The sequence below is a fragment of the Vigna umbellata genome, chromosome 7 (genome assembly GCF_029865625.1).
Source record: "Vigna umbellata cultivar VRB3 chromosome 7, Vumbellata_1.0, whole genome shotgun sequence".
Taxonomy (NCBI): domain Eukaryota; kingdom Viridiplantae; phylum Streptophyta; class Magnoliopsida; order Fabales; family Fabaceae; genus Vigna; species Vigna umbellata.
Genome location: NC_142171.1, coordinates 3,949,900 through 4,094,078, shown reverse-complemented (window position 1 = coordinate 4,094,078; position 144,179 = coordinate 3,949,900). Strand labels below are relative to the sequence as shown.

The 144,179-nt window shown below is 35.4% G+C and overlaps 5 protein-coding genes, 2 non-coding genes and 2 pseudogenes across 12 annotated transcripts; 4 read left to right on the top strand and 5 right to left on the bottom strand.

The window, feature by feature from the left end:
• Positions 1-12,610: 12,610 nt before the first annotated feature.
• LOC124839114 (small nucleolar RNA R71) lies at positions 12,611-12,717 on the bottom strand. The gene has a single exon (XR_007028903.2). It is a non-coding gene; the product is annotated as a small nucleolar RNA R71 (small nucleolar RNA).
• A 14,584-nt stretch (positions 12,718-27,301) lies between these two features.
• Positions 27,302-41,704, top strand: LOC124839110 (uncharacterized; annotated as a pseudogene).
• A 21,441-nt stretch (positions 41,705-63,145) lies between these two features.
• Positions 63,146-73,206, top strand: LOC124822012 (uncharacterized). Of its 3 annotated transcripts, none has more exons than XR_015780795.1 (15): positions 63,149-63,492; positions 63,789-64,154; positions 66,125-66,202; positions 66,446-66,501; positions 66,785-66,904; positions 67,021-67,091; positions 67,889-67,982; positions 68,137-68,340; positions 68,614-68,865; positions 70,946-71,054; positions 71,227-71,294; positions 72,147-72,216; positions 72,314-72,388; positions 72,467-72,703; positions 72,826-73,206. XR_015780795.1 is itself a non-coding variant. In XM_047293969.2 (15 exons), the coding sequence occupies exons 2-15, from the start codon at positions 63,846-63,848 to the stop codon at positions 72,899-72,901; spliced, it is 1,674 nt and encodes a 557-aa protein (XP_047149925.2). In that variant the 5' UTR covers positions 63,151-63,492; positions 63,789-63,845; the 3' UTR covers positions 72,902-73,206. The 3 variants fall into 3 exon arrangements, 2 of the variants coding, with proteins under 2 accessions (XP_087950487.1, XP_047149925.2); XM_047293969.2 differs by having other exon boundaries at positions 63,151-63,492; positions 72,467-72,558; XM_088094361.1 differs by lacking the exons at positions 72,314-72,388; positions 72,467-72,703; positions 72,826-73,206 and having other exon boundaries at positions 63,146-63,492; positions 72,106-72,200.
• A 461-nt stretch (positions 73,207-73,667) lies between these two features.
• Positions 73,668-76,514, bottom strand: LOC124822011 (Pentatricopeptide repeat (PPR) superfamily protein). Its single transcript, XM_047293965.2, has one exon. The coding sequence runs from the start codon at positions 76,417-76,419 to the stop codon at positions 74,308-74,310; it is 2,112 nt and encodes a 703-aa protein (XP_047149921.2). The 5' UTR covers positions 76,420-76,514; the 3' UTR covers positions 73,668-74,307.
• On the top strand, positions 76,379-101,268 carry LOC124822014 (uncharacterized). Of its 4 annotated transcripts, none has more exons than XM_088094590.1 (8): positions 76,379-76,519; positions 76,698-76,752; positions 77,035-77,154; positions 77,272-77,342; positions 82,853-83,066; positions 83,152-83,257; positions 83,344-83,520; positions 101,093-101,268. In XM_088094590.1, exons 1-5 carry the CDS (start codon positions 76,447-76,449, stop codon positions 82,999-83,001), a joined length of 468 nt encoding a protein of 155 aa, XP_087950716.1. In that variant the 5' UTR covers positions 76,379-76,446; the 3' UTR covers positions 83,002-83,066; positions 83,152-83,257; positions 83,344-83,520; positions 101,093-101,268. The 4 variants fall into 4 exon arrangements, with proteins under 4 accessions (XP_087950716.1, XP_087950715.1, XP_087950714.1 ...); XM_088094589.1 differs by lacking the exon at positions 101,093-101,268 and adding an exon at positions 88,769-89,361 and having other exon boundaries at positions 83,200-83,257; positions 83,354-83,520; XM_088094588.1 differs by lacking the exon at positions 101,093-101,268 and adding an exon at positions 88,769-89,361 and having other exon boundaries at positions 83,200-83,257.
• Positions 89,163-91,060, top strand: LOC148194973 (uncharacterized). The gene is made up of 6 exons (XM_088095041.1): positions 89,163-89,183; positions 89,244-89,461; positions 89,545-89,671; positions 89,749-90,027; positions 90,160-90,264; positions 90,352-91,060. The coding sequence occupies exons 1-6, from the start codon at positions 89,163-89,165 to the stop codon at positions 90,889-90,891; spliced, it is 1,290 nt and encodes a 429-aa protein (XP_087951167.1). The 3' UTR covers positions 90,892-91,060.
• On the bottom strand, positions 96,336-97,283 carry LOC148194972 (uncharacterized; annotated as a pseudogene).
• Positions 101,269-108,930: 7,662 nt separating the features above from the next.
• On the bottom strand, positions 108,931-116,192 carry LOC124822090 (uncharacterized). The gene is made up of 4 exons (XM_047294058.2): positions 115,789-116,192; positions 113,030-113,253; positions 111,871-112,681; positions 108,931-111,573 (listed from the first exon to the last, which is right to left on the bottom strand). The coding sequence occupies exons 2-4, from the start codon at positions 113,249-113,251 to the stop codon at positions 109,352-109,354; spliced, it is 3,255 nt and encodes a 1,084-aa protein (XP_047150014.2). The 5' UTR covers positions 113,252-113,253; positions 115,789-116,192; the 3' UTR covers positions 108,931-109,351.
• A 14,566-nt stretch (positions 116,193-130,758) lies between these two features.
• Positions 130,759-130,864, bottom strand: LOC124828180 (small nucleolar RNA R71). The gene has a single exon (XR_007027993.2). It is a non-coding gene; the product is annotated as a small nucleolar RNA R71 (small nucleolar RNA).
• Positions 130,865-144,179: the final 13,315 nt, after the last annotated feature.

Below are 144,179 nucleotides of genomic sequence, written 5' to 3'. Positions count from 1 at the left end.
AAGAAAAAGTTTATATCTTTTGAGAAGAAGAAGCAAGGATTTGTGACCTATGGGGATAACAACAAAGGTAGAATCATTGGAACTGGAGACATTAGAGGAGGAAACACATTGATAATAAAGGACGTGTTATGTGTTGAAGGTCTCAAACACAATCTCCTAAGCATAAGCCAACTATGCGACAAGGGTCTCAAGGTAACCTTTGAAAGTGATAAATGCACTGTATATTTTAAAAATTCTACTGAGATTGCTTTGCAAGGTGTTAGGCATAATAACATTTACTTGATTGATATTGAAAGTGCATCTAGTCATAATATAACATGTTTAGTTGCTAAAGAAGAAAATCCTTGGCTATGGCATAAAACAGCTGCACATATTCATATGCAACATTTGAATAAATTGATTTCAAAAGATCTTGTGATTGGTTTGCCTAATTTAAAATTTGAGAAAGACAAAATATGCTCTGCATGTCAAAAGGGAAAGCAAACCAAATCCTCATTTTCGTCTAAAACCATGATTTCAACATCAAAACCTTTAGAACTTTTGCATATGGACTTGTTTGGTCCATCTAGAATTAAAAGTTTTGGTGGAAACTACTATGCTCTTGTGATTGTTGATGATTACACTAGATTTACTTGGGCATTTTTCTTAACCTTGAAAAGTGAAGCTTTTAAAGCATTCAAATCGTTTGCAAAATGTATTCAAAATTAAAAGGATTTGAAAATCAAAACTTTGAGAAGTGATCACGGTGGTGAATTTGAAAATGAATCTTTTGAAAATTTTTGTGAAGAACATGGAATTACTCATAATTTTTCTGTTCCAAGAACTCCTCAACAAAATGGTGTTGTTGAAAGGAAAAATAGATCATTAGAAGAACTAGCTAGGACTCTTTTAAATGAATCTAATGTGCCAAAATACTTTTGGGCTAATGCAGTTAATACTACTTGTTACGTGTTGAACAGAATGCTAATTAGACCTATTCTTAAGCTAGCTCCCTATGAACTGTTTAACGGTAGAAAACCAAATGTATCTCATTTGAAAATCTTTGGATGCAAATGTTTTGTTTTGAATAATGGTAAAGATAATTTAGGTAAATTTGATGCTAAATCTGATGAGGCAATCTTCTTAGGATATTCTTTAACTAACAAAGCATATAAGGTGTTTAATAGAAGAACCTTGAAAATTGAAGAATCAATGCATGTTGTCTTTGATGAAATTGTGGACCTTGAGGTGAACCCTCTTGAGTCAAATAAACCAATTGAAGGTAATGCAGATTATTTGAGGGAAGCTCTTGAAGAGATGTATCTAAATGAAAACTATCCTCCAGAAACTCAAAATGAACATCAAGTAGTTGATCCTAAAAGCTATCAACAACCAAGAGGACTTTCTCTGGACAACATCATCGGAGATATATTAAAAGGGGTAACTACTAGACACAATCTTAATAATTTTTGCTTAACAGTAGCTTTTGTGTCTCAGGTAGAACCTAAGAATATAAAGTAAGCTCTTCAAGATGATAAATGGTGTGTTGCTATGCACGAAGAACAAAATCAATTTGAAAGGAATGATGTTTGGGAACTCATTCCTAGACAAGATGATTATCAAATCATTGGAACAAAGTGGGTGTTTAGAATTAAGCTTGATGAAGATGGAAACATCACAAAGAACAAAGCCAAGTTAGTTGCAAAGGGCTACTGTCAAGAGGAAGGTATAGACTATGATGAAACTTATGCCCAGTAGCCAGGTTAGAAGCAATTAGATTGTTACTTGGTTATGCCTCTTTGATGAAGTTTAAATTGTACCAAATGGATGTGAAAAGTGCATTTTTGAATGGTTTTATTAAAGAAGAGGTATACGTTAGTCAACCTCCTGGTTTTGAGGATTTTAAATATCCTCATCATGTTTATAAGTTGAAAAAGGCATTGTATGGTCTTAAACAGGCACCTAGGTCTTGATATGAAAGACTTAGTACCTTCTTGATTGAAAATGATTTCTCTAGAGGAAAGATTGATTCCACCTTATTTATTAAGAAAGTAGGAAAACATATCTTGATTGTTCAAGTATACGTAGATGATATTATTTTTGGGTCTACCAATGATTCATTGTGTGAGGGATTTGCACAAATAATGCAAGGTGAATTTGAGATGTCTATGATGGGTGAGCTTAACTTCTTCTTCAGACTGCAAATAAAGCAAATAGATGGGGGAATTTTTGTCTCCCAAACTAAATATTGTAGAGAAGTGCTTAAGAAGTTTGGTATGGATACTTGTAAAGAAGCCAACACACCTATGGCAACGTCTTGCTATTTAGATAAGGATGAATCTGGTGAAGGAGTAAATGAAACCATGTTTAGAGGAATGATAGGATCCTTACTGTATCTAACTGCTAGTAGACCAGACATTATGCAAAGTGTACGTGTGTGCTAGGTACCAAGCTAATCCTAAAGAATCTCATCTAATTGCTGTTAAACGGATTTTGAAATACCTTAAAGGAACCACATCTTTTGGACTTTGGTATCCTTTTGATGCTTCACCTAGTTTGATAGGTTATTCTGATGCAGATTATGGTGGTTGTAAAATTGATAGGAAAAGTACTAGTGGAACGTGTCATTTTCTGGGTTGTTCTTTAGTGTCTTGGCATTCAAAGAAATAAGCTTGTGTAGCCTTGTCTACCACTGAAGCTGAATACATTGCTGCCGGAAATTGTTGTGCCCAAATTTTATGGATGAAACAACAACTGGAGGATTTTGACATCTTCCTTGATCACATTCCTCTGAAATGTAATAATACTAGTGCTATCAACCTAACTAAGAACCCCATAATGCACTCAAGAACTAAGCACATTGAAATTAGACATCATTTCTTGAGAGACCATATTCAAAAGGGAGATTGCCAAATTGAATACATTGACACTTTACATCAATTAGCTGATATCTTTACTAAAGCACTACCTAAAGATAGATTCTATGAGCTTAGAAGAGAGTTAGGGGTGTGATAACAGTTGAAAAACTGTTATTTTCATGCTTAAAATTGATACTAAAAGCAACCTTTAACACTTAGAAACTAGCTTGAAATCATGCTTTTGGTTATATTTTTAGAAATAAGAGAGTTGGACAGGTTTATGCTTGATTTCAGTGTTTTTATGCAGGTTTTAAGGTGAATTTGGTGAAAGAAGTGAAGAAGGATAGAGATGGAATCAGAAAAGACATCAAAAAGTGCAAAAGGAGAAGCCGCAACTGCCGCTCAGCGGCAGTTTACCGCTGAACGGCACTCAGGCAGTCACGTTGGCTCCGCTGAGGGGTGAAAAGGCCGCTGAGGGGAGAAAAACAACTCACGCACTTACCGCTGAGCGGTAGTTTACCGCTGAGCGGCACTATTTTGGGCTTGGGCCTAATTTTCTGTAATTTTAGAATAGTATATAAGCTTTAGGATGTCCTAGGGTTTGTATCTTTGGCAGAGACGAAGCAAACACTCACTTTTCCACCCCTTGAAGGAAGATCTTGGATGCTCAGGCTACCTCCTCCTCTTTCTAGGGTTCTATCTTTCATTCTTTCATTATTGTTCATCTAGTTTCACCATGAATATGGTGAACTAAACCTTGTATTGTTGTTGGGGAATCAATGTAGTCTTGTGAAACTCTCATATATGGAATTTGTTTTAACGTCTTATATTAAGATATATGCTTTCTTTCATCTTTAGCTAGGGTTTTTCCTCTTTGCTTATTGCTTGCTTTGTTTAACTCATTCATTGCCATGATTATTGATTTTGTCGATACGGGAACGTACGGGGAAGTCTAGATCCGGGGAATTTCTCCCAATAGCATATTGGTTGCCTTTAAGCTCCTGCACTTTAAGAACTAATTACTAGGAATGCTAGGAATTGTATGAACTCGTAATTAAGGATATGCCTTCTTGCAAGGTGATTTAGAGAGTGGCATTAGCATTGATGATAAGAATGATGAATTCCTGAAATTATATGAGAGTGAATAAGATGAAATTGATAACCCCAACAACATACTCATCCATCTAATTCATTGAAGTGTTTGTATTCTGTTTTTCTCCATTGATCAAATTCATGCATACATATTTAATTACTGTCTTTTGCATTTAAACCTACAATCAATTTGTTCTTAAGTCTTAAATAATCAACAAATCATATAGCTAAACTAGGCCGTGAGTCCTTTGGGAGAACGATACTTGGTCTTACCGAGTTTATTACTTGATACGATTCGGTCACACTTGCCGATTGTTAAACAAGTTTGTGGCGCCGTTTTTCGGTGTTCATAAATTTGGCATCAGGGTGTTAGATATGTCTTAAACTCCAGATTTATGAAATTTTCTCAGTTCTCGTAAGATCTGCGCTTTTAATCGATTATCATAGGATAATAATCGATTATTTTTGGCTTTGGCAAAAGCCTCTATACGTAGATAATCGATTATACCATAGAACAATCGATTACTCATATTCAAACCAAAAACTGGAAATTCATGAGAGGGATAATCAATTATCTTCATACATAATCGATTATTACACAATTTCTGGAAAGTGACTTATGAGCAGATAATCGATTATCCCTTACAATAATCGATTATGACGTGATCTGTATCAAAAATATAGCCGTTGCAGTGAATCCTAACGGCTGGAAACGGTCATAAACAACTAGTTTCTCCATTTTTCTTATAAATAGCCCCCTATAATCGATTATTGCTCACTTCTTTGCACCCAGAAAACTGCTGCACCCAAATCTGAACCCAATCTCTTCATCTTTCTTCTTTCCTTCCAAACTTTCTTTTTGCCCACTTCTCTCATGGATGATTCAAGAAGAACCCGAAGGAGGACTGCTGGTGCTTCTTCCTCTCGTTCCCGAAATGTTCGTCCTACTTCCATCAAAGGTTGGATTTCAGATGAGGAGAAACATGGTGACTATGTCCATTTCCGGCAAGAACGACAAATCATGGCGGTAAAGTTCATCCGCCTAGACTTTTATCGTTTTTATGGCTTTCAATTTCCAGATTTGTTTCATGCTCAAGGACTTACTCATGTCGTAGAGCAAAAGGGGTGCATCTACCCTGATCTCATCTGTGTCTTCTACTTCAATATGCATTATCGTGACGACATCATTACAACAAAAGTGAAAGGTGTCCCTATAATTCTGGATGATGACATATGGACGAATGTCGCACAACTCACCCTATGGGATGATGCTGTCAAAGTCCATCTTGGAATTCCGGACTTCAATCGTCTCCTTTCCTTTCAATCCTTTTTGCGCCATCCTGAACAACAAATCAATCGTCGACAACTGCTTGTGGGTGGATTCAAGGTTGAAGAAAGGATGATTCACTACTTAATTGTGTGGATCCTATGTCCTCGTGCCACTAACCATGCTCAATGCTCGGAGCAAGATCTTCTATTACTATATGGGCTTTTAAATCACATCCATATTGATTGGCCAACACTCATCTCCGACACCATGGTAAAGGCCAAGAAATATACTTCTTATCATTTTCCATATGCACTTCTCATATCTCGAATTTTAGAATACAAAGGTGTAAGTGTGGAAGGCGAACTCACTACCGCCATTCAAGCAATTGGCACTGAAATTGGTGAGACAACATTTCGCTAAATGGGTTTTGTTGCTCGTGGTCGTGTGATCATTCACAAAGATGATGATCACCACGAAGATGCGAATGACGATATGGACGCCCATATGGTTGATCCAGTCCCAGCTGCTACCTCTGCTGATGCTGGTCCTTCTCACATGCCTTCCTCTTCATCCCTGACTATGGAGGAGCATTTTGCAAACCTGTAAAAACAACTAGAGGATATGCGTCTCTTTCAACATACTCACTTTGAACAAATATATGAGTGGCAACAAAATCATGAAGAATTTGTGATCGACCAGTTCAATGACCTTGATACTCGCATGGGAAACATTGAAAATCACTTTAATCTCCAACCCCCAAAGAGACCACCAAGTCCTGAATTTTAGATTTAGGATTTTATGTTAGTGTGCTTTAATGTTTGTTTGTTTTGAATTCCTAGGATGTTTTATCATGTTCATGTCTTGCTTTATGTGCCCTTGTAATCTTTAATGTTTTCATGAATAAAATGATCTATTGTTTTCGTACATACACTGTTTAATTGAGGGGGAGCTCATATTAAGGGGGAGCTCATATTAAAGGAGAGCATTATAACTCTTTTTGCTTATGATCAAAAAGGGGGAGAAATATGTGCATTTACTACTAACTCTCTTTGTTGTTTATCAGTTTGTATCTTTTGCAGATAACCCAAAGTTGCTTTCAAAAAGTGATTTTTGATCATCATAAAAAAGGGGGAGATTGTTACCAATAAGAAGCATTGGTAAATTTGAAGATAAATGATTTTGATGATGCTGAAAGACAATAGACTGTTATAATTGTTTTAAAAGCACTTTGTAGATTATAAATGTATTAGGAAAAGCCTTAAACATGTAATACTTAGAAATATTCGTATTTCTAGAACTGTTACACATTTAATCGATTATTAGAAGCTATAATCAATTATCCTAAGCCTTTCTGAAAAACCTCGTTGCTCTGGAATAATCGATTATCACTAGTTCTGATGAGAACTGCCAAAGTCTCTGGAATAATCGATTATTCCTCAGAATAATCGATTATCACTTTTGAAAAACCCTGTAACGGACTAAAATAATCGATTATCACTAACAATAATCGATTATCTATGGCAGTTATAATTCATCTCTGCGAACTTAGACTAGTAGGCTATATAAGGTAGTTCCAAAACTCTTAGAAGACAACTCTGAGCTTTTTAAGAATACAGTTTGTCTAAAGAAGTTCTAAAAAGCTAGTTCAAGTGCTTTGCCTGGTTTCGTGAATAGGAGAAGCTCGCGTTTCGTGTGTCGATAGTCGGAGCAGTTCTCTTCGAGTTGGCAAGGTGGTCATCTTCCGGTTCATTCATCGAAGGAAGGTTTTATCTATCTGTTTTTATTCACTCTTATTGTAATTTGTGAAACTGATTTTAGTGAAAACATTAATCACTTTTTATAGTGATTAACAACTGGACGTAGATTCTTTTGAATCGAACTAGGATAAAAATTCTGTGTTGAATTTTCTTGCTCTCTATACTCTTTACATTTTACGCATATCAACTGTTTGATAAATTTTCTCTAAGAAAATTGATTTTCTAAAACAGACCATCTTATTACGAGTTTGACCGAACACGATTTCCGCCTTATTAATTTATTCCACTGCGCGACTCTATAACGGTATCGATTGTTCCGACAGTTATCATTTGAGATAATTATTTAGTAAAAATTGTGTTTGATGAATGAAATTGGATTAGTAATGAATGTTGTTGTGAATGATTATGAAATGATATTTACTCGAATTTTGAATGCTCTCATGAGGTACAAATATGTTTTTGAATTGAAAGTAGTGAAATGGGAGTGGTGTTAGGCTAGTTTTCGGTCTAAATTGAGATTTTTGTTAAGACAAGATTGTTTGAGAGAGAGACTTGGATCATTTACAACATCTCTGGTTTTGAAGTTTAACAAACAACATTGACCAAAGTAGTCTTGGGTCATCAAATATACAAAAGAGTATAAACACAAAGAACATATTACAATGGTCGAAACACTATAAAAGTCAGAGAAGCAACATAAAAATACAAACTCAAGATTAGAAACATCTACAAAACAAGCTTAATCAAAAGTCATAACTAAAGCTACATAAGATGATTAAATAATAGAAGAAATAAGATGAAACAACATAGGAGCATAATAAAAGTACATTAGTGTTAAAATATATAACACGTACAAGAAACATTCAAGTAAAATTGATAAAACACTGAGCACAAGAACGTAAAATATTTGAAGAATCTTATATGCAAAACATAAGAATGTAGGAAGTAAGAGAGGTTGCTAAGGGAAAGGCTAAGATCGTTTAGTGACTTCACACATATTATGGACTAACGAATTGCACTGAACAAAATATGCATGCAAAATATTATTCTTTTGAAATCCATAATACAAATAGAAAAATGAGGGTTAAGAGAACCACTAAGGAAAAAGACTTTGTAAGACGCATCATTAAACAATGTCTTTATTTAATGCGTCAATGAGTGTTTTGTTTAATGCAACAAATGTTAGAACATTACTAAACGATGATCAACGAACTCTTATTATAAAATGAGTCTTTTGGTAAACGCATTAAAAGAACAAAACTATTTTAAAATCACATAATAAAACATGTCTTACTAAACACACTCTTGAACTCAACAAGCATCTACTAAACAAAGCGCCAAATAGAAGATATGATTTTTTTTTTCTTTTCTCATTTGACAATGACTGGAAACAAGAAAAATAGGCTTAAGGCTCAAAGGGGGTTCAAATGGATTAATGTTAGGACAAGTTTATTTGGCCAAGTAGCTAAAACAAGAAATGCCTCAATCATATCAAATCATGCATATTCTCCTTAGTTGCACAACACAAAATCAAGCTAACTATTAGAGTATCAACAAAACATGGGCAATTCACACAAGAAAAATAGGTATGGCACATGGTGGTCCATCCTTAACATTAAGTTCAAAACTCATATGGTTCAAATTTCTTTCACAAAAGATTTAATCAGGAAATTCTCAAGCCAACTCAATCAGCAAATCATAGAAGCAATTTACTCATATCAACATGACTCATTTTTCTCTCTCTTGAATTCATGATCATTCCAGTTACTAATTCAAACTCTCAAATCCAATGCAAATATTTATTTAAAAAAAAATAGGGAACAAAATTAATTGTTTCCCCACACACCCCCACACTTAAACTATGCATTGTCCTCAATGTATGCCTTATATATAAAATGCAAAGAAAAAGTATGAGGGAACTTACCTCCTTCATGGCGGAAGGAATGCTAGTAGGACTTCTTTGGAAAAGTCATCCTGGATAGGAATGTTATCTTTACCCTTTTCAATCCTACTAAGATGGTCAACTACTAAATTATGTGACCCACTTCTGTCTTGAATAGGAGTCAACTTGTCCATCTCGTTCTTGACCATTGTGATTCCATATTTCTCGGGAACCACATGTATAGGGCCCACCCAAGTGTTGTCAGAATTTGAATATATAAGACCTGTTTGTAGCAACTTGGTGTCCTTTTTCTTTACAACCCCCATTAGTTGAGGATTCAGTCTTCCTTGAGGTTGTCTCACTGGTTTAGCATCCTCCTGCAAAAGTATTCTATGCATGCAAAAAGAAGGGTTAATACCAGGAATATCTGCTAAAGTCCAGCCTATTGCATTCTTGTGGTCTCTGATAACCTGTAATAGCTGTTTTTCCTACTCATCAGTAAGCAATGCATATATAATAACAGGGAGTTTCCCATCCCTCTCAAGATAAGCATACTTCAAATGGGATGGTAAAAGTTTCAACTCCAAAATGGGTAGTTGTACCACAGATGGCAAAATTTTACTGCCTAAGGTAATCTTAGCCACCTCAACATCACACTCGGACGCCACAAAGGTATCATCTATCAATACCGCATCCTAAGTATCACTTGCTTTACAGTTTTATTTTTCGTCCAAAATTAGGCACGACATATTTGAAAAAGAAAAATTGTTTACAACATCACTTGATAAGTCAATACAAAACAAAGAATGATCTTTAATCTGGTGCTTCCCAGCTTCCAACACGTTGAACCACACCTTCTCGTCTCCTATCTCCGTTGTCAATGATCCTGCGTGTACATCTATCTTGGTTCGTGCTGTCATCATGAAAGTTCTTCCCAAGATAATAGTTGTTGGACTGATTCCTTCATCATTCTTCATGTCCAAGATATAGAAATCTGCAGGAAAAATTAACTTGTCTACTCGGACAAGGACGTCCTCAAGCACACCTGCAGGGTTAACAATGCTACAGTTTGCCAGTTGAATGACCACACCAGTAGTCTTAAGAGGTCCCAAAGATAGAGAAGTAAACACTGATAAAGTCATTACATTTATGGAAGCCCCTAAATCTAGCATGGCATTGTCAGACTTTGAATTTCCAATAACACATGGAATAGAAAACATACCTGGATCCTTGCATTTTCGCTGTATTTCAATATGCTTCTTAATCAAACTTGACACATTTCTTCCCAAATTCACAAATTTCTTTCAAAAACTTGGCATATTTAGGGATTTGCTTAACAGCATCTAGCAAGGGAATGTTGATCTCCACCTTTTTGAAAGTATTTACGATCTCTTGGTCTAATTCCTCCATTTTTTTTGTTTCTCGGTTTCAACCGATTTGGATATGGAGCAGGTGAGAATAAGATGAAGAAGATTTTTTAGAAGAAGAGTTAAAGGATACTAACCTGGATTTATCAGTGGTAGTCTCAGGTGATGGTTCCCTTGGTCCTCCATTGTCATCAATTTGTGCTCTTTCTTTCTCCTTATCTTCATCCTCTTGGTCTTCTTCAGGGCCTTCTACTTGCTTACCCATTCTCAAAGTAATAGCACTTACATTTTGCGGGTTGATCACTGTTTGTGAGGTAGTTTATTTGACTCCTTAGCCTCTAATTTTTCCACCTCTAAGTCAACTCTACAATTGATTTCTTGATTTCTGAATTTTGCTCAAGTATTATTTTCATGAAATCTTGTAGTGACATTTCAGGTTGAGGTTGTTGCCTTTGTTGAGGTGGAACATAAGATTGTTTATTTTGTTGATACCTATTGGAGGATGAGTCATGATAATTCTAGTATGGTCTATTTCTGATAAGTGTGAAAAAGAGTTGTTTTTATATTTATAAATGAGCTCAATCTTGTAATTATTCATGTTATTACTCAGTAAAATGTTGTAATAGGAAGTAGATTGTTATGTAAATGATTGCATAGGAAAGGATGTATAATTGGGAGTCTGTCAGCCAATTCTCGCATAGCGCAAGCCAAAATTCACACTGCCAGGAAGCAGAAATTCGCATAGCGCACCAATACGTGTGCGTTGTGCGAATAACATCAGTTGAGAGGCAGCAGTTACAAGAAATTCGCATAGCGCACACATAGCTGTGCGTTAAGCGAATTAATGAACTTAAGTGGCTTTAAAAGACGTGACAGAAAGGCAGAAACCATCTTCTGACACTGGAAAATAGCAAAAAAAATACTGAAGAACTGAGGAGACGATCAGGAGACCTTTCAAGACATCAAGACGTCACTTTCTGCAAGGAATTGCTGAAAAGAGTACGTTTGAGATGTCTAGGATAGGCTAAATTTTCTGTTCATTGGAATTGGTTGTATGACGAAACATTAATGTAAATTTCCTATGCAATATATGTTTTTATTTTTGTTCTTTTCTTTACTTGCTTTTGATTATACGGAAGTATTAATCTCTTTAAAAGTTCTATTGTACTGGAAAGTATTTTTAGAACCAGAAACGTAAGAAAAGAAACTAAAAGTAACTACGCTAGGAATAGTTTCTGTGCTTTTGGTCATTCTCAACATCTGAAGTCAATGCAAAATTATCTGATGAATTAATTAAGGAATTAATAATTCAATAGATAATTTTAGAACTTGTTTTAAGGAATTAAACCAAGATACTCTCATGTGAGTGCTTGAACAGAGAATATATGTTGTTCAGGATTTTACTGTAATATTAGTCAAAGACCAATTCCAGTGATCTTTTATCGCATTTTTCAATCTTAAATATTTTTTAGATTGTTAATTTCATGCTTAAATTCAAATTGAAGTCACAAATGTTATCATCAGTAATTGATCTTGATAAATAATTTTAATTGAATAACGTAACTAAAATTCCCTTGGGAGAACGATACTCTTTTACTTATTCACTGTATTACTTGGAACGATTTGGTATACTTGCCAAAAAGTTAACAAGTTTTTGGCGCCGCTGCCGGGGAATTTGATTGTTATTGTTATTTCAATCATTCATTGTTTATCAATTTCAATTCTGTTCCATTATCTGTAAATCCATTGTTTTTGTATATCTGTATATATACGTTGTGTTTTGTTTATGTTGTTATTTCTTTGGGTTGATATCTTGAGATTTTTGTTCTGTATGAGAAGGTGAACAAAATCTGAAAATTTATTGGTTGATTCTGAGATTGAGAGAACAACCCATAGGAATAACAGTAGACGTAGGAGAGAAAATAGAAAAAAAGAAGCTAGAGAAGCTAGCTTGTCTGCTATTTTCAACACTTTTTTCTTCATCTGATCAAAAGGATAAGGATATGGAGGGAAATAATGAGGAGGAACTACCAAGAGTTAGGCGTACGTTGGAAGATTATGCTTCTGTGTCTATACCTTCATCTTTCAATAGTATAGCCCGACCTGTGGTGAATCCTGCTCATATGGAAATGAAACCAGCACTGATTCACCTTGTTCAAAGTAATCAGTTTACAGGAATGTCACACGAAAATCCCTACGATCATCTGACAACTTTTAATGAGATATGTAACATTGTAAAAATTTTACATGTGCCAGATGAAGCAATCAGAATGAGTCTATTTCCCTTTTCTTTGGCTGGAAATGCAAAGCTTTGGCTAAATTCTTTTCCTGAAGGAAGTCTGACTGCTTGGGATGACGTTGTGGGAAAAATTTTGAATAAATATTTCCCCCAATCCAAGATCAATAAAGGCAAACAGGAAATATCCTCCTTTCAATAAGAGCCTGAAGAGTCGTTGAGTCAAACATGGGAGAGGTTCAAGGGGTTGCTGAGAAAAACTCCAATTCATGGATTTGACATTCCCACTCAATTAAACCTTTTCTTAGGAGGTTTAAAATCTCACACAAAGCTTATGCTAGATGCCTCTGCTGGAGGTAACATTAGGTGGAAGACACCTGACGAGGCACATGAAATAATTGAAAATATGACATCTAGTGATAATGATGTCCAAAGTGAGAGAGTGCAAACCCAAAAGAAAGGCATGTTTGAATTGCAATCCCAAGATGCCTTATTAGCCCAAAATAAAATCATGACTCAACAGCTTGAATTAGTAATGAAAAAGTTGTCACAACTACCAAAGGAAATCTAAACTGTATCACAGGCACAACATCATCAAACTATGCAAGGTTGTGAACTGTGTGGTGGAGAGCACCAAAATGACAGTGTGTTATTCAGTCCAATGCAAAGGAAGAGGTCAATTACATGGGAAATCAAGGTCGTTCGGGCAACTATGGAAATTATAATCAAGGATGGAGACCTCATCCTAGCATGGGTCAAGCTAGTTCTATTAGACCACTGATAACAGTTGAAAAACTGTTATTTTCATGATTAAAATTGACACTAAAAGTAACCTTCACACTTAGAAATTAGCTTGAAATCATGTTTTTCTGTATATTTTTAGAAATAAGAGAGTTGGACAGGTTTATGCTTGATTTCAGTGTTTTTGTGCAGGTTTGAAGGTGAATTTGGTAAAAGAAGTGAAGAAGGAGAGAGATGAAATCATAAAAGACAATAAAAAGTGCAAAAGGAGAAGCCGAAGTCACCGCTCAGCGGCAGTTTACCGCTGAGCGGCACTCAGGAGTTTGTGGGAGGTCCGCTGAGGGGCAAAATGGCCGCTGAGGGGAGAAAACAAGTCACGCATTCACCGCTGAGCGGTATTTTACCGCTGAGCGGTACTCTGGAAGTCACGGGAGATCCGCTGAGGGGAAAAATGGCCGCTGAGGGGAAGAAACGTCTCACGCAATCACCGCTGAGCGGTAGTTTACCGCTGAGCGGCACTTTAATGGGCTTGGACTTGACTTTTTGTAATTTACGAATGATACATAAGCTTTAGGGTTTCCTAGGGTTAGGTATCTCTGGCTGGAACGAAGAAAGCACTCTCTCTACCACCCCTTTGAAGGAGGATCTTGGATGCTGAGGCTTCCACTTCACCTTTTTAGGGTTTATTCTTTCATTCTTTCATTGTAATTCATTTAGGTTCACCATGAATATGGTGAACTAACCTCTTTATGTTTGTTGGGGAATCAATGTAGTCTTGTGAAACTCTCATATATGGAATCTGTTTTTACATCTTATATTTAAGACCTATGCTTTCTTTCATCATTAGTTAGGGTTTTTCCTCTTTGTTTAATGCTTGCATGGTTTAACTCATTCGATGCATGATTATTGGTTTTGTCGATACGGGAACGTACGGGGAAGTCTAGATCCGGGGAATTTCTCCCAATTTTATATTGGTTGTCGTTAAGCTCCTGAACTTATGAACTAATCATTAGGAATGCTAGGAATTGTATGAACTCGTGATTAGGGAGAAGCCTTCTGGAAAGGTACATTAGAGAGTGGCATTAACAATGGTGATTTGATCGTTGAATTCCTAAAATATATGAGAGTGGATAAGATGAAATTGAACCCCAACAACATATCCATACATAAATTTCATTGAAAGTGTTTATCTTTTGCTTTTTGCCATTGATCACAATTCATGCATACATGTTTATTTTCTGTCTTGCATTTTAAACCCCAATTAATTCGTTTGTAAGTCTTAGCTAATTAAGAAATCACATAACTAAACTAGGCCGTGAGTCCTTTGGGAAGAACGATACTTGGTCTTACCAAGTTTTATTACTTGAACGATTCGGTCATACTTGCCGATTGAAAACAAGTTTGTGACATCATAATTTGGTGTTCATAAATTTGTCCATCAAGTTTTTGGCGCCGTTGCCGGGGACTCGTGGTTTAACTGGTTAATTTGTGTGATTATTGATTATCTTTGACTTATTTCTTTTATTTTTAATTTAAATTTCGAATTTTTATTTTATTTTATTTTATTTTTCTGTTTATATTTTTCAGTTTGTATTTTATTTGATTTGATTTTATTTTTTTGTTTTCTGTTTTTCTGTTTTCTATTTTTATTTTCTGTTTTTTATTTTTTGGTTTTTATTTGATTTGATTTTATTTGATTAGATTAGATTTTATTTTATTTTATTTTATTTTCTGTTTTTATTTTATTTTATTTTATTTTTATTTTATTTTTCTGTTTTTATTTTATTTTATTTTATTTTTTTGTTTTTATTTCCTATCTTCTTATCTTTTCAATTATATCCTTTGATTTTTTTTTTCTCTATCTTTTTGTGCTAACAATTGTTTTTAGGGTTTTGTGCCTAATGTCTGCAGAATGCAATTTGGTCAAGAATTTAACTATATGGGCACTCAATTCCACCAAAGTAATCTCAACCGCTGGTGGGAACCTCACTCAAGCATGGATCAAAGCCAATTTTGGCAAGCTGCTGGACAATTTGAGAACCAACCACAACAACAATGGCAGCAACAACCCTTTTTATCAGGAAGTTTGGATAGGTTGGAGGACACCCTTCAACGATTTTTGAAAAATTCCGACTCTACTCAGAAAAGCATTGAAGAATCATGTAAAAGAATGGAGATGCAACTTCGTTACATAAATCAGAGATTGAATGATGAGGTTTATACTGAAGTTAACCTTAAGGAGGAAGGGCAAGTCATTATCACTGAAAGTGACAAGATTCTTAATGAGGAAAAATTAAGGGTAGAGAGAAAAGAGAAAGAAGAGTTGAGTGAGAAAGATAAAGATGAAGAAAAAGAAAAAGAAGTGGTTGAGAGAGAAGAGAGAAAGAAAATTTGTGTGAAAATAAAGAAGTTGAGGAGAAAAAGAAAAGGGAAGAAAAAAATAAAAGAAAAGAAAAAGAGAAAATTTAGGGAGAGAAAAAGGAAGAAAAAGAAGATGAGAGGAAAGAAGAAGAAATCATATGAAAAATCACATCCTCATCTAAAGAAGAATCATAGGAAGGAAAAGAAATTTAAGTGCTTTATGGAAATCTTCAAGAAATTGGAGATTAAAATTCCTATGATTGAGACACTGCAACAGGTTCCTGGTTTGATCAAATTTCTGAAGAAGTTCAGTAGAAAGAAGAAAAAGAAGAAGGAACTTGAGCTTGGGTCAAGCTAATGACGTTAAAAGAGCGCTTGTTGGGAGGCAACCCAGTTGATTTAAGAACTTTTGATTTTATTTTGGTTTTGTAATTTTTAATTTGTGGACATTATTTTTGTAATTATTTTGTTGGAAATAGTATCTACTGAAGGATACTATGTTTGTAACACCTACTGATGGGTGTTGGTAAGAAAATTTTGCACCTACTAATGGGTGTTGGTGGATTTTGGGTCAGGCTCGTGACGTTAAACAAGCGCTACCTGGGAGGCAACCTAGTTGATTGAATATTTCTGTTTGTTTGTTTTAGTTAGGGTTTGCATAAGCATTTTGAACATTGAATTGCAGGGAGCCAGTGAGGGGCATGTCTAGGATGCACGTAGGTTAAGAAAAGAAGGAAAGAGCACTTCACGAAAGTGCCGCTGAGCGGTACTTTACCGCTGAGCGGTACTCTCGCAGAATAGGGTTTTAGTTCCCCTTAGCGGGACCCGAGCCCATTAGGGTATTTCTAAACCCTAAGCTGCGCATTCTCTCACACTTTCAGACTTTTCTTTGCACAAACACTCCCACATACCTTCTCCAAGGTTTTCCACATCTTTTCACTCTTCCCTCTTAAGAAAATTTCTCTTCCACTCACTTTTTCACTAGTGTGCCATCAAAGTTTGGGGTTGGAAGAGAGCATTCTAGCTTGGAAGCATTCTCATTGCATCTAGTATCTCCACCCAAGTAAGTAAAATGCATTTTGTTCATTCTAGGGTTTTTGATTTTGAATATGATTGTCAAAGCATGAAGATTTAGGGGTTTTGATTTCTTTGCATGATTTGATGATATATTTGATATTTGAACCGATTAAACTGCATGATTATGAACTGGAAAACTGAAAATTGCATTTGGGTGGAGTTAGGAAAGCTTTAAAACAGGTTTTTCGAAAATCTGCAGAGTTACCGCTGAGGGGTAAACTGCCGCTGAGCGGCACTCTGCCAGATTTGGTTTTTCTGGTTTTTTGTGATCTGAAATGTGGTACTGGTGGCGCTGAGGGGAAATTCTGGCCCTCAGCGGTGGTTTAGCTTCGAAAGGAGTTGTGTTCTGTGTTTTACTAATGATTAACATCATGTTCTGTGGTTTGTTTTGTGTTTTGAATGTAGGAATGGCATCCTCATCCGGAAAAAGATTGAAAACCATGGCAAACAAGAGAAAGGAAAAGGAACCAGAGCAACCCCACTCTAGTAGGTTCCTCTCTAGGAAACATGAGAAGCACTTTAAAGTGGTTCAGGACAGGAGACTTCTGATGGAGAGAAAGGTTGGAATGATACCTAACCTTGCTCCTCAATTTGGAGAGCAAGTTTTAGGGAATGACTGGGGAAAGCTAGCCACTTATCCTGCACCTGCCAACATAGCTATGGTTAAGGAATTTTACACCAATGCAAAGAAGATTGGTGATTATCCAGCTGAGAATTATTTGGGCTATGTTAGAGGCCATGCTATCAGGTATGATCCTGATTCAATTAATAACTTTCTGGACACTGTATGGGCTGGTGAGCAGTGCCAGTTTGCTCTTTGCATGGAGGAAGGTGCTGATTATGAGGATGTGGAGAGAGTACTGTGTATACCTGGAGGACACTTCCAAAGGAATAGATCTGGCTCAGTGGTTAACATTAGGAGGACGGATTTGACTCCTCTTGCAAAGTATTGGATGGCGTTTTCTCATGCCAACATTCAGCCATGTTCACATGTGTCGGATATTACTCTCAGCAGGGCATTCTTCATCTACTGTGCTATTAGAAACTTGAATGTTAATGTTGGGCAGGTGATAGCTGATGAGATTAGTGTGTGCGCTAATACTTCAAACAACAAAGCACCACTAGGACATCCTTCTTTGATCACGCACCTTTGCAAGATAGCTGGGGTGGACACTTCTGCTCCACCTTTTGAGAGGCCAAGAAAAGCTATTGATGAGGCCTACTATAGACAGTACTGTGGAGGTGATGATGAAGCTCAGCCAGTTCCACCACGCCGTGCTCGTAGAGAGAGAGGGCCAGCACAGAGCCAGACATCTGCTGAGACACATGAAGCAGAGCCATTCCAGATGAGGGACATGTATATGTCTCTTATAGGGGCTCAGTTGCAGTCCATTCACAGAGGGCAGGTGGCCACTGCTGAGATGATTGTGGGGATGTATGATACACCTCCAGCCCATAGGTGGACTATGGATGAATTCCATAATGTGGTAGCTTGGCCAGAGGAACCAGTGCATGGAGGAGGAGCTGGAGCAGCTGAAGCTTCGGCTAGAGATATGGAAGAAGATGAAGCTGACGAGGATGATGCATTGGAAGATGACGAAGATGAGGAGGAAGAGAAAGATACAGAGGACAGCTCAGATTGATGAGGAGCTGAGATAACATTTACTGATGAATGCTATCATGTGCTTATGCTTTGTGGTTTAAGTCTTCTGAACTTATTTGTTTTTGTTTTTAGATTAGGGTTTGATGTACTTTATTTGAAACCTGGTTTGTTATGATGATTTGCTATTAACTGTGAGTGTATGATAAGTAATGCTGAATGATGCTTATGATTGATTGATGTTGAGATAGATGTGCACATTAAAATGCTTAAACAGGTGATTCACAAGCTTTGTGAACAAATGCATGGTATTATGATTGTGATTGTGAAATTAAGCAGGATGTGTATGTCAAATGTGAATGAACTTATATGTGAGATTTTGAGCTCCAGAGTTGTTATTGTTGAATGTTATTACTTTGAAAGCATGAATGGTTTTGCCCAGGTTTTCTATGATTGAATCAATTGCTTGTTTTGCATCACATGATCAAGGCCATTTGTTGAAAACCTTTTTATTGGCCAAATTCATAAAATCAGCCCACTAAAAGAGAACACTGAGTGTTCTATCTTTTGAACCCTTAGCCTTGAATATACACTGAAAACCCTTGATTGAAAATCTTTACCTTGAGTTAAGTAGAAGATCTTGTGTGGTATTGTTAAATATTCAAGTTTGGGGTTGTTGGGAAAAACATGAAAAGCATTGAGCTAGGAGCTAAAAAGTAAGAATGTGCAAAGAAAAAGAAAAGAAAAAGAAGTAAAGCTCAATGCAAAGGCAAAAGAAAGTTGGGAATGAATAAGATGATTGTGTTGTTATGATTCTCTTAACTCAAGGATTTTGTAATCCAGAAAAACCAATTTTCTTGTTAGCCCAGCCACATTATAAGCCATTGAAAAGTCCTTGTGATGATGCATGCTTGTGAATATTTTTGATTGTGGTAAAATGAAAGGCAAAGCTAATTCATGTAACATTGTGATAGTAGAGTGAATGAGTGATCATCTTTTATACACTTGAGTGTGAGTGAAATACTTGACTTAGTGAGGAAATATCACATGTAAACATGAACATCCATGCTTAATTGATTGATCATTCATGAAAATAGCATTTGTTGGAATTTAAATGACTTTGTGAACACTAAAGCATGTGCACATCTTGATTGAACTCTTGGTCATAAGTTTGAGTGAAGTTTTTGCTTATCTTGAAAAGAAGATTTTTGAATAAAGTGAATCATCATATGAATTGGTTGAAGAATAGAGTTACATCTTATTTGCTTGAGGACAAGCAAAGTTTTAAGTTTGGGGTTGTGATAACAGTTGAAAAACTGTTATTTTCATGATTAAAATTGACACTAAAAGTAACCTTCACACTTAGAAATTAGCTTGAAATCATGTTTTTCTGTATATTTTTAGAAATAAGAGAGTTGGACAGGTTTATGCTTGATTTCAGTGTTTTTGTGCAGGTTTGAAGGTGAATTTGGTAAAAGAAGTGAAGAAGGAGAGAGATGAAATCATAAAAGACAATAAAAAGTGCAAAAGGAGAAGCCGAAGTCACCGCTCAGCGGCAGTTTACCGCTGAGCGGCACTCAGGAGTTTGCGGGAGGTCCGCTGAGGGGCAAAATGGCCGCTGAGGGGAGAAAACAAGTCACGCATTCACCGCTGAGCGGTATTTTACCGCTGAGCGGTACTCTGGAAGTCACGGGAGATCCGCTGAGGGGCAAAATGGCCGCTGAGGGGAAGAAACGTCTCACGCAATCACCGCTGAGCGGTAGTTTACCGCTGAGCGGCACTTTAATGGGCTTGGACTTGACTTTTTGTAATTTACGAATGATACATAAGCTTTAGGGTTTCCTAGGGTTAGGTATCTCTGGCTGGAACGAAGAAAGCACTCTCTCTACCACCCCTTTGAAGGAGGATCTTGGATGCTGAGGCTTCCACTTCACCTTTTTAGGGTTTATTCTTTCATTCTTTCATTGTAATTCATTTAGGTTCACCATGAATATGGTGAACTAACCTCTTTATGTTTGTTGGGGAATCAATGTAGTCTTGTGAAACTCTCATATATGGAATCTGTTTTTACATCTTATATTTAAGACCTATGCTTTCTTTCATCATTAGTTAGGGTTTTTCCTCTTTGTTTAATGCTTGCATGGTTTAACTCATTCGATGCATGATTATTGGTTTTGTCGATACGGGAACGTACGGGGAAGTCTAGATCCGGGGAATTTCTCCCAATTTTATATTGGTTGTCGTTAAGCTCCTGAACTTATGAACTAATCATTAGGAATGCTAGGAATTGTATGAACTCGTGATTAGGGAGAAGCCTTCTGGAAAGGTACATTAGAGAGTGGCATTAACAATGGTGATTTGATCGTTGAATTCCTAAAATATATGAGAGTGGATAAGATGAAATTGAACCCCAACAACATATCCATACATAAATTTCATTGAAAGTGTTTATCTTTTGCTTTTTGCCATTGATCACAATTCATGCATACATGTTTATTTTCTGTCTTGCATTTTAAACCCCAATTAATTCGTTTGTAAGTCTTAGCTAATTAAGAAATCACATAACTAAACTAGGCCGTGAGTCCTTTGGGAAGAACGATACTTGGTCTTACCAAGTTTTATTACTTGAACGATTCGGTCATACTTGCCGATTGAAAACAAGTTTGTGACATCATAATTTGGTGTTCATAAATTTGTCCATCAAGTTTTTGGCGCCGTTGCCGGGGACTCGTGGTTTAACTGGTTAATTTGTGTGATTATTGATTATCTTTGACTTATTTCTTTTATTTTTAATTTAAATTTCGAATTTTTATTTTATTTTATTTTATTTTTCTGTTTATATTTTTCAGTTTGTATTTTATTTGATTTGATTTTATTTTTTTGTTTTCTGTTTTTCTGTTTTCTATTTTTATTTTCTGTTTTTTATTTTTTGGTTTTTATTTGATTTGATTTTATTTGATTAGATTAGATTTTATTTTATTTTATTTTATTTTCTGTTTTTATTTTATTTTATTTTATTTTTATTTTATTTTTCTGTTTTTATTTTATTTTATTTTATTTTTTTGTTTTTATTTCCTATCTTCTTATCTTTTCAATTATATCCTTTGATTTTTTTTTTCTCTATCTTTTTGTGCTAACAATTGTTTTTAGGGTTTTGTGCCTAATGTCTGCAGAATGCAATTTGGTCAAGAATTTAACTATATGGGCACTCAATTCCACCAAAGTAATCTCAACCGCTGGTGGGAACCTCACTCAAGCATGGATCAAAGCCAATTTTGGCAAGCTGCTGGACAATTTGAGAACCAACCACAACAACAATGGCAGCAACAACCCTTTTTATCAGGAAGTTTGGATAGGTTGGAGGACACCCTTCAACGATTTTTGAAAAATTCCGACTCTACTCAGAAAAGCATTGAAGAATCATGTAAAAGAATGGAGATGCAACTTCGTTACATCAATCAGAGATTGAATGATGAGGTTTATACTGAAGTTAACCTTAAGGAGGAAGGGCAAGTCATTATCACTGAAAGTGACAAGATTCTTAATGAGGAAAAATTAAGGGTAGAGAGAAAAGAGAAAGAAGAGTTGAGTGAGAAAGATAAAGATGAAGAAAAAGAAAAAGAAGTGGTTGAGAGAGAAGAGAGAAAGAAAATTTGTGTGAAAATAAAGAAGTTGAGGAGAAAAAGAAAAGGGAAGAAAAAAATAAAAGAAAAGAAAAAGAGAAAATTTAGGGAGAGAAAAAGGAAGAAAAAGAAGATGAGAGGAAAGAAGAAGAAATCATATGAAAAATCACATCCTCATCTAAAGAAGAATCATAGGAAGGAAAAGAAATTTAAGTGCTTTATGGAAATCTTCAAGAAATTGGAGATTAAAATTCCTATGATTGAGACACTGCAACAGGTTCCTGGTTTGATCAAATTTCTGAAGAAGTTCAGTAGAAAGAAGAAAAAGAAGAAGGAACTTGAGCTTGGGTCAAGCTAATGACGTTAAAAGAGCGCTTGTTGGGAGGCAACCCAGTTGATTTAAGAACTTTTGATTTTATTTTGGTTTTGTAATTTTTAATTTGTGGACATTATTTTTGTAATTATTTTGTTGGAAATAGTATCTACTGAAGGATACTATGTTTGTAACACCTACTGATGGGTGTTGGTAAGAAAATTTTGCACCTACTAATGGGTGTTGGTGGATTTTGGGTCAGGCTCGTGACGTTAAACAAGCGCTACCTGGGAGGCAACCTAGTTGATTGAATATTTCTGTTTGTTTGTTTTAGTTAGGGTTTGCATAAGCATTTTGAACATTGAATTGCAGGGAGCCAGTGAGGGGCATGTCTAGGATGCACGTAGGTTAAGAAAAGAAGGAAAGAGCACTTCACGAAAGTGCCGCTGAGCGGTACTTTACCGCTGAGCGGTACTCTCGCAGAATAGGGTTTTAGTTCCCCTTAGCGGGACCCGAGCCCATTAGGGTATTTCTAAACCCTAAGCTGCGCATTCTCTCACACTTTCAGACTTTTCTTTGCACAAACACTCCCACATACCTTCTCCAAGGTTTTCCACATCTTTTCACTCTTCCCTCTTAAGAAAATTTCTCTTCCACTCACTTTTTCACTAGTGTGCCATCAAAGTTTGGGGTTGGAAGAGAGCATTCTAGCTTGGAAGCATTCTCATTGCATCTAGTATCTCCACCCAAGTAAGTAAAATGCATTTTGTTCATTCTAGGGTTTTTGATTTTGAATATGATTGTCAAAGCATGAAGATTTAGGGGTTTTGATTTCTTTGCATGATTTGATGATATATTTGATATTTGAACCGATTAAACTGCATGATTATGAACTGGAAAACTGAAAATTGCATTTGGGTGGAGTTAGGAAAGCTTTAAAACAGGTTTTTCGAAAATCTGCAGAGTTACCGCTGAGGGGTAAACTGCCGCTGAGCGGCACTCTGCCAGATTTGGTTTTTCTGGTTTTTTGTGATCTGAAATGTGGTACTGGTGGCGCTGAGGGGAAATTCTGGCCCTCAGCAGTGGTTTAGCTTCGAAAGGAGTTGTGTTCTGTGTTTTACTAATGATTAACATCATGTTCTGTGGTTTGTTTTGTGTTTTGAATGTAGGAATGGCATCCTCATCCGGAAAAAGATTGAAAACCATGGCAAACAAGAGAAAGGAAAAGGAACCAGAGCAACCCCACTCTAGTAGGTTCCTCTCTAGGAAACATGAGAAGCACTTTAAAGTGGTTCAGGACAGGAGACTTCTGATGGAGAGAAAGGTTGGAATGATACCTAACCTTGCTCCTCAATTTGGAGAGCAAGTTTTAGGGAATGACTGGGGAAAGCTAGCCACTTATCCTGCACCTGCCAACATAGCTGTGGTTAAGGAATTTTACACCAATGCAAAGAAGATTGGTGATTATCCAACTGAGAATTATTTGGGCTATGTTAGAGGCCATGCTATCAGGTATGATCCTGATTCAATTAATAACTTTCTGGACACTGTATGGGCTGGTGAGCAGTGCCAGTTTGCTCTTTGCATGGAGGAAGGTGCTGATTATGAGGATGTGGAGAGAGTACTGTGTATACCTGGAGGACACTTCCAAAGGAATAGATCTGGCTCAGTGGTTAACATTAGGAGGACGGATTTGACTCCTCTTGCAAAGTATTGGATGGCGTTTTCTCATGCCAACATTCAGCCATGTTCACATGTGTCGGATATTACTCTCAGCAGGGCATTCTTCATCTACTGTGCTATTAGAAACTTGAATGTTAATGTTGGGCAGGTGATAGCTGATGAGATTAGTGTGTGCGCTAATACTTCAAACAACAAAGCACCACTAGGACATCCTTCTTTGATCACGCACCTTTGCAAGATAGCTAGGGTGGACACTTCTGCTCCACCTTTTGAGAGGCCAAGAAAAGCTATTGATGAGGCCTACTATAGACAGTACTGTGGAGGTGATGATGAAGCTCAGCCAGTTCCACCACGCCGTGCTCGTAGAGAGAGAGGGCCAGCACAGAGCCAGACATCTGCTGAGACACATGAAGCAGAGCCATTCCAGATGAGGGACATGTATATGTCTCTTATAGGGGCTCAGTTGCAGTCCATTCACAGAGGGCAGGTGGCCACTGCTGAGATGATTGTGGGGATGTATGATACACCTCCAGCCCATAGGTGGACTATGGATGAATTCCATAATGTGGTAGCTTGGCCAGAGGAACCAGTGCATGGAGGAGGAGCTGGAGCAGCTGAAGCTTCGGCTAGAGATATGGAAGAAGATGAAGCTGACGAGGATGATGCATTGGAAGATGACGAAGATGAGGAGGAAGAGAAAGATACAGAGGACAGCTCAGATTGATGAGGAGCTGAGATAGCATTTACTGATGAATGCTATCATGTGCTTATGCTTTGTGGTTTAAGTCTTCTGAACTTATTTGTTTTTGTTTTTAGATTAGGGTTTGATGTACTTTATTTGAAACCTGGTTTGTTATGATGATTTGCTATTAACTGTGAGTGTATGATAAGTAATGCTGAATGATGCTTATGATTGATTGATGTTGAGATAGATGTGCACATTAAAATGCTTAAACAGGTGATTCACAAGCTTTGTGAACAAATGCATGGTATTATGATTGTGATTGTGAAATTAAGCAGGATGTGTATGTCAAATGTGAATGAACTTATATGTGAGATTTTGAGCTCCAGAGTTGTTATTGTTGAATGTTATTACTTTGAAAGCATGAATGGTTTTGCCCAGGTTTTCTATGATTGAATCAATTGCTTGTTTTGCATCACATGATCAAGGCCATTTGTTGAAAACCTTTTTATTGGCCAAATTCATAAAATCAGCCCACTAAAAGAGAACACTGAGTGTTCTATCTTTTGAACCCTTAGCCTTGAATATACACTGAAAACCCTTGATTGAAAATCTTTACCTTGAGTTAAGTAGAAGATCTTGTGTGGTATTGTTAAATATTCAAGTTTGGGGTTGTTGGGAAAAACATGAAAAGCATTGAGCTAGGAGCTAAAAAGTAAGAATGTGCAAAGAAAAAGAAAAGAAAAAGAAGTAAAGCTCAATGCAAAGGCAAAAGAAAGTTGGGAATGAATAAGATGATTGTGTTGTTATGATTCTCTTAACTCAAGGATTTTGTAATCCAGAAAAACCAATTTTCTTGTTAGCCCAGCCACATTATAAGCCATTGAAAAGTCCTTGTGATGATGCATGCTTGTGAATATTTTTGATTGTGGTAAAATGAAAGGCAAAGCTAATTCATGTAACATTGTGATAGTAGAGTGAATGAGTGATCATCTTTTATACACTTGAGTGTGAGTGAAATACTTGACTTAGTGAGGAAATATCACATGTAAACATGAACATCCATGCTTAATTGATTGATCATTCATGAAAATAGCATTTGTTGGAATTTAAATGACTTTGTGAACACTAAAGCATGTGCACATCTTGATTGAACTCTTGGTCATAAGTTTGAGTGAAGTTTTTGCTTATCTTGAAAAGAAGATTTTTGAATAAAGTGAATCATCATATGAATTGGTTGAAGAATAGAGTTACATCTTATTTGCTTGAGGACAAGCAAAGTTTTAAGTTTGGGGTTGTGATAACAGTTGAAAAACTGTTATTTTCATGATTAAAATTGACACTAAAAGTAACCTTCACACTTAGAAATTAGCTTGAAATCATGTTTTTCTGTATATTTTTAGAAATAAGAGAGTTGGACAGGTTTATGCTTGATTTCAGTGTTTTTGTGCAGGTTTGAAGGTGAATTTGGTAAAAGAAGTGAAGAAGGAGAGAGATGAAATCATAAAAGACAATAAAAAGTGCAAAAGGAGAAGCCGAAGTCACCGCTCAGCGGCAGTTTACCGCTGAGCGGCACTCAGGAGTTTGCGGGAGGTCCGCTGAGGGGCAAAATGGCCGCTGAGGGGAGAAAACAAGTCACGCATTCACCGCTGAGCGGTATTTTACCGCTGAGCGGTACTCTGGAAGTCACGGGAGATCCGCTGAGGGGCAAAATGGCCGCTGAGGGGAAGAAACGTCTCACGCAATCACCGCTGAGCGGTAGTTTACCGCTGAGCGGCACTTTAATGGGCTTGGACTTGACTTTTTGTAATTTACGAATGATACATAAGCTTTAGGGTTTCCTAGGGTTAGGTATCTCTGGCTGGAACGAAGAAAGCACTCTCTCTACCACCCCTTTGAAGGAGGATCTTGGATGCTGAGGCTTCCACTTCACCTTTTTAGGGTTTATTCTTTCATTCTTTCATTGTAATTCATTTAGGTTCACCATGAATATGGTGAACTAACCTCTTTATGTTTGTTGGGGAATCAATGTAGTCTTGTGAAACTCTCATATATGGAATCTGTTTTTACATCTTATATTTAAGACCTATGCTTTCTTTCATCATTAGTTAGGGTTTTTCCTCTTTGTTTAATGCTTGCATGGTTTAACTCATTCGATGCATGATTATTGGTTTTGTCGATACGGGAACGTACGGGGAAGTCTAGATCCGGGGAATTTCTCCCAATTTTATATTGGTTGTCGTTAAGCTCCTGAACTTATGAACTAATCATTAGGAATGCTAGGAATTGTATGAACTCGTGATTAGGGAGAAGCCTTCTGGAAAGGTACATTAGAGAGTGGCATTAACAATGGTGATTTGATCGTTGAATTCCTAAAATATATGAGAGTGGATAAGATGAAATTGAACCCCAACAACATATCCATACATAAATTTCATTGAAAGTGTTTATCTTTTGCTTTTTGCCATTGATCACAATTCATGCATACATGTTTATTTTCTGTCTTGCATTTTAAACCCCAATTAATTCGTTTGTAAGTCTTAGCTAATTAAGAAATCACATAACTAAACTAGGCCGTGAGTCCTTTGGGAAGAACGATACTTGGTCTTACCAAGTTTTATTACTTGAACGATTCGGTCATACTTGCCGATTGAAAACAAGTTTGTGACATCATAATTTGGTGTTCATAAATTTGTCCATCACAACAACAATTTCAACAACAACCTACTCTTTCTGATAGGACATCCAAACTTGAAGAAACTTTGCAACAATTCATGCAAATGTCCATATCAAACCAAAAGAGCACAAAATCTTCTATAAGGAATTTAGAAGTTCAAATTGGTCAATTGGCCAAGAAATTAGAAGACAAGCCTATAAATACATTTGGTGCTAAGACTGAAACAAATCCAAAAGAGCATTGTAAAGCTATTACTACAAGGAGTGGTAAAGTGTTAGAAAGTGTAGTTATGAGAAAGGAGGATGAAAAAGAAAAATCCAGTGAAGAGCAGGAAGAGAAAGAAGAGAAAGTTGAGGAAGAAGAAGATAAAAAGAAGGCAGTGGAAGAGAGTCATAAAGGAAAACAAGTTTTGAATCCTTTACCGTATCCAAAGACTTATTCTAGAAAAGAAAAGGAAAGTCAATTTTCTAGATTCATGGCTCTTTTCAAAAAGTTAGAAATCACAATTCCCTTTTCAGAAGCACTTCAACAAATGCTCTCTTATGCTAGATTTATGAAAAATTTGCTGACCAAGAAGAGAAAGTATATTGAGGAAGAAACAATTGAGGTGCAAGGGAATTGTAGTGCCATCATCCAAAAACTTCTACCACCAAAAATTAAAGATCCTGGTAGTTTTACTATTCCATGCACAATTGGAAAACTCCCCATTGGAAAAGCATGGATAGACTTAGGTGCAAGCATCAATTTAATTCCTTTGTCTATGTTGAAGAAAATTGGGGACATGGAAGTAAAACCAACAAGGATGACACTTCAACTAGCAGATAGGTCTGTCAAGTACCCATATGGAGTCATTGAAGATGTTTTAGTGAAAGTTGACAAATTCACTTTTCCAATGGATTTTGTTATTCTTGACATGGAGGAGGATACTGAAATCCCCATTATACTTGGAAGACATTTTATGAAGACTGCTAGGGTGATAATTGATGTTGATGATGGTCATCTGAAGGTGAGGTTACATGATGAAACAGTTACCTTTAATGTAGTAGAAGCTATGCAACACCCTAAAGATAGAGGAAACTGTTTCAGAGTTGAAGCTTTAGATGATGTGATTGAAAAAGTGAGAAGTCAGATGTATGTGAAATCTCCCTTAGAGCGTGTCTTGATAAATTCATGTGAGAAACTTACTTTAGAAGAAGAATTTGAAGTAGAGGAGATTTCACAACATCTGGAAAAATTGAAAGAAGAGAAATCCACTGATGTGAAAGTGGAAAAATTAGAAAAGGCTCACTTAGATGATCAGGAAAAGATGGAATTAAAAATGCTTCCTGATCATCTTAAGTATGTGTTTTTAGAGGAAAATGCCAAGAAGCCTGTGATTATAAGCAATTCTCTGTCAAAGAATGATGAAGCAAAATTGGTTGAAATCTTAAAAGAAAATAAAAAGGCAATAGGTTGGCGCATCTCTGATCTGAAAGGTATAAGTCCAACATATTGCATGCATAAGATTATGATGGAAGAGGACTGAAAACCCATAGCACAACCACATAGGAGATTGAATCCAAATTTGAAAGAGGTGGTGAGAAAGGAAGTACTTAAATTGCTTGAAGCAGGAATGATATATCCTATCTCTGATAGTGCTTGGGTGAGTCCTATGCATGTTGTTCCTAAGAAAGGGGGTATGACTGTTGTTCAGAATGATAAGAATGAATTAATTCCTACAAGAACAGTCACAGGATGGAGAATGTGCATTGATTACAGAAAACTAAATCAATCCACCAGGAAAGACCATTTTTCTCTCCCTTTTATGAATCAAATGTTGGAAAGGCTGGCAGGGCAAGCCTATTATTGTTTCCTGGATGGCTATTCTGGGTACAATCAAATAGTATTAAATCCTGAGGACCAAGAAAAGACTAGTTTCACTTGTCGTTTTGGTGTGTTTGCATACCGAAGGATGCCATTTGGTCTATGTAATGCTCCTGCCACATTCCAACGTTGCATGTTAGCCACTTTTGCTGATCTTGTTGAGAATTGCATAGAAGTTTTCATGGATGATTTCTCGATCTTTGGCAAATCATATGATTTATGCTTGTAGAACCTGGATGTAGTCTTGAAAAAATGCATTGCCACGAACCTTGTGTTGAATTGGGAAAAATTCCATTTTATGGTTCGTGAGGGGATTGTCTTAGGACATAAGATCTCATCCAGGGGGATAGGTGTAGATCAAGCTAAGGTTGATGTGATTGAAAAGCTACCACCTCCTATAAATGTCAAAGGGGTAAGAACCTTTCTTGGACATGTTGGATTCTACAGAAGATTCATAAAAGATTTTTCCAAGATTGTTAAACCCCTTTGTAATTTGCTTGTGAAAGACACTCAGTTTGAGTTTGATGATGAGTGTCTGAGAGCTTTTGAAATTTTGAAAAAGAAGCTAGTCACAGCCCCTGTTGTAGTTGCATCAAATTGGACTCAAGATTTTGGGTTAATGTGCGATGCTAGTGACTATGCCATTAGGGCTGTTTTGGGACAGAGACGTGGCAAAGTTTTTCACGTTATTCATTATGGCAGTAAAGTTCTGAATGGTGCACAATTGAATTATGCCACAACTGAAAAAGAATTTTTGGCAATTGTGTATGCTCTTGAAAAGTTCAGACCGTATTTGATAGTATCTAAAGTTATCATTTTGATGGACAAATTTATGATCACCAAAATATGATGTCACAAACTTGTTTTACAATCGGCAAGTATGACCGAATCGTTCAAGTAATAAACTTGGTAAGACCAAGTATCGTTCTTCCCAAAGGACTCACGGCCTAGTTTAGTTGTGTGGGTTTGTTGATTAGCTAAGACTTAAGGACGAAATATTTGGATTTTTATATGCTAAAGATGAAAATAAACATGTATGCATGAGGTTTTGATCAATGGCAAAAGCAAAAGATAAACACTTTCAATGAAATATATGTACGAATATGTTGTTGGGGGTCAATTTCATCTTATCCACTCTCATATATTTTAGGAATTCAACATTCAAATCATCATTGTTAATGCCACTCTCTAAAGTACCTTTCAAGAAGGCTTCTCCCTAATTACGAGTTCATACAATTCCTAGCATTCCTAATAATTAGTTCATCAAGTGCAGGAGCTTAACGACAACCAATATAAAATTGGGAGAGATTCCCCGGATCTAGACTTCCCCGTACGTGCCCGTATCGACAAAACCAATAATCATGCATCGAATGAGTTAAACAACGCAAGCATTAAGCAAAGAGGAAAAACCCTAACTAATGATGAAAGAAAGCATAGGTCTTAAATAAAAGATGTAAAAACAAATTCCATATATGAGAGCTTCAAAAGATTACATTGATTCCCCAACAAACATACAAAGTTTAGTTCACCATATTCATGGTGAACCTATATGAATAACAATGAAAGAATGAAAGATAAAACCCTAAAAAGGTGAAGAGGAAGCCTGAGCATCCAAGATCCTCCTTCAAAGGGGTGGAATAGAGAGTGTTTGCTTCGTTTCTGCCAAGGATACCTAACCCTAGGAAACCCTAAAGCTTATATATTATTCGTAAATTACAGAAAATTAGGTCCAAGCCCATAAAAGTGCCGCTCAGCGGTAAAGTACCGCTCAGCGGTAAGTGCGTGAGTCGTTTCTTCCCCTCAACGGCCATTTTGCCCCTCAGCGGACCTCCCATGACTTCCTGAGTGCCGCTCAGCGGTAAACTGCCGCTGAGCGGTGACTTCGGCTTCTCCTTTTGCACTTTTTGATGTCTTTTCTGATTCCATCTCTCTCCTTCTTCACTTCTTTCACTAAATTCACCTTAAAACCTGCACAAAAACACTGAAATCAAGCATAAACCTGTCCAGCTCTCTTATTTCTGAAAATATGGATAAAAGCATGATTTCAAGCTAGTTTCTAAGTGTAAAGGTTGCTTTTTGTGTCAATTTTAAGCATGAAAATAACAGTTTTTCAACTGTTATCACAACCCCAAACTTAGAACTTTGTTTGTCCTCAAGCAAACAAGATATAACTCAATCTTCAACCAATTCATATGATGGTTCACTCATTCAAAAATCCTCTTTTTAGATAAGTAAAAACTTCAATCAAACTTATGACCAAGAGTTCAATCAAGATGTGCACATGCTTTAGTGTTTCACAAAGTCAGTTAATATCCAACAAATGCTCTTTTTCATGAATGACCAATCAATTAAGCATGGATGTTCATGTGCTAATGGAATATTTCCTCACTAGGTAAAGTGTTTCACTCAACACACAAGTGTATAAAAGGTAATCACTCATTCACTCTACTATCACAATGTCACATGAATCAACTTTGCCTTTCATTTTACCATAATCAAAATCATTCACAAACATGCATCATCACAAGGACTTTTCAATGGGTTATACTGTGGCTGGGTTAACAAGAAAATTGGTTTTTCTGGATCACAAAATCCTTGAGTTTAGAAAATCATAGCAACACAATTATTCTTATTCATTCCAACTTGCCTTTGTATTTGCATTGAGCTTTGCTTCTTTTTCTTTTCTTTTCTTTTTTTCTTTGCATATTCTTACTTTTTAGCTCTTAGCTCAATGCTTTTACTTTTTCATGTTTTCCTAACAACCCCAAACTTGAATATTTATCAATACCACACAATATTTTCCACTTAACTCAAGGTAAAGATTTTCAATCAAGGGTTTCAGTGTATGTTCAAGGTTAATGGTTCAAAGGATAGAACACAAAGTGTTCTCTTTTAGTGGGCTAACTTTATGAATTTGGCCAATAAAAAGGGTTCCAACAAACGGCCTTGATCATATGATGCAAAATAAGCAATTGATTCAATCATAGAAAACCTGGGCAAAGTCATTCATGTTTCCAAAGTAATAACATCCAATCATACCAAAAACTCTGGAGCTCAAAACCTCACATATAAGCTCATCCACATTTGACATACACATCCTGCTTAATCTCACAATCACAATCATAATATCATGCATTTGTTTACAAAGCTTGTGAATCACCTGTATAAGCATTTTAATGTGCACATCATCTCAACATCAATCAATCAATAAGCATCATTCAGCATTACTTATCACACAATCACAGTTAATAGCAAACCATCATAACAAACCAGGTGTTCAATAGAGTACATCAAACCCTAATCTAAAAACAAAAACAAATAAGTTCAGAAAACTTAAACCACAAAAGCATAATCATATGATAGCATTTATCAGTAAATTCTATCTCAGCTCCTCATCAGTCTGAGTTGTCCTCTGTATCTTCCTCTTCTTCCTCATCTTCAAATGCATCATCATCATCAGCTTCATCTTCTTCCATCTCTCTAACTGAAGCGTCAGCTGCTCCAGCTACTCCTCCATGCACTGGTTCCTCTGGCCAAGCTACCACATTATGGAATTCATCCATAGTCCACCTGTGGGCTGGAGGTGTATCATACATCCCCACAATCATCTCAGTAGTGGCCACCTGCCCTCTGTGAATGGACTGCAACTAAGCACCTATAAGAGACATATACATGTCCCTCATCTGGAATGGTTCTGCTTCATGTGTCTCAGCAGATGTCTGGCTCTGTGCTGGTCCTCTCTCTCTACGAGCACGGCATGGTGGAACTGGCTGAGCTGTTTCCTCACCTCCACAATACTGTCTGTAATAAGCCTTATCAATAGTAAAACACAGAACACAACTCCTTCCGAAGCTAAACCACCGCTGAGGGCCAGAATTTCCCCTCAGCGCCACCAGTGCCACATTCCAACACGCAAAAATTCAGAAAAACCAAATCTGGCAGAGTGCCGCTCAACGGCAGTTTACCCCTCAGCGGTAACTCTGCAGATTTTTGAAAATCTTGTTTTAAAGCTGTCCTAACTCCACCCAAATGCAATTTTCAGTTTTCCAGTTCATATTCATGCAGTTTAATCGGTTCAAACATCAAATATATCATCAAATCATGCATAGAAATCAAAACCCCTAAATATTCATGCTTTGACAATCACATTCAAATTCAAGAACCCTAAAATGAACAAAATGCATTTTACTTACTTGGGTGGAGATACTAAATGCAATGAGAATGCTTCCAAGCTAGAATGCTCTCTTCCAACCCCAAACTTTGATGGCACACTAGTGAAAAAGTGAGTGGAAGAGAAATTTTTTTAAGAGGGAAGAGTGAAAAGATGTGGAAAACCTTGGAGAAGGTATGTGGGAGTGTTTGTGCAGAGAAAAACCTGAAAGTATAAGAACTTGCGCAGCTTAGGGTTTAAAAATACCCTAATGGGCTCGGGTCCCGCTAAGGGGAACTAAAGCCCATCTGCGAGAGTACCGCTCAGCGGTAAATTACTGCTCAGCGGCACTTTCGTGATGTGCTCTTCTCCTTCTTTTCTTAACCTACGTGCCTCCCATACATGCCCATCACTGGTTCCTTGCAATTCAATGTTTAAAATGCTTATGCAAACCCTAACTAAAATAAACAAATAGAAATATTCAATCAATTGGGTTGCCTCCCAGGTAGCGCTTGTTTAACGTCATGAGCCTGACCCAAAATCCACCAACACCCATCAGTAGGTGCAAAATTTTCTTACCAACACCCATCAGTAGGTGTTACAAACATAGTATCCTTCAGTAGATACTTAACCACCTAGCATCCTTCAGTAGATGCTATCTCCAACAAAATAGTTACAAAAATAGAGTCCACAAATTAAAAAGTACAAAGCCAAATCAAAAGTTTTTAAATTCACTGGGTTGCCTCCCAGCAAACGCTCTTTTAACGTCATTAGCTTGACCCAATAAAGTTTAAGTTCCATCTTCTTTATAGTTGATGTTGTCATTCCACCAACTCCTCAGCTGTTTCCTATGAACTGTTTTGGTCCTTCTAGAATATGGAGACTCTATCTCTATCATCTCCTTCTCTTTAAAGCCCTTCACAACCCACAACTGGTTCTTGATTCTTACAGGTGTGCCAAGTTGGAGTCTTCTTTTCTCCCAGTCACTAGGAATTTCTCCTCCTCTTCCAATATTTTCTTCCTTGGGTACCTGAAACAACAAACAATGGTTACCTGCAACCTTGAGATTTTCAACTTTACGGCTAGTCATGGGTGCATCTTGAAATGCAGCTTTATAACTAGCTTCTTCCTCCTTTGCTTGCGTCTCATCTTTGAAGACGTCTACCACCACTCTCTCCTCTCTGTCCTGGAGCACTACTATACCTTCATTTACATCAATGATAGCTTTGGCCATTTTCATAAACGGTCTTCCAAGTATGATAGGTATCTTCTCTGTCTCCATCTTCATCACCACAAAGTCTGCCAAGAACTGAAGTTTGCCAACACAAACTATAATGTCCTCTACAATCCCACATGGCTCCTTTGAAGATCCATCGGCCATTACTATTTTAACCTTTACAGGTTTCACTTTAACATTGCCGATTTGCTCCAGTAAAGAATAAGGTATCAAGTTAACACTTGAACCTAAATCAAGGAGAGCTTTCTTCACCTTTTTCTTCCCTGTGGTACAAGGGATAGAAAAACTGCCTGGATCTGTTGCTTTAGGAGGGAATGACTCTTTTTTAACAGTTATACACTCTTTTGCCTCATCATCTCTACGTCTCTTCTTTGTAGAGATTTCTTCATCAGATTTTGTGTAAACTGTGATTTGCTGTAGAATCTGTTCCCAAGGTGTTTCATTATCCACCATTCTGAATAATTCTGTGAAGTCCAGTTGTTTCCCTTGATGGATTGGAAAAGGAAAAGTACTTTTGCTCTCTATGTCTCTTCTCTCTTCTGTATCTAACTCAACTTTATCATCATCAACACTCTTTACCACCTTGCACTCTTCTCTGGGGTTAACCTCAGTATTAGCCCCAAAATTTCTATTTGGCCTTTCTTCCAATTGCTTGGTAATCTAACCCATTTGAATCTCCAAGTTCTTTATAGCAGCTTCAGTGCTCTTTTGAGAAGATTCAGTTTTCTGTATGAATTGCTGAAGAGTTTATTCCAACCTTGTTGATCTTTCATTAAGCATAGATAACTGTTGCCAAAAGGTTGGTTGCTGCTGCTGCTTATTATATTGACTAGCTTGCCCAGTTTGTCCTTGACCAATGCTTGGGTGTGGTTTCCACCCTTGATTGTAGTTCCCTTGACGGTATGGAAATTGATTGGCCATGAAATTAACATCCTCCACGGCTTCAACTGGAAAAGCACATTGACCATTGATATGGTCACCTCCACACAATTCGCACAACTGGGTTTGTACCTGTGCAGCAGTTTTCAACTCTTTGGGTAATTGTGCAAGAGTTTTAGTCAGAGTCTCCAGCTGTTGAGTTAGAATTTTATTTTGAGCTAGCAAGGCATCATGTGTCTGTAATTGGAGAACCCCTTTTGTTGCATAGGAGCTCCTCTCTCACTGTGCAGCTCATTATCACTAGTAGCCATGTTTTCTATAATCTCTGTTGCTTCCTCTGGAGTTTTCCATTTAATATTGCCTCCTGCTGAGGCGTCCAGCATCATCTTGGTTTGTGAACCAAGCCCTCCAAGGAAAGTTAAGACTACTTCCTGTTCTTCAAAGCCATGCGTGGGTGTTTTTCTTAGCAGACTTTTGTATTTATCCCATGCATGCCCCAGTGATTCTTCCATCCCTGCTTAAATGAAGATATCTCTTGCTTGCCTTTTGTCACCTTTGATTGTGGAAAATACTTGTTTAAAAACTTTGTCACCACTGCTTCCCAATCTGTGAAACTTCCTTTTGGGAAAGAATTCAACCAAAGTTTAGCATTGCCTCCCAATGAGAAAGGAAACAAACTAAGTTTGATCGCTTCATCTGGCACCCCATTAATTTTAACTGTGTTGCAAATCTCATTGAAGGTAGTGAGGTGCTCATATGGGCTTTCATGAGATAACCCATTAAATTGGTTGCTTTTCACCAGTTGGATCAGTGCTAGTTTGACCTCCATGTTAGCTGCATTGACTCTAGGTCTAGCTATACTGTTAAAGTGCTGAGGTCCAGCTATATTGGTGTAGTCAGCAAGAGTTCTTCTGATATTATTGTTCTCCATATTTTCTGTGCTATGAACAGAACCTTGTGGTGATGGTTGTAATAGAGTTTCCGGAGGAGGGAAAAGTTCTCTAGATGTTCGGATTCTTCTCCTCCGTCTACTCTCGTCTAAACCTTCAAGCAGAAGTTCTGTTGTTTTCTTGCTCCTAGTTCGAATTGCCTCCTGCATACACAAGAACACAAAACCCTAGAATATTTGGTTAGCACAAAAAGATATAGGAGAAGATAAAAACAGAAAACAGAAAAATACAAATAAAAATAGAAAATAAAATAAATAAAAATAAAATAAAATCTAATCTAATCAAATAAAATCAAATCAAATCAAATAAAAACCGAAAAATAAAAAACAGAAAATAAAAACAGAAATTCAAAATTAAAGTCAAAGATAATCAATAATCACACAAATTAACCAGTTAAACCAGAGTCCCCAGCAACGGCGCCAAAAACTTGATGGACAAATTTGTGATCACCAAAATATGATGTCACAAACTTGTTTTACAATCGGCAAGTATGACCGAATCGTTCAAGTAATAAACTTGGTAAGACCAAGTATCGTTCTTCCCAAAGGACTCACGGCCTAGTTTAGTTGTGTGGTTTGTTGATTAGCTAAGACTTAAGGACGAAATATTTGGATATTTATATGCAAAAGATGAAAATAAACATGTATGCATGAGGTTTTGATCAATGGCAAAAGCAAAAGATAAACACTTTCAATGAAATATATGTATGAATATGTTGTTGGGGGTCAATTTCATCTTATCCACTCTCATATATTTTAGGAATTCAACATTCAAATCATCATTGTTAATGCCACTCTCTAAAGTACCTTTCAAGAAGGCTTCTCCCTAATTACGAGTTCATACAATTCCTAGCATTTCTAATAATTAGTTCATCAAGTGCAGGAGCTTAACGACAACCAATATAAAATTGGGAGAGATTCCCCGGATCTAGACTTCCCCGTACGTGCCCGTATCGACAAAACCAATAATCATGCATCGAATGAGTTAAACAACGCAAGCATTAAGCAAAGAGGAAAAACCCTAACTAATGATGAAAGAAAGCATAGGTCTTAAATAAAAGATGTAAAAACAAATTCCATATATGAGAGCTTCAAAAGATTACATTGATTTCCCAACAAACATACAAAGTTTAGTTCACCATATTCATGGTGAACCTAGATGAATAACAATGAAAGAATGAAAGATAAAACCCTAAAAAGGTGAAGAGGAAGCCTGAGCATCAAAGATCCTCCTTCAAAGGGGTGGAATAGAGAGTGTTTGCTTCGTTTCTGCCAAGGATACCTAACCCTAGGAAACCCTAAAGCTTATATATTATTCGTAAATTACAGAAAATTAGGTCCAAGCCCATAAAAGTGCCGCTCAGCGGTAAAGTACCGCTCAGCGGTAAGTGCGTGAGTCGTTTCTTCCCCTCAGCGGCCATTTTGCCCCTCAGCGGACCTCCCGTGACTTCCTGAGTGCCGCTCAGCGGTAAACTGCCGCTGAGCGGTGACTTCAGCTTCTCCTTTTGCACTTTTTGATGTCTTTTCTGATTCCATCTCTCTCCTTCTTCACTTCTTTCACTAAATTCACCTTAAAACCTGCACAAAAATACTGAAATCAAGCATAAACCTGTCCAGCTCTCTTATTTATGAAAATATGGATAAAAGCATGATTTCAAGCTAGTTTCTTAGTGTAAAGCTTGCTTTTTGTGTCAATTTTAAGCATGAAAATAACAGTTTTTCAACTGTTATCACATTTACACTGACCATTCAGCCATAAAATACTTACTGGCAAAATCTGATTCAAAGCCATGTCTCATAAGATGGGTTTTACTATTACAGGAATTTGATCTTGAGATTAAAGACAAAAAGGGGAGCGAGAATGTCATTGCTGATCATTTGTCTCGCCTCCTTAACACTGAGGTGACTGAGAAAGAAGGAGAAATTAAGGGAGAATTTATTGATGAGCGTCTATTGCTCACACAACAGAGGCCATGGTTTGTAGATATGGCCAATTTTAAGGTTGCAGGAATTCTCCCTGATGACTTGACTTGGCAGCGAAAGAAGAAGTTTCTACATGATTCCAAAGAATTCCAGTGATGTTGTTCATGATTTTACTGTAATATTAGTCAAAGACCAATTCCAGTGATCTTTTATCGCATTTTTCAATCTTAAATTTTTTTTACGTTGTTAATTTCATGCTTAAATTCAAATTGAAGTCACAAATGTTATCATCAGTAATTGATCTTGATAAATAATTTTAATTGAATAACGTAACTAAAATTCCCTTGGGAGAACGATACTCTTTTACTTATTCACTGTATTACTTGGAACGATTTGGTATACTTGCCAAAAAGTTAACAATTTCCTCCAATCACGTTTGCAGCAAAAGCTTGAGATGGATTTTCCACAGTGGTTTCCACCAAGCTAGGACATTCATCAGTATAATTGTTAGTTGAAATGCAAATTCCACACTTCTTAGCAATTTGTGGAGTTGCGGTTTTAAACAAACTTGCAATCTCGTCGAGTTTGCTTTCTAGCTTATTCAATCTTTCATCTATCCTCTTTCCATCAACTGCACCATTATCAATTTCATGCACTCCCTTCAACAAAGTCACTGAATGTTCTCTTATGTCATACTGTTGATTGTCTACTGCCTTCCGTTCTATTAGATCTATACCATCTTCTGGTGACCTGTCTAAGAAAGATCCTCCGCTTGCAGCATTTGCCCATGACCTATCAGTAGGACTTAAGCCTTCATAAAAGCTTAGAATAAAATCTTCCATTTGGAGTTGAGGGCATGAAGAACATAGTTTCTTGAATCTTTCCCAATACTCACTAAGATTCTCTTTATCTCTCTGTCTTATATCTTGAATTTCTCTGCGGATAGCTGATAATCTAGATGTAGGAAAATACTTCTCAAGAAAGAGTCTTTCAATAGTTTCCCAATTTGTAATACATGCAGAGAGATAATACCACCAATCTTGAGCTGCTCCTTGAAGAGTAAATGGAAAAGCTCTCATTTTAAGGCTCTCTATTATGATCCTAGGAGATCTAAAATTTTCACACAACGTGTGAAATTGTCTCAAGTGCTTGTGTGGATTCTCCCTTGATAACCCACTGAACTTTGGTAAGGCATTTAACATGTCAGGTCTCAACTCTCACTCCTCATTAGGGTATTCAATGTTACTTCGGATAGCTATATTGTGGGAGGTGGCTAACTGTCTGATGGTTCTTTGTGCCATATTGTTTGGGTTAGGATCAGGTAAAAGATTGGATGGTATGTTTATAACTGGAGATAATGAAGGTAGTATGGCTTCAGATGTAAGAAGTGTTCCCTCAGTAGAACACCCAAATTTCAAACTTCTTCGCAGCTTATGCAAATTCCTTTCGACTTCCAGGTTAATTTGATAAAATTCTCTCGGGTTAGCTCTGGTCATGCACTATGCAATCTGCTTGAAGTTATTTCTTTGTTACTTCTCTTTTTCTTTTGTTCTTGCTTTAGAGAAAGATTTCAAATAAGAGATAAGAGAGACTTGTTGGGTCCACTCCCCAGAAAGAGGTGCGTCACAATGGACAACTTAAGTACCAAGTCTTTCCTAGCCAGAGTGTATTCAAACTAGCCTCAAGTATTTCTCAAGAGAAATTCTTAATTAAAACAAGAACAAAGATTTTTGCTAAAACAAGAATGACTAAAGACTAGAACATAACTCAAATTAAATTAAATGTATGTGCGTTAAAAAAATAAAAAATAAAGATAAAAATAAAAATAAAAATAAGAATCAAAATATTCAAAATACTAACCGTATTCCCCGGCAACGACACCAAATTTGATACGCTGTCGTTGAAGCTATCAAATTAATACCACTTTTCAAGGCAACTTCAGTATTGCCAAGTAGTATTCAAGAAAGTAGATAGGGTTAAAGTAACCCTGAGTCGTCACCCAACGAACACAAAATTGCTTTCGAATATCTGACTCTTATGAATGTTATGCAATGCTTATGAATAAAAGTAATGGTTGAAGAATGTTTAAAGAATAAATAAGAAACTTAAAAACAATTATGATTAAATAGGCTAATTCCACTGCTTTTCCAAGATAGATTCATCATTGGTTATTCACGGATAATTGTTCAATTGATTATTATTTAAGTTTCAAATTAATTAAAGTATATTCTTAATTAATTCGAGGGCGATCATGCATTTAACCAAAGTAAATTCTCAATCAAATGCAAAACCTTTCTACATTATTCACAATAAATTCAACCAAAGTACATTCTCAATCAGATTCTACTGTGTTTAATCATGTCTATTCTTAAATCTCCTAACCAAGTTAAAAGTTAATCAATCAAAGTAAATTCTCAATTAATTATAGTTGAAATTATTACTACCAACCAAAGTACATTCTCAATTGATAGTAAAAACCATTTAATCATATTAAAGTTCCTAAATTAAATCAAAGTAGATTCTCAATTAAACCTAGAAACCCTAGAACTCATATAATCAATATGCATGTAAATTCAAACACATTATGATGCAAAAATCTTTACTTTTAACAAGATAGAGAGATGAAAGACATAGAGAGAGAACAACTTAAATCAATAATCAAAATAAACAATTGCATTAACTGAACGTAACCTCAGAATCCATCATGGAATTACAGCAGAATAGCCCTAGATGCTTATCTCTCCATGAATGGAGTTGAATACAAGATGAAATAAGAGAGAAAAGTGGTGAATGAATGAATGAAGTCAACTCCCCCCTGGGTCTCTTTATATAGGGCTTGATTAGGCTTGGACTCTGAATATTCAGTTGACAAAATCTTTTATCTTATATCTTCCAAATAACTAAAAGATTTAGATAATTATAACATTATTTGGAAGATATTTTCTGTTGATATTCCCAAATTACATTAATTCAAACTAAATTTTATCTTTTAGCTTTTCTAACTTTCCAAAATTACACAAATGCCCTAAAATTTCTTCCATCTGCACTTTAGCCCCTTCAGAATTCTCCAAAATTGCACCAGAAGCCCCTATTGACCAGCTTTGACCAGAGAGGTCGCGCCCAATGAGGGACTGACACGTGTCAACCCCTTTCTCACCCCAAATTAGGGTTCTGCAGATTGGGGGAAAGGAGCTTTCTCTGTGCCGCCATGCCTATTCTCTCTTCGCGTTAGGTTTCGCTCCTTCTTTGCAGGTTTGAATGCTTACGGAGGAGAAGATGTTATGGCTTGATCTCATGATTCCCATGGTGGCACAATTTACTTCTGGTTTTTGTTGTAGTTTTCTGGATTTGGGTTAGGGTTCTTGCAAGTTTCGAGAATGAGGTGCGACGTCCATGGAGTGAGGAGGCCCGCGAAGTGATGGCGGCTTTGGGTGGCATTCTGCAGCGTCGTGATGGTGATGATTTCGGAGGAGGAGGCGTACAGTGCTCCGACGATGGTGGATGAAGAACTCGCGTCAGGTCTCGCGATGGTGGTCTCGCGATGAAGGTCTTCGCGATTTTGGGATTTGGGTTGCTGCAGGTGCGAGTTCGTGGTTGCGGTCATGGTAGCGGCGGTGCTGTAGTGGCAAGGCGCGAGTGGCGTGGAGACGACAAGGTGTCTCGCGAGGAGATGTCGCGATCAGAGATGGAGAAGAGGACGGTGACTCTGTGCGACAGTAACGAGATGTTGGTGATGCGAAGACGAACTCGCGGATGGCGGCTAGAAAGTCGCGCCTTGATGGTGGTTGTCCCGTGACGAACCGGCGCGGTGGCGCGATTCTAACGATTTGGTGGTGGCGGCATGAGCGAGACGAATGGAGGTTGGTGACGCTGCTGGCGACGAGGGTGGTCGAGTGATGGTAGCGCAAGAAGCGATGATGTTGTTTGGATCTGCGGCGTGGTGGCGCGATGATGACCGGCGACGGTTGTGGATGGTGCGGCGGTGGCTGACGGCACGGTAGAGACGGCGGCTAACGAAGGTTGGGTTGAGCGAAAATGATGGTGGCTATCTGGTGACGGAGTGGCGCGGCGGCGCTAGGGTTTCAGTGGGTGGAAGATGATGCTCATATGTTAGGGCTGAGGTGGCGTGTTCTAATTGGTTCACTGGTGAGTGCAAGGATCAGTAATGTGGCATCATTTGAGTGGTTCAATCTGTTAGTGGTGGACTGCCACGTGGCATGATATGGTGAAGTTTGGCTTAGGAAGGGATGGGTAGGGAAATGTAGGAGGTGTATTTAGAATAGGGTTACTGTTCGGCTTAGTATTGGGCCTAGTTAAGAGAAGAGGGGTGTATGTAGGGAAATTGGGAGGTGCAAGGGGTAAAAGTTGCCTGTTTGGCCCATCTGTACATTATTTTCCAAATAAAACCTAATTTTTGGCCTTGAATTGCCATTTGAACCAATACAACTTACAATTTCAGCTGCACAAATAAACGTAAGAACATCCAAGAATATTTTATACCCTAAAACTCACTTTTTACGTCTCTTTAATTCCCAAACCCAACAATTCCAATCATCACAAATCCACTTAAAATCAACCATTTAAGCACAATTATCTCATAAAAAATTTGGATTTTAAAGCATAAATATGCACTCATCACACCCCCACACTTATCCTTTTGTACTCCTGGCCAAAATTGATTAATTCCAAGACTTTTTTTCTCAGTCATTTTATTCCATATTTGCATTTGGATCAAAAGAATGAGCAGCACTAGACATAGATCAATCATCTAGACATTACTTTGTCATGGACATGCAAATGAAATCACTCTATTCTTCACACATAAGTTGACCTTTTTGAATTCCCAAGAAAATAAAATATGAAAGATAACACTCAAGTCAATATGTATCTATTCCTCTCCAACTCTCTCAAGTGTTTTTGGCTTGTGTTTACACTCAAAATACCCATGTAAGTAGACACCCTTGATATTAACAAGACTCTATCATTCACAAACTTCAGAAAACATGCAATTTATTTGTTTGAGTTTCATTCCAGCTTTAATTTCCATTTTCCAGTTTTGTCGCGTCATGTACTTTGTGTGTAGTTTTAAATTCTGTCATCAAGTGTTTGACTTTGTTCCAGCAATGTTTTTGTTTTCAAATGAGTTTCCAGTGCATTTGTAGCCATATACGAATCATATAAGGCAGTGAGCCAATGTCTAGCCTTGATTATATGTGTTAAATCAGTCAAAACATATTTATGTTTTCCAAATTCTACACAATATTTCAAAAACTGATGCAAGTGCTATAATCTGTTTCAGACTAGATTTCTTACTTCTTAAGCTTTGTGCAAGTTTTTGGTGTTGTTAAGCATTGCTAGAAGTATAGAAACTCATATTAATCACATAATTACAAAAGTGTAGTTGAGTTCATCAAAAATCTGCTAAAAAAATGTTGTCACTGTTTTCAATCAAGATTTTGCACCATACTTGATGTCTTTGATTGTTCTTAGGCTTCAAAAATCTGCTAGCTCATATTCTATAGCTAGATCTAGTCCATTAGGATTTTCTTAAGCATTTGATTGAACCGTCCAACTTTGATTCCATTTAAATTTCAACTCTGCTGCAATATTGGTGCATTTTTCTGCATTTTTAAGCTACCGCTACTATGATTTGGTGAATTTGTCTATTTCAGTGCAAGTTTAAACAATTGTGCAAGTTTATTTTGTCATTTGAAACTTGTGTGCATTGTTCATTTGGTCAAATTTGAGCCTATATGCAAAATCACTTCCTAAACCATTAAATTTTGCTTAAATGTGGAAGTGGACTAGTGAATGTCGAGTGTAGTGTGATTCCTTGTTGTTTCAGTTTTTAAAAACCTTCAAATTGATGATATAAAGTTGCTTCAAGCATCACTTGAGCTTTAGAAAAACTGCCACTCATTTTTGGGTTTGAAAGCACACTTTTAAAGTTACTTTTCTAGTGTAGTAACCATTTTTTAGTGTTGTTTGAAATTTCCATTTCTTCAAATCTCATTTCTAGATTGGAAAAATCTAGGTTTATGTTTCCAAATGAAAAGATATGATTAAAACAATGTAAAACATCCATAAAAAGCAAAAGAAAACCAAACAATCCAGTTTTGAACCCCAAAACTAAAAAATCACAAAATCTGCACTTCTTTGGAGACTTTTATCAAACAGTTACGTTTTTTATCAAACACCTTACTACACTACTTTTGGCTCTTCATTTTTTATTTTTCTTGCTTGTTTAATCTGATCTAATGCCTCTCCTAGGTTTCTTTTGTGTCCCTTCATTGATTCAAAGCTTAAAAATACTTGAAATCAACTTGTTTGACCTCCAATTTGTGCCACCAAACCTGGTATGCGAATTTGAATTCTGGTGCAATGCAAATTTTTGCTGTGAGTGGTTTAGTGTGTGGCAGGGTGTTGTGACGTTTTGGTGAGGCTTCCAAGGTCCAGAATCCTTGCTTTAGGGGGTAGCATACTAGGAAGTGGAAGGGTTGCTGAATTGGACAAGGGAGTTGCTCTCCAAGTAGCACTTTTGCTCAAGAATTCAGCAGCATTTCACCATCTTGCACCATACTTTGCACCAATTTTGGAGGGCTGCAACAGTCCAGTTTTTGCAGCAGCATCATTTGTAAATTTTAAGCATTATATCAAGTATTTTCCAGCTTTGTATCACGGAACATTTGAAGTTTAATTGCTTTTCCATTTGCAACTCAAAGTGGCTTGGAAAAAATGCTTTTCAAGCAATTCCAAGTGCACAATTAAACTTTTTAATAGCTTAGTTTCCACTTCTTAGTGTGAAAGTGTGTCAAGGGGCTCAAAGTGTCACTTTCACTTTCACTTAGGACCGATTAGCATTTTCCATTTGCATTCCTTTACTTTACTTTACTTTGCTTGCTTGACTTTTATGTTTTAAGTCCTCGTGATACATAGGAGTGCGTTTCATTTAGAAAAACCTTTATTTGATTTCTAGGTGCATTTCATCTTACATTCAAAAGCTTTTGAAAGATTTCTACCTAGAAACTAAGGTAAGAAACAACCAAAGACACTCTCGCTAGGAAGGACAAGATTCTTAAGCTTGTCCATTTGTGACTCACCTCTCCTTCCTAGGAGCTATTTGGTTCATTTTCACCTCTAGAATCTTTCTAGAAATCCTTCACCAAAAATCTAAAAGGTTTGTGAAAAACTTTTAGAAATAAAATGTCTTGTTATTCATATATGTCGTTGATGACAAATTTATGAACACCGAAAAACGGCGCCACAAACTTGTTTAACAATCGGCAAGTGTGACCGAATCGTATCAAGTAATAAACTCGGTAAGACCAAGTATCGTTCTCCCAAAGGACTCACGGCCTAGTTTAGCTATATGATTTGTTGATTATTTAAGACTTAAGAACAAATTGATTTTAGGTTTTAATGCAAGAGACAGTAATTAAATATGTATGCATGAATTTGATCAATGGAGAAAAACAGAATACAAACACTTCAATGAATTAGATGGATGAGTATGTTGTTGGGGTTATCAATTTCATCTTATCCACTCTCATATACTTTTAGGAATTCATCATTCTTATCATCAATTGCTAATGCCACTCTCTAAATCACCTTGCAAGAAGGCCTATCCTTAATTACGAGTTCATACAATTCCTAGCATTCCTAGTAATTAGTTCTGAAGTGCAGGAGCTTAAAGGCAACTAATATGCTATTGGGATAAATTCCCCGGATCTAGACTTCCCCGTACGTTCCTATATCGACAAAATCAATAATCATGGCAATGAATGAGTTAAACAAAGCAAGCATTAAGCAAGGAGGAAAAACCCTAGCTAAAGATGAAAGAAAGCATATATCTTAATATAAGACTTTAAAACACAAATTCCATATATGAGAGTTTCACAAGACTACATTGATTCCCCAACAACAATACAAGGTTTAGTTCACCATATTCATGGTGAAACTAGATGAACAATAATGAAAGAATGAAAGATAGAACCCTAGAAAGAGGAGGAGGTAGCCTGAGCATCCAAGATCTTCCTTCAAGGGGTGGAAAAGAGATTGTTTGATTCGTCTCTGCCAAAGATACAAACCCTAGGACGTCCTAAAGCTTATATACTAGTCTAAAATTACAAAAAATTAGGCCCAAGCCCGAAAATAGTGTCGCTCAGCGGTAAACTACCGCTCAGCGGTAAGTGCGTGAGTTGTTTTTCTCCCCTCAGCGGCCTTTTCACCCCTCAGCGGAGCCAACGTGACTGCCTGAGTGCCGCTCAGCGGTAAACTGCCGCTGAGCAGCAATTGCGGCTTCTCCTTTTGCACTTTTTGATGTCTTTTCTGATTCCATCTTTATCCTTCTTCACTTCTTTCACCAAATTCACCTTAAAACCTGCACAAAAACACTGAAATCAAGCATAAACCTGTCTAGCTCTCTTATTTCTAAAAATATGACCAAAAGCATGATTTCAAGCTAGTTTCTAAGTGTTAAAGGTTGTTTTTAGTATCAATTTTAAGCATGAAAATAACAGTTTTTCAACTGTTATCACAACTCCAAACTTAGAACTTTGCTTGTCCTCAAGCAAACAAGATGTAACTCAATCTTCTACCAATCCTTATAATGGTTCACTCATTCAAAAACTTCTTTTCAAGATAAGTAAAGACTTCAATCAAACTCATGACAAAGATTTCAATCAAGACGTGCACATGCCTTAGTGTTTCACAAAGTCACTTAATATCCAACAAATGCTATTTTTCATGAATGATCAATCAACTAACATGGATGTTCATGTGCTCAATGAATATTTCCTCACTAGGTAAAGTGTTTCACTCAAACACAAGTGTATAAGAGGTAAATCACTCATTCACTCTACTATCACAATGTCACATGAATCAACTTTGCCTTTCATTTAACCATAATCAAATAAATTCACAAGCATGCATCATCACAAGGACTTTTTCAATGGCTTATAATGTGGCTGGGCTAACAAGAAAATTGGTTTTTCAGGATCGCAAAACCCTTGAGTTAAGAGAATCATATCAACACAATCATTCTTATTTATTCCCAACTTTCTTTTGCATTGAGCTTTGCTTTTTCTTTTCTTTTCTTTTCTTTCTCTTTTTCTTTTTCTTTTCAAATTCTTATTTCTTAGCACTTAGCTCAATGCTTTCAATTTCCCTTTCTATTTTCCAACAACCCCAAACTTGAACATTTGTCAATACCACAAAATAATTTCAACTTAACTCAAGGTAAAGCTTTTCAACAAGGGTTTTCAAATCATGTTCAAGGCTAAGGGTTCAAAGGATAGAACACAAAGTGTTCTCTTTTAGTGGCTAAGTTTATGAATTTGGCTAATAGAAAGGTTATCAACAAATGGCCTTGATCATATGATGCTAACAAGCAAGTAATTCAATCATAGAAAACCTGGGCAAAGTCATTCATGCTTCCAAAGGAATAGTATTCAACAACAAAAACTCTGAAGCTCAAAACCTCACATATCAGCTCATTCACATTTCATATAAACATACTGCTTAATATCACAATCACAATCACAACATCATGCATTTGTTCACAAAGCTTGTGAGTCACCTGTATAAGCATATAATGTGCACATCTCAACATCAATCTATATCAAAGCATCATCAAGCATTACTTTATCAAACAATCACAATCACAAGCAAACCATCATAACAGACAAAGTTGCAATTGAGTACATCAAACCCTATTCTAAAAACATAAGTAAGTTCAGAACACAAAACCAAACAAAAGCATAAGTCCTGCTTTAATTATGATAGCATTCATCAGTAAATGCTATCTCAGCTCCTCATCAATCTGAGCTGTCATCTGTATCCTCTTCTTCTTCCTCATCTTCCGCATCCTCAAATGCATCATCATCAACTTCATCATCTTCCTCCATCTCCATAGCTGAAGCTTCAGCTGCTTCAGCTCTGCCTCCTTGTACCTGTTCTTCTGGCCAAGCTACCACATTATGAAACTCCTCCATAGTCCACCTGTGTGCTGGAGGTGTATCATACATTCCAACAATCATCTCTGTAGTAGCCACCTGCCCTCTGTGGATAGACTGTAATTGTGCACCTATAAGAGACATGTACATGTCCCTCATTTGAAAAGGTTCTGCTTCATGTGTTTCAGCAGATGCCCGACTCTGTGCTTGCCCTCTTTCTCTGCGAGTACGGCATGGTGAAACTGGTTGAGCTTCTTCATCACCTCCACAATATTGTCTATAATAAGCCTCATCAATTGCTTTCCTTGGCCTTTCAAAGGGTGGAGATGAAGTATCCACCCCAGCTATCTTGTAGAGGTGTGTGATTAAAGACGGATGTCCTAAGGGTGCTTTGTTGTTTGTTGTGTTAGCACACACCCTTATCTCATCATCTATTACCTGTCCAATATTGACATTCAAGTTCCTGATTGCACAGTAAAGGAGGAGTGCCCTACTAAGAGTAATGTCTGACACATGAGAACATGGCTGAATGTTGGCATGAGAAAATGCTATCCAATACTTTGCAAGAGGAGTCAAGTCAGTTCTCCTAATGTTTACCACAATGCCAGTTTTATTCCTCTGAAAATGTCCTCTAGGTACACATAAAACTCGCTCTACATCCTCAAAATCAGCACCTTCTTCCATACAAAGAGCAAACTAGCACTGCTCACCAGCCTACACAGTATCCAAGAAGTATTTGATGGAATCAGGATCATACTTGATAGCATGGCCTCTAACATAGCCAAGGTAATTCTCAGCTGGATACTCACCAATCTTTCTTGCATTAGTGTAGAATTCTTTCACCACAGCTATATTGGCAGGTGTAGGGTATGTGGCTAACTTTCCCCAATCATTCCCTAACAATTGCTCTCCAAATTGAGGAGCAAAGTTAGGTATCATTCCAACCTTTCTCTCCATTAGTAGCCTCCTATCTTGGACCACCTTGAAATGCTTTTCATGTTTGCGAGATAAGAACCTACTAGAATGGGGTTGTTCTGGTTCCTTTTCTTTTCTTTTGGATGCCATGGTCTTTATTCTTTTGCCTGAAGAGGATGCCATTCCTACATCAAACACAAATACAAAACCACCAAAAATTGTTGTAATTCATTAGTAACATACAAACAACACATATTTTGAAGCTAAACCACTGCTGAGGGTCAAAAATCACCCCTCAGCGCCACCAGTGCAGCAATCCAGAACACAATTCAGCAAAAATCTAATGTCTGTCAGAGTGCCGCTCAGCGGCAATTTACCCCTGAGCGATGACTCTGCAGATTTTTGAAAACTTCATTTTAACCTGTCCTAACTCCACCCATATGCAATTTTCAGTTTTTCAGATCAAAATCATTCAGTTTAATCGGTTCAAACTTCAATTAAATCATCAAATCATGCATAAAAATCAAAACCCCTAAAGATTCATGGTTTAACAATCAAATTTACATTCAAGAACCCTAGAATGAAAAATGCTTGACTTACTTGGGTGGAGATGCTAGATGAACTGAGAATGCTTTCAAGCTATGATGCTCTCTCTTCCTACCCCAAACTTAGATGGAAAGCTAGTGATAAAATGAGTGAAAGAGAGATTTTCTCAAAAGGGATGAGGGAAAAGTTGTAGAGAACCTTTGAAAAAGTATGTAGGAGTGTGTGTGCAGAGAAAAATCTGAAAAGAGAAACTAAGGCGCAGCTTAGGGTATAAAAATACCCTAATGGGCTCGGGTTCCGCTTAGGGGAAGCCTAAGCCCAATCTGCGACACTACCGCTCAGCGGTAGTTTGCCTCTCAGCGGCACTTTCGGGAAGTGCTCTTCTTCTTCCTAGCTTAACCTAGGTGCCTCCTACCCATGCCTCTCACTTACTCCCTACAATAACATGTTCAGGTTACTCATGCAAAATCCTATTATGCAACTACAGCAGAACAAACAAAATATAATCAATCAACTGGGTTGCCTCCCAGGTAGCGCTTGTTTAACGTCACGAGCCTGACCCAAAATCCACCAACACCCATCAGTAGGTGCAAAACTTTCTTACCAACACCCATCAATAGGTGTAACAAACCTAGTATCCTTCAGTGGATACTTAACCACCTAGCATCCTTCAGTAGATGCTATATCCCTGTAACAAAATTATAACAAAAACAAAAATACCCAAAAGTTCAAAGTTACATCACCAAAACAAAAATTAAAAGTTCTTAAATCACTGGGTTGCCTCCCAACAAGCGCTCTTTTAACGTCATTAGCTTGACCCAATAAAGTTCAAGTTCCTTCTTCCTGGTTGATGTCCATATTCCACCAACTCCTCAACTGCTTCCGGTGTACTGTTTTGACTCTTCTAGAATATGGAGACTCTATCTCTATTATCTCCTTTTCTTTATAGCCTTTCACAACCCACAATTTGTTTTTGACTCTCACAGGTGTACCCAGTTGGAGTTGTTCTTTCATCCAGTCATCAGGAACTTTCCTTCCTCTTCCAATCTTTTCTTTGTCCGGTACCTGAAACAATAAACAATGTTTACCTTTAACCTTGGGCTTTTCATCTTGAGAGCTAGTCATGAGTACATCTTGAAATGCAGCTTTATGACTAGCTTCTTCATCCTGCATCTGCCTCTCTTCCTTGAAAACATCTACAACAACTCTCTCTTCCCTGTCTTGGAGCACCACTATACCTTCGTTTACATCAATGATAGCTTTGGCCGTTTTCATAAACGGTCTTCCAAGAATAATGGGTATCTTTTCAGTCTCCATCTCCATCACCACAAAGTCTACCAAGAACTGGAGTTTGCCCACACAAACTATAATATCTTCTGCGATTCCACAGGGTTCCTTTGAAGATCCATCTGCCATTACTAAGTTAACCTTTACAGGCTTCACATTAACATCACCGATCTGCTCCAGTAAAGGATAAGGTATCAAGTTAACACTTGATCCTAAATCGAGTAAGGCTTTGTTTATCCTCTTCTTCCCTATTGTGCATGGAATGGAGAAACCTCCTGGATCTTTTGCCTTTAGAGGGAATGACTCCTTTTTAACAGCTTTATACTTTTTTGTATTATCATCTCTACGTCTTTTCCTTGTAGAGACATCTTCTTTAGGTTTAGTATAAACTGCAATTTGTTGTAGTATCTGATTCCAAGGTACATCATTGTCCACCATCTTGAATAATTCTGTAAAATCAAATTACTTCTCTTGATTTATTGGAAAAGGAAAAATATCATTACTCTCTATCTCTTTTCTCTCTTCTTCTTTTTCTCTCTCTTTTTTTTCTTTTTCTCTCTTTTCTCTCTCTTCTTTTTCTTTCTTTTCTCTCTTTTCTTTTAACTCAACTCTCTCATCATTTGTACTCTCCACCACTTTGCATTCTTCCCTGGGGTTAACCTCAGTATTAGCCCCAAAATTTTTGTTTGGCCTCCCTTCCAATTGCTTGGTAATCTGACCCATTTGAGTCTCCCAATTCTTAATAGAAGCCTCAGTGCTCTTTTGAGTAGACTCAATTTTCTGTATGAACTGATGAAGAGTTTCTTCCATCCTTATTGACCTTTCATTTACTATAGCAATTTGTTGCCATAAGGTTGGTTGTTGCTGTTGCTTATTGAATTGTCCAGTTTGTCCGTGACCAATGCTTGGGTGTGGTTTCCACCCTTGATTAAAATTCCCTTGACGGTATTGATTGGCCATGAAGTTTACATCCTCTAATGCTTCTATTGGAAAAGCGCATTGACCATTGATATGGTCACCTCCACATAATTCACACAACTGTGATTGAGCCTGCGCAACCGTCTTTAACTCTTTTGGTAGTTGTGCAAGTGTTTTCGTAAGAGTCTCCAGTTGTTGAGTTAGTATCTTATTTTGTGCTAGCAAGGCATCATGAGTTTGTAACTGTAGAACTCCTTTTTGTTGTATAGGAGCTCCTCTTTCACTGTTGAGTTCATTGTCACTAGTAGCCATATTGTCAATGATTTCTGTAGCTTCCTCTAGAGTTTTCCATTTGATATTTCCTCCTGCTGAGGCGTCAAGCATCATCTTGGTTTGTGAACCAAGACCTCCAAGGAAGATTAGGACTACTTGCACATCATCAAAGCCATGCGTGGGTGTCTTTCTTAATAAGCTTTTATACATGTCCCATGCATGTCCCAGTGGTTCCTCCATGCCTTGCCTGAATGATGAAATCTCTTGCTTTCCTTTATTTACTTTTGATTGTGGAAAGTATTTGTTTAGGAACTTGGTGACCACTACTTCTGATGGACAAATTTATGAACACCAAATTATGATGTCACAAACTTGTTTTCAATCGGCAAGTATGACCGAATCGTTCAAGTAATAAAACTTGGTAAGACCAAGTATCGTTCTTCCCAAAGGACTCACGGCCTAGTTTAGTTATGTGATTTCTTAATTAACTAAGACTTACAAACGAATTAATTGGGGTTTAAAATGCAAGACAGAAAATAAACATGTATGCATGAATTGTGATCAATGGCAAAAAGCAAAAGATAAACACTTTCAATGAAATTTATGTATGGATATGTTGTTGGGGTTCAATTTCATCTTATCCACTCTCATATATTTTAGGAATTCAACGATCAAATCACCATTGTTAATGCCACTCTCTAATGTACCTTTCCAGAAGGCTTCTCCCTAATCACGAGTTCATACAATTCCTAGCATTCCTAATGATTAGTTCATAAGTACAGGAGCTTAACGACAACCAATATATAATTGGGAGAAATTCCCCAGATCTAGACTTCCCCGTACGTTCCCGTATCGACAAAACCAATAATCATGCATCGAATAAATTAAACCATGCAAGCATTAAACAAAGAGGAAAAACCCTAACTAATGATGAAAGAAAGCATAAGTCTTAATTAAAAGATGTAAAAACAGATTCCATATATGAGAGTTTCACAAGACTACATTGATTCCCCAACAAACATAAAGAGGTTAGTTCACCATATTCATGGTGAACCTAGATGAATTACAATGAAAGAATGAAAGAGATAGCAAAACCCGAGAAAGAGAAGAGGAGAGCTGTCACCATCTCCCAATCTACCCCAAGGGGTGGAAGAGAGAGTGTTTGCTTCGTTTCTGCCAAAGATACAAACCCTAGGACGTGCAAGTCCTTAAATAGGGCATAAAAATAACATAAAACAAGTCCAAGCCCATAAAAACAAAAGAAAACCGGTCCAAGCCTACTTAGAATGGCGCTCAGCGGTATTTTACCGCTGAGCGGTACTAGCGCATGAACCATTTTGCCCCCCAGCTGCTGTTTTGCCCCTCAGCGGTGATTTCGGCACCCGAAAAGTGCCGCTCAGCGGTATTTTTCCGCTCAGCGCCACTCGGTCAGACTTTTTCTGCGTTCTGGTTGGTTTTTCAGCATTCTTGTTGACTGGTTGACTTTTCTGGTTGACTGGTTGACTTTTCTGGTTGACTGGTTGACTTTTCTGGTTTTTGGTTGACTTTTCAGCACTCCAATCATTCGGTATTTCAATTCTTCTTTCAAATCATTCAATTAGCCTACAAAATCAAGGGAATCTTGCAAAAAACCATTAAATTCACTTTCAACTCTCTTATTCTCAAAACTAAAGCAAAAATATGAGTTCAAGCTAGTTTTTAAGTCTTAAAGGTTGCTTTTGGTATCAAATTTAAGCATAAAAATAACGGTTTTTCAACCGTTATCACAACCCCAAACTTAAAACTTTGCTTGTCCTCAAGCAAACAAGATGTAATTCAATCTTCCATCAATCCATATAATGGTTCACCACATTCAAAAATCCTTCGTTCAAGACAAGTAAATACTCAATTTAGCTCATCACCAAGACTTCAATCAAGATGTGCACATGCTTTTAGTGATCACTCAAACACATACTATCCAACAAATGCTATTTTCATGAATGATCAATTAACTAAGCAAAGATGTTCTTATGTGTTCATGGAATCTATCCTCACTAGATAAAGTGTTTCACTCAAACACACAAGTGTATAGGAGATATTCACTCATTCACTCTACTATTACAATATCACATGAATCAACTTTGCCTTTCATTTAACCACAATCAAAAACACTTACCAGCAAGCATCATCACAAGGACTTTTCTATGGCTTATAACGTGGCTGGGCTAACAAGAAAATTGGTTTTTCTAGATCACAAAACCCTTGAGTTAAGAGAAACATATAAACACAATGATTCTTATTTATTCCCAACTTTCTTTTGCATTGAGCTTTGCTTTTTCTTTTCTTTTCTTTCTCTTTTGCTTTTTCTTTTCACATACTTAATTATTAGCTCTTAGCTCAATGCTTTCAATTTCCCTTTCTATTTTCCAACAACCCCAAACTTGAACATTTGTCAATACCACAAAATATTTTCTACTTAACTCAAGGTAAAGCTTTTCAACAAGGGTTTTCAAATCATGTTCAAGGCTAGAGGTTCAAAGGATATAACACATAGTGTTCTCTTTTAGTGGGCTCAATTTATGAATTTGGCTAATAGAAGGGTTATCAACAAATGGCCTTGATCATATGATGCAAACAAGCAAGTAATTCAATCATAGAAAACCTGGGCAAAGTCATTCATGCTTTCACAGTAATAGTATTCAACAATAACAACTCTGGAGCTCAAAACCTCACATATAAGCTCATTCACATTCCATATATAACATCCTGCTTAGAATCATAATCACAATCATAACATCTTGCATTTGTTCACAATGCTTGTGAACCACCTGTATAAGCATATAATGTGCACATTCTCAACATCAATCAATATCAAAGCATCATCAGGCATTACTTATCAAACAATAATCATAAGCAAACCATCATAACAGACAAAGTTTCCAATTGAGTACATCAAATCCTATTCTGAAAACAAAAGTGATTGATAAAACAAATCCTACTCTAATGCTTTGAAAAACTCAGACCCATCAATGATGCTCTCTCCCAACCCCAAACTTAGATGGAAAACTAGTGAGAAAGTGAGTGGAAGGGACATTTTCTAAAGAGGAATGAAAGGAAAAATGTAGAGAACTTTTGGAAAAATGTTTAGGAGTGTGTGCAGAGAAGAATCTAAAAATAGAGGCCAAAGCGTGACTTAGGGTATAAAATACCCTAATGGGCTCAAGTTCCGCTAAGGGGCAACCTAAGCCCCTTTTACGATACCACCGCTCAGCGGCACTTTCGTGTTGTGCTTTTCTTCTTCCTAGCTTACCCTAGGTGCCTTCTACTCATGCCCCTCACTTGCTCCCTGCAATTAATTTCTCAAATCACTCAAACATTCAATCCCTATCATGCAACTAAAGCAGAATCAAAACAAACAATACAGATAAAATCAATCAACTGGGTTGCCTCCCAGGTAGCGCTTGTTTAACGTCACGAGCCTGACCAAAAATCCTCCAGCACCCTTCAGTAGATGCAGATCTTTCTTACCAACACCCATCAGTAGGTGTATACAAACATAGTATCCTTCAGTAGATACTCTTCCGCCTAACATCCATCAGTAGATGTAAACCCTGTAACAAACTTATAACAAAAACAAAAATACCCAAAAGTTCAAAATTACATCACCAAACCAAAAATTAAAAGTTCTTAAATCACTGGGTTGCCTCCCAGCAAGCGCTCTTTTAACGTCACTAGCTTGACCCAATAAAGCTCATGTTCCATCTTCTTTTTCTTCTTTCTACTGAACTTCTTCAGAAATTTGATCAAACCAGGAACCTGTTGCAGTGTCTCAATCATAGGAACTTTAATCTCCAATTTCTTGAAGATTTCCATGAAGCACTTAAATTTCTTTTCCTTCCTATGATACTTCTTTGGATGAGGAAGAGGTTTTTCATATGATTCTTTCTTTTTTTCTCTCGTCCTCTTTTTCTTTTCTCTTACTTTCTTTTTCTCTTTTCTTTTTCTACTCACTTTCTCAATCTTCACACAAATTTTCTCTTCTTCTTTCTCTTCTCTCTCTTTTCTCTCTTCTCTTTCTTCTTTTTCCAACTCAACTTTTTCAACATTTACACTCACTAGCACTTCACACTCTTCCCTGGGTTAACCTCAGTATTAGCCCCAAAATTTTTGTCAGGCCTTTCTTCCAATTGCTTGGCAATCTGACCCATTTGAATCTCCAAGTTCTTAATAGCGGCTTCAGTGCTCTTTTGAGAAGATTCAGTTTTCTGTATGAATTGCTGAAGAGTTTCTTCCAACCTTGCTGATCTTTCATTAAGTGTAGACATTTGTTGCCATAAGGTTGGTTGTTGCTGTTGTTGCTGTTGTTGCTTGTGAAATGGCCCTGATTGTCCAGCTTGCCTACTTTGTCCTTGACCAATACTTGGGTGTGGTTTCCACCCTTGATTGAAGTTCCCCTGACAGTATGGGAATTGATTAGCCATGAAGTTAACATCCTCTAAAGCTTCCACTAGAAAGGCGCATTGACCATTTATATGGTCACCACCACATAATTCACACATCTGTGGTTGAACCTGTGCAACAGTCTTTAACTCTTTTGGCAGTTGTGCAAGTATCTTTGTGAGATTCTACAATTGTTGAGTTAGTATCTTGTTCTGTGCAAGCAAGGCATCATTGGTTTGTAACTGTAGAACTCCTTTCTGTTGCATAGGAGCTCCTCTTTCACTGTTGAGCTCATTATCACTAGTAGCCATATTTTCAATAATTTCTGTTGCTTCCTCTGGAGTTTTCCATTTAATGTTTCCTCCTGCTGAGGCATCAAGCATCATCTTGGTTTGTGAACCAAGACCTCCAAGGAAGGTAAGGACTACTTCCACTTCATCGAATCCATGCGTGGGTGTTTTTCGTAGCAAGCTTTTGTATCTATCCCATGCATGACCCAGTGATTCTTCCATGCCCTGCCTGAATGAAGAAATATCTTGCTTTCCTTTGTTGACCTTGAAGAATTGAGTGCCCATATAGTTAAATTCTTGTCCGAATTGCATCCTGCAAGCATTAGGCACAAAACTCTAGAAAATATTTGTTAGCACAAAAAGATAGAGAAGATGCAAAGAATAAATGATAAGAAGATAAAAGATAGCAAGATAGAAGATAAAAACATAAAATAGAAAAATGAAAACAGAAAACAGAAAAAAAAAAACAAATAAAAACAGAAAACGAAAAAATTAAAAACAAAAAACGAAAAAATATAACAAAACAAAAAAAATTAAAATAAAAACAAAACAAAAAAAAACAGAAAATAAAAAAAATAGAAAAATAAAAAATAATAACCAAAAAAATAAAAACAGAAAATAAAATAAAATAAAATCAAATAAAATCAAATAAAATCAAAATAAAATAAAATCAAATAAAATGAAATCAAATAAAAATAAAATAAAATAAAAACAGAAAACAGAAAAACAGAAAACAGAAAAACAGAAAACAGAAAAATAAAATAAAATAAAAAAAATTCGAAATTTAAAAATAAAATAAAAAAATAAGTCAAAGATAATCAATAATCACGCAAATTAACCAGTTAAACCAGAGTCCCCGGCAACGGAGCCAAAAACTTGATGGACAAATTTATGAACACCAAATTATGATGTCACAAACTTGTTTTCAATCGGCAAGTATGACCGAATCGTTCAAGTAATAAAACTTGGTAAGACCAAGTATCGTTCTTCCCAAAGGACTCACGGCCTAGTTTAGTTATGTGATTTCTTAATTAACTAAGACTTACAAACGAATTAATTGGGGTTTAAAATGCAAGACAGAAAATAAACATGTATGCATGAATTGTGATCAATGGCAAAAAGCAAAAGATAAACACTTTCAATGAAATTTATGTATGGATATGTTGTTGGGGTTCAATTTCATCTTATCCACTCTCATATATTTTAGGAATTCAACGATCAAATCACCATTGTTAATGCCACTCTCTAATGTACCTTTCCAGAAGGCTTCTCCCTAATCACGAGTTCATACAATTCCTAGCATTCCTAATGATTAGTTCATAAGTACAGGAGCTTAACGACAACCAATATATAATTAGGAGAAATTCCCCAGATCTAGACTTCCCCGTACGTTCCCGTATCGACAAAACCAATAATCATGCATCGAATGAGTTAAACCATGCAAGCATTAAACAAAGAGGAAAAACCCTAACTAATGATGAAAGAAAGCATAAGTCTTAATTAAAAGATGTAAAAACAGATTCCATATATGAGAGTTTCACAAGACTACATTGATTCCCCAACAAACATAAAGAGGTTAGTTCACCATATTCATGGTGAACCTAGATGAATTACAATGAAAGAATGAAAGAGATAGCAAAACCCGAGAAAGAGAAGAGGAGAGCTGTCACCATCTCCCAATCTACCCCAAGGGGTGGAAGAGAGAGTGTTTGCTTCGTTTCTGCCAAAGATACAAACCCTAGGACGTGCAAGTCCTTAAATAGGGCATAAAAATAACATAAAACAAGTCCAAGCCCATAAAAACAAAAGAAAACCGGTCCAAGCCTACTTAGAATGGCGCTCAGCGGTATTTTACCGCTGAGCGGTACTAGCGCATGAACCATTTTGCCCCCCAGCTGCTGTTTTGCCCCTCAGCGGTGATTTCGGCACCCGAAAAGTGCCGCTCAGCGGTATTTTTCCGCTCAGCGCCACTCGGTCAGGCTTTTTCTGCGTTCTGGTTGGTTTTTCAGCATTCTTGTTGACTGGTTGACTTTTCTGGTTGACTGGTTGACTTTTCTGGTTGACTGGTTGACTTTTCTGGTTTTTGGTTGACTTTTCAGCACTCCAATCATTCGGTATTTCAATTCTTCTTTCAAATCATTCAATTAGCCTACAAAATCAAGGGAATCTTGCAAAAAACCATTAAATTCACTTTCAACTCTCTTATTCTCAAAACTAAAGCAAAAATATGAGTTCAAGCTAGTTTTTAAGTCTTAAAGGTTGCTTTTGGTATCAAATTTAAGCATAAAAATAACGGTTTTTCAACCGTTATCAACTTCCCACTCTGTAAAGCTTTCTTCTGGAAAAGAATTTAACCAAAGCTTAGCATTGCCTCCTAGTGAGAATGGAAACAGGCTAAGTTTGATTGCTTCATCCGGCACCCCATTTATTTTCACCGTGTTGCAAATCTCATTAAAAGTTGTGAGGTGCTCATATGGGCTTTCGTGAGACAACCCATTAAATTGATTACTCTTCACCAGTTGAATTAATGCTGGCTTAACCTCCATGTTGACTGCATTGACCCTTGGTCTTGCTATGCTGTTAAAGTGTTGAGGTCCAACTATATTTGTGTAATCTGCAAGAGTTCTTCTAGCATTATTATTCTCCATATTTTTAGTGCTATGTTCAGAACCTTGTGGTGATGGTTGTAACAGAGTTTCCGGAGGAGGAAAAAGTTCTCTAGATGTACGGATTCTTCTCCTCCGTCTACTCTCGTCTAAACCTTCAAGAAGAGGTTCTGCAGTTTTCTTGCTCCTAGTTCGGATTGCTTCCTGCATACACAAGAAAACAAAACCCTAGACAAATTTGTTAGCACAAAAAGATATAAAAGAAGATATAAAATCAGAGATAAGAAGATAAAATAAAAACAGAAAATAAAAACAGAAAACAGAAAAAAAATAAAAAAAGAAAATAAAATAAAATAAAATAAAATAAAATAAAAACAGAAAAAAATAAAAAACAGAAATTCAAATTTCAAAATTCAGAATTCAAGTCAAAGATAATCAATAATCACACAAATGAACTAGTTAAACCATGAGTCCCCGGCAACGACGCCAAAAACTTGATGACAAATTTATGAACACCGAAAAACGGCGCCACAAACTTGTTTAACAATCGGCAAGTGTGACCGAATCGTATCAAGTAATAAACTCGGTAAGACCAAGTATCGTTCTCCCAAAGGACTCACGGCCTAGTTTAGCTATATGATTTGTTGATTATTTAAGACTTAAGAACAAATTGATTTTAGGTTTTAATGCAAGAGACAATAATTAAATATGTATGCATGAATTTGATCAATGGAGAAAAACAGAATACAAACACTTCAATGAATTAGATGGATGAGTATGTTGTTGGGGTTATCAATTTCATCTTATCCACTCTCATATACTTTTAGGAATTCATCATTCTTATCATCAATTGCTAATGCCACTCTCTAAATCACCTTGCAAGAAGACCTATCCTTAATTACGAGTTCATACAATTCCTAGCATTCCTAGTAATTAGTTCTGAAGTGCAGGAGCTTAAAGGCAACCAATATGCTATTGGGAGAAATTCCCCGAATCTAGACTTCCCCGTACGTTCCCATATCGACAAAATCAATAATCATGGCAATGAATGAGTTAAACAAAGCAAGCATTAAGCAAGGAGGAAAAACCCTAGCTAAAGATGAAAGAAAGCATATATCTTAATATAAGACTTTAAAACACAAATTCCATATATGAGAGTTTCACAAGACTACATTGATTCCCCAACAACAATACAAGGTTTAGTTCACCATATTCATGGTGAAACTAGATGAACAATAATGAAAGAATGAAAGATAGAACCCTAGAAAGAGGAGGAGGTAGCCTGAGCATCCAAGATCTTCCTTCAAGGGGTGGAAAAGAGAGTGTTTGATTCGTCTCTGCCAAAGATACAAACCCTAGGACGTCCTAAAGCTTATATACTAGTATAAAATTATAGAAAATTCGGCCCAAGCCCAAAAATAGTGCCGCTCAGCGGTAAGTGCGTGAGTTGTTTTTCTCCCCTCAGCGGCCTTTTCACCCCTCAGCGGAGCCAACGTGACTGCCTGAGTGCCGCTCAGCGGTCAACTGCCGCTGAGCAGTAGTTGCGGCTTCTGCTTTTGCACTTTTTGATGTCTTTTCTGATTCCATCTTTATCCTTCTTCACTTCTTTCACCAAATTCACCTTAAAACCTGCACAAAAACACTGAAATCAAGCATAAACCTGTCCAGCTCTCTTATTTCTAAAAATATGACCAAAAGCATGATTTCAAGCTAGTTTCTAAGTGTTAAAGGTTGTTTTTAGTATCAATTTTAAGCATGAAAATAACAGTTTTTCAACTGTTATCAGTCGTCTAGTTCATATAGGTCATCTCGGATTGATAATGGGTACTATAATTTATATATTAAGGATGATTTGTATACTCAAGCTAGTAAACTTCCATTCTTTGGTAAAGACATAAATGCCTTAACATACCTAGTTTGGGAAAAAGAAATTGATAAAATGCATCCATTCCTTGTTAGACAAAGTGAAATTGAATCCTATAGTCCCATTGTTCTTTCTAGAGAGTGTGAATCTCGTGTTCTTAGTTTATATCTCTCTAGGTTAGAAAAGCATGTACGTGAGTGGTGGGATGAAAGGCAATATTGGATTAATAAAGGTAGAAAATCCTCCATTCATGATTGGTATGAACTAAGAGCTTGCATGAGAAGAAAATTTGTGCCTCTTACAATCAACAGAAACCTGGAACTAATGAGAGATAGTATTGAAAATGAAAAAATATTTCTTGAGAGTTTAAATGATCATGGTTTCTTTCGTAGAGAAATAAAATTTGGGGCAATTTTCAAGGGTTAAAGGATAAGAAAAGGGAAAGAGAGATTAAAAGAAGAGAGGAAGAAAGAAAAGAAAAAGAAAGGAAAAAAGAAGAAGAAAGGAGAGAACAAGAAAAAAGAGAAAGAGAAGAAAGAGAGAGAAGAGCATAAGTAAGAAAAGAAGAAGAGAGAAAGAAGAGAGAGGGAGAGAAGACGAGAGAAAGGAAGAAGAGAGACGAGAGAAAGGAAGAAGAGAGACGAGAAAAAGAAAGAAGAGAAGAGGAAAAGAAGACAGCAGTGGAAAATAGAGAAAGAGAGAAATTTCTATAGGTGGCAAATTCAACTCCTCCAAAAATCATGGAACCTAAAAGGGAAGGTTTCCAATTCTTTACTTCTTTTCCAATCATTATTGAGTCTTCAAATATTAACTTCTCTTTCAAACCAATTGTCATTCCATATTTTGTGCAATCCTTTTCAAAATATGGCAATTCGAATCTTGAGTTAATGTTACCCTTGTGGAAATAATTAGATAAAATTGATAACATAATTATTTTAATTTAATAAAAAAATTATTTAAAAAATAAAATTGAAAAAATAAATGTACACACTAACAAGAATTCTTTTACGTATAAATATAAATAAATACTACTTCTATTATTTGTGAAAGTTGTCATAAACATAAATGGTTTCCTTGTTTGAAAGCGGAATAACACATATATTAAGAGGGAAGTGTTTAAGATTTCTGATTCTATTAATCATTATTTAACTATGATTAATGTAAATAATGAGATGATTGAAAAAAATAATTTGATAAAGATTAATTTGTTTGTTACCTGTAATATAAATAAGTATATATAACAAAATGATTACATTTTGTTGTTATGAACTAGAAAATTAAACGAGACCAGATTAAGTTCATCAGAAAATATGATCAAGCAACATAGATAAGAGTTGCTGAGGATAATTTACCCAAAGACAGGTTGCAATTCTAATTTCCTCCATAAAAAAATATTGATTTTTATGATAATTATCTTAAGAATAATATTAATTACAATTTAATTGATTTTTTATTTTTATTTTATCAGCTAGAGGTTTTTATTAACCTGTGCATTAAAATAAAAATCTGGAAAAACTGATTAAAAAATTGAATATGGAGTAAAAGTTTGAAAAATATATATTTTTTAGATCACATCAAAATCCTATTCAATTCAATTAAAATTAAATTTGTACATGTATACATCTTTATTCATACAGCTACAGTATCCCTAATATTTGTATTTGTTTATAAAATTATTTATGCTCAGTTTTGAGAAAATGTGTAATTAAAAATTTAAACCATTATAAGCTATAAAATAATGAATCCATAAAATATTTTTATCAGTTCTTACTAATTATTTAATATTTGTATTCTTTTTTTGTAATTCTCTTTAAAATTAGATTGTGGAGTGAGGAATTGTTGTGATATTCTGAAATTTGAAAACAGATTTAAAAAACTAAGCAGAAATCAGCAGAAAGAAAAGAGGATGAATAACAAAAAATTATTCATCCTCTTTCTTCTCTGACTGAATTTTTTCACAAATTTAAGTGCATTCATTCTCAGTTTGGCGTCAGCCTGACTTGGATCGCAATTACGGAGACGCAAAGTTTCACAAACAGACAAATCAAGCATTATATTTTAATCTTGTTTTCCTTTTGGAGTAAAAAACATAAGCTTTTGCATTTGTAAACCCACCACCAATCACAATCCTTGGATTTCTCATTTGTCCCAAACAAAATTAAGGTTTGGGGCTTTTTCCATTCTCCGTAATCCCAGCTGCAGATTTCCCTCGTCAATTCCAGGTTTCACTTTTTTCTCTCTCCTCAAATTCCAAATTAGGGTTCTTGAGTATTACTAATTTTCGATTGTGTGGTACTTTACAATTTGAGAAATCTACGAGGTGATGATTCAGGGGTATTCTTTAAAATTTAATCTGGAATATGTTTTTGGTGGTTTTATGTTTGAAATGAAACTTGGGGTTGGTGATAGTGTTGCGAATAGAATCTCTTGATCATATTTCTGGTTACTTATCAGTAGTTGTGGATTATATCAGATAAGGTTATTCATGACAGCTGAATTTTGAATGTTGTTTATGTAGCTTAGTGATTGTGAAAACTCAGCAGAGGGATTGGTGCTGTAGACCGTAGTCCCTGCAATGTATATGCCTGTGGCTACCTCTGCCACACCGAGGGGTGGATTGCCTACTGACAGTGGAGACTCTTCTGTCGCATTAGATCAAGTTCCGCGATGGAATGACGCTGATCAGTCCTTGGGGCTTGAAACTTCATTCTCTGGTTCACATTTTCCTGATCCTCTAGCGTTGCCCTTGGGAGCAGAAAGTGGTGATGGCAGTGAGTCGGTGTCAAAATTCCCTGTTGATAGTGAAGTCAATTCAAAGATATATTTGTGGAGGGGGAATCCCTGGAGTCTTGAAGTGGATGCAGTGGTAAATTCAACAAATGAGGTGAGCACTATCTAGCTCTTTTAGTATTGTTGTGTTGTTCAAGGTTTCCTTCGTTAATATAACTTTTGTAGGTTGGTGTTTTCTATCTTGGCACTATGATACGTGGAACCTCGTGATAGAACTCATTCTCATTTGCTAGAATTGTGAAGGCTGGAAATAATAAATTTATCATAAAATTATAAAACTTTCCTACTGGCTGAAAGTTACCACCCAAACTGTTCAGAGAGAAGAAAACTCTGTATTTTAATTAGTATAACTGTGCAGTCAGTATAACTGTTATAGTTAGTATAATAAGTAAATATAAGAATTTTATAATAAAGTATACTGTTCACATCACAGAATTCTCCCTCTTACAGGTTTTAGCTTTTCAAAAGCTTTTTTAAATTATTTGACTTTTCCGTCTCTTATTCTTTTCTCCTTTCCCCTTCAATTTTCCTCCACCCATCATATCACCAAAATTTTTCCCACTTAAATTCTCTCACTCTTGCAAATTTCCCACCACCTGCCAATATCCTCAATCCAATCACAATTTCCCCATACACACTTAAGCCTCCTCACCCTACGGCTTATTTCTCCCTTGTGCTGCAAACAGACAACTAGTTGAGATGGGTAAGTAGCTGCTGGAAGCACCTACATGGAAATCATAGAAAGGTCTTACATCTAAATGGACAGATCAAGGATTTAGTTTATGATAGAACACTGTGGCATCATTTGGTTTATGTAGCTAGCTGATTTAGTCTAGTGGGAGAAGACTTTGTTGTAGCATAATATCCTGTTATTCAGCCATTTACTCCACATTTGTTGTAAATTTAAAAGTCCGTGTTTAAGTTCTGACATTTTTAAGGTTTAAAATCACTAACACTGTAGGTTAGCTAAGATTATATCGCTGATAAAGTCAAATTGAACACTTGTAATTTTTTCTGTATAAATTTGTTCAGATATTAGGCAATAAAATCATGATGAATTTTGACAAATGTTGAATTTTTTATTTTTCTCATCCCACTTGTTGCTATATGTGGTTGATTGCAACTAGGAATTGCATTATATTCTAACATTCATTGTCACTTGTGGAGAGTTTGTTAGACCCCCCAATTAAGAATGTATATAATAGAAGGATTAGGAATAAGCATTAGATGAGCGCTACCCAGTTTGTGTATCAGAAGCTTATGTGTAAAGTCAGGGTTGTTAAAGAGTTATAAAAAATGAGAGGTTAGAGGGGAACTAGTAAGTTCAGTAGTTGGAACTGATATGGGGAGAGGCCTGGATCTTAAAGTCCTGGATAGTTTACGCATTTATTTCTCTCTTTGGGCACCTTTGATTCTGATGAGCATTATACATTCTTTCATCTTTTCATCATTAATTTCTTTACTAGTTCATTACAGTCTTTAACACACTCTTGTAGTTTTAAATATTTTATCCCACATCTCAGAATGTACCTACATATGACAATAATTCTTCATCTGGCTCTTACCAACAAACATCCTAATTACTGAATAAAAGCATTATTGATTGCATTTTGTGTTCTCAAGGCATGAAAGGAATCTACTGTTTATTTAATCATTGGGCTGCAATTATGAACTAAAGAAACACCCTATAGGTTCGCATATGCCTCTTACTTTCCCCACTATAGTCTCTTTATTTTGCACATTCCATTCCTTGCTTCTGAACATGATTGAGTTGGATTTAATCTTTTAAATATTCCATTGTCATATATAAATATATATATATATATATATATATATATATATATATATATATATATTACATTTCAGCTGCCATGCGGCTACTGCTATTTGCCGGTGACACTATCTGCCATATTATAAAGTGGATTTTGACCTTTTTGTGAATTTTCACAAATCACTATTGGCAACACTGGTTATTAAATAGAACTGATCACCCATAAATGAAATGGAGTTAATTATATCTCTTTCTTAAATTCTTATCTGGTTTTTATTTCTTGTCATGAACAGAATATGGATGAAGCACACAGCAGCCCTGGATTGCATGATGCAGCTGGACCTGATCTTGCAGAAGAATGTGCGACTTTGGTATATTTATTTACCAAAATTATATTATGTGCTCTATGTTGAAGTTCAATGTTATATGACCTAGGCTAGGGACTTGAATTATACATTTATTTATTATTATGTTTTTAGTTGTCTTTTTATATTTTTGTGGTTTAATATTTCTTAAACTTGTAAGAAGCAGCTTTGGAATATCCTCATCATTGGAAGAAGAATTCCGTAAAAGATATTTGGGAATATGAACTAATACATCTGTATTGTGTACAGGGTGGATGTCGAACAGGGATGGCTAAAGTTACCAAGGCATATGACCTTCCTGCAAGGTTTGTATGACCCCTAGCCCATATCTTTTGCTTGTTAAAGGTGTCCCGTTTTACTGGATTTGTACAATAATTTTGATGTTGAATACTGTGCTTTTTTCATCTGGATTTGGATCTTAGAATTTGGTAATATCTGAGAACTGTTAATCATATGTCCTACTCCAAAAATTATATGGATGCATTCTACTTTATACCCCCTTGTTACTGACCCAATCAAATTTCTTAGCAATCTCTTGTCTTGTATTATTTGTATATCATGTTTTATTCTTTGATAAATTACCTGCAGGAAAATTATCCACACTGTTGGCCCAAAGTATGCTATTAAGTACCATAATGCTGCAGAGAATGCTTTAAGTCATTGCTATCGTGCTTGCCTGGAACTTCTGGTTGAAAATGGACTTCAAAGGTTCCCCTCCCCCAAAACGTTATGTCGTTTATTTTTGTACAGCATTTACTGTTTTCATAATGTCATGTTATTCTAAATTCTATGACTTATTTTCCTTTTGGCCTGTATTTATGTAGCATTGCTATGGGTTGTATATATACGGAAGCAAAGAACTATCCCCGAGAACCAGCTGCACATGTAGCTATAAGTGAGGTTTTATGATGTCATGATTTTACTTTTTCAATTTATTTCTTTTGATGTTGTGAGCTGATGCATGAGTTTTTAGGAAACCTCATGGGAAGTTGAGAGCGAAATTACTTTTGGGAATGATTATTACATGATCATTGTTGTTTCATTTCATCCTTACATAAAGTAAATGAAGCACTGATAACAATCTTGTAGTTATGTAATATATTGTATATAGGGAAATATTGTAATTAGGGGAATAATATACTTTTGTTGACATTTTGCACTATATTTATGGCTCTAGTTATTATAAGTAAGAACCTTTGCTGTGTACTTAAGGCATGTGGATTCATTCACACATCCTCGGTTTTCTTCATCTCAAGCTACAAATACCAAAATTCAGAAAAATGAGTTGCCAGCTTGATAGTAAGGGAAATTAAAATTTGGTGGAAGGGAAGGGGAAGATAGAATGCCAAAGTATGTGCTTTCTTCAACTTGTCTATCAATTCATTGCTGTTTACAGAATTTGATATTTTATATTATCATTTCATGATGAGTTTAAATATAGGGGTAACAGTCGCAGCTTTGAGTGGGAAAATAGAGTACATGCTGGGTGCATCTTTTTATTTTTAATTTTTATTTTTTTTATAAATGTTAATTATACCTTAATGCATAATTTCATGTGATCTCAGGTTTTTATATCATATCCTTGCTGAATGCATCTAGTATATAGAGTATGATTCTCTGGCAAGTTAACAATTGTTTGCAAATGCTTGAAGGATGATATATTAATCTTAGGCTAAAATGCCTTTTATTTAGGAACTGTGCGACGATTTCTTGAGAAGCAGAAAAACAATGTAACAGCTGTTGTCTTTTGCACCGTGAGCACAACTGATACTGAAATATATAAAAGGTAATTTATGCATTTCTTTTGTTTTGATCTTTATACCTGCATTGTTTTTAGAAACCTGAACTTACTATTGATAAATAAGTTTGGTTGATTTTCTTTTTCCGCTAGCCTTTAGAGTTTGTATTAATTATTTATACCTTTTGTTTTATTCATGAAGGTTGCTTCCACTGTACTTTCCTCGTGATAAACATGAGGAGCAGGTTGCTTTAACTAAACTTCCTGCTGACGTTGGGGATGAAAATGGTGAGATAATCATGGCAGAGCGTAAAATCAGAATAAAGGCTTTGCCCAAAAGGAGTGTTTCCAGACCACCTGAATTTGCAATTGATCTTCCTGTTAGTGACGTTGGCTTGGTTAGCAGGTCAGTAATAACTCTTATTTTATAGCTTTTTTAATACTTTGATTTTTGTGTTTCTTATGGAAAAAAGAAAACTAGGATGAGCATTATCAATCCTACTATATGTGATATTATTGAAACAAAATATGGTTAACATTTTCTGATATATTTAAATTTGTTTGACTGCACATAATTGTAATTGCTTGAGAGTTTTTAATGTATTTGATTAAATAGAAAAAAATCCATTTTTTAATCTTATATCTGGTAGAATTTTCCTGATCCATGTGGCTTTTGTAGGAATTCGTCATATTTAGATTCATTTCTGGACCCTGCCTTCATGTCCATGATTAAAGACCCTGATCTAAGGCGTATGGAGCAGTGGGAGAAAACTGCTGAAGCACAGAGAGGCTGGAATTGTGCTAAATTGCTTGGATATGGCAACCTTGGTGGACCTACTTTGTCTGCTGCTGAAGAATATTCTCTACACTCTCGATACCTTTCTAAAGCAAATTCTTTAAATCTTTCTGAAATTGCTGAAATGAAAATTGTGTAAGTATCCATCAATTGAATAATCTATTTTGCATGCATGCTCATAGGTATAATATTATAATATTATTTGTGGTGCTTTATTTGTTGGTTTTTGCTGAATAATTTAACTTCAAGGTTATAAAATTTCTTTCATCCTTTTTGGCCTCTTCATCAAACAGCTAATTGCGATTCTACTAGACCAAAAGTAACTGGAGTCAAGAAAAAGGGAGGAATTGGGACAAGATGGTAATATGGAGAATAGTAGGGCAATGAAGGAATAATTAACAAAGGGATTTGGTTGGGGCAAAATATGATGGATGTAATAACACAATGGACTGGTGGCAAGTCTTTTGTTGGGAGGGGTACTCTAGCCTATTGGAGAGATGGAAGGGGAATAGAGGAGGGGAGGTATTTGGATGAAGCGGAGAATTTTGGTGCAAGGATGTTAGAAGGCTCCTGCTAGAGGACTGGTAGCTGCAGACATAGGGTGTTTGTTAAGGGCTGCATATTTTTAGTGTAGTCTCTCTATTTATTAATACTTTCCTTTTGTTTCTGATTCCAATGTTGTTTGGTTCATATCAGTAAGTTGTAAAGGTTTTTCAATATTATTATTCTCAGGGTTTGTTAATCCCTATCAAATGTATTAATATTTAATAGTCAGAATGTTCTGTAAGAATAGCAAGTCTTTTGAAGAGAGAAAATAAAAGAATGCTGCTGGACAAAGATTTAATAAGAAGATTTAAAGGTATTGTGTAATGAGCTCATACATTTCCCTATAAGGAATAATAATGATGCAATAATTTTATCTCCCCCCTCATGAGCAATGAGTTCGTTACAAATACAATCGACATGAAATCCATTGAGAAGTTTTATGAAAATATTAGTCAATTGGTAATTGGAGCTAACAAAGTTGGTGGTGATTTATCCTGAGAACACTTTCTCTAGCAACATGACAAGCTATCTGTGTTTATCTCACTCATAGAAGACTCAATTTGATGCAATGTGAAGGGCATCTTGATTGTCACAAATAAGCTTTATTCCATGAATTTCTCCAAATTGTAGTTGTTAGAGAAGTTGCTTAAGCCATGTAATTTCACATGTAGTTTTTGCCATGATATGATAGTTAGCTGTGACAATGGATCTAGCAACTGTATTTTGCTTCTTGCTTTTCTCAATGAGAACAAAACCCCCTTGAGAAGAACACAATAGCCAAAGGAGATCTCTTGTCGAATGGTGATCATACCCACTTAGAATCAATGAAACAAACAATCGTGGCATTACCTTTTGTGTTCACATGAGTCTGCAATCTGGTGCATTTTTAATTTGAGTACGCACATGACAACATCCCAATGGCTATTATAAGGGACATTGAGGAACTGGCTTACCACATTGATTGCAAAGGTGATGGTGACAATGTGGTATTCAAGTCTACAGGTCTACGATATCTTCCTGGGTGCTGTAGTGGCTCCTTCTAACCTAAAAGAAGCTTGATGTTGGGTTGCCCAAAACTGGAGGAAATCATGATACTCAATGGTCGAAATAGTAATGTCTGCATGTTGGACAATTTTGATGGATTGGGTAACATTAGTTGTCTTTTGTTGTTCCCTTACATTGATGCAACATTATGCTTCAATAATATGACCACAATAGGTACAATAGTTGTAGTGAGGGCAACTCTTGTTGCTAGGTCCCTGACGCATCCTCTATGACAAGATGATTGTGAGATCAAGGTGGAGGTGCGGCAAAATGGGAAGGGAATGCCCAAAAACTGCAAAGTAGAGAGTCGCAATAGTTGTTAACTAATCAAACCATAGGCATGGATCATATGGCTGGAATCTGCGTACATACAAGTCAAGGTCTAGTGGGACATAGGAAATTGGAACATTAATATGGTTCTACTTCGAACATGATTCAATGATAATTGAAATCACAATGGAGTTGTGTTTTGGAAATTCCTTACATTTTTACTCGTATTCAATGTGAATGGTTCATGTATGTGTTCCGATTGATCTTTCAAGGTTCTATTATTTATACAACATTTGTGACGCTGATAAAAAAAATAATATTTGTGATTAATGTGTGAGATATATCTGTTTTTCAGCTATCGTGGAGGGGTAGACAGTGAGGGCCATCCTGTCGTGGTTGTTGTAGGGGCCCACTTTTTACTCAGGTGTCTTGATCTGGAGCGGTTTGTGCTCCATGTGGTAAAGGTTAGTCTGGCTATACCTTGCCACTGGACACTTTATTCTGGTGTCAAGCTTTAGATTCGCCATTGTAAATATTTGGGCAATGCATACTTCTATTGAAGTCAAAACAGATTTATATGCGTAAGTTCTAATCGCAATCTTTCTTCTCCTTTGTTTTCTTGGTGTTAAATTTCAGGAGTTTGAGCCTTTAATACAGAAGCCTTTTTCCATTGTGTATTTCCATTCTGCTGCATCTTTGCAGATGTAAGTATTTAATGTTTGAATTCTAGGATGTTCTCATTGATTTATTATTTTCCTATGAAATATAGGTTTATAAGCTAATCATTGATAAATATTTTAGGAACGTTCAAGTGGAATGAGCAGATTATACTTTCATTGCTAACTCAATTATTTTTTGAATTATGTGTTTACTGTTCAAATTAATTGCAATAGTTTTCGTATACATAATTTTTGTTAATTGGTAATCCACTCATTTTATTCAACCAGGTAAAGGGAAATCTGAAAATTCAGCAGTCGAGATATGGAAAAATTGTTTGAACGTTTGTGTTATCCATATGGAATAGTAATTTGGTTACCAAACTATTTACATTGTATTGGTAGTGCATATTTGTAGGAAACACGTGCTTGGCCATTGGATTTGTCCATGCGAGGCATAGAATCATAAAGCCACTTACTACTTGTAGTTTGTACCTTTGTTATTAATATTGAGCAACCCTTTGGTTTTATTCAATGTGATTTAAGTATATGCTACTTTGCCGAGGATGTTATATCTGTTAAAATCTATTGCCTGCTTATGGAAGATATTACTGTTTGAGTGGTTTGCTTTTATGAAGAGCATCACTTAAGAGAGACAAAGGTGTTTTTGGATAAATTGTGTTAAAACGAACACATGGTTGTGCTACTGGAGTGAAGCATACTGAATTTAAGATAGTACATTTTGAAGGTGGCTTAAGAGTATGTTACATTAGTTCGTTGCTTTGTGAATTGTAAAAGTGTCGTTACTGGTTGCTCCTGATTGCCGTGCACTACTCTTTTTTTTTGGTTTTGTTGGCAGTTGAGTTTTACTTTTTTCCTCCACTGTTTTGATATAATTAGACAGCCAGACCTGGGTTGGATGAGAAGATTGCAACAAATACTTGGTAGGAAGCACCAGCGCAACCTGCATGTAAGCATGGTTTACTTGTCATTTTTTTATTTTTTACTCTTACGAACTATTCCTGCTGTCCTAAAAGTTCTCGAATTTCTTATTATGACGAGTGTAGGCAATATATGTCCTTCACCCAACTTTCGGACTAAAAGCAGCCGTATTTGGGCTTCAGTTGTTTGTGGACAATGTGGTAAAGCAGTGGAACCTTTAAACATATTTTATGACCTCATGTGTGTTTGTATATTTATTACTAAAATATAACTTTCAGGTTTGGAAGAAAGTGGTATATGTTGATAGACTTCTGCAGCTGTTCAGATATGTACCTCGTGAACAGTTGACCATTCCAGATTTTGTGTTTCAGTTGAGTGTTTAGTTTTGGCGTGGAGCATCTTTACTTTTTCTTTTCACATTGTTATTTTGTACAATAACCATTTTCAATATGTCTTCTAAAAGTATTTAGAATTGGAGCATTCTAGCATGTCGGAATGATGCCCTATGTTACAAAGTATCCTCACAGGATTCTTTTGCCCTATTTGTGTATCAAGTTTTTTTTCTTGTATCTATTTCCTTTTAGTAAATGTAGTTTAGATCATAGGCTGGCACTAATTTGTTTCATACTTCATGTAGGCATGATTTGGAGGTAAATGGAGGAACGGGTCTCATTGTGGATCCCAGAACAAAATATGTGTATAACAGACCGTGAGACTCATGTGCTTATCATTTAGTGGATAAAGAAGTTCACTGCAACTCATGTGCTTATCATTTAGTGGATAAAGAAGTTCACTGCAGTTTCTTCATTATTTGTCTTGCCCTTATTGTCGTTGTTAATAGGGAGAAATGTTTATGGAAGCATTCCTTGTTTTATGTTCCGAACTTTTGGGAAGAGTTCGAGTTCCCTTGTATGTATATGTGATTGACCGTGGAAGCTAATTGGTTGAATTTCTTGGATTATTTGTACATTTCAAGGGTGATATATTGAATAAAATTAGGCTTTGGTTCCTCATTGCATCATTGGGCTTTAGTTATCTGGTGACTATGAACTTGGACGTCTCAATTATATTTTGTTATCTCCTAGAGAAATTATCGCATACTTCTGGCTTTCTAGTACTAGGTTAGGTCAATAAATTATTGGTATAATCAAGTATTCATTAATTGTCATAATGTCTTCATATGTGTACCATGTTTATGCAAGTCCAGGATCTTCGAATCAAGAGGTACCATTATGCTATTTCCTCTCCCTCTATTAAAGGAAATGAAATATACAGTTTATTTAGAAGGCTATCAGTGATCGATCAAGATTACTTGAGATACTGATTAAAAGCAAAGTAACGAGGCCTGTCTAATCCATTTATGAATGTCGGGTAGGCAAGGTTCTGTACAAGTAACAAAGTTACAACCACCTATTACATTTTAAAAATCATTGGGTGACGGATGTGTAATGTTTTACAAGTTTGAATAAGAATTACAACTACTTGTAAACACAAACTAATTTATGAACAAAGATTCTAACCATTCGCAACATTCAATCATTAGTCTTACAAACTTCCTGCACTGTTTTACATAACTTTTTTTATTTTATAAGTATTTTTCTAGTGTCGATGAGTTCTTTGGTCTTCATTGTTTTCATCTTCAAATCTTAACTGTAGCATACATTTCTAAAGTTATGGAAAAAAGAATCAGGCGACGTCATTGCCTCAACCTTATACATTCGTACCGAGGAGTCCTCACTATTTTCACCATATTAATTCTCCCAAATTACCATACTTCTCTCCAGATCATTTTACCACTGCAGAATACTGATCACATTATCCACTACATTGCAGCAGCAAGCAAATGACAAGACAATATTTGCCTCCACTGCATACCTCATAAGGTCATCCTCAACAGTTTCCTGTGTGGGGGTAATGGTGACACCAGTGAGTTTCGTTGCATCTGTCGACAATATTTAACTTTCACTTCAACCGGAATCGGATCAATTACAAGTACCAAGCACCTAAGCTCCTGGGTTCTCATATCCAATGGTTATCTTCAATCTTCCAAGAATTAAGTTTATAGAGTTTAGGTTTTGTTGAAGCAAGTAGTTCTGCTTTATCACTACACAAAGACTGACTAACAAAGTATTGCCATTTTGGCACAAGTGTCATTGTTGAGATCCATCTCCACTGAACTACAGCCAGGGACCTTGTTTAACCCTCTTTGTTTTATCGTCTCCCTCACTTGGCTAACCATGCCCCATCTCCCATCTGAAGCATACAGGTTTGACACAAGCACGTAGTAAGAAGCTTCATCAGGGTGCAACTCCAACATTCTCTTAACAGCCACTTCCCCCATATCAAATCTAGAATGAAGCCCACAACCATGGAGAAAAGCTCCAAACACACTAACACCAGGTTCAACAGGCATTCTATCAATAAAATGAAACGCCTCTTCAAGGTTCCCAGAGCGCGCCAACATATCAACCATACACGCATAGTGCTTCATGGATGGAACAAAATTCAACTCCTCACACATAAAATTAAACAACCTGGACCCCTCTCCAACCATTCCTGAATGACTGCAAGCCGCTAATATAGTTGTAAACACCGCTTCATTAGGCTCAAGCTCCTCCTTCAACATTTCCCTAAACAGCACAAGAGATCCATTTCCATCCCCCTGTATTCCATAGCCACCAATCATTGCACCCCACGTCACCACATTCTTTTCCCCCATCGAATCAAACACCATCCTCGCCGCTTTCGTATCCCCACATTTTGCGTAGAAATTCAGCAAAGCAGTGCCAACGTATATGCTGGACAACACCAAGCCATCCTTCAACGACAAGGCATGAACAGAGCAACCAAGCCGAAGCGCGCCAAGGGAAGCACACGCAGAGAGAACACCGACCACAGTAACCGCATCCGGCGAGAACAACTCCAATCTCATCCTCTTGAAAAGCTCCAGAGCCTCACACTCCTCACCACTCTGCGCACAGCCAGAAATAATAGAGTTCCAAGACACAACATCCTTGTCAATTGATTCAAACACGTTACGGGCATCTGAAACAAGGCCACATTTCGCATACATATCAACCAGAGCATTCCTCGCAGGAGGATCCTCCAATCCACACTTAACTACAAAACAATGAAGTAGTTTCCCCATAGCAGAACTACGTAGTTGCCCACACGCAGATAACAAACTCGAAACGGTGACAGAATTGGGTAAAAGCCCTGCCCATTTCTCGTTCTTGAACAACTCTATCGCTAAGCGAGGATAACCTCTCTGAGTATACCCTACAATCATAGCTGTCCATGAAAAAAGATCCTGATGATGATCGGAAAAAGAGAGACTTTCATCAAACACCGCACGTGCGTCCCGAACGCTCCCACATTTGACATAAAAATTCAAAAGCGAGGTGGTCAAGAAAGAATTAACCGAAATTCCGTTTTTGATAACAAACCCATGAACCCACTTTCCCTGGTGCAACCACCCCAGGCTGGTGCAGGCACTGACCACGCTCCCCATTGTAAACTCATTCCCGGGGACGAAGGCTTCTTGCATTCTGTTGAACAAGGTTAGGCCTTCACGAGCGCAGTCGTTTTGCACGTAGGCGACGATCATTGAGGTCCAGGAAACGACGTCGCGGTGTGGTATTTCGTCGAAGGCGCGTTGCGCGTTAGAGAGTAGGGCGCACTTGGCGTAGGCATCGACGAGGGAGGTGAGGAGGAAGCTGTCGGGAGGGAGGGACTTGGTGACGTGGCAGTGTGTGAGTGCGGCCTGGAGGAGGTCACGTGTTTCGGCGGAGGATTTGAGGACGACGGAGAAGAGAATGTCGTCGTGAGGGGTGGGATGGAGGGAGTACCGCATCAGGCGGTAGACTGAAACGACGTCGGAGTGGTTGTCGTTGAGGAAGTAGGAGCGGATCATGACTTTGAAGGAGTAGAGGTCGCGGGAGGGGAGGTGGTCGAAGAGTGCGCGGGCGCGGTGGAGGACGCCAAAGGAGCCGTAGAGGCTGACGAGCTTCGTCGAGAGGAGGAGCTCGCCGCTGAGGCCGAGGACCACCAAGGACGCGTGCAACTTCTGCAAACTTTGCAGGTTAGTGCAGAGGTGGGAGAGGTAGAATGTGGCAGGAAACGGCGGCGGCGGTGGCGGTTGTTCATGGTAGTGGTGGTGGTGACGGAGGGAGCTCCGTAGAAGACGAGGTTTTGAAGCAGCGAGAAGAAGTCTTGAAGCCCTGGATTGCATGATGCAGCTGGACTTTCTTGCCGAAGAATGTGCGACTTTGGTATATTTATTTACCAAAATTATACTACGTGCTCTATGTGGAAGTTGAATGTTATACGAGGTAGGGACTTGAATTACACATTTATTTATTATTATGTTTTTAGTTGTCTTTTTATATTTTCGTGGTTTAATATTTCTTAAACTTGTAAGAAGAAGCTTTGGAATATCTCATCATTGGGAAGAAGAATTCTGTAAAAGATGCATGGGAATATGAACTAATACATCTGTATTGTGTACAGGGTGGATGTCGAACAGGATGGCTAAAGTTACCGAGGCATATGACCTTCCTGCCAGGTTTGTATGACCCCCAACCCATATCTTTTCTTGTTATAGGTGTCCCCTTTTTACTGGATTTGTACAATAATTTTGATGTTGATACAGTGCTTTTTTCATCTGGATTTGGATCTTAGAATTTGGTAACATCTGAGAACTGTTTATCATATGTCCTACTCCAGAAATTATATGGATGCATTCTACTTTATACCCCATTGTTACTGACCCAATCAAATTTCTTAGCAATCTCTTGTCTTGTATTATCTGTATACCATATTTTATTCTTTGATAAATTACCTGCAGGAAAATTATCCACACTGTTGGACCAAAGTATGCGATTAAGTACCATAATGCTGCAGAAAATGCTTTAAGTCATTGCTATCGTTCTTGCCTGGAGCTTCTTGTTGAAAATGGACTTCAAAGGTTCCCCCTCCCCCAAAACGTTATGTCGTTGATTTTTGTACAGCATTTACTGTTTTCATGATGCCATGTTCTTCAAAATTCTACAACTTACTTTCTTTTTGGCCTGTATTTATGTAGCATTGCTATGGGTTGTATTTATACGGAGGCAAAGAACTATCCCCGAGAACCAGCTGCACATGTAGTTATAAGTGAGTTTTTATGTTGTCATGATTTTACTTTTTCAATTTATTTCTTTTGATGTTGCGAGTTGATGCATGATTTATTAGGAAACCTCATGGGAAGTTGAGAGCGAAATTACTTGTGGGAATTATTATTACATGATCGTTGCTGTTTCATTTCATCCTTACATTAAGTAAATGAAGCACTGATAATAATATTGTAATTATGTAATATATTGTATATAGGGAAATATTGTAATTTGGGGCATAGAATACTTTTGTTGACATTTTGCACTATATATATTTGTGGCTCTAGTTATTATAAGAAAGAAGCTTTGTTGTGAACTTAAGACATGTGGATTCATTCACACATCCTCGTTTTTCTTCATCTCAAGCCACAAATGGCAAAATACAGAAAAATGAGTTGCCAGCTTGATAGTAAGGGAAATTAGAATTTGGTGGAAGGGAAGGGGAAGATAGAATGCCATAGTATGTGCTCTCTTCAACTTGTCTACAAACTCATTGCTATTTACAGAATTTGATATTCTATATTATCATTTCATCAGTGTTTAAATATAGGGGTAACCCGGTTGCAGCTTTGAGTGGGAAAATAGAGTACATGCTGGGTGCATCTTTTTTTTTTTTTTTAAATGTTAATTATACCTTAATGCATAATTTCGTGTGATCTCAGGTTTTTATATCATATCCTTGCTGAATGCATCTAGTATATAGAGTATGATTCTCTTGCAAGTTAACAATTGTTTGCAAATGCTTGAAGGATGATATATTAATCATAGGCTAAAATGCCTTTTATTTAGGAACTGTGCGACGATTTCTTGAGAAGCAATGTTAAGGATCGGTAATGATACAGAGAGAATATAGAATGATAGAGAGATTGAGAAACTTAGTTTCTCATTAACCAAGACGTAGGTATACAAGAGTATATGAACAGTAGAAAAGTAAAATACTGCTAACTAACCGTTAATACAATTATTGAATATTTGGATTAACTCAACACAACCCCTTAATCCAAATTTTCAAAGGACTTAACACCTAGTAGGCTTCTTAACTTTACAAATATGTTTTGTCTCAGTGCTTTGGTAAAGACATCAACAATACGCTCTTCAGTAGGGCAATATATCAGCTCCAGCCTTCCTTTGCTGACTTCTCTCAAAAAGTGAAATTTTGTTTCAATGTGTTTACTCCTTCCATGAAAAACTTGATTTTCGGACAAACTAATAGCAGATTTGTTGTCTACTAGAAGTTGTATAGGCTTCCTACACTTTAGCTTCATTTCATCAAAGAGTGTTTCCGACCATACACATTGGCAGACTGTTTCTGCAGATGAGATATATTCTGCTTCACATGATGAGAGGGCAACCATGTTTTGCTTCTTAGAGCAGCACGAAATTGGTGCTCCCATGTATTTGATCAAATAGTCGAATGTGCTTCTCCTATCAACCTTATCACCACACCAATCAAAATCACACCATACCTCTAGAGCTTCTTCAACATTGGCTGTCAATTTAGGAAAGAAAAGACCGAGATCTGTTGTCCCTTTCAAATATCTCAGAATATGTTTGGCTGTTATCAAGTGTGTCTGCCTTGGATCACCCATAAACCTGCTGATCAAACCAACACCATAGCTAATATCGGGTCTGCTATTACAAATGTAACTGAGAGATCCCACAATCTGTTTGTAGATAGTTGCATCCACTTTCTTCTCACTTGCTTGATCAGTTAAGTGCAGGTTAGCCATGACTGGTATAGGAGCACTGTTACAGTTCTCCATATTGAACCTCTTTAAAACTTCATTTATATATCTTTTCTGATGAAGAAACATTCCATCTTCTATCTGCACAAACTCCAATCCCAGAAAGTAACTCAGATTACCAAGATCTGTCGTTTCAAACTCTTCCTTCATTCTCCTTTTGAACTCTTCAATCTCATCTTCTGAATATCCAGTTACTATCAGATCATCTATGTATAGGCAGATTATTAGAGTCCTCTCCTCTATAATAGATTTCACATAGATACCTGATTCCACAACACATTTCTGGAACCCGAGTCTGGTCAGTAGTGAGTTGATGTGATTATTCCAAGCACGAGGTGTCTGTCTAAGCTCGTATAAGATTTTGGCTCCTCTCCTTCCTTCACAAAGCTAAGAGGTTGTATCACAAAGACTTCTTCTTCCAGTGGTCCATTCAAGAAGGTTGACTTAACGTCCATTTGGCATATTTTCCAATTCTTGAAGCTGGCCACTGCTACTACCAGTCTCACGGTCTCAAGCCTCGTTACTGGTGCATATACATCTGTAAAATCAACTCCAGGTTTTTGTAGGAAGCCTTTTGCCACAAGTCTGGCTTTAAGCTTTGCCACTCCTCCATCTGGTTTATATTTGGTTTTAAACACCCACTTAACATCAATGGCATGTTTATGTTGTGGCAATTCTACCAGCTCCCATGTTCTGTTCTTCTCTATAGCCTTTAGCTCTTCCATCATCGCTTCTTTCCATTCTTTTATATCTATAGCCTGTTTCCAAGTCTAAGGTTTCTGCATCAGCCAAAAATGTAGAGTGCACAAGCTCACCAGTATCGGTTGTATAGTTGTCTGCAAAGACTTCATAATCTGAGTCTAGTGGACGAGAATCTGGTTCTCTGTGACCTTCTGTTATGAGCTTCATCATCTATAATGACGTTTTCAGTAGTAGAGGTGTTGTTTTCTAACCAACTTGGCACATACTCTGGTTGCAAACTTGCTTCACTTTCTTTCCATCTCAATGTTGCAGCCTCGTCTACTATCACATCTCTACTTATAACAATTTCCTTTTTCTCTGGATTGTATAACCTGTATGCTCCTGTTGAATGATAGCCAACTAAGACAAAAGTCTCACTCTTGCCATCCAACTTCCTTCTTCTTTCATCTGGAACATGTTTATAACAAACAAATCCAAAGATTCTCAAATGATGAACCACGGGCTCGCTTCTTGACCATGCTTCTTCAGGAGTACAATCTGGTAATGCATTTGTTGGACTTCTGTTCAACAAATAAGCTGTAGTAGAAACAGCTTCTCCCCACAAATAATGAGGTAACTTCTTCCCTTTGATCATGCATTTAGTCATGTTGAGTAGCATCCTGTTTCTTCTCTCGGCTAACCCATTATGTTGAGGTGTATATGAAGTAATGACTTCATGTATGATTCCTTTATCATCACAGAACTCACCAATCTTTTTTGAGTTGAACTCACCTCTACCATCAGTTCTAAACAATTTGATTTTCAAACCAGATTTCCTTTCTACTAATGAACAAAACTTTACAAAATATAAGAACACCTTTTTCTTTTCTTTTAACAAGTAAATCCAAATTTTTTGAGTCCATTCATCTACCAAAATCAAGAAATACTTGTTACCTCCAATTGATAGCACATCAAAGGGACCACACACGTCTGAGTAAATCACATCAAGAGGTTGCTTTGCTCTCTTGTGTGCATACTTCTTGAATTCCTTTCTGGGTTGTTTCCCAATAGCACAACCTTCACATATTTTGCTGGGAATGGATATCAGTGGAACTCCTCTCACCATTTCTTTGTGTTTCAGAAGACCCAAACTCTTAAAGTTTAGATGTCCAAATCTATAGTGCCACAACCATCCTTCTTCTTCAACATTCACAATAGATAAACACTGGACTATTATAACATTCAGATTTACCTTGAATGTTCTGTTTCTTGAAAGGGGAGCCTTGAGGACTGAGCGTTGCTTTCTGTCAAATACTTCTATGTAGTTTTGCTATATGGACATTGTATATCCTTTCTCCAGAAGCTGCCTTAGGCTCAACAAATTATTCTTCATTGTGGGAACATACAAAACATCATTCATATATGCTGGCTTACCATTTCTGCATGAAACCAACACTCTTCCAGCTCCCTCAGCTATGATTGTGCTATTATCAGCAAATCGCACACTACTCTTTATACTTGTGTCAAGATCTATTAACCACTCTCTTTTTCTTATCATATGGTTGGAACAACCTGTGTCAAGATACCAACACGTGTCATCCTCTACATGATTCATGGTGCTCATCAGCAACACATGGTCTGAATCTGTCTCACACACATCTTCTTGTGTAAGATTTGCTTCATCATTGTGCCAGCATTCTAAAGCATAATGCCCATACTTATTACACGTATAACACTGGATGCTTCTTTTATCATAGTTTTTCCTGCCTCTATACCTCTGCCACTGCTAATGGATAACCTTCCTCCTCTTTTATTTACTTCCTTCTGATAACTATCGTTTTCATCTCAGATTGTTCAAATGAATTTGTATTTTTTCCTCCACCTCGTCCAGCTCTTAAATGTCCCCTACCTCTTCCAGCTCCATGACCTTTTATCTTCTGTTCAACTCTGGTCTGTAAAGCTTGATTTGTGCCTTTATCAGTATTTATCCTTTCAATCAGCCTCTGTTTGTGTGCTTCCAATGAGTTTTGTAACTCTTTAACCCTCATGGTTTCAAGATCATTGCACTCCTCTATTGCAACAACTATATGATCATACGAAGGAGTTAGCGTTCTAAGGATCTTTTCAACAATTTTCCGATCTTTTACATTTTTATCACAGGCTCTCATTGCATTCACTATGACCTGTATCCTTCCAATATATCCTACAACAGTTTCTTGCTCGCCCATACACAGAAGTTCATATTAGACTGTAATCTAACCTTCTTTACTTTTCCAGAATTACCATAGCCTTCTTGTAGGATATCCCATACCTCCTTTGCCATGGTAGCTTTTGAAACTTTCTGGAATATCGTAGAAGATATGCACTGATGCAAAAGCATTCTAGCTTTGCAATCCAATCTCCTATTTTCTTTATACGACTTCTTCACCTCATATGTATCATTCTTTGAAGGTTCTTTGAAACCTTTCTTCACGATCTCATCCACTTCTTAGAAACCAAGAATTGCATCCATTTTGACACACCAATCACAATATCCTTTGCCATCAAACACCGGTAGATTACTTGAAATCATCCCTCCAGTAGCCATCAAAACTTCTCCACCAAGCTCTCTTCTCTTCTCGATAGGTTTTCTGGAACCTCACATCACTTCTAACAGGTTGGAGCAACCTTGCTCTGATACCACTGTTAAGGATCGGTAATGATGCAAAGAGAATATAGAATGATAGAGAGATTGAGAAACTGAGAGCTATTTCTCATTAAGACGTAGGTATACAAGAGTATATAAGCAGCAGTAAAGTAAAATACTGCTAACTAACAATATGATAGTTAATACAGTTATTGAATATTTGGATTAACTCAACAAGCAGAAAATAATGTAACAGTTGTTGTCTTTTGCACCGTGAGCACGACTGATACTCAAATATATAAAATGTATTCTTTGCATTTCTTTTGTTTTTATGTTTATACCCGTATTATTTTTAGAAACCTGAACTTACTATCATTAGATGAGTTTGGTTGATTTTCTTTTTCAGCTAGCCTTTAGAGTTTGTATTAATTATTTATACCTTTTATGTTATTCGTGAAGGTTGCTTCCACTGTACTTTCCTCATGATAAACATGAGGAGCAGGCACTACAGGAAAAACATTTATTACCGGCGGCTTATTACCGAAGGCCTTCTGGCCTTCGGAAAATGTAATTTACCGAAGGCTTTTCCGAAGGCTTGTGTAGTATGACTTTACCGAAGGGCAATGGCCGTCTGTAATGGACAGGAGTGATTACCGAAGGCAAACGACCCTCGGTAAGTGAATGATGTATATGGAATTACAAAGTGATAGCTTTCCCTCCCCTCATTTCGCGAAAACACGTTCTTCCCCAATTTTCAGATTGTCTACCCTAACTCCCTCGACGAACTCACTCACTGGCTTGTGCAGACCGCTTTCCACCCTAAGCACAATCGGGATACGCTTCTTCCCTTCTCCTCCATTACAGGTGAAGTGTCCCATTCTCCCATCTCATTTTGTTTTCCTGTTACTGTTTTCGATTACGCGTTAATGGTGGAAGCTTTTTTGTTCTAGCGTTTTGCAGTGTTCTGAGCTGAGGAAGGTGGTGGGTGGCTGAGTTGAAGGCTACCATTGTGGAGGGAGGATATTGGAGGACGCGGCATAGACGAGGCGGCGTAACCAGGGCAGTGACACTGCGTGAGAAGGTCTTCCAGTACTGCTTCAGAGGCTACTGAAGGGGCTACCGTCGAGGTCAGTTGTTTTTTCGATTGATGAACTTTACAAGCTAAGAAGCATTTGTTCTGAGTTTGTTGAATGTATGCTCTGAAGTTTATTGTGCAATATGATTTGTTATAGAAAATATTGTTCAAAGTAGTCATTTTGATTGCTAATGTGTGTTGATTATGAAAACTGATAACAAATACTGGATCAGAGTAAAATGCTACTGGTACACCTAAAAAGCCAATTTCAATAAGCATAACTAGTGAAATACTCAAGATAACATTAAAGCTGAGTCCTGTTTCACAATTTGGTGTGTCTGTCTCTGTTGAAGCATCTGAAGGTTCGTTATAGAGCATGAACCCAGCTGGGTCAATTTTGTGTTGAGTCTAATCTGTGCTTGAGTCGTTATTTTTGAGTCTATTTGTGTGTGCCAGCTTTTCTTTGAGTCTTTTTCTCATTTTAATCGGTCCATTTGTTCATTTGAGTCATTTTCATTGATGAATCATATTCTGTCATGTTTACAGTCATGTTTAATTGCTTAAAATGTCATAAATTCTGTGTTCAAAGTTGTATTTGAATTTTTCCTGAGATTCTTGATTATATGATCAGTGGCTGTACACCATATGAGCTATGATACAGTCATTGTGAGCTCGGGTGCATGCAAAAGTGATATTAATCTCAGATCTGACTGGCTGATTGAAGTATAAGCTGTTTTGAATTTAACATTGAGATGCATCTGATTGATTGAGCTAGTACCATGTGCATACCATATAAGCAATGAATTGCTTTGGCAAAGTTTGGTTGCACTGAGAAAACTCCAATAGAGTCTCATTTGCAGTTGGCCGATCTGCATTACTTTGCTTGTGTCTATGTTTTTTTTTTTTTTTGCGTTTCTTAATCTGGTTTAGCATTAGATCCTTGCTGGACATCTTGCATTAACTTCCTAGTGTCTTGTTTGAATTTTAATTGATGTCTTTAACTTTAGCTAGTTGATAAAAAGCTATTTGAATCTTTGAGTCAAAATTTGAGTGGTTAAGTTGCTTACATTAAGTAATTTGGGGCTGACTAAGTCCAATTTTGAGATAGTGTGTTTCTGCATCCAGTTGCTTTACAAACAAGTTTGTTTTAGATATTTGAAACTGATGATGCAAAGAAACCACGAGTTATAGCTGCCTTAAGCATTTTCACTCTTTAAACCACCAAATTTTTGGCATTTTTCATTCACAAGTTGCTAAGTGTTTGCCTTTTCTGAAATTTGTGGAACTGGTGCATTTCAAATTGAGTTGTCATTGCAGCAAAAAGCTTGGTCATTCTGTTTACATGTAAAACAATTCAAAAGAAAAATTTATATAGTTCTAAAAAGCTGACAGACCAGTGCAATTGACTTTTATGAAAGCTGATGCATTAGAAAAGCCTTTTCTCTTAGGCATTTTATGGAACAGTTTCAACCAATTCTGAACTGAATTTGAATTTGGTGCAAATGCAACTTGTTTGGTGTTTTCTTTTATTGCTTTTAACATCTACTTTAGAGCTGATCTTAGGATCCTGTTTGAGTGCTCACATTATTCATTACCTTGTTTCTTGTTTGTCTTGATTGACTTTCCTAGTTTTGTCTCAATGCAAGTGTAAACTCTGATCTGCTGTTCATAATTGAGCTTTTCTTGCTTTCATAATCTGATCTAGAGTTATCTTAAGCAATAGATCTGTTGTGTTGTCCATTCCTCGTCCTGTAGTGTTATATTTTACTATTTTGAAACAATCATGTACAATGACACTACCAAATACTGCTATTTTGAGCCGTGTACTTTGTTAATAGAACAGAAGCAGTCTCTATTTAAGACGAGACTGGTACTTAAACACATGCAATTCTCACTTAGAAGGAGGAAATCTGCTAGAAATATCCAAGTTCAAGTTAACTTTATCAACAGCATTGGTGGTAGGAGTTATAGGTTATCTCAAGTAGATTTCACCACTTGGAGGGTTGGTATAGTCAAACACTGACCTGGAATGTCAATTAGATTTCATCAGTTTCCTTGTTTAAATTTTGTAAACCAAGTTGCCCTATTAGCAGTAGCTTATAGTTGTTCAACACCATAGAAACACTTCATCCTCTTGTCTTCCACAGTTTAAATTCAAACATTTTTAATATTCGAAGGACTAACTTTACCAATTTAAAAAATAATACAAAATCTAAAATCAAATCTGTACAACTAAACATGCAGTTTTCTATCAGATTAAAATCTGCTTTTATATCAGATTAAAATCTGTACAACTAAATCAAATCTGCTTTTATATCATCACTCCCTTCACTCATGCCGTCATCCCAAGGTAAGATTAAAATCTCATACAACCAAAATATGAGATAAATACACTCAAGAGTGAGAAATTGAAACAAAAACAAACCTAAGACAAAAATGGTTTTGGTCGACTATAGCATATCAGTAAGTTTAGAGGAGAAGAAAGAGTGAACTTATCTAACCTGAGAAAGGCAGTGTAGACTGTTGGAGGAAGGAAAAAGGTTTATGGAATTACTGGGAAAGAGCCTTCCGTAGAAGGATCCAGGTGTGGCATTAATAAAGCATGAAGCAGACCTGTTTTCTTCGTTTTGTAGCAGTTTCGTGTAAAAATCAGGAAGTGACTTGAAGGTGGTATTGAAATCATTTTCGAATAAATCATTGAGATAAAACTGGAACGTAGGTAGTTCACGGTTTAAGCGAGTGCATGCAGTATCAACAATGCTAACAACATTTGATATTAAAAGAAGTGTATTTGGTCCCACCCCAACAACAATCTATTTATAAGTCAAACTAATTCAAGTTTCTAAGTACATGGATGTCTATTAAAATAATAATGGTGTTGAGGATATGGAAGCAAACTTTGAAATGTCTGAACTTTTGAAATAAAAGTATAAAATAGAGTACAGTGACTGCAGATGCAGAATCAAGTCCTTCAAATCAAGTCCTTGGTTGGCAAACAATGTTTGGCCTAAGACACAACAAAGAAGTCAAGTACGGTGCACAAACTTGATTTAAGAAACTGTGACAGTTTTGGAAACCTGAATTTAATCAACTCAAACATTCATTTTGGAATTATGCACTGAAAAATAGTTAGAATCAGTTGAAAACTGGTCAAACATATTAAACAAACTTGTCCAAAGTTTCATGAGCTGCAAATCTGAATAACACAGTGTGCATTTGATCAAGCTAAAAATGACTTTTGCTGTAGAAAATTGAAATCAGAGTTGGATGAACTCAAGCACACAGTTTGCTTTTCTGAGAGTAATATGAGTTGCTATCACTTGAGACACATTTAAGATCATTAAACAAACGTGTGCAAGGCTTAAGAACCAATAAATGTGGTCTGAAACAGCATATAACTACTACACCAGATTTGGAAATTATGTGCAGGATTTTCAAAATAGACACACTAGTTGTCAATGCTTTAGCTCATTTGGTCAAAGCTAGACAATATGTCAATGCTTTATATGATCCATGGATAGCTATCACTGCATTAAACTCAATGAAAACGAAAAAACGAAAGCTGGAACTGGATTACACCAATGCAACAGTAAAACGAAAACTGCACAATGCACATGACTATGACATAACTGGATTTTGAATTTGCAAGTGGAAATTGAACTCAACAATGGTTTTGCACCGATTAAAATGATGAAGGAACACTTAAGGAAAATTGGAAACACAAGAACAATGATTACAAATGCGAATTGAAGCAAAACAGAAATGAAAAAAAAAAATACTGGAAACAGTGAGCACTGCACTGCACAACACGGTCAAACATAGAATGGAAGTAAGATCAACTTAGCTCTTGAAGCGTGAGTGGAAAACCAGGCTCTTGATGCCAAATGATGGAAGCAGCTTCACTCTTCAAGAATGAGCAACTTCTCAGACCAGAGGTGGCAGCGGAATTGGAAAACGGAGATGTAGTTGGAGGCGCACGGAAGGTGTTTGATGAATTGTCTGGTGCGGTTTTGGAGTGTGTAGGCAGAGGTTCTAGCTCAGACGGCCTTCCAAGAGGGAAGGAAGCTAGAGGATAAGTGTGCTAAAGTGGCACAATGCAAAGAACTTGAAGAAGTAGTGGCTGGAAACAATCCAACAGCATTTCACTATATCAATTCAAGTTCCATTTACAATGGATGAGCTCTCTTTTTATAGGAAAGATGAGCTTTGGAAGTGTGCTATGAAAGCTATGAAAGCTATCTTAGTCTACAAAGATGAGCTTTGAATTCACTCCTAGAGTGTTATTCACATCTCAATTGTTGTCCTAGAGTCAGATTACATGATTACAATCCAATTTGATTCTTATGCTTGAATATGGTTGGTGAAAATGGTTAAAGTTGGTGTTAAAGAGCAATTGAAACAGTGATATTTTGATTTAATCATATTTAGCATGTGCTGGCAGCTTGTACAAGTCATATTTCATAAAGAAAAGTTGCTAAAACCATAAAATTATGATTATAAACACTTTTGTGCAAAATGACCATTCAAACCACCAATATTTCAGCATTTTTTGTGGTATAGTTGCAGATTTGTGATATAGAAAGCTTATTTTGATTGCTGCATCAAAGGCATTGCATTTTGAAATCTATTCTACCACATATCTTACGTTCCTTTTGACTCCCTATGTGTTTCATAACTGTTATGTCTTACTTGTATCAATTATTGACATTCTAAGTTCCGAAGCTAATGATATCATTGTTTTACAGTTAGAATATTTTTCAAATTGATCATGCTTGATTGCTCAGGTTGACTTTTTTTACCCTAAATGTGATCAAACCAAATAAGACAAAACCCACAACCCTCACTCATTCCACCTTCTCTTCCACTTCGAAGAAGAGAAACCCAAAACCCTCACACCCATCACACTCTTTGTAAGAGGTGTAGGAATGTGCCCACATAGGGACCATTTTATAGCTGAAAGGAAAGCCACTTTAACCAATCAACTTCCACCAAAGTGAACTAAAGAAAATCACTTCACACCAATTGAAGTAAACTAAAATAGCATAAACAAACTTTGAAGAATGAGTTAGGCTAAACTCCACTAACTACACTAAACTACACTAAGTAGAATTAGTCTTAAACTATTCTAAAGTAAAACCTAAAAAAGTGTACTAATAGGTGAGAAATTGGGAATTCACCTAAAGTAACCGAAGTGTTCAAATTGCCTTCCATGTTCGACTTGAATAGTAATAGGTTTATTACTTATGTCGCATGGAGTGTTGCTGTTTTGACAATGATTTCTTTTTTTTGGCTTGTCACAGAACATGGCCTATTTTCTCAACCATCGTGCATGGATGTACGACCGTTGTTATAGCGGAAGGAGAGGTTTGAAGGAATCTTTTGTCATCGGAGTTCAAGAGTTTGTGGAGACGGCTCGACGCAGTCATTATTATGCCATTGATGGAGGGATTCGATGCCCATGCATGAAGTGCGAATGTACAAGGATTTTGAAAGATGAAGAGATTAAAGTTCACCTATACCAAAAAGGGTTCATGCCTAATTACACGGTTTGGACATTTCATGGTGAAGAAAATCCTTCGACCTCCAATAGAGTTCAAAATCGGCTTCCATCAGGTTCGAATACTGTTGTACATACATCTGAGATAGATCAATTTGCCTATATGCAAGAGATGGTCAACAATGCTCTTCATCGACATGACGAACAAGAAGCAAACGGTAGTCATGATGAAGAGTCTCCAAATGAAGCCACTCAGAGGTTTTACAAATTACTGACAGAGTCTCCAAACGGCCGATCCTCCACCTGTGATTATTATTCCCACTCCTCCCCCTGTCATTATTACCCCCACTCCTCCCCCTGAGGTTATTACCCCCACTCCTCCCCCTGACCCTACTTCTATAGCTTCCTCATCTTCTACACCGCCTTCAGCTGGTGATGCTGAAGATGTTGACCCGCCTTTCCATGATCGACCATGGATTGAGCCATATGGAAAAGGGTAAATACTTTAATCCCAGTTTTAACTTTGATTGATGTTTTAAACTTTCTTTACTCTCATGACTTTTATTTATTTATATGAAGGTTTATTCCCTCCAGAGTTGCTTCGCAGGCCATAACACGTTCAATTAAGCAACAGTATTTGACTCCATGGCCTACTTGGGGAGCCATACCTATAGACGACAGAAAGCCATTCTGGGAGCGTTTTAAGGTCAAGAACACTTTAAATTAATTATCATTCATATCTTACCATGTCTTAATCAATGTTTGTTTTGTTCATCATTACAGAAGAAGGTGCAGTGGAAAGCTGAGCATGAAAGTCAAATTCATAGAAATTTTCACATGAAAGCATCTCATCGGCTCTCAGAGATGTTTAGGGATGCCAGGATTGCAGGGGAGCGCCCTGACTGGATGGGCGAAATTATTTGGAACTCTTTGCTTGCACATTGGAACACAGTAGAGTTTCGTAAGAAGTCTGCTACAAACCAGAAGAATAGATCGTCTGAAAGGGGTGGTGCCTTGCATACTGGTGGGTCGATCACGATTCACGAGCATGCCATTCGTATGGTAATCTCTTCAAGCTGTCTCTGTCCAGATTTTCTTGTCTCTTAAGCATTGTGCAAGTATGTTTGATGTTGATAAGCATTGCTAAAGGTGTAGCAACTCATATTAATCACTTAAGTCTAAATTATGTTACAGGCACAAGCTCTTGGACGAGCGGTCCATGTTGACGAGGTCTTTGCACAGACCCATGTTCGGAAGGGCACTAATGAATTCGTTGATGAAAGGTCTCGCAAGACTCATGTAAGGAAATAGCACTCCTAGTATTAGTAATCCACATGATTATGTTATCTTCATCATTCTCTGACATTGCTTTTATTGTTTGAACAGGAAGATTTTTCTATGAGACTTTCACAGGTTAGATCCGAACATGGGTCAGCTCCTACACCGGATGATACGAGTAATACAGATGACGACATCCGTAGGACACAGTGCTGGGTCGATGTCGTTGGTGGGAAGAAAAAGGGACGAGTCTACGGTGCAGGACAACTTGCTGCAAACTATACAGCATCGAAAGGAGGTACACTGAAGCATCAACCTTCTTCTTCCACCTCTTCTGCTGACGAGGCCATCCAGCGCTTGACACAGCTATTGGACCAACGTGACCAGGAAAACCGTGCATTGAGAGAAGAATATAGTGACTTGAGAGATGAGTTCTCAAGCTTCAAGACCCTGGTCATGAGAGCGCTGCCTCAAACTTCAGACACTCCTTCCATTACCCCTCCGACCCAGCCACGACCCTCCCTGTCACCCGCCGTCCCTCATCAGCCCACACCAGTCCAGCCCACAGCAGTCCAGCCCACACCAGTCCAGCCATCTACAGATGACCAGGAGGATGAACAACTTTCTGAAGACTATGTAGATTTTTAGTTTCATTTTGTTATTGATCATAGTACATTTAAATGTTATTATGATATTGTTAGAATATAATTGATGTTAGTACATTATGATAACAATGTTATAGTACTTTATGCTTTTCCATCAATGAATATCAAATTTTGGGATGGACAATATATATATGCAGGTCTGTTTGTTTGTATATTGAAACTGTTATACAGGTCTGTGTGTTGTGAACATGATATGCAGGTATGTGTGGTAGAACAGCAAAACAATTAAATCAGATATTTCTCTGGACCGTACCGAAGGCTTTACCCAGGGCCTCCGCCCTTCGGTAATTACCGAAGGCCATAAGCCTTCGGTAATTACCGAAGGCTTACGGCCTTCGGTAATTACCGAAGGCTTACAGCCTTCGGTAATTACCGAAGGCTTATGGCCTTCGGTAATTACCGAAGGGCGTAAGCCTTCGGTAATGGTTACCGACAGGGGGTTTACCGAGGGCTTTTTGGCCGTCGCCAGGCCGTCGATAATAGGCCGTTACCGAAGGCTTTTGGCGTTTTCCGAAGGATTTTGGCCTTCGGTAATGCCCTTCATTACTGTAGTGAGGTTGCTTTAACTAAACTTCATGCTAATGTTGGGGATGAAAATGGTGAGATAATCATGGGAGAGCGTAAAATCAGAATAAAGGCTTTGCCTAAAAGGAGTGTTTCTAGACCACCTGAATTTGCAATTGATCTTCCTGTTAGTGAAGTTGGCTTGGTTAGCTGGTCAGTAATAGTTTTCCTATTTTATAGCTTTTTTAATACTTTGATTTTTGTGTTTGAATATGAAAAAAGAAACTAGGATGAGCATTATCAATCCTACTATATGCGATATTATTGAAACAAAATATGGTTAACATTTTCTGATATATTTAAATTTTTGACTGCACATAATTGTATTCCTTGAGATTTTTTAATGTATTTGATTAAATAGAAAACAATCCATTTTTTAATCTTACATCCAGTAGAATTTTCCTGAGCCATGTGGCTTTAGTAGGAATTCGTCATATTGATATTCATTTTTGGACCCTGCCGTCATGTCCATGATTAAAGACCCTGATCTAAGGCGTATGGAACAGTAGGAGAAAATTGCTGAAGCACAAAGAGGCTGGAATTGTGCTAAATTGCTAGGATATGGCAACCTCGGTGGACCTACTTTGTCTGTGCTGAAGAATATTCTGTACATTCTTGTATGTTAGAAGTGGATAATATACAAATTAGAGAAGATCTTTACGTGAAGGTGTAACCTATGGGATAATTGAATGTTAGATAAAGGTGCTTAGAGAGAAAATCATCAATCTAGTTAAAGTTGTATGGGATAACAAAATAGATAATTCTACTTGAGAATTAAAAGGTAAAATGAGAGAGGCATATCCACATCTATTTTTTGGTAAGTCTAATTTTTGAGGTTAAAAATTTTATTATTGAGGAGAATGTAAGACTTTAGAAAATCGAGTATTAGAGTTGATAAGTGTTTTAATATAATGAGATCGAGAATTTTAAAGTTAAAATATTTTAATAATTTAAATAGAAATTCTTAAATTCGTCTCATTATAAAAAAACACTTGCTATCTCCTATAACATTTTCTCTTAGTTCTCTCTTCATTCTTTATATAATTCCTAACACATAGATAATCTCTTTGACGATTAGGAGGTGTTTGAGCAATCACGGTGGTGAATCCTTCCTTTCCATCTGATCAATTTTCCTTGTAGAGCAAGTAATTTTTTGCTCTTTTTTCCTTTAGTTCTTTGGTCAAATTCATGCGTACGAGTTCCTTCACATGTGTCAATTGAGTTTCTTTTCTAGCTCTTTATTGATCAGAGGTCCTAAGGACTTGCTCTGATCATGTTTATGTAGTTTGTAGGTTTTTAGAGTTCTTTGAACTCGAAGCAAGAGTAGTAAGTTGTGTAGAGCTGTGGTAGCTTCTTTTTAAAATGAGGAAAGCTAGTTTTTAAGTTTTGAGTATTAAATTTCAAGTATAATTTCTATAATGATAAGATGATTTAATTATATTAGAGATGAATGACTTGGTGATAATTGTGTTTTGATTTAGTGGAATTAGTTGTGCGATGTTTGATGTCTTGTATGAATATGTGATTGATTGGGATAAACTTGTGAATGATGTTTTGTGAAATGGTGGTGTTATATTTTGGTTGAAAAAGGCTGAATGGAAATGTATTTGTAAAATTTTGGATCATGTTGGTAAAAAAGGGGTGGTGTTGATAGGTGCTTCTTAGAAGAAATGGTAAAAAGGGAGAAATGAGAGTTTAGGATCCATGCTAGTGTCATTTTGGGACTTGTTTAGGTGATAAGTGAACCTAAGAATGGTCTAGAATTGCATAGTAGATGATAGGTTGTGTTTTTCAATGACTATTAGGTATATTGGGACGTTTTTAGTAGTGAATTTTAGAAGTAGAAGGTTTAAGATAAAATGGAGGGTTTGAGGTATGTTCTTGAATCAATTTGGACTTGTTTCGATCCTTAAGTTGCTTAGTTATGAGTAAGAATTGGTAGAATTGAGTTATGGTCCATAAAGTAGGAATTAAGTTGAATTTGAGTGGAAATTTGATGGTAGAAGGAGTCAAAGCATCTTTAAATTAGATTACATACATAGGGATAGGTTGGTTGTAGCTGAGAATTCCAATTAGAAGTGTTAGAAGTTGATGGAAGAGCATGGGAGAGGACATAACAGGTTGAAGGGGTGTTTTTTTGGTAGATTTAAAGTGCTGATGAAATATATTGAGGGGCTGCACGAGCAAACTGCTCGCTGGGCGAGCAAATAAGAGTTTTGACAATGAGTTTCAAGTGTTGGGTGAGCTTCCTTGTTAAGTTGTAGGAACTCTTTGTTTTCACACTCACTAGGTAAGTGGTTTGGTTTGCTGAGCAAGTTTGTAGGGTGTTTTGAGCTTTGGTTATAGGAGCTAGGTGAGCCAGCTCGCTGGGCTGTTGGAACTCATTGGTTTTGTTCTCGCTAGGCGAGTGAAGACTGCTCGTTGGGAGACTGAGTCTGAGTTCTTTGGTTATTTTATTTGACTTCCTCTATTGCAGTTAGTTGTAAATGGTAGGATGATTTATCTTATATTTTGTGATAAGGTTGAAAAGTATGGTGGCATATGAATGATGGTTATAAGGAGTTCAAGGAGAATTCCTTTAAATGGTTATGTGTGTGTAAGTGCATGTATTGATATAGGAAGCTAGTAATTAGAGGTTATTCTGATGGTCTCAATAACTTCTGTCAGAGCGGCTGCAGCGGAATGGTTAGCGTGGAATAACAAACCAAGAGGGTTTTTAATACGAACGTGTGCCTTTTAATTTCTATTGAATTAAACATATCAAGCAAATAATAAAGACAAATAAATAGGGTAAGGTTGAGAGAAATTTGAAGAAATGATTTTATCCTGGTTCGGATCTTACCAATCCTACATCCAGTCGCTTATCTCAAAACAAGATAAACAGTTCACTACTCACAAAACAATTACAATGACAAAGAAACACTTTGTAAAAGTTTAGTAACCACCTCTCTTGTTACCCCCAAGAGATGAAAGTCACTTCCCCTGTAACCCACAAGGGATGAACACCTCCTCTGAATCTTCACAAAGGATGAACACCTCCTCCGAATCCTTCACGAAGGATGATAGACTTTTAACTCAGCAACAACAACAACACTCAATCACACTCCCTGTGAAAGTTCTCGTTCTATGTCAACACGCCAAGTTCTCAAAGCCATAGTACAAGGGTTCAACAAACCCTAGAACACTTATCACCGCACACTGCAGATAAGATTTTCTGAAATACACTTATTTCATGTTTTAGAATGAGAGTCCCAATTTGATTTATAGAGATCTCACTCAAGGATACCTCCAAAAATCCGTTGTCAACTAACTAATGTGTGATAATCAATTATCCAATTATGGTAATTAATTATGCATTTAATGAGTGCACAACAGTAAGAAAACTTGCTTAAAAATTCTCATAATTGCTCATTATAATCAATTATGGCAAGTCATAATTGATTACTGATAATTGATTATTATAAATTGATAATCAATTATCTTGAGTATAAATTGAGGTTTTCTGATTCAAAATAAATTTTAATGCAACCTAAGACAAACAATACATATAATCAAATATAAACCACATCCTATACATAAATCTCCTAAATTATAAAAGCTTTAATATAAAAACAAGTCTTCATGAAGATCTTCCTACAATAAGAGCACTTGAGACTTGACTTTGAGCCATCATCAAAATTTCTTCTCTTTAGCTTTATGCTAACAATCTCCCCTTTTTGATGATGATAAAAAATATTTTAATTTAAAGTTTCTTATAACTTGTACTGATATGTAATTCATACATAACTTAAAGAAAAGGGATTAGTAGACAAAAGATAAATATAATTAAGCCTTTAAACATATTTCTCCCCCTTTTTTATCATTATTAAATGGCGTTATGTATGATATAAAAAAATTTCTCATCCTAAATATAAGACTATAAGTCATAAACAAATAAATAGTAATTATCATAATAAAAACCCTTGACTATTAGTCATAAACAAATAAATAATAATTATCATAATTTTTATTAAAGGGAAACATGAGGCATAATTCAAAGCATAGAAAATACAATAAATTTAGGAATCATAATAAATAAATAAAAATAGGATAAAGAAATACTCCTCTTCATATACTAACTTAAACATAATTAAATTACATTTGATTCTTTAAGGAAGAAAGAGAAGTAGTTAAAATTATCAAAATTTTCTTTTCAAGTTAAAAATCCCCCCTTAATTTGACAAACCATACTTTACCAAGTTTTGGTGCACACCCAAAAAACTTCTTCCTTAATCTTGAAATAACCTGCAAAATAGAAAAAAAAAATATTTTAGTACCCAAAAATACTTATTTGGGTCCTTTAAAGTTAGAGACAAATTATTTTACAATTGGAATCCATGTATATATTCCATTTGGAACACCATAATGTTTTATTTTACATTTGTTTGATGTATGACCATTTTTCATGCAATAAAAACAAGTAACATCATTTGGGTTCCTATAATTTCTATTTTTATAATTATAATCATAATAATTTTGATTATATTTTGGAACATACTTGATTTTATTTTTATAATTATAATCATTATAATTATATTTAGGAACATTTTCAATTTTATTACCATAATCATAATCGTAGTAATTATAAGGTTTAAACCCTCCCTTGGTCCTCAAGTTTGTATGAAAATCTCATTTGGGTCCTTAAGTTTTTTTCTGTCTCAATTGGGTCATATTTTTTGTAAAAGTGAGCACATTGTACCATAACCGTTAAGTGGTGTGAGACGGCGTTAAATTGATGTGAGCTGGATTTTTCCATTTACGGACGTGGCATTGTGCATTAAAATTGACTGTTTGTTGTGTTTTATCCACGTAGGCTACGAAGCCCTAACATTTAAGGGCATCCCATCTCATCCAAAGTATATTTTCGTGTTGGAGAGGATCATTGCATGCCTTCAACAAAGAAGTTAAGTACTTTACGTTCTTCACATTTTTCTTTAATAAAGTCCAAGGTTTCAATGGCTCTTCCTCAATCAATGCCTATGCATTTTTAACCATTTCACGTTTATACCCAGGAACAGAGCACTTATTCCCGAAATTGCTACTATCTACACTTTCCATTTCGAAATTAAGGTTTTCCTTTTTCTTCTTCAACAAGATTTCAAGAACCAGAGAGGATTCAACACCGTTGATTTCTCGAGTTCTGATCAATTCACAGCATTTAAACAATTCAAGCAAAGAATCGAAGCTGTAAGCGTCTCTCACTGCCGCGTGCACTGCCGTGAAACCGCCGGGACGGAGCGTGCGGCAGATCTCCGCGGCGAACTCCGCCGGGCGCGAACGTTCCAAGCCGCCGTTGCCGGAGAACTCGAAGTCGAATGAGTCACCTAAGAACGGATGCCAGCGGCCGTCACCGTGGAGGATCAGCGGCGGCGACGGTTTCTTAAAGATTCCGACGGAGTCAACGATGCCGACCTCTTTTAGAGTGAGGACGTCCTCGCCCGCGGGCGTGTCGATGCAGAGGGCGCGGGAGTTAAGGGACAGGAAGCCGTCTGCAATGAGGTCCTGGAAAATGGCGGCGTAGTACTCGACGGAACGACGCCAGTTCTTGCCGGTAAATGGATCTCCGGCGTCAGAGGAGGGGGAGGGGGAGGACAGAGTGAGGTTTTCGGAGAAGAAGCAGAAATCGGCGGATTCGCAGGACCCGCCGCGGACGGTGACGATGATGGCGAATCGCGTGGCGAGGATGAGAACGGCGAAGGAGAATAGACGAACCAGAATGTTCCGCAAGGAGCCGTGTTTCGCTGCGGGTGGCTCCATGGACTGGTTCGGTGTAACCTCAAGGAAGAAGAAGAAAAGAATACTATGAGAGAAAGGGGTAGGATTTGAAATTTGAGCCTGGTTTGAAGGGTAAAACGGGAATGCGCAAGTTTCATTTGGATAAAACACAACAAACAGTCAATTTTAATGCACAATGCCACCTCCGTAAATGGAAAAATCCAGCTCACATGAATTTAATGTCGTCTCACACCACTTAACGGTTATGGTACAATGTACTCACTTTTACAAAAAATATGACCCAATTGAGACAGAAAAAAACTTGAGGACCCAAATGAGATTTTCATACAAACTTGAGGACCAAGGGAGGGTTTAAACCTAATTATAATTATATTTAGGAACATTTTTATCAACCGTTTTACCATTTAAATTATTTTTACTACTTTCAGCATGAGTTGTTTCTTGTAATTTATTCATATTTATGCAAGATATACATTCATCATTACTAACAAATTTTCCTTTTCCTAAATAGGACATTTTATTTTTTAAATATTTATTTTCTTCAAAAATATTTTCAAAGTTTAATTTTAAATTTTTATTTTCTGCAAAAATATTTTCAAAATTTAATTTTATATTTTTGAAATCCTTTTTCAATTTCTTATGAGCTTTATCTAATTTTTCAGATTCTACTATTAAAGCAACATAAGTTTCATGCAATTCATCTTCACTATATTGACTATAATTATCAGAATCGCTAGATATACTTACTTGGCTAGCAATGTTGTCGTTTGCCATCAAACAAATGTTTGCTTCTTCATCAGATTCGCTCAAATCAGAAATTGTTTTACTGTCATCCTCCCATGCAATGTAGGCCTTCTTTTTGAAGTTTTTCTTTTCTTTCTTTTCTTCACCCTTCTTTTGATTTGAGCAGTCATCTTTTAAATGCCCCCTTTCTCCGCAACCATAGCATCTATAGTTTGAGGAAGATTCTTGATTTTCTCTCTTTTCGTATTTAAATCTTTCTTTGTCTTTTGATTTCATGAACCTGTTGAGCCTCTTTATCATAAGTTTCAAATTTTCTTCCTCATCTAAGTCTTCATCTTCTATTTTGCTTTTGCTCCTTTCTACCTTAGATTTTAAGGCTATAGTCTTTTTCTTCTTAGTTTTTGCTTCTTCTTCATCTGTAAAACTCGTCAACGGTTAAAGTAGATGAAATAATATTTCGAGCTTTTACATCGTTTTGAAACCTTTTCTTCTCTTCAGCAGTCCACTGAACACGGGGCTTTGGTTCCTGTATATTGTTAGTAGGAACAGACAGACCAAATGCAATAACTTCCCAAATATCACAATCAATAGACTCAATAAATATTTGCATTCTAACCTTTCAGAATCCATAATTTTCACCTATGAATAGAAGTGGTCTATTGATAGAAGCATCCTCTGCAAAAGTTTGATATGATCTTGCCATTTGAATAACATCAAATCGAGCTCTGATGCCAATTGTCAGAGCGGTTGCAGCGGAATGGTTAACATGGAATAAAAAACCAAGAGGGTTTTTAATACGAACGTGTGCCTTTTAATTTCTACTCAATTAAACTTACCAAACAAATAATAAAGACAAATAAAGAGGGTAAGGTTGAGAGAAATTTGCACAAATGATTTTATTCTGGTTTGGATCTTACCAATCCTACATCCAGTCGCTTATCTCAAAACAAGATAAACAGTTCACTACTCACAAAACAATTACAAATGAAAATCACAAAGAAACACTTGGTAAAAGTTTAGAAACTACCTCTCTTGTTACTCCCAAGAGATTAAAGTTACTTCCCCTGTAACCCACAAGGGATGAACACCTCCTCTGAATTAACTATGAACACCTCCTCCAAATCCTTCTCGAAGGATGATAGGCTTTTAACTCAGCAAGAACAACACCACTCAATCACACTCCCTGTGAAAGTTCTCGTTCTATGTCAACACGCCAAGTTTTCAAAGCCACAGTACAAGGGTTCAACAAATCCTAGAACACTTATCACCGCACAGTACAGATAAGATTTTCTGAAATACACTTATTTCATGTTTTAGAATAGAGTCCCAATTTGATTTATAGAGATCTCACTCAAGGATACCTCCAAAAATCTGTTGTCAACTAATTAATGTGTGATAATCAATTATACAATTATGTTAACAACTTTCTTTTCTTTAGCTTTATGCTAACAACTTCTAGTCTCAAGGAGAGAATGATAGTTATGTTATGGAGATAGGGATGACAACGGGTCCGATCGGGCATGGATAGTGTATACCCGCAATCCGACCTGCATGCAAAAAACCTATTAGTTACCTGCCCCGCATAAAAAAAACCGCAAATTTTTTTCAATCCGTGGATACCCGTTTTCAATCCGCAAATATTTAAACAAAAAAATATTTTATGAGTTTTTAAAAAAGGTCCAAATTAAATTGAAAAAGAAATATAATTTTCAAAAACAAAATTGGGTGTCCAAAACTTTTATTTTCATAAATGAAAATGGGCCAAAAGCCCAAATCACCTTTTTTTATTGTTTTGTTTTTATGTTTGAAAATGGGCATGGCCCAAACTCTTTCTTTAAGGTTTTCTTCAGTAAGCAAGAAAAATGGTAGAATATTTTCTTTCTCTTATTTTTCAGAAACGACAAGCTCTAAGTTTCTTTTCTTTCAAGAACCAGAGAAGTTCTCTACGACAACTTCCTTTTATCACCCATGTTGGTCTTAGAGTAGACTGTTGCGTCTCGCTGTTGTATCACATCCATAACCCATGGTCATTCCTTCTTCTTCAATTCTCTTCCCATTTTAAACTCATAGAACAGTCTCTTCTCCCCGCCGCCACTAACACCAAATTCCACCAGATCTGTAAAAAAATATAACAAAGCCAAATCTCCTCCTCCTGCGTCAATCACCGCCGGCCGATCCTCCTCAGACAAGTCATTCGTGGCATTGAGCCATCATGTTCACGGTCCAAGGTCACTCTTGCTTTGTTCGCCGCCATCCCTGCTTCGATTTCGATCACCACCGGCCGATCCTCCTCAAATACGTTGTATTTGGATCAGACATCTATTGAGAGCGACGCGTTCATCAGCACGCGACGAACGCTCGACGACGCTATGAAATGGGCCTTGCAGCTCTTGCACCGACTAGAGGAAACCGTAGGATTGAACTACATTTTCTTCTCTCCTTCTATGAGGGCAATGCAAATGAATTGAGAGTGTAAGAGAAAAAAAAGTGAGATTTAGGGTTTGCTATTTCTTTGATGGCAAAGAGAATACAATAACTCATTAGAAAACAATTTAAAGTAAAAAAAAAACCTAATAGGTAAATTTGTAATTTCATTTTTCAAACGGGTAGCGGATACCCGCGGGTACGATAAGTGTGATACCCGAACCCAACCTATTAACGAGCAGGTATTAAATTACCTGTAAATACCTTTTACCCGCGAATACTAAATCTCGGAACGGATTTTACCCGCGAGTATCTGCGGGTGTGAGTTTTTTTGCCATCCCTATATGGAGAGTAGTAGGAGGTCTCTAGTCTATTGTTTAGCCATAGATGCTTGAAAGGATTAACATTGGAGTGTGGTGATTGTTGATGTTGTTGTTGTTGTTCCACCTCAAAGGCAAGGTCTTTATAGTTCGATATCAATACATGTATCCAGATGATCAGTCTAGAGTTAGATGATGAAATGTGTATGAATATTGTTTGGTTGTTGATAATTGAATTATAGAATGACATTGTATATAATCTTATATGTATTCTTTGGTAAACTAGCTTACCTTTTTTTCTGTGTTTGTGTTTATTCATTTCTTGGGTTGCAATGATCATCTTTACGATATTAGCAGATGAGGAACTGTCTTTGGATCGTATCTTAGGCTATGAAGATGTAGTAGAGGATTAGTCTTAGTTTCTGAATGGTTTAATGTCTCAATAGGTCCCTATTTTTGTTCAGAATTTGAAATAGGTCCCTTTATTTTTTGGCGTCTCAATTGGGTCCTTATTTTTGTTAATTTGATGCAAATAAATCCTTTCCGTCAATTTCATCAAACGGCGTTAATGAATGTGTGACGTGGCCTTACACGTGTCAATACTGTCCTCAGGCCACGTCACACATTCATTAACGCCGTTTGATGAAATTGACGAAAAGGATTTATTTGCATCAAATTAAGAAAAATAAGGACCCAATTGAGACGCCAAAAAATAAAGGGACCTATTTCAAATTCTGAACAAAAATATGGACCTATTGAGACATTAAACTTTGTTAATTTATTGATGTTATATATGTATATAATTGTTTATAGTTTCCTTTTAAAAACTTCTAGTTGCACTTTAACTAACTATAAAGAGTTTTGTTGATAAAGATTTTATCATTTTTTTTTCTTGTATATGTGAAACTATTATGGTTACTATTGGATAAATATAAAAGTTTATATATATTTTTACTTATAATTGTTCTAATTTTATTAATATGTGATTTATCATATAATAGTGTTAATGTTATTGAAAGTTGTGATATTACAACTTTTGACATTGAGTTTTCTAAAATTAAATTATAAAATAATAAAATTCAATATTTATTATAAATACTTTAATTTTTCTAATTCAATGTAACGTAATTAATTGGTAGTTAAGTTTCATTAATTTTCTCCATACCTAATTATAAATTATAAGAATGAAAACGTGAGAATAACACGTTGAAAGGAGCAGTGACACCGGATTTTGAATCCAATGGATAAGGGGAGCATTGAAAATTAAAGAAAATTGGATCCGAATATGTATGATAATTTAAAAAGTGATTTAAAAATATTTAAATTTGCTTAATTAGCAAAATAAATTAAAAAATTACCTAATTAAGGTTTATTTAATAAAAAGTTAAAATTTTTCAACTTTTACAAGATTCATTTTACCCATTTCATAAATAACTTTAAAATGAAAAATATAACAAATATAAATTTTAGAATTATTTTCGTTAATGTAACAATCTGACATGCATTTATGAGAAGATCACAGGTGTGTGTTGGGAAGAGCACTTCAATTAGTTCAATGAATAATTGCATGTCTCACATTGATGACATCATATCTTCTGCTCTAATTTAATCATGTAAAAGGTAGGTAGCAATCAGCTACAATATCTTTCTATTATTAGGTATTAAACTCCTTAATCACAATTAATAAAAATTAGTGGGTGAATTTCACCCTTATTTTAAAAAAATTACAGGACAGCTTGTAACATCCAAAAAATATAGTAATAAACCATATAATAGAATAATTATATTTAATAATAAATCAGTTCAGTCTTACACTAAATCGTGTACGCTTGCGGCCGAACGGCCTTACATAAAGTTTCAAAAGTAAGTTGTACAAGATTTAGGGAAAACATGACCGAACGACTTACAAAATCTAGATACCGAACAGTCAGATAGCAAACGAAAGAGAGGAGGTGATCGAACGATCACCTCATACTAAACTACTAATTATCAACTGAACCTCCTACGGCTCGGCCTTTACTTCTACTTCGACTAAGTTCTCCTCTTCTAGCGCCTCTTCCAGCAGCGCATCTCCATCTGCTCACATCCACACGGATGATCATTGCAAGGACAAGACGAACGCACAAGACGAGACAACACAAGGAAAAACACAGGGTAAACTTATATAATTTAATTCATACATCAACATATAAGTTAAACAATCCAACACACAAGAACATTTCAACGTATGTCATACAAAGCCTATCACTAGACTGACCGTCCGGACTGTATGAAATCTGTGCAGCTACAGGCATTCGTGCACCCGGGTGATGTAGTAACTGGGATACACTCAACAGCTGCCACCCGAGGTTAGTCCTATCTATCCAAAGTACCCCTAAGGACTAGGACCTCCTACCGTTCCCACACATGACCTACCATCTTCTATGTGAAGACGAGTACTCACGGAACATCAGGATGAACGGCCAGCTTAGCATGCCCACAGTCATACTTTACAATTTCCAACATTCATACATGAGTTGTTCCTCCCCGGAACGCTCGTCCATAATTCACAACATTTCCAAATCACATTTTCTTCATCTTTCCTTAATAAATATCTCGGTGAACTATCTCGTACAAAGATTCCAACAAACTTTAAAATGACGAACGTTCAACCCGAATTTAAAAACTGGGCTGAACATATAGAGCGAGACCGAGAGATCTTCAAATTTGGGAATAGATTAAGACCGAGGGTTTACATCGGTCTTTAGAAAGATAGCGAGTACAAATATAAATATTCCAAGGACGAATGGGACGAACGTCAATTTCGACATTGAGTCAAGTAGATGAACTGACTCTTGAGAATTTACTCTGAACATTAAAATACTAACCAAGAACGTGGACTCTAGGGTGAAGCAAATGAATAAGGATATTTTAAGGCATCTAAAGACTGGTACATAGGGTGATTCACATGAAGAGGACCGAACACTTGTGTTTTATTGAGTTTAGTATCAAGAAATCAAAATGTCAGTCAAAGACTGAACACTATAGAAGGCGAACCTTGGAGGGTTTAAACGAACACTCGTATAAAATTTAGCTTACAGAAATGGAACGAGTGCCTGGTGTAAGACCGAGCACTACTCAGTACGAGTGTTTGGTGTAAGACCGAGCACTAATAAACTTAACATAAAAAGTCTTGATAAACATAGTACGATAATATTGAAGTAATGTTTACGAACAATAAAATATACAATTACATATATACTTAGATTTATAACCGAACGTTAATACTCAACTGTGCTTGGCCGAACGCTCATGCACAGTATTCCGAAGTGAAGACGCTCGTCCTCAACTAGAATTCTTCCCAAATGAAAGAATCCACTACAAATCCAACTTCACTAGAAAATCGAACGGTCAAGGACCGTTCAGTAACGTACGTACACTTTCTTGAGGGAAATTCTCACCAAAATCAATATTACTCAAATTCAGTTCTTAACATACAGTTTCATACTTGTATACATTTATACTATAATCAATTTTTCATATCTCATACCATCCAATCATAGAAATTTCATACATTTCATGCATCATAACATAGTATCATCATTTTTCATATTCAATCAAGTAAACGAACGTTCATGCAACACTTAATCACATAAATTAAACTAATAAGCTTCCCTTACCTCTTAAGATATCCGAACGTTCACAGATACAGACTAGGGTTCTCCTTCTACCAGAAGCCTTAACGTTCTATAGCACGTTCTAAGAGCTATAACCAACATAAAAACCAGCGAGATACTCAGAATGATAGGATCAACTCATGCAACCAGGAATCTGGTTTTGCATGTTACAGAAAACACACGAATGGAGGACAGATGAACTTACCAGTTCAAATCCTAAGTTGATCAGTTCAAACGATCGTCCTCTACGCCGGAAGAGTAGAATGGTTGCCTGAGGGTTGATCGGAGAAGAGGAGAGGTGAGAATTTGTAGAGAGAAGGGAAATGTTTTAGAGAGAAGGAAGAGAAAGTGAAAATTTCAGAGTTTGGGAAAGAGGTTGCATGTAGAAGAGAGTGACACGGATTTCAGAAAATCAAATTTTTGTTTCAAACGAACGTCCGCTCTCCCGCTGACACCTGCATTCCACTATCTGATTTTTGGATCCTCGTTTCTTGACACCTGACGTCCGTTCAGAGGGGTTTTGGATGCGTTTTAATGATTCTGACAAAGGGTTTCAGGTGCGTTTAACGTGATCTGACAGAGCTCATATTCAATTAAATGTATAACTACTTAAAGAAAAGTAAATTACATAATTTACAGTTCAATTATAATAAAAGACTGCAAAAAAATTAAAACAGAAGAATGAGCAAGAAGAAAAGATACAATAGAAGAGTAGTAACGAAAATAGAAATTAACAGAAGGTTAAAAGATTTTTTCTTATCACAAGTGAGAAGTAATTTTTTTTGTGATAAAAGTTGCAGAGATTCCTGCGCCTCATGAATGTATTGTTGTTTAGCCAAGTATTTGTTGTGTTCTTTTGTTACAGGTTGGTGGTAGATGAAGAAGATAAAGTTGACGGAAGATGAAGAAGAAAGTGGTTGATGAAGAGAAGGAGTGTTTGAAGCTGGAGAAGATGAAGAAGACCAAAGCGTATTCGGTTCCAAGGGGCATTTATTCGGTTCCAGCCACATGAATAACAGCAAAGGCAAGTTGTATTCGGTTCCATTTATTCAGTTCGAGCCCGTGAAGAAGAAGAAAGCCAAGGTGTATTCGGTTCCCATGCCTAGTATTTGATTCCAGTGTGAAGAAGGAGAACTGTATTCGGTTACATATGTTGGTATTCGGTTCCAATGCTGTGAAGAAGAAGAAGGGAAGTTGTATCCGGTTCGCACGGCTTCGTATTCGGTTAGGCAAGGAGCTGTGAAGGTGGTGCTGACCTTGAAGCCTGGGAGAGAAGTCACATAGAAGATAGATCATGGGAGGATTTGCAGGAGGATGAATCTGGACTTCTTCGCCCCATTGATACTATAGTCATTTACCATGCTCAGTATATCGCATACGCCTTCGTAACCTTGCTGCCACTGCGGCTACTTAACAAATTCAGAAGGGGCTTATACGATACCTGTACATTGTGGTTGACCTGTCTAAGGTATTTGATTATAGCTTCTTCTTATGCTTCTCAGTCGTGGGGCATGGAGTGATGCTTTAATTACTTCAAAATTGTAATACTGCATTTTTATGTTGCAACAACGGTGGGAGGTGATGAATGAGGCACGTGCAGAGCTACATTCAGTGGGTTCTCCTTCGCACTGTTCTTGTGTGTTTATGTTGTGTTTAGTTAGGATGATTAAAATTTTGCCTTCACAAAACCTTGCTTGGATTTCCTTTGTTCATTGCATTTACAGTTTCCTTTCTCTCTTGAAAATCTCTTATCATTGTTTCTAAGATTACTATAATTTATTGAATTAGTCACAATTTATTTAATAACTTCTTTTAATAACTTCTTTTCCACAATGCAAAGTTACTAATTAAATCTTAAATAATATGATATTGTTTCAATAATTATAAATGAAAATCTTCGTGACGATGTAATATGTATAAGCACATACCTTATAGTTAGTTTTTTACTAATAATGTCAAAAGGTACAATGAAATACATAAAAAAAAAATAAAAGTAAATTTCAATGATAGAATATCAAAATGATTTTTAATTTACATAAAAATTAATCTAATTATAGCGTAACCTTTCTTTGTTAGAATACAAAAACATGCATTTTAAGGTGATGAACCAGAACCCTTTATCAATGTTAAATTTTAAAATATTATATTTTAAAAATAATAATTTAACTTTACTTTAATATCATTTTTTTAAAATTTTAAAAATTAATTTTTAAAAAATAATTATTAAAAAATAATTATAATAATTATTTATAATTTTGGCTTCTTTAAATACATTTTTACAATTAAATATAACATTAATAAATAACATTTTATATTTTTTAATACCTAGGAACATTTTGGTAATCTTTAATTTCTACTAATTAAATAATATTTTTAAATTTGTCACATCAATCAAATCCTACACTAATTCTCACAACAGATCCATTCTCAATTATCCACAAATCTACTAAAAAAAACAAAAATATTACCCTCAAATCCATTCAATTACTCTCCCCAAATCATCTTCCATAAATCATGAACAGAGTCTAAATGAATGTAACATGAAATCTTTCAAATGAATATTATTTAAATTCGAATTTTAACGAAGAATTCTTTATATTAATTAACATAAGTATAAATAAATAATATTTAATTTTTAAAATTAGATATAAAATGAGTATGTATATATCTATTCCAGTATTTATTCTAATTTCAAATTAATAATAAAATATATTTAATTTATTAGACAATTAAAAAAATTTCATTTAACTTTTTTTAATCATTATATTATTATCTTATTTATAATATATATGATTATTTTTATTTTCTTATAACTATTTATTATTTTTCTAATTGTTATTTGGTACAAACATAATTTTTTTTATTGATATTTGACATTAGAAAAGAAAATATATAACTTGTTTTTTAAAAAATAAATAATTCAATTAATATTTGACATTATAAAAAAATTACGAGTATACCATTTTCTAATGAAAATAGTATAAAAATTATAAATTTATTAAATAATTTTATACTTTAAAAGTTAAAATAAAATAGTAAAGCTGGTATGGTAGAATATTATTGAGTATTGGTGTAGGGAATAGGAGAAGAATAGCTACATTTTCTGGATTTTGATATGCCTCTTCAATCTTTTTCAAATAAATTATAATTTAATATTTTTTTCTTTTAATAATTGATTATTTTTACAATTCAATATCTCTCCATTCACATTGGAGTAAATAATCACATACCTTTTTATTTTTATTTCTTTTATGTGAATTTCTCATCAATTGTACACTAGACATTATGTTTGAAATAATTTATTAAGAACAAATTAAGACAAGTTGAAGATATAAAATTACCTCTCAACTAGTATTTTCATCTCGTTATTCATCACCATTTATTTATTAGATTTATTTTATTTTTAGATTACAATTTTATTTTTGTATTTATTTTTTTAATTGTAGAAAATGTTACCTAAAAACAACTCTTTTCTCATTTAAAATTAAAAAGAAAAAAATGCATAATTTTAAATGGAAAAGAAAAATATGCAAATGAAATATATTGATATTCAATTTATTAAAAGAAATGGTGAATTATTTTATATATATATATATTATAGAACAAATAATTCACCAAAAGAATATTTTAGCAGTATGATACATATGAAAATATTTTTGAGATATTTATTTAGTATCCAAAGACTTAAATAATAATTTGAACGAGTTATAGTAACGATGCAAACATTACCAAGTTGGTGCTCTAATGCATGTATAGCTAAACAAATAATATTAAGGTTTAATATTTCAATTGGTTCCTATTTTCGTCCAGAATTTTAAATAGGACCTTTTCGGCGTTTCAATTGGGTCCTTATTTTTATAAAATTGAATCAAATAGGACCTTTCCGTTAAATTGATGAAACGGCGTTAAGTGTTGTATCTTTCATTACCAAATAGGTTTGATTCAATTTTATAAAAATAAGGACCCAATTGAAACGCCGAAAAAGAAAGGGTCCTATTTGAAATTCTGTACGAAAACAGGGACCTATTGAAACATTAAACCTAATATTAACTATTTTTATTATTAAAATCAAAGTTGTTAAAATCCTTGCTATCTTCTATATCACAAAATAGATTAAATAGTCCTGTTCTAATTTCTATTGAAAAATTTAAAAAGAACATGATTTTAAAATAATTATTGATTATTTTAGAATAAAAAATACAAGAAAAAGTATTTAAATAATTAGAAATACACCATTAGCTCAGGGCAGAAAGGATCTCACCTAGGGGATGCATGGATTATGATATAAACTCAAATTAATAGTTGACATATATAAATATTCCAAAAACGTAAAATACATATATGGACTATATTGATTTAAATACATATGAAAAGGTGTATCTACATGAAAATTACATGTATTATTTTTTCTGTTGAAAGACAAGAATTCACTAGAGGGGGACTGCAATTTAATAGAAAAATAATATATGTTGAAGATCTACGCTTCCTTTATAACTACAAAACTGGAAAATCTTTCATTACACTAATGAAGATCTGTGATTGAGGAGAAGAATCTTACCATAAATATCCAGAACAAGGTACAAATCAATGACCCTGTCAGAAGCTATAAGTCCTATTTGATGGAGGTCCAATTCATTTAAGCATGCAGCCTAATGTGCAGTATAACCAAAAAATCACTAGTAAAAATCCAAGGCAGTGAGAGTGCACAAACTGTATATATATCTCCTCCCAACAGTTCTTAAAAGAGACAACCAAGAAGAAATCATGCGACGTTATTTAAGTTGGTATAGACCACAGACTGACTGCAAACCAAACATATACCCAAATTCGGGTTTGAAGAAATTTACAAGAGAAATCCCATGCTTGAGATTAACATTCTGTTCCAACAATATTGCAATGGACCTGCCTTGTGCTTACCCTCTATAAATTCTCATCTATAAATTTAATCCTCTACCAGTGATCAGATTAACCGGATGGATGGAGGATTACCTGCTGGAAATCTTTGTCTGCGGGGCCTTCTGGTTGTCTTGCCCCAACCTGTTAGGCTTCTATCCTCCAATCCCACTTCAATGTTATTAAGCTGTTGAATAAGTGGGGTGCTTGTTTCAATGGTTGCCACCGGAGGAGGGGGAGACGGGCTTACCTGTGGCTGTGACCGCCTCCTACCCCTACCACACCCATTCCTAGATGAGCTTCTCCTGTTTAATCCTGAATGCCATGCATGACCTGTTGCTTTCATAAGCCCTCCAAACGTTTGAAGATCTTCTGTCACTTCGTGCCTTGATAAAGAAGCAAGGCCTGGAAGGATGTCCCTTTGGAAGTCTCTCCGCTGCCTCCCTCTCCTAGCTTGCCCCTTTCTAGTCCTTGCAGGTACAGAGGTTGTTCCAGTTTCTTCCACTTTAATGTTTTCTGGAACAAGGGGCTCGGGCATGTATTCTTCTTCCTTGGTCTCTGTCAGTTTCAATGTCATTGATTCGAAGTAATCCATGCCATCTGAGGAATATTCCCTATTATCCTCACCATCTTTTCCCTTTCGATTATCAATCTTCTTCTGCAGATCATCCACACATGAGGAAACTATATCCACAAACCAACTTAGAGGGTCCACCACTGGGCTTTCTGATGGATTGTTGATCACATCATCCACTTGCTGGCAGCAAGAAGATGACAAGACAACAATTGCCTCTGCTGCATACCGCATAAGTTCATCCTGCAGCTTTCCAACTGTGCCCTGCTGGCTTAGTGGTAATACTGATGGAGTTTCAAGCTTTTTTTCTTCAGGAATGGTATCCTCCTCTAACTCAGGAATGGCAGGGGCTTCAAGATCTATTTCTGCCTTGGTTTCTAAGATGGTAGCTGGAATATTTGTCAGAAATGCTTCATCCTCCTCATTCATACTCAAGTTCAAATCAATCTGATTTCTAGAACTGGCTTTTATAGTAGATGATGATCCAGTCTTACAAACAATAACTTCAGTGACAGGTTGATCGTCCAGCTCAGGAACAGAAACATTACAAGGCAAATTAATATCAAGAAACTGTTTTTTCCGATTATTTTCCTCTAACTCTACGCCAGATGAATTAGGAACCAACCCAGATGAAGAGGTGAATGAAGATGACTCCTTAGAAGAAATATGAGGTATGCCAAATATGGGAACACCAAGAATTTTCCTTTTACTACTAGAGGAGCTTTCATTAATTTCTGTTCCCTTTGGCTCAATATCATTGAGACACAAACCTGGAGTTACATTGTGCAAAAAATTTCCGTTAGACCCCTTTCCAAACTCATCTTTGTTAGATAAAGAAGCAACTTCGAAAACACTTAAACCTCCGGCCTTTAAGCTTCTACCAGCATTTTGTGCCTCATTCTTACATGCTGACTTGGCTCTAAGCCAAGGCAACACTGCAAGCTGCTCCTCTCGATTTTGTTCTCCATCTATGAATCCAAGACCTGACTGGGAAACCAAGTTGTTGGAAGAACCATTTGAAAGCATCTCATTCAAGTTAATATTTTTTGCAGCCTTCATGTCATTGCAATTTGAACTCTTGTAACAGTTTGCTGAACCATTGTTGAAATGTTCAGGAAATTTCTTGCAATCATTATCCTGGTTGAGATAACTAATAGAAGAGATGTTCACTGAAAGCTCCTTGGTCCCAGATGATGTCCTCGTATGAAATCCATTTTTCCCAGATGCCTCATGTTGAAATCTGGTATTAAACTTTGAATTAATATTTAGAGGAGGCCAACTATCGCCCAACATCCCGTTACTCTGATGTGACTGGGAACTCCTACTCAATGCAACGGATGCATTTAGACATGGAGAGGGAGGTGTCTGTACTGATATCAACTTCTGGTTTAGGCTACTACTTGCCATTTCCCAAGATGATTGAGACCAAGACCTTGCTAAATCTGAGGAACGACCAATTGCAAAGAGACCATTCCTATGTGATGACGCAACAGACTCTGAAAGTTTATTAGCAGAGTATTCACGGTTTCTTTCACTGATATCTAAATCACTAGTTGTCTTTTCCCTCAACAAATCCACCATGCTTCGATTAGTTAGACGATCAGATGTAGGTTCAAGAACTTTATTGAGTTCATCTTGCATCGTTTGGGAAGATAAAAGGGACTGCTCTTGTTTGAGGACTTGATGAAAGGGTTTCAGATTGCTTTTAGCTTGTCCTGCCATAATCAAAAACAATTTGATGATTTATCACATACCACGTTACTATTAGTACTCGTTTATCACGACATGAAAACACAAAAGATATAAAAATAATGTTCAAAATAACTTTCAAAATTCTACTTGGACAAAAGATATGCATGCTATTCACTATTATTAAAATATAGTTTACCAGCTTATTTTAACAAAATCACCTGAGACACATGCTAATATAGCTAAGATGTTTAATGTATTAGATAGGAGAGCCATGTTGAAAAAGGTAAATTTGAAGCAAGCAGCTGAATAAGAAATCTAACCTGACTCTACTGAAGAAATCCACATTTTCCCATTCCTGTTATTATCCAAATATCCATTATTCTGAGCCCAGCTGTCAGTCCCACGACGTGAGTTCAGTAAATCTTCCTTAGACAAACCAAAGAACCTTGACTTCTGTTTAGCAGATAGATCAGAGCATTCAGTTGGCCCTTGACAAGGATTATGGTTTTCGGGAGAAACATATGCAACATCATTTGGTTCTTCCCGTTGAATAGGTTCATTTAAATCTGCCAGACCATTTATGCTTCTTAAAGACCGCTCAGGTCTTAAAGTGTTGTCTTCCTGGCCACCATTGCCATAAAAAATGTTCATATCACCTCCCTTTTCAGTCTTATAATTTCTATCGGAAAGATATTTGGTTGTGCCAGTAATCTTTTCATCACCAGGCTGTTCATTTTCCTCAGTATCAATGTACTCATCAGCAGGGAGGTGAAGGTCAAACATTTTTCTCCTTACCTTTGAGGGTCTGAACCCCAGTATCTCAACTTCTTTCGAACTGCTCCCATTTGGGGATGGGAACAGACCAGCTTGCCTACCGATTCCTTTATTAGAACTCAAAGGAGAATGAATGCCCTCAACACCTGAAATAGATGGTCTAGCAGAAGTAGAACTTCCAATTAATGGAAGTCCAGGAATCTGCCATTTCTTACCATCTTCGGATGTTATGTGGGAAGCCAAGGGACCTGTGGAAAATGATCTCTCAACAGATATCTGGTTTCTGTATAAATCATTCATTTTAACCTCATCCATCAAATCCCTTTGTATTCTGTATAAGCGATGAAGTTCAAAGACCTGATTAAATACATAATATAAATAAATTAAAATGTTCACTAATAACAAGGTTCATAAATAAGTTGAGCTGAAAAGAGCCACCACTAAGTAGAAAAACCTACATCTAAAATTGATTAAAGTCAGGTTTGCAAACTAGTGTTGATAGCATAGATGAAATACTATCCACTGCGAAAATTGAAACCAAGAGACATTTTAAGTAGAAAAAACTCTGGAGAAGCACAAAATCAGAATTCACAATCCCAAAAGCCACTAACTTTTATTTTTTATAGGACAAATCAACAGGTAAAGGTCCTCACTGATATATTAAAGCTAAAGGTCAACAGGTAAAACGAACTAGAACCTTCATACCTGATTCTTAAATATGGCCTCGTGCTCAAGCATTGTTTGCTTCACAACATCCTTATCATGTGTTGGACATGCATCCGCAGCAGCACTTGGCAAATAATTATGATAATGCCCATTCGCCAGTGTTTTATCTCCATAATATAGGGGCCAGCCACAACTACTGGATTCCTCATTAAGATCTCTCATTGAGTAATATCCTGGCAGACTCTGAACTTTGGTTCCCATCCCTGAAAATTGAGCCATTACATATAAAAGACTTTTCAACCATGAATTAACTGGTAGATAGCTTTCTGTTCAGCCCAAGATTACGATATCTTAATTTATTTTGGACTCGTTAAGAAGGTATGCACTTTGGTTAACATTCTGTATGTTGCATGACGTCAAATACCATAAATAGAAAAACTCAATCTGCAAGCAGCCAAATAATTGCATGACTCAAATCCAGATTTAATGGCATGGCATATACACAGTGCTAGCAAAGATACTTGCATATCAAGCCTATTTAAGTTTTCTTCTTAATTTATCCACTAAATTTAACTGAATGATTAAAAGAACTTCTCAGTATAAAAAGAAACAGTATTGATTAATAAGATTTTCACTTCTTTTAAAGTGAATTGATCTGAGTACAATAAATGAAATTAAATCTTCAATTTCAATACAGAATCTACACAACTTGTTAAAGAGTATATAAGCAAAATGGTAAATCTATTATTCTGCGAATAGATTAACTTTTTAGCTGTCTATTTTATTTGGAGAAGAAAAAAAGTTAAATAGATTATTAATGAATTACAGGCCAAGAGGCAAACACCTTCAAAGCTATGCAACTTCTGGTAGCCAGCTTGCACATGAAAAGTTTATCATTGCAGTGCCATTGAAAACCTTAGGAGATAAGTCTGGTACACTTTCTACTCATCTCGTTGTTAAGTAATAACTAATTTTTCAAATGAAAACAAAAAAAGGCTCCTTAAGGAATTAAAATTGCCATCAATGTTTTCCATTTTAATTCAAGCTATGTGACGTTGAAGTTTTAGATGACCACATAGAGTTATAACACCCAATTCATATCTGCAATAACACTTACAGTCAGTAAATGCATGCACGACAAAGGCCTTGCACCCAACTTATATGGCATTACAACAAGAATCTCATTACCACTCCTTTACATTCCATAAATTAGCTTTTATCTTGAAAGAAAATGTGGATTGCCTCAATAAGTTCAGTAAAGCAACATTGATTTAACTAGTTAGAAACAAGAATTACCATGCTACATTTCCAAACCAGTCAGTAAAGGTACCTGCTGCTAGATTAAGCCAAGTTCACCACTCCAGACAACTATTTTATTTAGTTGAATAGATTTGCCCAGGTGAAAACACTTATTTAACCAGAAAAAGTTGAAAATATTCACTGATATAGGTTGAGCTGGAAAGTATGGGAACAAATCCAATGTGTTGGACACAATACAAGAAGAAAGCAATAGCTACATCATCAAGCTTTGAGAATCTTAAACCAGAAGACTCTTTATGGCACGTAGAAAAATCTGTTGTGGCTTTAAAAATTTGTGCACAATGTAACTCACACCAACTATCATATAGGTTAACTTTCAAAAGCGTCAACTGCTAATTAAATTCACAACTTCTGTGTTCAGGAGGTCAGTAGAATACTGCATAACAAATGAGGTTTTTGAAGTGTTAGAGATGTACAGTTATTGCACACATTTATCAATAGTGAACTACAGGTGCAATCTGACAGACATTTTAGGCTTCGTTAAATTTTCAGACCACTATGGCATTCCATCTCACATTTGCTGGGTTGAGGACAATTACGTTTGAGACTATGTTACTGCACCAGGAAAAACGGCCTCATCGTATGCCAACTCAGAAATATTTCACTTTCAAGACATCAGATATTCAAATATGGACAAATTACCCTTCAATATTTTAGTGGAAGGCAAAAGATCTGAGACCGACTTTTCACAGACTACAATAGTTACCACGTTTAAGATAATGATGAACAGGGAATACAAATCCACAGTTTAACTATCAGGGCAATACAATCACTACCCAAAAGACAGAATACAAATTCACAATATTACTCTTTCAAATGTACTAAAACCCTCTGATTCTACACCAATAATCCTAGAACTGAAGAATTCCCAAAATTTCAGTGAAAAACTTATCGGGCCTTAACTTCTATAGGTACACAGGTGCTCATCACTGATAAAAAAAGTACTCATGGAGAAGGGGAGTAGCTTAAACAAGCATCACAAACTCATCCTTGATACTAGGGAACTTATGTCCTTCACTCCAGTTATGAGTCAATGGAAAGAAGGACCAAAAATAGTAACAGAATATCTTAATTCTATCCACAATGAAATATGCAGGTTGTATTTCAAGTAAATTGATAATTTTCTGTCATTAATTTATAGACAGAGAGATTAAAAACACTGAAAATTATAAGGAGAGAACCTAAACAGATGACTAATTTGAACTAAGCAGATCTTAGACAGCAATTACCATACCAACCGATATTGTCGACAAAAGCACAAGAATTTAATTGACCAAAACGAAGCATCAGAATATTACAGCTCCACATACAAAGTAAACAGATAAACTCTCCCAATTAAATTGTCCCCCGAAACAATAGGAACCTAGAATTTCATTTTCATCCTACTAAAACCTCTAGTTCTAAAATAATAAACCAAATTGAGTAAACCACGAATTTACGAAAAAATATGCAGAATTGAGGAAGCATAGGAAAATTACCTCAGACCCACATCCTCTCATCACATGCTCCTAAGAATCCACCATGGATTCCACCATTAAAAATCAGAGAAGAAGAAAAAATCAGTGTTTGACTCCCACTGCAACAGGAAGCAAACGAAAAAGTAGCTAAAAGAAACAATTGTAGGAGAAACAGCGAAGTGGGTGTTGCTGCAACAACATTGAAGAAGTTCAGATCGTCGATTTCGATCTGCTGGGCCACTCCTGTTCCTCTTTCTCTATCGCATAAAGGCAAGAACAACAGAGCTTTAGTTTTCCTTTTTTAGAGAGAGAAAGAGGAAGAAAAAATAAAAATAAAAAGAAGAATTGGCGAAGAGAGAGATCCCAGATAAGAAATCTTCACACAAACAAACGACCTTCTAAGAACAGTGACATGAAATTTGTCAACATCCGGTCTCTTTTTATTCTCTGCTTTTTCTTCACTTCTCTCTCTTTTCCATATTTATAAAAAAAAAAACAAATATTAATATATTTATTTCGGTCTTTTTGAGGATATCAAAACAAATGCCCATTTCTAGATTCTCTCCACCCTCCTTGCTTTTTGGTACAGATGCATCAAATCAAACATTATTAAACATAACGGAAAATGCCATTACACAACTTTTATTTAACAATAATGATTTACAAAAGTTAACTATAATTTATCATTTCATGATGTAGTGTTATTATTATTATTATTATTATTAGTTTCTTAGTTACAGTAAAAAAAATATTAAACATGAACATTACCAAGAGATGCAACCCGTAATAATATTTAAATTTAAAATGATAAACTTGAGAACATGTCTGTATAACTCCAACAGCAACAGGCACAACAAACTGGACTAATATTGAATATTTTCTAGGCTAGTTGTTAGGACTCTATAATGACTTATTAATAAACGTAATGATGTTTAATTGCTAAAAAACTGTGATTCTAAGCAGTGTTTATTATGGGAAACAAGTGGGACCCAGTAAACTAGGGAAGAAAAAGATCTGGTGTTTTTTGAAAGGGCTGTTGTTTTGCTGCTGAATGGAAATGCCCATTGGGGTCTTAATATTTACCAGAATGGGATTGTGAAGCTTTTTCTTTCTTGATTGGTGGAAGGATCCTTTGGCTGAGTTTGTTGTTGTTGTTCTGAGTACTGTACCTCTTTATAGAAAAGAAAGAAGAAATAGATGGTTCCCTTATTGTATTGTAACCATCTTCATGGACACGTGGCTGCTTTAACACTGAACCATCTCCATCATGCACCAAATTACAACCCTAGTTCTTAATTTACCATTACTACCCACATTTTACCAATAACAATTCTTCATTCCTTCGTATTAATTCAATATCACTTTCTGTCGAAAGATATGGAATTTTTTTGTTTCACAATCTATTTTTACCTCTTTTTCTTCGATCAAGTTTTATTTATTCTGATTTAATGTAATTATATTTTTCATATAGCCATATGGAGATTTGAATACAAAATATAAAAGTAATGATATTGTAACACATTTTTCCCGTTTCTTTGATACATAATACAAAGATAAAATTGTTATAAATATGTAAATTTTGTATTTTAAAAAAATAAGTAAATAAGAATAGTATCGAATAAAAAGTTTATGTTTATAAAAAAGAATATTTTTCAGAAACATAAAACTTGGATGAAACTTTGTTTTCTGCATGTTGAGAATTTATTGGAGGTATTTCGTCTTAATTAAATTACATATTGGGGGAAATTAAAATTAGACCAGATTCAAATTGTTTTTTCAGTTAATTCTACTCATTGTACAAAAGTTAATAAATGTTATGTATCAATCTTTAATTGGAGTAGAATTTATGCTGAATTTGAAGTTGAATGATTTCAGTAATATTGTAGAAATATTTTTAATTAGATTTTATTTATTTTCCATTTGAGTTAAGTATCTATGCTTATAGATAGGATTCTTCAAATTTATTTTCATTTTTCACCTTTTAAATAATTTTTTTAAGAATTAAAATAATTATTTTATATATATTATTCTTTAAGTGATCGTTTATTAAATTTAATTTTTTTTAATTTAATTATTTTTTAAGACTTAATTGTTTTTCTAATTATAAATATAAAATAAATAAAAATTATTTGCAATAAAATTATAAAAATTATTTATATCTAATTTTATAATTTTATTATTTTTATTATCATAAATGAAGTAAATACACATGCTTTAATAAAAAAAAATATAAAACTAAAAGATTGTCTTAAATTAAATATACGTCAACACTTTATTATATTTAGCCTTTTAAAATAAAATATAAAATATTTAAACTTATAATTGTTATTTTGAAATATTTTACATGGAAATAATTTATTTAAATAATATTTATAGAAATTTATTTCAACCTGGAATTTGATTAATGAAATAATGGTATTAGAATTAAAAAAAGTATAAATATTGAAATGTAAAGAAAGAGAACATGTCAGAATGAAATTTGTGTTGTACAATGGAAGCAGGAGCAGTTAGAGTACCTTCTTCACTCACTCCTGGTTTATTAACAAGCAAAAGGCATGCATACATACACCCACTATAACACAAATCTGACAACTCATGACATACTTTCAGAAATCAAACGTAGTTTTATGTAACGCAATCTCCAAACTATCATTAATTATTCTCACGTACACAACCACCACCAAGTAACACAATTATAACATTTCTTTATTATAAACATATATGTAAACACAATTTATAAAAATTAATTTATAACTATAATTTATGCTATATTTTCTTTAATAATATATGTTTTTACGTCGTACAAGTCTTTAAGTCTATAAAAGGTACTAAGATGTTAAAATTAGTAATTATCATTTAATATAATATTAATATATGATATATGAATATGAAAGTCATACCATTATTAATTTGACAATTTTATAATTGTTATATCATCTCATGTGATCAGAGTAGTCAATTAAAGGAACTCTGTCTAACTAGCTCAACTTAAAATGATTAATCTAAAGAAACTCAGCCTAAAGAGTTATTAATAATGAAGTTAGACTGTTTAGGTGATGATTAATCGTTTGAAATTGATCAGATAAATATATAATATCACATGAAAAAACGATATCGTTTTGAACAAAAGACATGCCATGACCCCAAATGAGTTTTTCCTTTTGTCATTCTTCATTTAATAATTTAAAATATTTATCTTTAAACATTAATTTATTTATATATAATTTTATTTTAATATAATTTATTATTATTAAACAATGACTGACGTAGTATTAGTTCAAATAAAGAGAGCTTAAGTCTCTTAATCATAATTTCAAAAGTGAGAAAAAAATATTTAGGAATAATAATTTCTCAAAATGGTCAAGAGCTAAAGAATTATTGTTATATATGCGTCGATTAATTTTAATTTCAATTTCAATTTATTTTTAAATTAAACACTATTATATCAACAAAAACTATGTATTGTATTGTTATTATTTGTTTACTCAACTTTAGATAATTTCTGTTACAGATAACATATATCTTTTTTTCTAGACAAAATATTAGTCTACCCTTCATTTTTTTCAATATTATTATTTTTAATATATAAATAATTGTATTTTGTGACCAAATGATTTTATTAGCATTTGTAAAGGGTGTAGATTTGAGAATTAAAGGCATTTACATTTGTAAATCCCAAAATAGCTATACATACATAAAATTCAGATCACATGTGTACAATATTCAGCAGAGTTTATATAGTCAAAAGTATATCAAAATTTCAACCCAAGCATAATATACATACATGTCAATTAGTTATACAAAAACTTTCTCTCCTCGTCAAAAACCATTTTCTAAACCTAAAATGTAATATATATATATATATATATATATATATATATATATATATATATATAAGAAATTATTTTATTGATTTCATATTAAGATTCATTAAATAAATTTACATTTGAGCAAATTATATAGAACTAACAAAAATTACAAATTTCATAATATAAAAACAGCATAACAATTGTATTTAATATTTATTAAATACATTCTCTTTATCAAATTTAAATGTCATCCAATTTAAGGTTACAATATTTAAATTAGGAATGACAATAAGATAAAGCAGATACGAGTCTCATTATCTTATTTTCATTATAGATATATATTTATCTTTATTTTTGTCTGCGTATTTAACTGTATAAAACATTATCATTTTCGTGAAATAATGGATGACTCATATTTTCTCCCTGTTTCAAATATTAATTAAATAATATTTTTATAAAAATAAAAATTATAACAAAAAATATTATTGTCTCATTATCATTTTCGTGAAATAATGAATAGCCCATATTTTCTTCCTTATGGTTTCAAATATTAATTAAATAATATTTTTATAAAAATAAAAACTATAACAAAAAAAATATGATATTATTAATTATTCAATATAACGTATCATATTTTAAGGGATTTATGCGATTAAATATTTAAAATTGAGATATTTTCATATGGTTTCAAATATTAATTAAATAATATTTTTATAAAAATAAAAATTATAACAAAAAAATATGATATTATTAATTATTCAGTATAAAGTAGTCATACATTTTAAGGGATTTATGCGATTAAATATTTAAAATTGAGATATTTTCATATAAAAAAGTAAATAACAAATAAGAATATTAAAAAGGTATAAATAATAAAATCATGTCTAAAAATATTTGATTGAATGAAATTAAGATTTAATTTTCTCAAATATAATATATAATTTGAACAAAATTGCTAAAAAAATGTGTTATCAAATTTGTAATAAAAGAGAAAAAGTACCTTAGAGATCGTGATGAACTTTGTAATATTAAACAAATTGATCAACAAATGGAATGGAGAGAACGAAAAATTGTATGAGAAACGAAAATTTTCTTGACCATACAAGTTAAACACATTAACGCTTTTTTCTCACAATAGTTTCAAATCATCAATCAACGGCTTTAGGTACAAACCAAAGTTATTTTCTAGTTGTCTATGACCCAAAATTATCATAAAATTATCATATATATTCTCTTTATGCACAATGAAGGAGGAAGATTGCAAATCATCAACAACCATGAACTATGTTTACTACTTAAATTTCTATAAGGATTCATACAATCTATAACAAGTTCAAGTCTTAAGTTTCTTGACTCTACAAATTCTAGAAATGTTTCATCAATCTTTTCCATTATGGAGAATCAATTAGGTGTCAAAGAAGATTGTCACACTTTATTTCATCTACATGCCATATCAGGTGTTTTACATCTTCTTTAATGATAAACAATCGTTTTAATCTAAGTATTATGAGAATATACCACAACACTTAATTAGGGAGACTATATGTTTCTTCATCAACACTACTTCCATTAATTTTCTTTTTAATTCGTGATAATCCACGTGTTAGACACACCTTCAGTGCAACAAACTCGTCTCTGTATAATACATAATCATTAGGGCATGCATATATCTTTTTTTGTACTCTAAATCCATTGGACATAGAATTTTCTTCGCCTCATAGTTACGTTTAAGTAATATGTTATTTTTTATAAGTATATCCTTCAAACACTCAAAACAATTCTATGAAAATTTTATTCACTAGTGTAGAAAAGGCCTTTAACGTCACCCTTTAGACGTCCAACCCTCGAATATCCAACGTAAAAAATGACTGGTGGCATTTTTCATAAATAAAACAACCATATAGACGTTTTTTCTAGAGGGAATAGACGTCTAAAGTCATATAGATGTCTAATATGGGGGGAACAGACTTCTATACACTCATTTTTGAAATCTAAAAAGTCATTTTTTTGACTCCATTTAGACGTTCGATCCCGCCAATCCGACTTCTACAGCCATATAGAAGTCTGATGTGGGGGGAACAAACTTCTATATACTCATTTTTGAAATCTAAAAGTCACTTTTTGACTCCATTTAGACGCCAGATCCCGTCAATCCGACTTCTACTGCCATATAGACGTCCGATATGGGGGGAACCAACTTCTATATACTCATTTTTGAAATCTAAAACGTCACTTTTTGACTCCATTTAGACGTCAGATCTCGCCAATCCGACTTCTACACCATATAGGCGTCCGATGTGGGGGGAATCGACTTCTATATACTCATTTTTGAAATCTAAAAAGTCACTTTTTGACTCCATTTAGACGTCAGATTCCGCCAATCCGACTTCTACAGCCATATAGACGTTCGATGTGGGGCGGGGGGGGGGGGGGGGGGAATCGACTTCTATATACTCATTTTTGAAATCTACAAAGTCACTTTTTAACTCAATTTAGATGTCAGATCTCGCCAATCCGACTTCTACAGCCATATAGACGTCCGATGTGGGGGAACCAACTTCTATATACTAATTTTTGAAATCTAAAAAGTCACTTTTTAACTCTATTTAGACGTTAGATCCGGCCAATCCGACTTCTACAGCCATATAGACGTCTGATGTGGGGGGAACCGACTTCTATATACTCATTTTTGAAATCTAAAAAGTCACTTTTTAACTCCATTTAGACGTCAGATCCTGCCAATCCGGCTTCTTAAGCCATATGGACGTCTGATGTGGGGGGAACCGACTTCTATATGGCTGCATTAAAACACCACGAACGCGAGGCAATAGTTACGCGCACTTAATGTTCATCATCTTCCTCGTGTTTTCTCTAGGGTTACGCTTTTCAGGTTCGTTTTCTCACTTTTGCACCGTTTTATGTTAATTTTACTCCGATTACATCACTCTTTGATGCATTATCTTTCATTTGAATCGATTAAAATGTGTTTTTGTTGGGTTTTGGTGCAGTTTTGCTCGTGTCTTTGGGAGGAGTTCTTGGGCGGCGATTTCTTGCGTTTTGCACTCCGCCAATTCTCTCCACTACGTTTTTAAAACCATCCAATACAAATAAAACATACAATACATTCTCTTCAACTAAAATATAAAGTTCTAAACTCGAATCACCATGAGCCAGGAGCAACCCAAGAGGCCTCAAGCGAAAAAAGATCGAATCAAATACGGCGACGTTTTAGACGTCTGATCTATAGTGTCAGACGTCTATATAGACGTCTGACCTATTGGGTCCGACGTCTCATTCATTTCTTACTTTTAAACTGAAGAATTTCAAAGTTATCGATAATCGTGTAAAACTAGTGCATCCTGAGAATAATTGATCCGTTGAATCAGACTTCAAATAAACATACAAATGAGCTCTTCCAAAATTTTCTTCACCAACATCATGTATCATATCCTTTAAATAATCACTCATTTATTCTTAAACATATTTTGTTTTTCTTGATGTAGTAGGTTTGTCTAATAATTCTTAATGTCAAGTCTAAATTGTATAACTCCTAACAAATATGAACATGTGATGACATATTTCGCCCAAATCCTAACGTATCCAATTTAGACAACGAGCATTGAAATTCCTGGAAAACACTAGAAGGGGAGGGGTTGAATAATGTTATGTAAAAAATTTCGTCAAAAGGTAGTTTAACGACTTTGTTAAAAATTAAATGGTTTATACAAGTTTTCATAAGCTTGAGTTATAAAGTTTTGTTTGAAATGCAAGTTCAGAGATAAAATATTTTCCAATCGTTTAGACAAATATACTATAGTTTTTTGAGAAAGACGACTCTTAATAAGGATAACGTTTAGTGGCAAAAGCTTTTATAAACAATTGTGTTAACAAGCAGCTGTGTAGTTTATAAGTAAAACGTTTTGCAAGGCTAAAGTAATAAATACACAGTTATTTTGTACTAGTTCACTTCACTTAGCTACGTCCAGTTCTACTCTAAGATCTCATAGTGGGTTCCACTATAATGTTCAATGAGATTACAATTGAGTATTCGTACCACTCTTGGTATCACCTAGTTAATCCTAATAACCCCCTTTACTTTGACTAGAACCAAGTATCACCTGTTAAGACAAGATCGTCTATAAGATAGAACTATCTAAACGTTCTCATATATTTTGAAGTTGAACAAACAACATTAAACGAAATGAACATATGATAATGTTATCACTAGAATATCAAAATAGCTGGAATATAGGTGATGAATGAAAATACTCTAAAGAAAATCAAATAACTTAGGTAGAGTCTCAGAAAAACACTTAGGCAAAAATTGGACGCACCAATAAACGATTCCCAAGTTAAAGCGTCAATGAGAGTCTTAGAAAAACACTTAGGCATAAATTGGATGCACCACTAAATGATTCCCAAGTTAAAGCATCAATGAGAGTCTTAGAAAAACACTTAGGCATAAATTGGATGCACCACTAAACGATTCCCAAGTTAAAGCGTCAATGAGAGTTTAGCTAAACGCAAATGTTATATTGTACCAGACGGTAATCAGTCAAACTCTCAATATGGTTAAGTAGGTATAGGTGTTAGGAAAATGTTTTTGGAAAGCATGCTGAAAGTCTCAAATGAGTTCCGGAAACTTATGTTAGAAAACACCTTGTTAAATGCATGTATTAAATAGAGCAAAGAAAAATCTTAAAGCGTTTACAAAGGCTAGACGATGTTATGTGCTAAACGATTCACTTCATCTAATGATGAAGTCTTCAATCAAATACTTGGTATCTGAAGCTTAAATGACAAAATCCTACCTAAATGGTAGAAAACACAAAAAAGAACTTTGTTATTCTGAACAGACATTAAATGCCATTAAATGTTCAACGTTTAAAAATAAGAAAAGTGAAAACATCTACTTTGTGCAGATTGCCTATTACACGTATGCATCTACTTCATCCTATATAAATCAGAAGTGAGCATTAGGAACAAAGAAGACATTCATGAAATGTTCTCTTCATAAGAAGTCGTGCCAGATAAATAGTACTCCTACTTTTGTCAAAGTACTGAAAAAGCAAGCATACTTTGACAAGTTGACTTTAACCAACGATTGTTTTACACGAAAAGACTAAGAAGACTCAAGAATCAAGGCCAAATCTTTGTCTAGCAGATATATTTTTTAGAAGCCTTTAAATAGAAGATGATTCGAAGAAAGAATTAAGAGAATAACATATAGAAAGAAAGGACATAAGCGAACATAGGCAAGAGAAAAGCTCACGAACGCAAAAGAGAATATCTAAGAAGAGAAAAAGCTCAAGATTAGAAACACTCTCAAGCTTCATTTACGATTGTAAGAAGAAGGAAGAGAGAAAAACACTCAGTGAGTCTATTAGATTGAATTGAATTGAACACATATTTTCTCTGTGAGAGTTATCGTCTAAGGACTTATAATCAATATTTTGATTGTAAATTCTAAAGAGAATTAAAACACTTTACATTTAAGTTTGAGGAGTTAAATGGTAGCTAGAAAAGTTGTCTAGTGGAAACTGGGAGTAGTTGGAACTCTAACGTTTAACTTGAGAAGTTAAATGGTAGCTAGACGGGTGTGTCTAGTGGAAATCAGAAGTGGGTGAAACTCAACTAGAAAACATATCATAAAGATATCTGGATTGTTTAGGGATATCAGGAGTGGTGAAAAATATTGTGCAATCAGGAGTGGGTGAAACTCAACTAGTCAGAGTAATAGTGGTTAATTGGAGTAACTAGGGATACCAGAAGTAGTGAGAATACTTAGTTGAAATCTTGTTGAAGATTATAGTGGAATCCTTTAAGGTGTTAGAGGAAACTGGACGTAGCTCGGTGGAGCGAACCAGTAAAAAAATAATTGTGTGCTTATTGCTATATTCCTTTTAAACGCTTTTCTTACAAAACCTATAGTTGCACTTTCTTTTTTATAAAAAAGCTCATTACGTTAAACAATTCTTGATTAAAAAGCAAACTTTATTAAAACGTTGCAACAAATCCTTTTAATGACTAAAACGCACTCGGAAAGAATTCATTGTTTAATTTAATTTCCAAAGTTGAGTGTTTAACAACTTATGTAAAATACTTTCATCCTCGACGAGAGTGCTATTATATCGGTTGCGAAAAAGGTTTCCAATAAAACTATTCAACCCCCCTTCTAGTGTTTTTCAGGTACTTCATCACCCACTCATAGTTGTATAGTATTCTTCACTACTCCCGATATTTGTTTACCCTCGGCAAGTGTAACCGAATCCTATCAAGTAATAAAAAATGGTAAAACCAAGTATCGTTTCCCAAGAGACTCACGACACTAAACAGTTATGTGATTACTCAACTAATTAAGACTCTAAAGAAATATTTTGGGGTTTTTTAATGCAAATGCAATAAAATAAACATGAATGCAATTTGATCAATTGAGGCTAAACACAAGAATGAATGAATGAAGTTGATGATATTGTTGTTGGGGTTTAGATTTCACCTAATTTACTCTCATGTATTTATGAATTCGTCTTTCTTCATTAATGTTAATGTCACTTTCTAAATTACCTTAAACCCGATGTCTCGACAAAGAAAGCCTAATCATAATCACTAGTTTACCATGTCTTGTCTCCCTAGCAATTACTCATGCATTATAAAGCACAAAAGCTTACAGGCAACCAACCATCATACTCCTATGTCTAGGTTTATACTACTATTGGGAGAGATTCCCCAGATCTAGATTTTCCTGTATATGTCCATATCGACAAAATCAATAATCATGACATCGAATGAGTTAAACAATGCATGCTTAGAGAAAAGAGGAAAAATTCTAACAATTAATGAAAGAAAGCATTTATCTTTAAAAGATCTTGAAGAACAAATTCAATACATGAGAGTTTCAAAGGATTACATTAATTCCCCAACAACAATAAAGGTTTAGTTCTCCTTCGTCATGGAAAAACTAGATGAACAATGGAATGAAAGAATGAAAGAGATAGAAAAACCAGAGAAAGAGAAGAGAAGAGCTGTCACCATCCCCAAATCTACCCCCAAGGGGTGAAAAATGTGTTTTTGGGCTTAAGCCATCAAAAGATACAAACCCTAAGACTTCTGGGTCTTTAGATAGGACATAAAAATAATAGAAAACGGGTCCAGGCCCAAAACAGATCATAAAATAGCAGAAAACTAGCCCAAAACTCGCTCTGGTTGACTTTTTCAGCATTATGGTTGACTAGTTGACTTTTCTGGTTGATTGGTTGACTTTTCTGCATTTTGGTTGACTTTTCTGCACTGCAACTCCTTGATACTTCAACCCTTCTTTCAAATCATTCCAAAAACCTACAAAATCAAGGGAATTTAGTGATAAAATCATAAAGCATATCCTCAACTCTCTTATTCACAAAACTAAAGCAAAATCATGAGTCCAAGCAAGCTTCTAAGTCAAAAAAGGTGCATTAAGTATCAAAATTAAGTATAAAAATAACGGTTTTTGAACCGTTATCACAACCCCAAACTTAGAACTTTGCTTGTCCTCAAGAAAACAAGATGAAACTTAGTCTTCCACAAATCATCACAATGGTTCAATCACATTTCAAAACTCATTCTTTCAAGATAAGTAATTACTTAAATCAGCTCATCAACAAAATTTAGTCAAGATGTGCACATGCTTTAATTCAATTAACTCATCATGGCGTTCACACAATCACATAATACCCAACAGATGCTATTCTCATGAATGATCAATTAACTATGCAAAGATGTAATCATGAATTCATGGAATCCTTCCTTACTAGATAAAGTGTTTCACTCAATCACTCAAGTGTTTCAAGAGGTCACTCCTTCCCTCTACTATCCAAATGTCACATAGAACAAAATTGCCTTTCATTTACCACAATCAATCATACTTGCATGCAAATGTCATCACAAGGGCTTTTCATGGCTTGTAACATGATTGGGCTAACAAGAAGAATTGGTTTTTCTAGATCACAAAATCCTTGAGTTAAGAGAGTCATACATGCATTTATCATTTAAATTCAAACGCTCCTTTTACAACCAATCTCATTTATGCCCAACTTATCCCTTTTTGGATTGAGCTTATCTTTTCATTCTATCTTTTTCTTTTCATGCTTTGCGCAACACTTTAGCTCAATGCTTTTCTTTTCAACTTTCCCAACAACCCCAAACTTGAACCTTTATCAATACCATGCAATAATTCTCAACTTAACTCAAGGTAAAGATTTTCAAAAAGGATTTTCTGTTTAAGGCTTTAGGTTCAAAAAGGGTAGACACATTGTGCTCTTTTGTTTTGGGCGAAAATTTATGCATTGGCTGAGAAAGGGCTAATAAAAAATGGCCTTGATCATGTGACATAAACATGCAATTCAATCAATCATAAAAATTTAGGCAAAATCATTCATGCTTTCAAGTAGATAGCAATCATTCACAGGAAATACTCTGGAGCTCAAACCCTCACATATAGGCTCACTCAATATTCCAAATATCCTAGACATACATCCTGCTTAGCATCATAATCACAATCACAAAATCATGCATCTGTTCACATAGCTTGTGAAGAACCACCTGTATATAAGCATATATAGCACAATCTCAACATCATTAATCAAAGCATCATCAAGTAATACCCATCACATGCAAATCAATATCAAACCATCATGAGATATAAAGTTTCCAACCATGTACATTAAACCCTATACTACCAACAGAAGCAAATATAGTTCATTAATACAAAACAAAAGATAGAAAAATCCTGCTCTAGTGGAAATAGCATCCATCAATAGATGCTATCTCATCTCCTCATCAACTCATGCTGTCATATGAGTCCTTCTCTTCTTCAGCATCTTCAAAATCATCGTCCTCATCATCTTCCTCCATAGCTGGAGCTTCAGCTACTCCAGCTCTGGTTCCTTCCTCTTGTTCCCAACAGTCTTGATCCTCTTTCCTGGTGAGGAGGTTATTCCTGCATCAAGTACAATTCACAAAACCACAAGAAATCTCATTGACCGTTAGTAGAACACAAAACTTCTTCCAAGGACACTGCTTATCATCGCTGAGGGAAAAACATGGCCCCTCAGCATCACTTGCACACAGAAAAATACAGAAATCCAGCAGCAACAGAAGTCGCGCTCAGCGATAATTGGCGTTGAGCGGTGACATCATTTTCTGCATAACAACACCTAAATGCTCCTAATCTCCACCCACATGCAATTTTTCCAATTCCAGACCTCAATCATACATTTTAATCTATCTAAACATTGACTAATTCAATCAATTATGCACAAACATCAGAAGCCCTAAAAAAAATCATGCTTAGACAATGATTCTCATACAAAATCATGCTCTCAAAACCCTAAAATGTAAAATGTATGGACTTACTTGGGTGGAGATACTCAATTGTGTGCAAGATGATCTATGAATGTGGAGGAATCAACCCAAAATAAATGTGCTTTTTACAAAACTATGTTTTGATCATCGCCAAAGCTAAAATGATCTCGCTTAAGCTAGAATGATCTCGCTTAAGCTAGATTCATCCAGGAAGCCATTGATTTTATTAAAGTCATTTTCGCTTAAGCGAGAATAATTTAGCTTAAGCGAGAATGACTATCTTCTCCAAGAAGTTTCTTCTCGCTGAAGCGAGAATAATTTAGCTTAAGCGAGAATTCGGGCAGTATATATACTCATGAGTTAGAAAGAGAGACGGAGAACGCGAAGAAAAGAAGACACAGAGCTACCCAAAGGGTTTTTCTTCCACTTTAGTTGTAGGATCTTCTTCTTCATCTCTTAGAATGCTAATGGCCACCATGAGTGGCTGATCTTCTCTTGGGATTGAATGTAATCGATTAGAACTCGGATGTAATATGGTAATATTTATATATAGCATTTCTGTTTTATTCAATATTGGTATTTTTGTTCTGCTCTTAGTGTTTGATTCTATCTGATCAATAGTTTCATGAATGTGGGTTTTAGATTTGACTGGAAAGTATTTCTAAAATCTGATCTGAACAAGAATACTTGATATCTGTGATGCTAGGGATAGATTTCAGTTTATCAATTGCTTTTAACACTTGAATATAATGCTGGACAATTTGTTGGATATGTGAGGAATCAATATTCAAGGAACTGATCTTATGAATTTTATACGCGAGGAATCGGTATAAATGGCTTTTATGTGTTGCATCAATATTGGTAATTTCAGTTGCTATATGTTTATATTCATTCAGAATGCAGACGAGTGAGATAGATGAATTCAATCCCAACTTCTTGTATTAAACTTTCTTTAACTTATCTGCTGTTAATATTTTACTTTTACGCAATGTAGTATAAATTATCAAAATCCATTATGAATCAGTTTGAATACCCTTGTATATATGCTGTTTGAGATAAATTTATCTATTTAATTGAAGTTGTTCCTCGTGGGATCGATACTCTTACTTAAAAATAATTATACTACAGTTGATTATTGGTACGCTTGCCAAAAGTTCAACAAGTATTTTTGGTGTCGTTGCCGGGGAACAATTTGCTTTTGAATTTTTAAAAGTTATCTCATCCAGCTTTGTGAATATGTTTTCTTCGTAAGATAGTTTATTTTATTTTCTCTTTTATACTAATCCTTGCTTGAGTTATTTTGGTTTATGTTCTTAAGAGGTCAGGTTTCTAAAGATCAATTAACATTCGACCCAGAGATAGAAAAAACAGCTCGAAGAAGTAGAGGCAAAAAAAAGAAGAAGCAAGGAAAAATTTTCCAATACTTCCATCACACATCTGGAAACAAAAAATATGGCGGAATAAGGACCAACCCCACCTAGAAGAACATTGGGAGACTATGCTATGCAACAAGGGCCAAGATATTTTTCTAGCATAGTAATACCGCCCACCACCAAAACATTGGAGATGAAGCCAACATTCCTTAGCCTAATCAGTTCTTATCAATTCACTGGAATGGATAATGAAGATCCATACATTCATCTTTCTACATTCTATGAACTGATAGGAACTATGGGATTTGAAGAAAGGGATCTTGATCATGTTTATATGCGTTTGTTTCCTTTTTCTCTGACAGGAAAAGCAAAGGAATGGCTTAAATCACATCCAAACCAAAGTCTGAACAAGTGGAGTGATGTAGAAGATAAATTCTTGAATAGATTTTTTCCACCTTCCCGTTACATTAAGGCAAAAGCTGAGATTTCTACTTTTAGGCAAGGACCAAATGAGCCATTTTGTGAAGCTTGGGAACGATTTAATTCTTTACTGAGGAGATGCCCAAATCATGGGTTTGAAGATATTGCTCAACTAAATATTTTCTGCAATGGTTTGAGGCCAGATACAAAAATGATATTAGATGCAGCAACTAGAGGAACAATGATGTCTGTAGATGTAGAGCAAGCAACGAGAATCATTGAGGCACTAGCATCTACAATCCATCAAGCTCAACATAATAGACAAACAATTCAACAGAAAGGAATGCTTGATCTCAGTACCACAGATGCAATTTTAGCTCATAATAAAATTCTAACTCCGCAGATGGAAGCATTAACCAAACAGATGACCAACTTACCTGAGCAGTTACAAGCAGTACAATCTTCTCCTAGTCAATAACCCATGAGATGTAACTTCTATGGAGGTGACCATCCCAATGGTCCTTGTTCATATCAAAGTGGCCCACGAGAAGGAGAAGTTCAATATGTGAGTAATCAAGGAAGCACAGGTGATTTCTCTAACAATAATAACTTTTCACAGGGGTGCAGAACAACCAAATTAGAGGATACTCTAGAAAAATAAGCTTCTATGACCAATTAGAAAAATACAGAAGCTTCAATTAGAAATCTTGAAACAAAGGTTGGATAGTTGGCTAAACAACTATCAGATCAACAGACAAGTCACTTTTTAGACAACACCGAAACTAATCCCAAGGAGCATTGCAATTCAATTACTACCATGAGTGGAAAAATTGTGGGAAGAGGGATTAAAGACAATCTAGTTGTGGAGGAGGAAGTTTTGGAGAAAAAAGAAAATGAGAAAGAGAAAAATGAGTGTGAGGGAGAGAAAGAGAAAGATAAAAGTGAGTATGTGAATAAAGGAGAAGAAAATAAAAGTCAAGAAAAAGAGAAAAAGCAAAAAGAAGTATTTAGACCGAAGCACTACAACAAATTCCCGCCTATTCGAAGTACATGAAGCAAATCCTCAGCAAGAAAAAGAAGTATTTAGATGAGGAAACAATTGAAGTGCAGGGAAATTGCAGTGCCATCATGCAAAAGACTCTCCCTCCAAATATCAAAGATCCGGGGAGTTTCACCATTCCTTGCACCATTGGAAACCATGATATAGGGCAAACTCTTATTGATTTAGGGGCTAACATCAATCTGATGCCCCTATCTATGCTTAAAAAGATTGGTGGTCTTGAAGCCAAGCCAACAAGAATGATGCTTCCGTTGACAGATAGGTCCATCAAATATCCTTATGGTGTGGTAGAAGACGTGGTGATAAAAATTGATAAGCTCCAATTCCCAGTGGACTTTATAGTGATGGAGATCGAGGAAGATGCAGAGATACCACTCATCTTAGGAAGATCTTTCATGAAGACAACTAAGGTTGTCATTCATATGGAAGAGGGAATATTGAAATTAAAAGACCAAGATAGAGAGGTAACTTTCAATGTCTTCAAAGATATGCAGCAAGGTCAAGAGGAACAGACTAGTCTTGAAGCAACCGATGAAGTTCTATCAGTTACTAGTCTACCAAGGCAAGTTGCCAAGTTGACCAAAAAGAGCCTTAGTTGTTTCTCTTCCAAAGTGAAGGAAGAGGATGAGGATAAGGAAGAGAAACTAGTTCGCCAACACCTTGTTTTGGAAAGTGATGAACCCAAACCTGACAAACCAGTGATTATTAAGAACAGGTTATGGGTTATCAAGGAAATAAAGGCAAATGGAGTACTTGAAATTGAGGCTTCCTATTCAAGAAGAGTCAAGTTGGTGACGGGAAAGCTACTACGAAGATGTTGGTGCCATGAAAGGAAGAAGCACATCAACATCGTGAATCAAACTTAATTGCCCCATCTGTCAGGCTCGTGACATTAAACAAGCGCTTCCTGGGAGGCAACCCAATGTTTAATTATGTTTTCGTATTTAAATTTTATCTTGTGTGTTAATTGTGTTTGTGTATATATTATGTGTTTGCATGCAAAAGGATAAGTTTTAACATTTAAATGTCTCAATAGGGCAAACCATGCATGTTTAAGTGTTTTTAACCAACATGTATGTGTCATGCATTAGTGCCAAAATTGAGTTCATTGAATGTTAAAAATTGCCTTGCTTTGACCAAATTGTGAAATTTGAGTTTGATAGTTTGATTCTGCAATTGACGCTGTGAAACTTTTTGGAGTCATAGATAATTGGTTGAGGAATAGATTGATATGTGTCTCTGGATTAATTAGATTGAATTCATCATGAATTGTGTGAGTAAAAGTTCAAATTTTTCAAAAGTGGCAAAAATTGCATTATTTTCGCCTAGGCTAAAACCTTCTTGCTTGGGCGAGATATGCAGAAAACTGAAAAACAAGTTTTACTGATATTTTCGCTTAAGCTAAAATTTTTCGCTTAAGCTAAAAATGTCCTGCAACTAAAGTTGAGCCACTAGAGCTCTTTCGCGTGAGCGAAACTTGTGAACATAATTTCTAATAACTATGGAAGGTATATTATGCACAGGATGAGGTACTAACTGTATCCTAAATTGCAATGTGTTTTGAGATGGTCTAATTCTATGAATGATTCAACTTGTTGTTTTTGAAGAAATTAGTTGGTTTGAAGTGGTAAAATATTTACCTACTTGTTTTCAAAATATTTTTCTTTTTTAGTAAACTGAATGGCAGTGCTCTGCTTTCAAGCCTATGTAGCTCAACAATTTTATTGCTAGATCATTTATACTATTTCGTGGTAGATGTAGTTGAGATAGAATTTCATATCGGAGTGAATGATGGAGGCATCTAATTGCATTATACAATTTCTCATAGGACATTGCATTGGAGGTTTATTGGAGGTTTTGTCTCTTTTGGTGTGAATTTTTGTGGTTGTGTTTTGCAAAATCTTGGTTGAGTCTTCATTGAAAGCTTGTTAAGTCTTCAAGAGGTATGTCCTATACTTTTTTAATCAGAATATGAAAGAATGAAGTAATAAATATATGTTGAGTGTATTATACATGACTTAATTATAATGTTTATGTTAATTGGACCTATGAAGGTTTTAAAATTTTAATTGAACTTATTTATGTCATTGTGATGTTGGTAACACAAAATGTAGGATATGAAACCAATGCAGGGGCATGTTTAACATATTGAAGATAACTTGGCTAGCTTATTTCTAAACATGAACCGACAATTTGCTAACATCAATCATAATGTTAACTTAGTTATGCACCATTTAGATGATTAAGTTCTATAATATTCTATGACTATATAATAAGTGCAAAAAAGTAGTAAATTTTCATATGGAATTTTGGCACTTCTATGTTGAATTGGGTACATTTGTATTAATTTTCCCCAATCTAAGAAAGATGAAATGTAATCACATGTTTTTGAGTTGTTGATTAAAAGGAAATTATTTGATCCTTATTTTGTATATATTTCAGGTAAATTAAGAGAGAAGAGTAAATCCTACAATAAAAACAGCAACTGGGGGCAAAATGGATCATGCGCTAGTACCGCTCAACGGTAAAATAGCGTTGAGCGCCATTCTAAATGGGCTTGGACCGGTTTTCTGTTACGTTTATGGGCTTGGCCCTAATTTTCTGTATTTTTTAGAATAGTATATAAGCTTTAGGACGTCCTAGGGTTTGTATCTTTGGCTGGGAGGAAGGAGAAACACACTTTTCACCCCTTGGGGGTAGATTGGGAGATGGTGACGGCTCTCCTCTTCTCTTTCTCGGGTTTTTCTATCTCTTCCATTCTTTCATTATTGTTCATCTAGTTTCACCATGAATATGGTGAACTAAACCTTGTATGGTTGTTGGGGAATCAATGTAGTCTTGTGAAACTCTCATATATGGAATTTGTGTTTTAACATCTTATTTTAAGATACATGCTTTCTTTCATCATTAGTTAGGGTTTTTCCTCTTTGCTTAAAGCTTGCATTGTTTAACTCATTCAATGCCACGATTATTGATTTTGTCGATATGGGAACGTACGGGGAAATCTATATCCGGGGAATTTCTCCCAATAGCATATTGCCTAGACATAGGAATATGAGGGTTGGTTGCCGTTAAGCTTCTGCACTTCAGAATTAATTATTAGGGATGCTAGGAATTGTATGAACTCGTAATTAAGGATAGGCCTTCTTGCAAGGTGATTTAGAGAGTGGCATTAGCAATTGATGAAAAGAATGATGAATTCCTAAAAGTATATGAGAGTGGATAAGATGAAATTGATAACCCCAACAACATACTCATCCATCTAATTCATTAAAGTGTTTGTATTCCTATTTTCCATTGATCAACTTCATGCATACATGTTTAATTACTGTCTTTTGCATTTAAACCTACAATCAATTGTTAACAAGTCTTAAATAATCAACAAATCATATAGCTAACTAGGCCATGAGTCCTTTGGGAAAACGATACTTGGTCTTACCTAGTTTTATTACTTGATACGATTCGGTCACACTTGCCGATTGTTAAACAAGTTTGTGGCGCCGTTTTTCGGTGTTCATAAATTTGTCATCACTCAGCGTGGGTTGGCTCATTAAGTATTTTTTTTTAAACCCTAGGGTGCGTTTTGGTCGTCACTTTCAGTCTCCATTCTTCCCAAGCACTCCCAAGCACTCTCCCAAGCACTCTCCCTAACACTCTCTTCATTTTTACCTTTACCCCTCTTCACAAAAACCATTCCTCCACAAATTTTGCACCACCTCTTCATCCAAGTTTGGGGTTTTGTAAAAAGCACATCTATTTTGGGTTGATTCCTCCACATTCATAGATCATCTTGCACACAATTGAGTATCTCCACCCAAGTAAGTCCATACATTTTACATTTTAGGGTTTTGAGAGCATGATTTTGTATGAGAATCATTGTCTAAGCATGATTTTTTTTAGGGCTTCTGATGTTTGTGCATAATTGGTTGAATTAGTCAATGTTTAGATCGATTAAAATGTATGATTGATAAACATGTTAAACAATGCTAAAATGCATGCTTCGAGCAAAGAGGAAAAACCCTGACAATTAATGAAAGAAATCATGTATCTTTAAAAGATCTTGAAGAACAAATTCAATACATGAGAGTTTCAAAGGATTACATTGATTCCCCAACTACAATAAAGGTTTAGTTCTCCATCGTCATGGAAAAACTAGATGAACAATGGAATGAAAGAATGAAAGAGATAGAAAAACCCGAGAAAGAGAAGAAGAGAGTCGTCACCATCCTCAAATCTACCCCCAAGGGGTGAAAAGCGTGTTTTTGTGCTTAAGCCATCAAAAGATACAAACTCTAAGACATCTGGGTCTTTAAATAGGACAAAAATAACAGAAAACGGGTCCAGGCCCAAAACAGATCATAAAATAGCAAAAAACTGGCCCAAAACTCGCTCTGGTTGACTTTTTCAGCATTCTGGTTGACTAGTTGACTTTTCTGATTGATTTGTTGACTTTTCTATATTATGGTTGACTTTTCTGCACTGCAACTCCTTGATACTTCAACCCTTCTTTCAAATCATTCAAAAAACCTACAAAATCAGGGGAATTTAGTGATAAAATCATCAAGCATATCCTCAACTCTCTTATTCACAAAACTAAAGCAAAATCATGAGTCCAAGCAAGCTTCTAAGTCAAAAAGGGTGCATTAAGTATCAAAATTAAGTATAAAAATAACGGTTTTTGAACCGTTATCAATATCCCTAGAGAATCCCCGTATCTTCATGATATGTTGTCTAATGGAGTTTCACCCTCTTTTGGTTTCCACTAGACAAACCCATCTAGCTATCGTTTAATTCCACTGAGTTAATCGTTAACTGTTTGTATTCTCTTCAGAATGTGCAATCAATCAGATTACTTACAAGTTCTTAGACGATTACTCTCACATAGAGAATGTGTTTACAATACAATTCAATCTAAGAGAATTTTTTGAGTTTTCTCTCTTCTTACAAATTAAGCTTATGATTCTATGAAGCTAAAGAGTATTTTGTTTTCTTTTGAACTTGTTTTTTTTTTCTTAGATGATTTCTTTCGTATTCGTGTGCTTATTCTCTTAATTTTCTCTTAAATGATCTTCAAGTTTTAGGTTTCAAGAAAATGTTCGTTAGATAATACTTGTTTTTTATGTTAAGATTTTCTTATCCTTTTCTTGTGTAGTAGTCGTAAGTTAAAGACAACTTGTCAGAGCACACATGATTTTTTAGTACTTTATCAAAAGTAGGTTGTACGAACTCTTCAACATGACTTTTGATTGAGATAACATTTCGTGAATGTATTCTTTGTCTCTAACGTTTACTTTTGGCTTGTATATGATAGAGCAAGTGGATACTTGAGATAGGTAATTGTTAATAATATAATAGATATGCATGCAGTCAGATATGTCCTTTTTCTTATCACTTTTACTGTTTTGAAACGTTGTGCCTTTAATTCTCTTTAATGCGTGTTCAAAACAACTATAAGCTTTCAAATTTTCTATTGGTCAAGCAAGATTTGATAGTTTAAGCATTTATGTAGAGATACCAAGCAGTTAATCAAGGTTTCATCTTTGGATGAAAATGTCGTTTGGTACAAGGTTGTTTGACCTATATAAGGTGTTTACTAATAGTGTTTTGTTTAATGACCTTAGTTTGGTTCAAGAGAACGTTTAGTAAGATGTCTTTCAATGCATGTTTCTGGAACAATGTTTATATCTTTTTTAGCATGTTTACCAAAATCATCATTTTGTACATTATAGTGAAAGCTTGTCTAGTATTGTTTAGCAAAGTATACCAAGAGTGTGTTTAACAAGACTCTCATATAACACATTGATGCATTTTGTGAGGAAATCGTTTGGTAGTCCGTCCACTAAGATATTAGTACGATGACTAAATCTTTTATTAAAACATTGTGTTCTTCTCAATGCTTTTTTATAAGAGTCATTTTCTTTCAATGATATCTTTTTCACATAACGTTTATCTTTCAACTATATTATTTTCCACAAGGATAACATTTTGTCATATGATCATTATTGTTATTTGTTAAACTTCAAAACATATGACGACGTGAGACGGTTCATTCTTATAAACAATCTTATCTTAACAAGCACAAGGATAATAATATGTCTCCTTCATAAGCATTGCGTGTTCCTCAACATAATATACAAACTTAACCCATTTTTCATAGTTTTCACTAACACGACGTGCATACATCCAACTTTGATCATAGCTATACTGGTAACAAGCTGCATTATTCTCACATTTGTAATTCTCACAAGGTGAGACCCTACCCATATGAGAAACATTTTCCATAATTCTCTAACATGTACACAAATAAATCTATCTTCACATATCTAATAAAAATTTTGTAACATTTCGCATTGATCTCCAAAGTACACAAAATGAAAGTGGACATTCATGACCATAATCAAGTATGTATTCGGAGAACAACATAAAATGATTTGAATCAAAATTTTATCAAAAATTATGTATAGATTTACAATGTACATGTATTAGCAAATTATGAAAAATATTTCTTCCAAATTGTCCAATCAAGCAATTCAACATTTAACACAAATGATTATTTTTCAATCAATTAATTGCACTAAATCTTAGACAAGAAATAAGATTTACTTAATGTTTACACAAAAATTTATAATTTAAATAACTAATAAATCTAAATATAAACTAATAAATCAATTTCATTATGCTTCATATGAATTTTTACAATAAGAAAACCTAAAATGCATATTAAAACTAGTCAAACTAGTTTTAAGACTTTAATAAAAAAAAACTTAAACAAAGCCTAATCCCTAAATCGTAAAACTCATATTCAACACAAATAAAGAGGACATTTATGCATAACAATGATGGAGTTCCCAAAAAAATAGTCACGAAATATAGGAAACTAATGTAACAAAATAAATGGAGAGAAAGTTGTATCACGAGTAAACTCGCAAAATAATGAAAAAGTAACTTCTTTTTTGGTCACTGGTACAAATCCCACAATGCACAACCTTCGTCACCAGATAAAATAACCTAACTTGTAGCTTTTTCATGTAGGGAAAGGTATGAAGAATGACTCGCATTGAAATTTTAAAAAAGATTTACATCGAACAAAGACTTTTTACGTCTGATTTTTTACGTCTAATTATTATAAGTTCAACATAAATTTACATTAGGGACCATTTGCACCAATGTAAATTGAAGTTAAATTTACAAGGGTTAGAAGTAAAAAAGACTCTTTTGTTTATGTGTATTAGTTTAAGATTAAACGTAAATGTAGAGATGTATTGTTAGTGTAAATGAATTAGTTGAGAAAGGAATAATTTTTCTCCATATAACTTTAAAATACTCAGAAAAATTAAGAATAGGGAAATTTTAATGAAAAAAAAATACTCTTAATCAAATTTTATTAAAATAATCTATTAATATTTTTTTAGTTGGTGGAATCTATTAAAAGAGGTAAAAAAAATTCAAAATGAATGAGAGAAAATAAAGAAAAAGAAAAAACTAGATTTAGATGAAGACAACTTTCATCAAAATGAAAAAATAAATAAATAAAAGAACACCTAAAGAATACACAATTGCTAACAACATTTGTTAGTGAAATCAAATTTACAAATATTACATAGATAATTAATAATTTAAAGTTTACAAGAAAAAACACATTTTATTTTCTTACACCATTTTTTTTTCATAATTTATTTTTATATTTATAAGTTTTTACATGCTTTTGTCACAAGTAGACAAATTAAAATCTTACCGTGTGAATTTTGACAATTAAATTAGTTATCAATAATTTGTCATAGTTGTTTCTTTTTTAGTTACTATAGGTGTTTTTAACTTTTAAAAAAAATAATAAAATTATTATAAAAATAAATATTATTAATTTTGAGTTTGCTAACTTAAGGAATGTGCTTTTTTTAGTTTGTACACTTTAGAATAGTGTACCCAATTTTAGTTAACAAAAATACTCTTAAATATTTTGAATTCTAAGTTTTAAGTTCAAGGCTATTTGAATAATTTCCATTTTCAAAACTAACAAAAAAAACAAGAAACACCTAGATCCTTACTCACCTCTCTCTCATTCATCATTCTTCTCAACCATTTCTCTTTCATCTCTCTCACTCTAACCTTCTATCTTCCATCCCTACAATGGCACCAACCTGCCAGCCGTCGTCTCTCAGCCAACAATGGTCCAACCATCAGAAAGACAACCAACCCAACGCCCAACAACAACCAACAACCACGACAATAGTCGCGACCTGCTAGCAGTTCACTCACTAGCGTCCCGACGACGACCAACGAGCAGCCCACCATGACAACATTCGGCAGCCACCACCCTAGAAACCAATCGCGCCATTGACAGTAAGCACAAAAGGTGTTTGTGAAAATGCTTGTGAGAAAAATCAATTGCATGTTTCATGTAAAAATGGTTAAAGACTTTGATGCCAATTGTCTTTGTTGTATTATTAGTTCAATTTCCTCTTGTCAATATTGTTTTCTCCTTTGCTGATATCTCTAATATTGACTGAATATTTGATGATGTTTTTTTAAAGGATGTTTCCTTTTATGGTTCAGCTTCAAAGAAGTTAAAGCTACTGAAGAAAAAAGAGAGGAAGTAAAAACAATGATAGACAAATTCGTGGAGCTACTAAAGAAAAAAAAAGGAAAAGAGTTATAATACTTAAAGATCAAACAAAGAAGAAAAATAATTTCTTTACGGTAGATATTATATTATACTTGTTATCCAGTATACGTATTGATGGGAACGCTTGAGGAGAAAACTGACTGTAGTTGTACAAATGTTATTCGAACTCCTCAAGCTTCCTCTGAGAGTGAAATACGCAGCAGAATAATATGAAAACTCGAGATCGAAAGAGAATATCATAAAACCTAAGTGAGATAACCTTGCAAAAACCCTAGACACTGTTGGAAGAGAGAAACCAAAAGAGAACAGACCAAATCTGAGAAGGAACTCAAAGAACCATAATCTAGATCGAAGGAACCCTAGAAAGGGGAAGAAGCTCAAAATGAACCGATTAATCGGTTCAAAACGAAGATTGAACGATGGATAATGAAGATCAAATGGACTAAAGGTGTGTAATCGGTGGAAAATAGATTTTAATCTATTGAAAAAGGCTTTTTATCGATGAAAGTAGAAGGAAAGTGACAAGAGATGATGAAACTGTGAAGAAAATGAAACTTACGAATATGAAGAAGTGGATCTATGATGAAGAATTGTTGGAGGAGATGAGCTCTCAAGAAAGACGAACACTCCCGTAGACATAGAAAGCAAGAACGAAAATGAAATGTGGCGAGGTAGCGAGAGAATGAATGCCAAATGAAGATGTATGTGGCTGATACACTGGACGCTAACGCAATGAAGTGCATACGCATGTAAGGATGTGGTAGCTGATAGGTGATGCAACATGGATGAAGGAGAGAGAAGCACAAATGGAATAATGGAGAAATGAAAATGGATGTGTGTGCTTGGAATGTGGCTAGAGAAAGTCTTTGGACTCTCTAGCCTGACTTTCAAGAGAGAATTAATTTTGATTTTAGAAATTCAATTCTCATATGTTCAAAAGTGTTGAATACAATGGTGGAGATGGGTATTTATAAGACCCATGCTCCTTACAAACTAAAAGTACAATACACTGAAAAATGTAAAATACAAAAAGATGAAGAGTTCTCAAGTGTTATTCCATCATGTACAATCCCATTTAGAATGCAAATTGAAATTATTGAAATTTGTTATCCATTTAGTTTATTGAAATTATTGTGGGCTTATTGATTCACTCAAGTATGAGTAATTCTTGACACAAAGTACATGTGATTCAAGTATATGTCATCAAGTACTATCACAGTTTTGGGCTTATTGTTAATTTTTCCCATGTAAAGAGGGAGTGTAATAAAGCAACGGTGTCAAATTTGGCTTTTAGCTATAATTCTAAAGTTTTTTAAAGAGTGAGTGTAATAAAGCAACTACTGCAAACGAATGTCAATCATCCAAAACAATGAGTGCATTCTAAATTTTTTTACATTTTTAGCAAATCATTTAACATTTATGTACTTTAGTTTTACTTGAAAGTCACTGATTAATAACAAAATAAATGTTATCAATGATGTATTGATAACGACATCCATAGGCAATGCCTCATCCATGATTTTCTCATCTAATAATGCATGATTATGAGAGTTTTCGAAACATGTAAATCATCCATTTTTCCCCAAAGCCAAATGTTCTTTTAGATATCAACAATTTTGCACTACAATTACATCTTGAACTTTTTCGTTTCCTTTGTTTTTCTACTTCAGTAAAAAAAAATTGTTTAGCAACACCTACTCGGTGACAAGTAAATTCTCTTATATATATATATCTTCAATGTTATTCTTGTTTTGTTTGTAAATATGATCACATCTAACTGAAAAGTCAAAAGTCTTTGCAAATAAACAATAGAAATCGTAAGCATCGATGTTGTTGTTAAATAATTTGCCTTTGTAAAGAGTTGAGTCAATGACATTTTTGCCTTCAGGTAAAGATTCATTCAAGATCTCTTCAATTTCACCATCTTCACAAACCTCTCCAATTTCATCATCTTCGGATGTTGAATCATCATCTCTAAAAAGCACTCCAGTTCAATTACCAATTCCTTCGGATGTCATTATGCTTGTGAAAATTTAGAGAAAAGTCCAACCTAAAAATATAGTAAAATAAAATAAACATGAGTAATGATTTTTCACACCAATAATAATTCTTCATCTTGCAAATTAACATGACTTTAACTCAAAGCATATCAATTATTTCGCTATTCAAATGTTAAGCAAAGCAAATAAAGGAAGCCACCAAACAAGGGAGGCCACATAATTGTCAAAGTATCAAACATCCTTGAAGATAAACTACAGCTTCTAAAATTTAAAAACAAAATTTAATAACAATCAGAAGGGAAAAGATATAACACAACCCTCTATTAAAAAATCAACATCAACATCATTAATTATTTTGTTATTAAAGTAGAAAATAAATAAACGAATAGAGCAAAAGCAACAAATTGCAATGTCACACAGGTTGTTGTGTGTGGATTGTGCTAGGTCGTTAGTGGATTGCGGTGAGAGAGACGATGGAGATGAGAGAGAAACAAATTGAATAATTGATGAATGTGAGTTAAGGTTAGGTGAGTGTTTCTAATTTTTTTAATTTTTTATTTTAAATTAAAAATAAAAATTATTAAAATATCCCTATGTTTAAAGTATGTCTTTTTTTATGAATGAAAATTTTTTTGTTTACTAATACTTGGTACACTTTGTTAAAATGTACCACCTAAAAAAAATTTGCTAAAATATACCTTTAAAAGAAAACTTACACATGTTAGCAAACCCCTCGTTAATTTACATAATGTTATAGATCATTTTTAATTATTTTACAGGTAATTTTTCTTATTAATATTTATTTTAATTATCAAAAGTTAGATTTTATAAACAATATCAAATTGAAAAACAAATGTTGAAATTGAAAAGGCAAACACTTATTAAATAGTAAAATTTGTAAGATAATTATTTAATTTAAAAATGGTTACTTATTAAAGAGTAAAATTAAAAAAAAAAAACAAATGTGTACACTTAAAAGTGATCTCCTTTATATAATTGTGTAAATAATATCTTTATTTTTTTATTTTTTTTTATTATTTCAAGAAAATCTGAAATGGTTGTTTGACTATTTTAAGGGATAATTTAACTAATGATATATTTTATTTTAAAAGAAAAAAATCATATTAAACATCATTATAAATTTTTTTATATTGACTAGACTAGTTTTTCATAATTTATCTATCATTTATCATTTCATAAAACATATTATAAAAAAAAACAAAAACCAAAGTATGGAAGACAAAATCAAACCCATGCAGAGAAATGTAAAACAAATTCCATACAAAAACCTACAAAGCACGAGGAATTTTGAAATCTATTATAAAAATAAATAAAAATTCAAATTAATAAAGGTGGAGGAATATTTAGGATCACAACAGGTCAAGTTAAATACTTTTACCCACTATCTGTCCTGTCTAAAAAAACCGTTTCATTATCTGTTAGTTATTTGTGAAAGAGAAAATAAACAATGGTTTTTATAACTGCATATACATGTGGATGATTACAAATATTTTTATATATTTTTTGTAATTTTATATAAAATTATTAAAAAATAAATCTTCAAAATGTAAACTTAAAAAAAAAATGATAATTTTGATAAACTTAGATAAATAATAATAACTTTGATGTACATTTCAAATCAAAATACTCACACTAGTAAAAAAAGCGGATTCTGACGCCCCATATACGCTTCGGTTATTGAGAAACCGAAGCGTACAAGGTTATATACCTCGGTCCCCATCCAACCCGAGGTTCAAAAGCCATATTGCTTCGGTTAACACAAAACCA

What these genes read in the sequence shown, in the direction of transcription:
- LOC124822012 (XM_047293969.2), top strand. Translation starts at nt 63,846, where the DNA reads ATGTATATGCCTGTGGCTACCTCTGCCACACCGAGGGGTGGATTGCCT. An exon ending in TGGTAAATTCAACAAATGAG is followed by an intron (nt 64,155 to 66,124) that starts GTGAGCACTATC and finishes TGTCATGAACAG; the next exon opens with AATATGGATGAAGCACACAG. An exon ending in GATACTGAAATATATAAAAG is followed by an intron (nt 67,983 to 68,136) that starts GTAATTTATGCA and finishes TTATTCATGAAG; the next exon opens with GTTGCTTCCACTGTACTTTC.
- LOC124822090 (XM_047294058.2), bottom strand. Translation starts at nt 113,251, where the DNA reads ATGGGAACCAAAGTTCAGAGTCTGCCAGGATATTACTCAATGAGAGAT. An exon ending in AGGCCATATTTAAGAATCAG is followed by an intron (nt 112,682 to 113,029) that starts GTATGAAGGTTC and finishes GTATTTAATCAG; the next exon opens with GTCTTTGAACTTCATCGCTT. An exon ending in GATTTCTTCAGTAGAGTCAG is followed by an intron (nt 111,574 to 111,870) that starts GTTAGATTTCTT and finishes TGATTATGGCAG; the next exon opens with GACAAGCTAAAAGCAATCTG.
- LOC124822014 (XM_088094590.1), top strand. Translation starts at nt 76,447, where the DNA reads ATGTGCGACTTTGGTATATTTATTTACCAAAATTATACTACGTGCTCT. An exon ending in GCATATGACCTTCCTGCCAG is followed by an intron (nt 76,753 to 77,034) that starts GTTTGTATGACC and finishes AATTACCTGCAG; the next exon opens with GAAAATTATCCACACTGTTG. An exon ending in GTTGAAAATGGACTTCAAAG is followed by an intron (nt 77,155 to 77,271) that starts GTTCCCCCTCCC and finishes GTATTTATGTAG; the next exon opens with CATTGCTATGGGTTGTATTT.
- LOC148194973 (XM_088095041.1), top strand. Translation starts at nt 89,163, where the DNA reads ATGACGAACAAGAAGCAAACG. An exon ending in CATTCTGGGAGCGTTTTAAG is followed by an intron (nt 89,672 to 89,748) that starts GTCAAGAACACT and finishes TCATCATTACAG; the next exon opens with AAGAAGGTGCAGTGGAAAGC. An exon ending in AAAGGTCTCGCAAGACTCAT is followed by an intron (nt 90,265 to 90,351) that starts GTAAGGAAATAG and finishes TTGTTTGAACAG; the next exon opens with GAAGATTTTTCTATGAGACT.
- LOC124822011 (XM_047293965.2), bottom strand. Translation starts at nt 76,419, where the DNA reads ATGCAATCCAGGGCTTCAAGACTTCTTCTCGCTGCTTCAAAACCTCGT.